Genomic DNA, 144179 nt, shown 5'->3' on the forward strand with positions numbered 1-144179 from the left:
TTCTATATATGCATAAGGAAATAATTATTAAGTTGGGAACAAACTATCTTTATTTGGGTTCCTTATATGTATATGTTTCCTTGATCTGTATAGTGTAACTGGGCTCTGGAAAAGACGAGTATGGAAAGATTGTTTTTGAGATAGTATGGCCATGATGTTTCATTTAGAGATTAAATAGCATATTTATTCAGTTAATGTTTATTTAATTATATTCATGTGAACTTGGTTTAAAAACTCGCTATGACGTATTTATGTATGTTCGATGCAAATGAACCTCAGTGAGTTAGAAAACCAAGAACAACTTCTACCTAGATGAGGTAGATAACTGTCATATGGATTGATTTGGAGTACCTATTTTTGTCCTCGGTTTTGAGTTTGATTGTTGTTTAGTGGTAGTGTTGTAATTGGTCATATCCTTTATACAGGTGTCGTTTGATGTTTGGTGATTGACCATAGCTGGTCAGGTTTTTAGTTAGAGTATTGTCTCTCAGTACACCTCATATGAAGTCATGTTGACCAAATGGTTGTTCCCTCCATTTTGAACTCTGTTTGCTTTACCTGGTGTATTCCTTGGTTGTTTGAGTATGGTCTGGTGTCATATTGGAAAGTGGCTTTCGCTTGGGGGCCACACCCAAAGTGTCTACTGGGTAACCCATCGAAAGTGTGTCTAATAAGTGATAACCTAATAACATATTAGAGTGTTAGTTAATGAATCACTAAGTAAGATAATTGTGCCTCGCACATGGGATGAGTGCTAGTATAGACTCTACATGCAGTGAGAAGGCCTAAGATGGCAAACCATCATCCTTGTCTTCACGAAAGGATGTGTGGGTCCACATGAGGCTTGGATGGGCCAGAGGCTCGGATTAGGTTGCTAGGGTAACCCAGTGTATGGGGCCGGAACCTATGAAGACCTACCATGGTAATCATACTAGGTTGTGTGATGACACTTGTCCCATACGTTCGCTAGTGTGTTGTTGTATTGTCTTGATAAGAGCACTTTTGTGGAGTCATCATGTTGCTTATGCCCTTGTGAGTACCTGGTTTCATGCTATACTTTGGGTTGCAATGACTTAGTTTTACGGATGCTCCAGTGGACCTTTGTATTTACTTCTATTATGTTCAGTTGGATCCTTTCCTATTTAGGGATCATTTATGTATTTATTGACCGATGTGGTCGTTTGTATATTGGTTATGTTTGCCTTTATGGAAAGATTGTAAACAATGAGAACCTTATGTATTATGAACTTATTTAATGATTAGAGGGGTCTTGCAGTTGAGTAGATCCGAAGATGTAGCCCTTTAGGGGTGAACTCCGATATCAATTTGGTGTTATGTGATGCTTATGTTCTTATGTTTCCTTTTTCAGTTATAGTATGTATGGATGGCATTATGTTAGGATGTATAAAGTGGATAAGATGAAATTAATTGTAGATGCATGTATGCAGTCATCTTTAAAATACAGTAAATTGGATAGTGAAAGAATGTAGAATAGAATGATGGAATATATTTTGTTATTGCTAAGGAAATTAAGTATGCATGGAAAGATCTCATTAGTATATGATGAAATTCATGTGTGTTATTAAATTACATGCATGACTTAAATTTTAATGAAAAGTATGAATGAAAGGTATGAATAAATCTTAATGGATGAACCTTATCTTGTGATCTATTTTTTGTCTTATTGAAAGAAATTATCCTTGTTTAAGAATTATCTCGTTATTAAGACAATCGACTTACTAGATTAATTAGCGTGAGTTAAGTTAAATGTGTAATTAAGTAATCACATTGGGAAACTCTTTAGGTGTTAGTTGATGTCTTCCACTATGTAATCTGAACTTTGATGTCTCGTTGTATCTTAAATGTTGTGGTCAACTTCAAAAAAAAAAATATTGTACTCTATTCTTGTGTTTTAGCTTAATCCCTTCAGGGTTTCCTGGCGGGGCATTACAGTAAACCAAGTTGATTCAAATGGATGCTCTTCCTAAGAGACATGTTTTTATGACTTAATCTTCTAAAGGAAAGGGTAAGAATAAGGAGAAGCCCAAGATAGATTTGTCTTTTGGTAGTGAACCTTAGAGCCTCACTCAAAGCCCAAAGCAAAGAATTTTCAAAAGGCTAATCATCCTACTCCTCCTCCTTCTAAGTCAAGAGACTCATCTTCTAAATATAAGAAGAAGAAGGGATAATATTTCTTTTCTAAAAAATATAGGCATAATAATTCACATTATTTTGTGAGGTTGGGACCATTGGAGGAAGCCACAAAGAAGTATAATTCTACCATGCCTAAGTCTTCTTCCTTGGGAAAGGAGAAAGCTCTCTAAAATATGGTTTCATCCTCTATTAGTTCTAATTGTATTCCTAATTCTAGTGCTTCTTATCACATGACATAAACTATAAATCTTCTTGATTCTCTTTTTTCATCTGACTTCACACATCACTATCTAAAACTCTTCTCAAATTCTAGTTTTAGGAACAAACTTAGTTTGAATGTAGGATGATATCATTAATGATGCTCTTATTGTTCCTGATATTTCATAGAACTTTATTTCCATCTATTAGATTTGCAATGATGGCGATGACAAGTTTATTGAGTTCTCTCTTGCTGATGTGGCTATTTGAAAGATGCAAGGGCTTGAGGTCATTACTATAGGCATAGTTGATCATGCAACCTGTTTGTATAGGTTTGATAGATTTGAGTCTTCATCATGATCATCCCATTGCTCATGCATATTCTGTAAGAATTTTTTTGGATGAATGGTTTGGGAACATAAATTATAGACATCTTCAAAAGACAGGCACTAAAAATTGGTGATTTGTCTACCTCAAATCTCTTTAATTTTGATGGACTTTGTTATGGTTTGGCCACATGAACTTTGACTCCCCTTGAGTTGGTTCATAGTAACCTCATTGTCACTCCCTATTCCTTCATTTTATATGGCCAAGTATTTGCTCACCTTTATTGATGACTTCTTTAGGCACGAATGACTGTAATTTTTGAAGTCTAAGGATGAGGCTCTTCAACATTTTATGAACTTCCTTGCATTTTTGGAGAGCCAATTAGGACATTCTTTTCAGAATATTCACATAGATAGGGTGAGTGTATCAATCAACATTCCATGAATTCTATTGTGCTTGAGGTATTCTTCATTAGCAGATAGTGTCATACACTTCTCAACAAAATGGTGCGGCCAAGTAGAATAATAGAACCTTATGGGAGATGTCCAATTGTATGATTATGTTGGGAAAATGGTGTCTCAAGCTTGCATTTACACGAGGTTACTATTTATAGTAATTTTTCATTTGAGCATGAAATAGTATGAAATTATCTCCAAAATTTTGGATTGGCTAGATAAGCATGCTGGTAATTTTTTGTAGCAAGATGATAACTAGTTTTGAAGATATTAAAGTTTCTATTTTTGAAGAGTGCAATGAAAGGTTTAAAATTAACTTTGAGGATTTTAGGCCCTCTGAAATGCCCTAAAATGTGGATTTAACCATCATAGTGGATTTCGAGGTGATAGAGAACTTCACGAGCTTTTCGGTGCATGAAATGGTTCATCAATTAGACACTCAATTCATAAGTTTTGGCCTCTAGAAGTTTGGACTGTTGTAATAGGAAATATAAAACTACATTGGACATGTAAATGAGTTGTAAAAGGGAGGAACATGTGGAGAGGTCTATTTTGACACATCATAGGGAATCTAAAATGGAGATCAGGTTGGTTCTTCTTTATTGGGTGGTTTTAGCCCATGGTTTTTTAATACCGTTTGATGGTTTCTTGTATTGTATCTCCTATATATGAGGTGTGAGATAGAGGTTGTGTGTAAGACTCTTAAGGCTATTGAGTTACCTCTGAATCTATGATTAGTGGTACTCCTATGAAGATTTTTCTTTGTAAGTATATTTTAATTTGTTATTGATTGCTAAATAATATATTGAGATGCTTTTGGAGTGTGGGTTTTTTTCTCTCGTAAGGGTTTTCCCCATGTAAATCACTGTGTTGTGGTATGCATGATATTATGTTTATTTCTGTTAAGTTTCTGTAACTATTGCAACAATCTTTTAAATTTTTTGCATTACCCTCCTCTTAAATTTAATGCAGGAATTTGTTCAACTACTTAACTTCCTTACAATTTAGTCTAGGTCCATGGCTCAAGCATTTTGGATAGAGGCAATAAATTGTGCTAACTATATTCAAAAATGTATGTCTCACAAGGTAGTGCAAAATATGACTCTTGAGGGGGTTCGTTTTGATATCAATCTCAAGGTCTCATTTTCAAATTATTTGATAGTGATGCATGGACTTTCATTCCATATGGTAGGTGTAAGGAAATAGAGAAGATGAGTTAGTGTTTCATATCTGTTGGCTATTATGAGAATATGAAGGGTTATTGGTTGTTTGATGCTATCACTTGAGAAGTACATTTTCAGCATGATGTTCAATTTGATGATTCTTTCATTTTGAATGGTTCTCCATCATAGAAATATTCCTCTATTCTTCCTAGTTCTTCTTCAGAGGATGATGATGATGATGATCCTCTTGATAATGATGTTCTTGATGATGATATTTATCTTGTTGTTGACATTACTCCATCATATCCTTATCCTTCTCCACTTGCACCTAGTTGGCCTCTATGATCTTGTATACTTATCAAAGATGTTGTTCCTCTTGTAGGTGACCCCACTGCTGCACGTTGCATGCATTCCCACACTTCAAGTATCAGTCCTTTGAGTCATGTGGTTCCTAATAATCCTCAAAAAATTATAGATACTTTGGGTGTTCTAGAATGGGATAGTTCTATGATAGAGTAGTATTCTTCTTCGATGAAGAATAATATTTTGGATCTAATTCATCTTTCTAAGGGAAGAATGTTATTTTAGTGCAAGTAGGTGTATTGTACCAAGTTTGCAATTTACAACGTTACACCATCTAATTTGTATATTTTAGAGGGTTATAGTTCATTTCTTGAGAAAGCCTCGAAGACTATTTATTTCATGTTAGACATGATTATATTCCTAAAGAACAAGTTGTTGGACATTGCTACTGCTAGAATATTTTGTTGTCATTGATGTCAACATATTCCTATGATTTTCTCTAGTGATTGCAGATTGGGGAGATTTTATGATCCAGTTTTGCAATTTTGTTTTTCTAATCAATGCTTTGAAGAGTTATGTATTTCCTCCGGTATATTCGTATGTGATCAGCTCAAGATCTAATTTTTTTAAATATTGTTTGGGATGGTTTTTTGTATCTTCAATTCATATGGATCATGTTTTGGTGCTCCACAAGTAATCTTTCTTTGCGACAGTTGTTGATTGGCTGTGTTCTTGAATTTCAGATGTTGATTGATGAAGATTTGATAAGCGGTGTTGGTGTAGATGTCACTGATGATTCTGACGTGCTTCCTGGTGTTTCCTAATTGTGTCCTATTTGTTTTGATGATATGCATTTATCGTTGTGCAAGTTATTGGTGGTTTTCATGAACCGACAATGATGTTCATGTTATGCGGTATTTCTGGTGATATAGCGTGTTGCGGTTGATCCAGGTGTAATTTTTGGTGGAGTTGAGCATTTGATAATTTGAATTAGGTCCATGTTATTTCATGTAAATCATTATATTGGTCCAGTGGTCTACCTTTGTATCGTGTGATATAATTTTATAATTGTGAGTTGAGGGTTTAGCCGATCTTGTTGTCAAGGTTGATGAATTGTATATATAGGTGATATATTTATGTAATTTAGTGATAGAGATTGTGTCTGCATTATTAGAGAGAGGTTTATATGTGAAAAAGGATTCATCGTTTGGTATTGTGATTGAGCAGAGATTGGCGTTGCAAGCCATACATTTGTGCTTAACCGAAACTGTCATCTAGTATTTGGAGATGCTATTATTGCAGTTCATTCCTTCTGGATTGTAGTTAGAATCTTGTTGTAAGTCAATGAGACTTCCCTGGGGGTTGTAGCCTTCCAGGTCATTATCTTTTGAGTAGTGATCTCTAGGCAGTGTGCCTGAATGCATGTGTGTTCCCCATTGTAATATTTTTACATACTACTTTAGAGTATCATCTTACTGTGGATAGGTTCCCTCTGTGGTTTTTCCCTTAACCGACTTTTCCACATCAAAAATATTGGTGTTGTGTGTTATGGTTTGGTCATGTTCCTACTTTGAGACATTTCAGAGTATTTGGTAGCAAATGTTATGAGTTATGGTTTGGTCATGTTCCTACTTTGAGACATTTAAGAGTATTTGGTAGCAAATGTTATATCAAGAGAGATGGGGATATAGGAAAGTTTGATGCTAGAAGTCATGAAGGAATTATCTTGGGATATTCAACAAAGAGAAAATCCTACCAGTGCTACAATAAGAGACTGAGAAAGATAGTAGAAAGTGAAAATGTGAATGTGGATGAGAACTTCAGGAAAGAGATCAGAGCATGTCGATATGATGATGGTAAACATATTGTTCTAAACCCTATTCAGACTGAAGAGCCAAAACAAAATGATCTGGTAGAGACTGTTAATTTGGATGTTGTTGTTGTAGGTGAACATGTGCAGGAACCTAAATATCAGAACAATCAGAAGATCCCAAGGTATGTAAGATTGAATCATTCAGAAAATTAGGTTATTATTGATAAAAATAAAAGTGTGATAACTAGAAGAATGTTAGCTACTGAAAAAGTATGTTTGATTTCTCAAGTTGAACCTAAAGATATTGTTGAAGCTTGCAATGAAAATTGGATGAGAGATATGGAAGAAGAATTAGACCAGATTGAAAAGAACACCACTAGGGAGCTTGTGTCTAGACCTAAGGATAAGAATGTTATTGGTACTAAATGGGTATTTAGGAACAAATTGAATGAAGTTGGTGAAGTTGTCAGAAATAAAGCTAGATTTATTTGCAAGGGATATTCATAGAATGAAGGAATTGACTATGAGGAGACTTTTGCTCTGGTGACTAGACTTGAAGCTATTAGACTTTCGCTTGCATATTTTGCCTATAAACATTTCAAGGTATAACACATGGATGTCAAATCTTCCTTTTTGAATGGTGATCTTAAGGAACAAGTCCACATTGAGCAACTTTCTAGATTTTCATTATCATATTATGGAGACATGGTATGTAAACTGAAGAAAGTTCTTTATGGGTTAAAGCAAGCCCCTAGAGCCTGGTATGATAGATTAGATAAATATTTACTAAAATTAGGATTCAATAAAGTTGTTGCTGATAGTAATTTGTACTTTAAGATTGAGAATGATAACATCTTGATTGTTGAAGTCTTTGTTGATGATATTATCTTTTGGAGGAGATGATAACTTGAGCATGAAGTATGTCGATGATATGCAAAAATAATTTGAGATGCCTATGATTGGAGAGATGAAATTTTTCTTAGGCTTTTAGATTTCATAGATTGGAAAAGGTATTTTTATATCTCAAACTAAATATGTGAAGGAATTTCTAAAGAAGTTTGGGTTGGATGACTCCAAACCGGTTGGAACTCTTATGGTGACTGGTTGTAAATTATTTAGGAATGATGAATCTCCAAAAGTTGATTAGAGTTTATACAGATTTATGGTTGGTGGACTGCTATATCTTACTCAAACTAGACACTAATACATTTGCCCTAAAATTCTGATGGTGGTTTCCAATGGAGAAGGTATATTGTGAACATATTTGATTTTTTTTTGAAAAATTGCTTGCATTCATCAGAATTATGATGATAATTCAATATATGCTTGCGGCAGAGAAGGAATTGGCAACGACATTTGTATTTTTTTATAAAAAGTGCCTGCGTTCGTCGAAATTCCGATGACAGTGGGCAATACTGGAAAAAAAAAAGACCAAGACATTTCAAATCATTTTCGCAGCCTCTTCCCATTCTCTCGTTGCTGCCCCAGCAACGTATTCCCACCCATAGTTCCACCTCTGTTTGCTAGAATCCCCCAGCCTTGCCTCCGCCACTACTCATTTCTTGTTCCTGGTAATAGCTATTTAGGTAGGAACCACTGGTCAAGCGGTTAAGTGGTTTTTGTTCTTATGGTGGAATTTTCCCGAAACTAGAACAAAGCATGGGATCTTTGAAACTGAATCTTTCACTCAGTCGCGGAAGGAACTCAAACAAGGATTGAAGGCCCCCTACTTTGTGGTCATGGTGTTGTTGACTATCTATACATACAGTGACAAACCCCAGCAACTGTATCGATAAAGGTTGTGTCTGTGTACGTAATGCCATGGCTGGTTTTTTCTAGGCAATCATCCAGGCCTCGAAGCGGACCCGTAGGGGAGAGGTTTTATTTTATCTTAACACTTTTTGTTTTCATGACATTTGAGTGAAGTAGATCACACCTGCAATTATTATGGCACCTGGGAAGCTGTTTGAAATTTCATATTGATCAACCTTGTGAGTAAACCATAGCTCCATTGGGTTTGTCATAACAATTTCAGCACCATCCATGATTAGTCCACCATCTTTCATGATTAACAGTAGCAAATTTATCCAATGTCACATAACACTATGCAATGAAACTTAAGAGATAACTCATTATTCTTCTGTATCAGATTTTTTAACCAAGATTATCATATTTTAGCTTGTGTGATAAGTTTTGACATGGGAATCAACTAATAGACAACATAGATATTTATCATCAACCTCCTTTTTTTCACCAAAGGGATAAAAATTTATTAAACACAACGAGAATTACAGAGCAAGAAAGTAGATACATAACCTAATCTAATCTCCATTTGCATAACCTAAGAAGGTAGATACAACTAAATAATCTTGAAAGAATTGCATATGAAGGGCACTATTAGAAAAGAACTTATGTACCATGCTAGTCTATGTAGCTACTACTAATTATTGCATAGCAATAGATACATGTGTTAGAATGTGTTGAAATAGTAGCTAGCTCGAATACCTATCTATTGTATTTTAATGTTGTCAATGACAATTAAAATACACATATATTATCACTACTTAGTAAATCGAACTTCGGGCTGGGCCCAAATACATGTAACTTGTAATTATGTCTTGCTTGGGGAAGACCTATATATAATGTAACTTGTGGATTGAAGAAAAAACCATAAATAAAATTATGACATTTCTTTTTTCAAGCATCATCAACTATTTCACTAATGAATGTCATGATTTGGAGATTAAAATTCAACAACTTATTGTAGTTCTTGTAACATTTAAATAATAGGTGACAATGAGTTATACACTCATCATATCCCTTCTAAATGACATTTATAACCTATTATGTTTTTATCTTGCTATATGACATTGGTAGCTTAATTACCTATTAGGGGCTCATTGTCATTCATCGTACTACGATTTCATGTGCAATCATAGTCGGGAGGCAACATAATAGCTTAGTTCTTCTTGTCTCTACATTGTGGAGTAAGAATAATAGTTGTCAATTGTTCCTCTTTTTTTAAGGATCCACTATACCTTTGTTTATTTTTATCTTTTATAACTTGATATCCTTTCTTGCATAGAATTGTCCTAAATCCAAATTCTCTCCTTTCTTGGACGTGTGTGTTCCTTGATTAGGACCTCTTTCACTGTTTTGTAGGCAAATAAACAAAGACATCGACCTCTCCTCTCTACTTATACACAAAATGGCTAATTGAAACCACTTCATATACACAAAATGTCTCCTTGCCCTGATCGAGCCTCAACATGATGCCTATCATTCATGAGCTCAAGGTGGTTGCTTTCATGCTCAATAAAAATATGATCAAACATACATCTTCATGCTACGCTAGCAATTCATCGGGCTCTTCAATTTATTCACTGTTTATATGTTAGTGTCTACCTTTAACTTATGAACCTTCAAATAAATCATCATAATGACCCCTTCACTATCTTGTGTTGAATGAAAATCCTTCAATTGGACTGCATTGTATAAGAATTTGGTGTGGATCTTTCATTCTTTCCTTGATTTGCCATTTTTTATTGTTCCATCCTACAATTTTGTATTTGAGGTATGTAAAATAGTTGCTCTATAGATTTTTTTTATCTCTCTGCATTCTTTTGGTTGCCTTCATTTAAATTATGTAATGTTTCCATAATATCTCTTTTACAACTATCTCTTCCTTTCTTTTGCAATTAAGATATCACTTGAATTGTAGGTAGACCCCTTCAAACGACAGGGCAGGCTTCCTTTTATACCTAATATATGTCTTGAAAGCATTTTATACTGATGACATTAAATTAAAGTACCTTCTCTTCTATCTAGTATTGGTGGAGCAGAGGTTGTATTGCATTGACCTAGGATACATATTTCCATAGATACAACATAAGTTAAATGTATCCCAGGTAAATGCATAGCAACCTCTTCTCTAGAGATCACTATAAAATAGAGAAATAATTTTAATTTAATGCCATCAAGATAAAAGGATTTCAAGACAGATAAATGGTATGCAACTGTATCTATTTGGAATGCATTACCCAAATAGCGTAATCAATCAGTCGCCTTTGAAAAGAAAGTGGTATGATGAAATATTTGGGCATAAAATAGATGAAATGCACTCCATACTACTGCTACATAATATTTCAGTTGATCATATTTTTAAAATAGTAAAGGAAGGTGTATGGAACAACCAAATTCTTATCATTATAAACAATGAATATTTTAAGATCCTTTTATGATGTGTAAGTTGAGAATAGTTTATGAAAGGTCCCTAAATGAATACACTTTAAAACCATTTTAGCAATGACTATCGGATGTAGACAAAATGAATGATTTTTGGATTAGGATGGTACAAAGAATCTACTATCAAAAGGTTGTCAAAAATTCTTGGGACTAGGAGGTGTGAAATGGCCCACTCTTATGCTTTTCATGCCATCAAAATTTGAGTTTGATTGTCATCATTTACTTTGCCAAATTATTCACATGTAACTCTTGAATCAATTTCCAACACACAAAATGACAAAAAATAGGTTTTTTGATGGGGGATTTCCTAGGTCAAACCTCGGGTTGTGAATTAACCTTGAAGTATAATGTTTTCCTTTTGAAGGAAAGGATAGATCTAATCTAAAAATGCTTAAAATTGAACATGATACCTTGATGAATCTTTCTTGAATCCTCACACAAGGTTTTTTGGATGTCATGCAGAATGTTGATCATGAATGTTGTGCTTTAACTTGTGATGCAAAGGAAGGGTGTGATAAATGAACCTTTAATATTTATAAGGGAAATACAAGGTCCAAACCCCTAGGCCTACTAGCACCCAAATGACTCAAATGGGACAAATGCAAACCAACACTTTTTCAAATGATTCCAAAGGTATGGAATGTTTTTACTACATCCAAATAAGTTGTTTTAATTGGTTTTGTGGTTCCAAGAGATTTTTTAAGTGCAAAGCCCTTTTTTTAGCCTTCTAGGCATAGTTGCCCAATTAGCCCTCCAGCGAGGAAAATGAATTGTTTTCTCTCAACTTTCCCAAAAAAATAAATAATTTTTTTGGATATTCAAACACCCATTTGTCTTCTCTTCAACATACCAAAATATTTCATAAGGTTTCTTTCGAAAGTATATGCTTTCCTGTAACTATGCACTATTTTTGGACTCCAAAAATGACAATTTTACAAAGGAAGTATATAATGTTTTAACTCCCTGACTCCCAGACTCTCAACAGTCATCTTGTATGATTCAAAACTAAGGAAAATGTAATTATTTACAAGTTTTAACCTTCTTAGATACAAAATACCTTATTTAGCCTCTCACAAACCCTTAAAAGTAGGGTTTCTCATATACCCCTCTTCCAAACACTATACCATACAAATGATGATGGATTCACCTTTTATTTGAAATATATAAACACTATCAATCATAAAATTTTCCCCTCCTTAAGGCGGATTTGTTACTGCTGCTCCTTAGCAAGCAATTTCTCCACTCTTACATTTGTTGTTTTGGTGATCACCCCGGTTCTCCACCCAATTTGCACGTCAACCTATTAGTGATTTATTGTACATGTTAGAGGAGTTCCATCCTATGAATATTAGGCCTTTTAAATTCATGGAATGACCATTCTCATTGTAAATCAACCAAATCAAATGCCAAATTTTACAAATCTGTTAGAACAGTCAATGCAACTAGTCTAAAGTCTGAAACAAATGGATTATCAGTGCATATTCCCTGCAAATAATATGTTCAAGGTCTCTTCAATGCATTAGGAATTTGAATACACACTCAATACAAAGTTACCATAAGCCAAAACACCAAGAAATTTCAAGAAAACAAAAATTTGCTGTGATTGCTTGTCCCAGTCCGTACACCAACATTCTCTGTCGTACAAAGCATTACATCAACCATTTGATTAAAAAAATCTTAATTGTGGACACATAAGGTCATGAAATGATTTATTGAACTTTCCTAAACTCTTCTAGACTCCCTAAGCCATAAATTCCTATTACATCTTTTTGTTGGTCCTAAGGTCCTTACTAGGTCCTTTAGGACAAATTACAAACTTATTACAATTTTCATCATTAAAGGTCATAATGGACCTTAAGACATCATAATTGTTTGGCTCTTCACTCCGAAGACCTTCAAAAGTATTTAATGGCTTCATTGAGTCCTTTGGTCTTCCAAATGCACCTGCACCAACTTGAATTTTCCTTCAATGCTTGATGAATGCTTGATTGCTTGTTCACTTGGAATTGAATTAATTTTATAATTAATAGATCAATTGAATTGTAGGTAGACCCCTTCAAATGATAGGGTAGGCTTCCTTTTATACCTAATATATGTCTTGAAAGCATTTTATCCTGATGGCATTAAATTAAAGTACTTTCTCTTCTTTCTGGTATTGGTGGAGCAGAGGTTGCATTTCATCGACCTATGATACATATTTCCATAGATATAACACAAGTTAAATATATCCCAGGTCAATGCAAAGCAACCTCTTCTCTAGAGATCACCAGAAAATAGAGAAAGAACTTTAATTTAATGCCATTAGGATAAAAGGATTTCAAGACAGATAAAATTTGAGTTTGATTGTCATCATTTACTTTACCAAATTCTTCACACGTAACTCCTGAATCAATTTCCTACACACAAAATGATGAAAATAGGTTTGTTGATGGGGGATTTCCTAGGTCAAATAGGTTTGAATACACCTTGAAGTGTGTAATATGGAAGGTTTGTATTCTTAATCTCTTGCCCATTTCTTAATTTAAAAGATGATATCTTTAGTAAATATCTCCTCTATTTTTGGAGGTAGACATATTTAGGAAAAGATCTCTTCCTCCCTCTTTAAAATGATCCCTTTAGATCTAATCTAAAAATTCTTAAAATTGAACATGATACCTTGATGAATATTTCTTGAATCCTCACACAAGGCTGTAGGATGTCATGCAGACTGTTGATCATGAATGTTGTGCTTTAACTTGAATTCTCCTTCAATGCTTGATGAATGCTTGATTTCTTGTTCACTTGGAATTTAATTGATTTTATAATTAAGAGATCACTTGAATTGTAGGTAGACCCCTTCAAATGATAGGGTAGGCTTCCTTTTATACCTAATCATACATAAAGTGTTTGAATTTTTTCTCACACATGAAGCAAGAAATGAGGGGTCATATTTTGGGTCCCAATCACGATACTTGTCAATTTAGGACATGACATGATAAAGTGTGCATCAATGTCTCAAGATCAGATGGATCTTAAGTGGTTGTCTCCCTTGCATATGATTTGTTTGGGTGATAAACTTCACCATTCTACTCACAAGAATTTTATTAAGTCTCAAATATAGGGAAAGGAAAGGCTTCAAATAGAAAACTTGTACATGCAACTAAATGCATTGACTAATCAAAGGAACAAAATTAAGAAATGGTTTGATCATCTGAGAGATGTTGTAGACTTGCAACTCACCAGCTACTTAGTTTTTGTAGGTAAGATTTTTTTTTGTTTTGGTTATGGTTGTGGTGTTTGTAGGGAGACATTTACAAATTTATATCTATTTTCACTATTTAATAGTTTATGGATTTGTAATGGTAATTTAATGTTCTTTCATATTTTTGTATATATTCTTTATAATAGCCTATTATATTGATTTGTTCTATTATGGATAATGGTGTGGGTCAGACGGCTTTGTCGTTGGTGCATGAAAGCATTGCATGACTTGTAATTTTAAAAATTACATGAAACATTTTTAATTTATTTAATTAAGTGTTATTTGAATAAAAGTTTATCAATGTTGTTTCCTTTCTCCAAGAATTGGATCTAGGATCTTTCTGTCAGATAATATGTAACATCCAATGACTAAATATTTTCTTTACAAATGCTTATTTTATTTAATTATAATCTAAGCGTGAATTAAAATTTATATCTATACGGAAGAAGAACATACAAGCTGAAGACTCATGAGCAAGTAAATTTTGTAAACGAAAGCAAGCATGCATTATCTTGAGTGACATGGAAACAAACTCATCAGCTACCTAGAAGACAGCAATTGGAGAAAAGTAGAGGAAAGTGTTAAAGGGTGATAAATACATAGAGAGTATGCAATACAAACAAACAATGTCTGGAGTGTGTGATGTGACGTCTCTAATTTATGTCCAGAGGAACTAATAGGTTTTGGAGTTCCTACGAAACCTATTGGGCCATGCTTGGAAGAAATCAATGTGTTCATGCAAGGAGCACCTTTTTTCTATTATGAGAATGATGCTTTTGCACCGAAGGATATTTAGAAGGAAATGTCTGAGAATGATGCTTTTGCACCAAAGTTGGTGGACTCGAAGTAATTTTCAGCTTTCAGAAGACCAAGAGGTTATGTACACAATCTCCCAATAGAAGGGCGATTTCAAGCATTACCTCTCCCCCCCATGACTATTCAGGAAGCACTTCCTTAGACAAAGGACACCTAACTTCAACCCCATCCCTTTGGTGTTTTATTCAAGCCTGATATGGGTATGTCTATGTAATCTGCCAATTGAATATTGGAGCAAAGCCAACTTCAAGAAAATTGGCAGGACGCTAGGGACAGTGCTGGAAATCAATTTCGACGATGAGAACGATCTGTGCAAATCAGTCAGAATTAGAATAGCGGAAGTCAAGAGAATCCCATAAAATATGACTCTTCAATCTGCTAATGGTTGTTGGAGACAAAAGTTAGAGATTGAAAGAAAGTTTCGTAATTGCTCTAGGTGCGGTAGCAAGTCGCATGGTGTAAGGGATTGTAGATTGTTTGTTAGAAAAGCTACGAATCCTATCCAAAAACCCGCGCAACTGTGGAGGAGGAAACTAGAGAAAACGGTTATCAAGTCAGTTGATAACCAAGAAGATCAATTTGTTTAGGAAAAACAAAAAGGACTATCTTCGGCGACATGCGGGGGAGCAGACCCGCAATCAAAAGATAGGCTAGCAAACGCTCCTCCAGAACCAGTAGCGAGAGGGGAGTCCTCCAAACAGTCAAGGAAGGAGAAGGGAATCTATGATCCCCTAGAATAACTAAGTTTAGAAAAGGTTTATCCGATACAGAGTTTGAACTGGACAAGGATATTGAGGAGTATTTCTTTCAGGAGGATGCCTTGGATAATGTGGATCTGAGGTGTATCAGTCAATCGGCGAACATCCTGTTGGGCAAGGCTAAGGACTCAGAGGAAGGAGAAGCAACCGTCCAAAGAGGGAAGAATGTGCCAATGAGAAGGGAATTGTTAGCATTTTCAATTTTATGAGGAAAGCTAAGGGAGAAGGGCTCTCCCTTGGAGAAAGATGAAGATCACCATGTGGAATGTCAGGGGTCTATCGGCTCCTGACAAAAGACACTTGGTCAAACCAGTGTTGGTTAGAAGCAGCAGTGATATAATTGCCTTCCAGGAAACAAAAATTGATACTGAGAAGGCGGATAGATTCATCGAGTCTTGTAAGGTATGGGAAGGTATCTTCCAAGAAGCAATCAAGACTGCTGGAGGGCTGGGTGTTATTTGGAACCCTTCTCAGGTAAAAGTATCGCTCTTGGAGAAAGTTGAACATTGGATGTTATGCATAGTTTACTTCTTTAAGGAGAATTTAAATTTCCCCTTAATAAATGTCTACGGTCCAATGAAAAACCCTGGAAAAGGCTCAGGTTTGGTAGTTCCTTACGAATAAAATTTTAGTCATGGGAAATGACAAGATAGTAGTGGTTGGTGACTTTAATGCCCTACTAGATTTGGATGAGAAACAGGGTGGCCTGAGAATGTCAAATAAGGCTATGGAAGATTTTAGAGAATTCATCAAGCAGAATCAATTGATGGATGTGGTCCCTAAGAACGGGACCTTCATGTGGACCAACCGAAGAGAAAATTTTGCTCACATCTCAGAAAGGTTGGATAGACATTTCATAGGAGAAGCATGGATGGAGTTGTCCTATAAGGCAAAAGCTTTTATCCTTCCAATCTCTCTATTAGATCATTTCCCTGTAGAACTCAAATTGAGTGAGGCCCCAAGTAAAGGGAGTAGCAGCTTCAAAATCCTGAGCATGTAGTGGAGAGACCCAGAATTTACTTCACATCTTCAACATTGGTGGATAGAAAGCAATATATATATAGGGGAACTCTGAGATACGCTTTTGTGAAAAGGCTAAAATTTCTAAAAGAAAAGATTAAAAAATGGAATATAGATTCATTCAAAAATATCTTTGCAGAAAGGAATTGATTAGAGGAAGAATTAAAGCAAATAAACTTGACCACTATAAATGCAGGAATGTCTAATGAATCATTTCATAAAGAAGCTGCCCTCAAACAAGAATTGGTAGGAATTCTTTTGAAAGAAGAAATCTTTTGGCGAGACAAATCCAGGGAGCTTTGGATCAAATAGGGAGACGTGAACACGAAATTATTCCATGCCTCGGTAAAAACAACTAGGGCAAAGAACAGAGTTGTTGAGATCATAGATTAGGATGGCAATAGGTACTCTACTCCCGAAGCCATCGAGGAGGTTGCAGTAAATTTCTTCAAAAACCTACTAGGGGAAGCGGTGGAGCACAATCTTCAACACTTCTCGACTGCGGACTATATCCCAAATGAGATATCGGAGGAAGATAGCAGAAAGCTATACTGTCCATTCATGATCAAAGAAGTTAAGAAGGTTGTCTTTGATCAACATCCAAATAAAGCCCCAGGCCCAGATGACTTTACTATGGAACTCTATCAAAGATGTTGGGAGTTTATGGGAACTGACATTTTTCGAGTTGTGCAAGATTTCAGAAAACATGGGAAGTTTGTTAAGGAGATCAATCACACCAATATAGCATTAATTCCAAAAAAGAAGGACTGTTCTTCTATCATGGACTTTAGGCCTATATCTTTATGCAACTCTCTATACAAGATCTTATCCAAAGCAGTGGTCAACAAGCTCAAACTGATTTTGCAGAGAATAATCTCGCCAGAGCAGCATGGATTTACTCCAGGCTAGGAAATTATGGACAACATTATTTTGGTTGCAGAAACCATCCATTCAATGCATTCATCCAAATTCCAAGGTATGATCATTAAACTAGATGTTTCCAAGGCTTATGATCGAGTGAAATGGAGTTTTTTAATGGAGGTTCTTAGAAAGTTCAGATTTGATAAAAAAATGGCTAAGATGTATTGTCCACTATATATCATCTATAAGTTTTTCAATATTGGTCAATGGTTCTGCATGTGGCTTTTTTCAAGCTTCTAATGGGCTTCATCAAGGAGACCCTTTGTCTCCCTTCCTCTTTGTTTTTATGGCAGAAGTTTTTGATAGGCAGATTAAAAACAAGGTCGGGCTAGGTATTTGGAAAGGCTTTCATATTCATGACAGATTGAACCTGATCTCTCATTGGCAATTTGCGGACAACACTATTCTCTTCGGTTCAGCATTGGAAAGAGAAGCTCACATCATCCGGAGTGTGCTAGAAGGTTATGAAATAGAATCAGGGTAGAGTATGAACAAGCAAAAGTCAAGGATATATTTCCTTAACACAAACAAGAGTATTCAAGAAAAGATAGTAAGGGTGTTGCGATTCGGCCAAGGTATCTTTCCAATTCAGCACCTTGGGGTCCTGCTATTTGTAGGCAGATTGGATAATAGACTATGGGAGGATGTAGTCAACAAATGTAAAATTAAAACGGCCTTATCGAAGAATAAGTGGCTTTCGCAGGCGAGTCGCATCCAGATGATTAAATCGGTTTCAGCCGTTGTTCCCATCTATTACATGTCTTGTTATAGGGCTCCATATAAGGCTTTGTCGGTGTTGGATGGTTTGCTAAAAAGATTCATTTGGGAAGGCTCGCAGGAGGAAAAAAAGATCCCATTAATAAAATGGGATGTAGTTTTCTTTATTAAGGTGGATGGAGGGGTAGGCCCGAGGAAGATGAACCTGCAAAACTTGCCATTGTTAGCAAAACTCGCATGGAAGATGTACAATAACCCACAAAAAGGTTGGTGTAAGTTGATGTTGTTCAAATATTTGGATTCGAATGAGCCTGAAAGAATCTTCACCATGGCTAAATCGATTGGAGGATCTCCAATTTGGAAGTTCATATGGGAGAGCTGCAGGATCATAATAGATCATCTGACTTGGAATTTAGGTGATGGCCATAAGGCTAAATGTTGGAGGGACTCATGGAATGGAGACAAAGCTTTGGAGGATGAGATCGATGATATAGATTGGATTAACAAAATGGAAGCATCTATGAGCGTATTGGTGGTAGCTTATGTCCAAGAGGAGTGCAGCCCAAATCGTCCAATAAGGTGGAAAAGGATTGGTGATCTGCAGAATGCAAATAGTGTGAAGGTAGGCGAAATCCTCAAAAGTAGGATTGCACACATGCTAGGAAGAAAAGATGCCTTGATATAGAATGTGGCTAAATCAGGTTCCTATAAGGTTAGTTTAGGATATGAGTTACAAAGAAAGAGGTAGGAAGACAGAAATTGGCCTACTGCCATATGTTGGGATAAATGGGTGTTACCCAAAGTGGGGGCATTTCTTTGGATCGCCTTGCATGGAAGAATCCTGACAAGTGACAGTTTGAAATTAGTAGGTATAGAAGGGCCCAAGAGATGTTGTTTCTGCAAAAATGAGGAAGAAACAACGGATCACATTTTGTTCAATTGTTATTTTTCAAGGAAGTGTTGGGATTGGCTAAAGATGTAGCTTCAGAACTATATGGTATATAACTGTACATTTAAAGATTTCATTTTTTCTTGGGCGATGGGGGGTAAGAATTCAAAGTGGGGGTACTTGTGGATCACTTGCCCATCATTGGTAGTTTGGCACATGTGGAAGGAAAGAAACAAGAGGATTTTAAGGGAGGAAGAGATGGACGTCAATATCCTGCTTAATAAAATTCAAGTGGCTATAGAAGAAATAATTAATGGCAAGATTTTGGGTAGCAAATTCAAATACTACTCCAAATGGGATATGGAGATGGAGCAAGCTTGGAAACTTAAACAAAGTAGTAGCCATTCTCAAAGAGGTAAATCAATTGAGCGAAGCAAGGTCAAGTGGAAGCCCCCCCTAACGAATGGAAAAAAATGAACTTCGATTGAGCCAGTAAGGGAAACCTAGGAGCTTATGGTTTTGGTGTGGTAGTAAGAGATGAGGAGGGCAACTTAGTGGGGGTAGTATGTGGCCAAGTGGGGTTTGTTTCAAATAACATAGCGGAAATCACAGCTTGAGAGGAAGGACTAAAATGGACAGCAGCAAATGATATCAAGAAGGTGGTGATAGAAGGGGACTCAAAAGTCATCCTTAGTGGGATTATAAATCATCGGTTTACAAATTGGCATTTAAACGCCTGGATTCCTAGAATATATGGGCACCTTCAAAAGTTCATGGACTATCAAATCCAACATACATACCATGAAGGAAATAAAGTGGTGGACCTCCTTGCTAATCACGACATAGCTGGATCATTGCCAACAGTCATATCGCCTACAAATGTAGAGAACAAAGATATCCAGCAAAGATTGCTTGAGGATACAACCCATATTCCTAGGACGGGAATAGGTTGAAATCTATGGCTTACTTTTGTTATTGGGATAAGAGGGGTATGCTCTTATCTACTTCTCTCATGCGGACTGACAGTAATCTACGCCATCCCCATTCTAGTTTTGAAAACCAGGAAGTGGTAAAGGATCGAAGGATTCTATAAGATCAAGGCCTTTATATAGCAAAGAGAAGGTAGCACAGAGTGTGGTTTCCCATTTAAGCAATATGGTGCACAGATTTGTTCTTAGTTGCCTATGCCGCAAGGAGACATTGGAAGCCTAGTGCAAAAGTCTATTTGATATAGACATCAAAGGAAAAAGAGCTATACTAGGCGTACTTGACGATGCATTCAGTGAAGAGAGGCACTGGTGTGACAGATGTCTATGAGATTATATTGTGCTTTCTGGTAGATGTGCTATCGTCAAAGGAAGCTCGCATGGAGAAACTAGAAGGTTTTCTGAGGGAAGAACATGTGGACGTCGTGGGGGGAGTGGTGCTAGAGGTGGATGAGGAGTGGGCCATCATACTTGGCGCTTATTTCAACCCAGCAACCATTCTCTTTGATGTGGAGTGTTCGGACCTAGAAGATGAAATCTGTCTTGCAGCTGAAGCTCTCAAAATGAGAAAATCTGAATTTATGGTGGAAGCATGGGAGGCCTTCTGGGTTGGAATTAGGAACACAGATTTGGGTCCGTTTAGAAGAATGATGATTAAAGAAGATGGGTAGTTGTCGGAAGGTAGTATTAATAAGGTGGTGACCATAGGCATGTGGGTGACCACCATTCTTAGGCTAATATAATCTATTGTAGTATTTTGTTTGGATCGTTTGACTATCGATCATATGTAAGCTTTCTTTCTGATGAATATAGGGTGCTATCCCCACCTTGATAGCACTTGTTGATAAATAAATCAACTCAAGAATAAATTAATGATAAAATAAATCAAAGCATCAATAAAATGAATTGTAAATAAATCATTCAACAATAAATCAAAATAAATAAATTATTAAACAATATATCAAAATAAATCAATCTCAATAATAACTAATTAAATAATTAAATTAATAAAATAAATCAAAATAATAAATAAATACATATACAATAAATAACGAATACATAATAATTAAATCAATCTCAATAAATTAAATACAATTCTCACAATAAATAACCTCCAATAAATTAAATAATCTATTGGAGTTGAGGAAAAATCAACTCTACAGCTCCCCAAAGATCACCTACATGCAAACCTGTCACAAAAGGAGAGAAGCAAATCAGCTATGGAGGCTAGAATTCAGAGATCCAAAAAAGAGGAGTCATATTGATTGTGCAACAAGAATGCAATTCAATAATTATAATTGTTATGAAATTGCAAAGAGAGAATCCTTATAAAAGGATACTTGAAACCCTAATGGAGAAAACCCTAAAGAATTATAAGATTCCCAAGTTTAGCTTAAGCATAGAGTATAATAGACTAATAATTAAATAAATAATTATTAGCTAATAAAAGATTACACTAACGCCCCCCCTTAAGAAGAACTTAGGGAGTAGCTAAAAAACAACTACTGACTAAAAAAACATGTAAAAAATACATGAAAGCAACAATGGGTCCCGACAACTATGGTGAAGGACTAAGAAGCCTCCAAACAAGAGTGTTCTAGATGATAGGAACAAAAAAAAGAGAATGAAGAGCACCACTGAAGCATGAAATAGCTACAAATATTGTCGAAGATTAATTGTTGACCTAAAAAATCTCCACTGAAAAACATGACCAGGTAGAGAAGACTATAATTTGCATGAGTGCCCTCAAATGACACTACTTGAATCAGATGGCAAAAAAAGGAAAACAACTGAACTTGAAGATATAGATGGGATGAAACACCAAATCCTGAAGAGATGATGAATCAAAACAAGGAAGCATTAGAACAATAGGACACACCTCCCCATAATGCTGAAAAGGGAGAGGGACAGGTACACCGAAAAGAACAGCCAACAAGGACTGCATGACGAAGAACCAGGAACATCGAAGGTGTAGAGAAAGTACATAGTGTCATGGAAGGAACACTCACTTGACACACATCATGAGGCTAATGTCATGGAAGGAACACTCACGTGACAAAGGTAGATGGAAAACAAAGACAAACATCAACCCCCCATGGGACTTTATAAGTAGTGCATGTACAATAAGGCACCGGATGTGAAAGATCCCAAGTATACAATGCATGATGGCACATTATCTCATTGTGTTTACATAAATAAAAGGCTACAATGATTAGAAGAGATATAGGAATGGAAACTAAAAGAACAACAAAAGACGAGGTCCATCCTACTCAAAGCAAGCAATCCCAGGACATGAAACATCCAAGATATTCACCAGAGTGCTGAAAAGAAAACAACTAAATAAAATATACCTAGAGAATAATCTGGAAAGAAAACTCATATGAATGGAAAAAGCACAGAACAAGCTTTCCAATGATATATAGTTTTCAAAAAATGGAGTTTGGATGCTCAAGTTATGTCTCCTGAAGTGCAAAAAGGAACCTCTAGCTTTGACAGAAAAAAATGTCATCAAAAAGGAAAAATTAAAAGTTCAAACCTTCGGATCTGGATAGAGCTCAGAAAGAGCTTTTCAACGATATAAGGTTTTTGAAAATGCGTCTCCATATGACCAAGTTATGGCCAAAAGAAAAAAAAAACCCTATTGTAGGACATAAAGAGGGTAAAATATTTATTTATTTATTTATTTTTGGATGAAATTTTTTTGACGCATTTGCAGCGACAGTCATACGGACTTTTATGCCTTGTAAAGCATGCAAATGAAAAATCATGCCCCTATCACTGAAAATAGGCAAATTATATATCAAAATTCATGGAATCAGCCTTGTGAATCCAGCTATGAGGTCCTTTTGGAACCAAAATCTTAGCTACCGCAAGAAAAAAAAAAGCAACTGCACAAACCCCTGAATACACAGATCTAAAGAACAAGGCCCAAAATCTCTCATGAAGAGAACAGGGGCATGCAAATCTGGAGCTTTGATACAATATTGGAGTTGAGGAAAAATAAACTCTATAGCTCCCAAAGATCACCTGCATGCAAACCTGTCATAGAAGGAGAGAAGCAAAAACGTTATGGAGGCCAAAATTTAGAGATCTAGAAAAGAGGAGTCATATTGATTGTGCGACAAGAATGCAATTCAATAATTATAGTTGTTATGAAATTACAAAGAGAGAATCCTTATAAAAGGATACTCGAAACTCTAAAGGAGAAAACCCTAAAGAATTATAAGATTTCTTAGTTTAGCTTAAGCATAGAGTATAATAGACTAATAATTAAATAAATATTTATTAGCTAAAAAAAGATTATTCTAACATAATCAAATATATCACCAATACTCATATTATAGGATAGATTAATTTAACCTTAATAAATTACATTATTCATAATTTAAATTAAATAGAAGTCATAGACTCGCATACTCAGCAACTCGACAAAGGGAAATACCAACACAAGACTCTACCATCGACTTGCGTCTTGGTACAACCTAACAAGGTGAAGAACAGAGCCTAGACTGAGTGAAAGAAACCCATGCCATCTCCAACAACTTGTCATTGGTATAGGACACACTTAGACCTTTGAGACCAGGTAGAGTTGATGTCTAGTACCTGGACTCCTGCAATCACCACTAAACATATATACAACATATATATCTATCATAATAAACAGGCAAGTGAAAAGAGAAGCACAACACCATATCATGCTCGCAATGAGTGATAAGGCATTGTTCCTTTCATGAAGACAATCACACAATATAACAGCAAAGCATCACATAAACCATAATCATGAAATAGTAACATCATGAGTCATATCAAATAACATAAATAGTAACATCTTAAATCATATATTCCACATATGAATATAGATATCATATAAATCACCAAACATCATGAGTCATATCAAATAACATAAGTCCACATAGAGTAACTAGCACCATCTGTACCATCTAATATGGCAATAGGGTCATAAGTAACCATCCAAGCATCAACCATAAGCCTAAATAAGTCTATCAATGCATAAATCAAAATGCAAGTCTAGGAGGGCCACTACATATTGCAACCTAAAAAAATTGCTTTAAAAAATTATCTTTAGATAGTGGATCTATAAAATCTGACCATAAGATTAAAATTTTTGAGCGAATTAGATTCAAGAAAAATGATTTTTTTTATAATTTTTGAACTTAAAAATCATGCATCTAAACTTAAAAAAACTACAATTCTTATTGGTGGAGAAGCAATTGAATAATAATAAGTTAAGAAAAACCAATTGCAATAGTACTAGCCTGATGACAAGTACTAGAAAAATTTGGAATGTGAAGGAATTAAAAGAAAATTGCAAGATGAATATTGACAAAAAAGATCTAATAAAATGAAGGAAAAAATCAATTGGTAGAGTGAAAAGTAATGAATTTGTAAAATAGAATCATTTTATGATTGCAACTAGCATTACAAAAGGTAAAAATAATTCCAAAAATTTGGTTTCCATTGAGACAAAAGTTTCTTCCCTAAAATGCAAGCATAAGTAACAAAAATATATATTGATTAGGGAAGCTCACAAACATGATGAAAGAACACCATTATAAATATTTTGAGATTTGAAGATTTTTTTTTTTTGTAAATACCTTAAATTTTATATGGAATAAATGTTTAGAATCTAGGGAGAATGAAACAAATGTTTATATTTTAAATCTAGTGCAACTACCTGCCATCCCCTAATAGAAAATGAGAAGTGTTTTTTGGCTCCTTATAGGGGAACTTCTAAGAGAGGAAAATGCAAATGGTTTTTTTAGGGAGCATCACAAATACAAGGTTGGTTTCCATTCGAAGATATAAGTGTCCTTTAGTAGTTATGTGATAAAAAAAAGTTTTAGGAAAGAATTTCTTAATGGAAAACAATAGATATTGAGTTAACACAAACATCTCATCAATGTTTATGGCTTTAGTGTTGAACAAGGGACTAAACAAGGAAATGGCTAGGAATCCATTTTTAAATCTCAATTTTGGGGTGACATGGAAGATATACTGAGGATTTGTGAGAATTTTTGGATTCCTCTACCCAAGGATTTTGACAAAAAGGGAGAGGATATCCAAAAATTGCCAATCATTCTTCTCGATGATGAAATAGAATATCAGGACTATAGGGAGAAAGTAGTGAGGAAACTAAATTTCCTTCTAAAATTGGAAAATGTGGTGGTGAATCGAGAGCTAAACTAGATAGAAAAGTTAATGGAGATGGAAGGTCTCGAGCTACAGAGTCATAGAAGCAATGTAAAATTATAAGGACTTGTGGAAAATGATGAAATGGAAGACAATATTGAAGGTCAGAAAAGTTAGCAATGCCCCCATATTTTGAGTTTTTGGCATAATCTCCTATATGTTTTAGTAGGTAAACAAGCTAGATAGAAAAGGAAGTTTTATATAGATTTACATGGTAAGCATTATTAGATGGTGAAAGATGTCTTTAAATTTATATTCTTATGAACTGTATGTGCAAGTAGGCATTTTGTGTAATAGATTAAGTTTTTTTGAGAGAGTTTAAAATTAAAGTAATCCTATGTGAAATTTGGATAATATCAACAGGAAAAATTTATCTCAGAGGGGACTTATCAATCATGTAATTTTTATTATATATCAATGAAGGGGACTGGCCCTAACCAATAGTTTAATGATTAAAATAAAATAAAATTTGAAGTATTATTATAATGTCAAATGAAAGAGGATAAAGAACATAACTTTTGGAACAACAATGAGGAGATATAATATCAATGCCATCATATGAGAAATAAAACTATTATTAGTGTACTTTCTATATCAAATATGTACCTATTAGACCATTCTTTGATAGTCAAAATTGAGGTTTGTGATGTCAACCTCACTCTTTATAAAAATGTTGTAATATAGAGAACTACCCTATGTTGTAAATTCAGCTAATTGATTGATAGATAAGAACTTATAGTATTGACTAATACCTTACTAAGATTGTTCAATAATCTATGTAGTTGATTCAATACTAACTAATGTGTAGGAACTTGCAGTATATATATATATATATATACATATATATATATATATATATGTATATATATATATATATATATATATATATATGTATGTATATATATATGTGTATATATATATACATATATATACATGTGTATATATATATACATATATACATGTATATATATATATATATGTATACATATATATGTATGTATATATATGTATATATATATATAATATATATATACATATATATACATACATATATATATATATACCTATATAAATATATATATATATATATAGGTATATATATATATATATATATATATATATATATATATATATATATATATATATATATATATATATATATATACCTATATATATATATATATATATATATACCATGAAAGAGGGGAGGGGGCACAAGGGAAACCTATTGTAGATAATATAAGTCAAAACATGAAACACCATTAGAAAGACTTCTAACATACATCTAAACATTTGCATGATACTATAATAATGCTAGTAAAGACAATAAATATATGAGTAGAAATGATTAAAAGTGTTGTGAACCTTTTGGAAAAGACCCAACATAAGACAAGAGCACTAATTACCATCCATGTTTTAATTACCATTCTATTCTTGTTTACCCAAACCCCCATTACTAACTGTAAAGAAACTAAGAAAATGATAACTAGACGTCTATTAAAAAATTTCACATACATACTAATAGCCTCCTATGTAGGGGGAAAAGTCAATCTAAGCAAACAAATCCTAATCCCACTCTCACGTACACACCGTGGAATATGAAAGAGCCTAGGGAGGTAACATGCTTTGGCTACTTCTTGTGAGGAAGAGAGAGCCAAGGATTACCTCTTAGGGTTTCTACTCATTTGTTGTAAATGATGAGTAGAAGTGATGCAAAGTGCAGATTTGAATGATCAGCCTAGAATAAAAGTATACACAAGCAACCCTAATCTGAAAATCTAGAACTGAAACTAACTGATGTGCAGCTAAAAAGTACATATTAGGTTGTGAGTTTAGAGGTGCATCTATGGCAGAAATCTGAGTCAAATTAAGTGGGACAGGGGTGCCACGCCCTTGTCTTGATTTTGCAAACAGGAAGCTGTAACTGACAGACTTGAATCTGAAGGTTCTGAACTACTGCTTTGATAAAATCCACCTAAAATTAGGAGGACCAGGGTGCCACACCCCTGTCCCAGTGATTTTTGCTCAAATTTGATCCTCGGGACTGTGCCTGTATGCTCTGTCGACCTTGTAATTTGCAGTGACGATCAGATCCTGTACCCACACCTATAACTGAAAATAGGGTTTTGGGTGGCTATATGAGGTTTTTCCTTAGTCAAACCCCTATTTTGGTGATTTCTACCTCAACAAATTGCTGATTTGTAGAGGAAAATAGTGTGTGCAAGACCCTAAAATGATGAATGCAAATAATCTAGAGTAACCCTATGCTTTAAAGAGTACACCATAGATGCTTGTAATTGACAAAGTAAATGCTCTAAATCAATGATGCTAAGTGATCTAAATCATAAATGTAAATCTGCAAATTGATTTAATGAAGCTCATACAAAGATATGGAAACAACATGAAATCATATCGAACCCCAAGGGAGGGATACAAGCCAATCTTCAGTCAGTGATCTCCTATTGCTTTCCTACATCTTTGAAATCCTCCAATTGATGAAATAATGCTTGATGAATGCTTGATAGATGTTGTTGAATGTTGTTGAACACTCCAAAAGACCTTCTCTTTTATTGCATAGAAGGCTCCTTGTAATCGCTAGTTGTTAGCTAAAAACTTTCAGGCCTTCAAATGAAGAAAGGGAGCTCTTATGTATGAAACACTAGATCTTAATTTCATCTTTAGGCTGACCTAGGATTTGAATTTTATGCCTATTTCTTGGGGTTAAGCATTATAATATCATAGAATTATGCTCCCGAAATTTCGGGGAAAATGTCAGGGATCGTGCATAACTTATAGATGGTCCAACCAACTTTTCACCAAATTTTCAGGATCATTAGATATGATAGTATTAGTAGAATCCCAAAGTTACAACTGATTTTGAGATGTTTTAACATGCAAATTGGGGTCTTAAAGGTCAAAGTAAGACATAATTAGGGTTTACGATTTAATGATTTATTGGATGATTAAAATAAAAGAGACACACTTAAAGTAAAAGGGCCCAACTTTATAATGTATGAAGTGATGAAATATGAATTTAGATTTAATTAAATTAATTAATTAAATGCTTAAAGGGAATTAGAAATGCAAGATGCAAAACACACTAAGGCGGGTGCTAAACAATTTACGACATTACACCTCCCACTTTGCCTCTGTAGTTAGAATTTTTATATTTTAATTGGAGCAGTGGTGCAACTTTATTCATATCCATAGTGCACTAGGGCATCTGTGAAATCACGTACATGAGACAAGATATATGTTTAACAAAATTAGATATAATGACTACTGGTATACTTCCTTTATAAAAGAATGAAGACAAAAATGAAAATTATATTTGAATGCTAAAATTGCAAAAGAAATTGATGAACCTGCATTTGTGCTTTATCCCAAAATCATCTTAACAAAATTGAAATCGGAGAAATATTTGTAACCAGTGCAGCTACCTACCACCCCTAGACGTGGGACAATTTTCCATCTCAATTACTACTCTCTCGCCCAACTAGCAAATGACTCCATCCCACTCTCTTTATCATCTCGCCCAACTAACGGATGACTTAATCCCACTCTCTATCATATTGGCAAACTGAGGATGAAGTGCCATAACAAATAATCTCACATACGATATCATTCATAAATAATTATTTTGAAACTTTATCCATATACTACACAAATTTATGCAAAAAAATTGACCAAATTTGTTCCTAATTGACTTTTCACACCTCTTCGACATACCCATTGCACACTAAGGAGCAATTGCTAGCATTATAAAAGAATTGATAAAACTCAATTAATGGTAACCAATGTACCGTATACCCTAGATGATGTCAACTAAATCGAAATCTAGAGCTGAAGTAAACCCCAATTTTCCAACTAAATTACTCCTCTCTAGCCAGACTGGCGGGTGACTGAATTCCACTCTCTTTGCGATGACGGATGACTCAATCCCACACTCAGTCCCTTCTCATAAATGCCCCGGCGGAACAGATGGTCGAGTTTCCAAGTGCCGTAACACAAACGATCTCATTCATAAATAATTATTTTGATACATGTTACACTCTATTCAGTGTTTTTAACAGGTGGATCAATTGCTGAGCATAACGCACGCACTATCAGTTTGAACGTTTCCCACTCAAAATTTAAGAGGGAAATCTAGTCAATGAATTATTTAACAATAACGTACGTCATATACGGACTGATTTACATGCACTATGAGTTTGAACGCCTCTCGCTCAAAATTTAACCATCATTTGAACTATTCATAATGTGGTCTCTATAAATATAGCTGGATTTCTATTCTCCTTCTGTGTCTTCGTCTTCGTCTTCATCTTCATCTTCATCTTCATCTGCTAAGTTGTTTGGTGTTTTTCCATTTACCTTCATCTCAGCAGTGAGTATGGGGAAATCTATGGTCATCACGCTCATACTTGTTGTCTCGCTCAGTTTATTTAATTTCCATGTCTCCTCCGCTAAGCGTACCATTCTGATTGGAGACCGTCGAATGTTACCTAGTTGTACAGATTGCCACAGATATACTTCTGATCCTACTTGCTGCCATTTGCCACATCATCCTAATTTGTCCCCACTCATGGAGAAAGTGGAGCATTCCTCACCACATCAAAAATCAGTGGAGAAGCATTTCTCACCAGATGAGAAATCAGTAGAGCGTTTATCAGGACATGAAAAAACGGCTTAAAAGAAAAAGCCTAAAATAAGGCAGCCAATCTATTTTGACGGTATAATGGAATAAGTATAGATAAATAAATAAAGCTTCTAATTATTTCTATGGAGTTTTGGAGTTTTAAATATAGAGTCGACTTTTTTAACATTAATTTTTTTATTTATGTTTTTTTAATTTTTAGATTTTTTCTTAATATAAATTATAATTCTAGTTTTTATTTTTATAATGAATATTGTATTATAGATATTTGGAATAATAAAGTTGAATGGCATTCATAAATAATGATTATAAATTATTATTCATACTTTGTTTTCAAATAATTATTCTTAACATAAATTTCAATCCTATCTTTTATTTATACAACCAATATTAAATTAGAGGTATTTCAAATAATAAAGTTGAATGACATTAATAGTTAATACATATAAATTATTATTCATATTTTTGTTTTTAATTAATTATTCTTCACAAATTTATAAACTCTTATATAAAAACCTGTTTAAAACTAAATAAAATTATGACCATGACAACCTTACAAAGAGGGTTTTGAATGTAAAAGATACCAATTTTCATTCTATATGTGGTATTGATGTACTATATACTATACTAATCTAAAATCAATTGTCATTTATTTTAGGAAATGGTTTTAAATTATAACATTGAGGAAGTGATTTATGTAAATTGTTGACATTAAATCAATTCAAAAATTCAACCATAAAGGATAAGTAGTTAGCTAATTTTTTTCTCTTAACTTGGCATCTTCATATTTGTTATGCAAAACTTAACTTGTTAATATTTCAAGTGTATCTATTTTGACAATATAATGAAAATAATTATAAATAAATAAACCTTCAAATCATTTTCATGGAATTTTGAAGTTTTAAAATAGAATCGACATTTTTCAGCGTTAATTTTTTTATGTTTTTTTCTAATTTTAATATTTTTTTTTAATATAAATTATAATAAGCTAAATGTAACTTTGTTGATAAAAAAGGGTTTTCCATTGTCAAAGGGCTTAAGATATTTTCGTATTTGATATTGGAAAACAAATTTATGATATATTTGGTGTATTTGAGTGTTCGAGAATATATAATTGAAGGGGAGATTATAGAGAAAATAGATAACCAGATCACAAAGGTTGTATAATATGAAATGCAGTTGCAACTTGTTGGTTCTCAAATGGGTTTACATTGTTACAAGGCAGAAACCAAGTTGATTCTTCAAATACTCATGGACAAGCCAACTCCATCTATTAAAATCTTCAAAAAACTTCGACCAACTTAACAAGGATTTTTGCTAATCCTTCTACACTTTCGACTCTACTAGACCTAGGAGGGTGACCCCTTAGCAAATTAGTGACCTCTGCACCACATTTCATGAATTATGCTACAATTAAAGCAGATGAAATTTTGAAGAAACCCGTCTTGTAAATAACTTAGGAATATTTTTTTAGAATCTAGATATAATGACTAGGGAGAATCCATACTATAATATTTAGAAATCAATGTGAAGAAAATAAAATTAGATCCAAAACCTAAATAGAAAATGCAAAAAAATTATAAAAATTTAATTAAAAAAGGATCCCCCAAGGTGGTTCCAAAAGCGGTTATCTTGAAAAAGATATGTGCAATCAACTAGGCAAAAATGTTATAAGAAAAAACTTCTTTTATTAAATTTAGGATAAATTAATATATGTGTATTAGTAGAATATAATTAAAGTGTCCTTGCTATATCTAATTTTTACATATTAGAGCATCTTTTACTAGTCAAAATTGATCTCCATGATGTCAACACCACTCTTTGCTAAAGTGTTTTAGTAGATAACTCTTGTATGTTGTAAAATTGATCTAGATGATTTGTTCATAAGAACTAACAGTATTGAATAATATCTTAATGAGAATATTCAATAGAAAGGGTAATGTTCTCTAAGGTAAATGTAGTTGATTATAGCTTTCTAAAATGTTGTATTATGAAGAAGTATATTATGATATGTAGAATTGAATTGGTTGATTAATCAATAACAACATCTACCATTTGAATAATACTTTAGGTAGATTATTGGGTTATGAGGGTCATTTTATTATAGGTTTACCTTTTGATTATATTTTGCTAACATATTTGTATATGTAGAACTATTTTATATTCTATGCGACTGATTTGACTAATTGACATGTAGAGACTTGTTGTATTGAATTCCCTAACTGATTTGTAGAAAAAAATGATTAAAAATTAAAAAAATCAAAGACAAAAATAGATACTAAAGGAGGGTATGTTGGGGAAGGATATATAATTGATAATTTAAATGGATTTGAATGCCTTACAATAACAAACAAATTTTGCAATCCCATTCTCTTTTTGAGCTCAACTAATAGTCCCAAGGTAGATTGATGATAGTGAGGACTCAGAATCGGAAGGTTGGGAGACCAATAGTAATGATGGCGATTTCATTCCTCACACTGACAAAAAGGCTAAAACAGGTCTTAAGGTGGTTGCTTCAAGTGTCAGTAAGAGGTCCCATGATGTTGGTGGTGAGGGTTTGAGCAAACAACCCAAGGATAAACCTCTAAAGGCCACTTTGAAGGTTCCAGACAACTTTGATGCACATGATTTCCTAACCAATAGTTTAATGATTAAAGTAAAATAAAATTTGAAGTATTATTATACTGTCAAATGAAAGAGGATAAAGAACATAACTTTTGGAACAACAATGAGGAGATATAATATCAATGCCATCATATGAGAAATAAAAATATTATTAGTGTACTTTCTATATAAAATATGTACCTATTAGACCATTCTTTGATAGTCAAAATTGAGCTTTGTAATGTCAACCTCACTCTTTATATAAATGTTTTAATATAGAGAACTACCCTATGTTGTAAATTCAGCTAATTGATTGATAGATAAGAACTTATAGTATTGACTAATACCTTACTAAGATTGTTCAATAATCTATGTAGTTGATTCAATACTAACTAATGTGTAGGAACTTGCAGTATATATATATATATATATATATATATATATATATATATATATATAGCATGAAAGAGGGGAGGGGGCACAAGGGAAACCTATTGTAGATAATATAAGTCAAAACATGAAACACCATTAGAAAGACTTCTAACATACATCTAAACATTTGCATGATACTATAATAATGCTAGTAAAGATAATAAATATATGAGTAGAAATGATTAAAAGTGTTGTGAACCTTTTGGAAAAGACCCAACATAAGACAAGAGCACTAATTACCATCCATGTTTTAATTACCATTCTATTCTTGTTTACCCAAACCCCCATTACTAACTATAAAGAAACCAAGAAAATGATAACTAGATGTCTATTAAAAAATTTCACATACATACTAATAGCCTCCTATGTAGGGGGAAAAGTCAGACTAAGCAAACAAATCCTAATCCCACTCTCACGTACACACCGTGGAATACGAAAGAGCCTAGGGAGGTAACATGCTTTGGCTACTTCTTGTGAGGAAGAGAGAGCCAAGGATTACCTCTTAGGGTTTCTACTCATTTGTTGTAAATGATGAGTAGAAGTGATGCAAAGTGCAGATTTGAATGATCAGCCTAGAATAAAAGTATACACAAGCAACCCTAATCTGAAAATCCAGAACTGAACCTAACTGACGTGCAGCTAAAAAGTACATATTAGGTTGTGAGTTTAGAGGTGCATCTATGCCAGAAATCTGAGTCAAATTATGTGGGACAGGGGTGCCACGCCCTCGTCCTGATTTTGTAAAAAGGAAGCTGTAACTGACAGACTTGAATCTGAACGTTCTGAACTACTGCTCTGATAAAGTCCACCTAAAATTAGTTGGACCAGGGTGCCACACCCCTGTCCCAGTGATTTTTGCTCAAATTTGATCCTCGGGACTATACTTGTATGCTCTGTCGACCTTGTAATTTGCAGTGACGATCAGATCCTGTACCCGCACCTATAACTGAAAATAGGGTTTTGGGTGGCTATATGAGGTTTTTCCTTAGTCAAACCCCTATTGTGGTGATTTCTACCTCAACAAATTGACGATTTGTAGAGTAAAATAGTGTGTGCAAGACCCTAAAATGATGAATGCAAATAATCTAGAGTAACCCTATGCTTTAAACAGTACACCATAGATGCTTGTAATTGACAAAGTAAATGCTCTAAATCAATGATGCTAAGTGATCTAAATCATAAATGTAAATCTGCAAATTGATTTAATGAAGCTCATACAAAGAGATGGAAACAACATGAAATCATACCGAACCCCAAGGGAGGGATACAAGCCAATCTTCAATCAGTGATCTCCTATTGCTTTCCTACATCTTTGAAATCCTCCAATTGATGAAATAATACTTGATGAATGCTTGATAGATGTTGTTGAATGTTGTTGAACACTCCAAAAGACCTTCTCTTTTATTGCATAGAAGGCTCCTTGTAATCGCTAGTTGTTAGATAAAAACTTTCAGGCCTTCAAATCAAGAAAGGGAGCTCTTATGTATGAAACACTAGATCTTAATTTCATCTTTACGCTGACCTAGGATTTGAATTTTATGCCAATTTCTTGGGGTTAAGCATTATAATATCATAGAATTATGCTCCCAAAATTTCAGGGAAAACGTCAGGGATCGTGCATAACTTACACATGGTCCAACCAACTTTTCACCAAATTTTCAGGATCGTTAGATATGATAGTATTAGTAGAATCCCGAAGTTACAACTGATTTTGAGATGTTTTAACATGCAAATTGGGGTCTTAAAGGTCAAAGTAAGACATAATTAGGGTTTACGATTTAATGATTTATTGGATGATTAAAATAAAAGAGACACACTTAAAGTAAAAGGGCCCAACTTTATAATGTATGAAGTGATGAAATATGAATTTAGATTTAATTAAATTAATTAATTAACTGTTTAAAGAGAATTAGAAATGCAAGATGCAAAACACACTAAGGCGGGTGCTAAACAATTTACGACATTACACCTCCCACTTTGCCTCTGTAGTTAGAATTTTTATATTTTAATTGGAGCAGTGGTGCAACTTTATTCATATCCATAGTGCACTAGGGCATCTGTGAAATCACGTACATGAGACAAGATATATGTTTAACAAAATTAGATATAATGACTACTGGTATACTTCCTTTATAAAAGAATGAAGACAAAAATGAAAATTATATTTGAATGCTAAAATTGCAAAAGAAGTTGATGAACCTCCATTTGTGCTTTATCCCAAAATCATCTCAACAAAATTGAAATCGGAGAAATATTTGTAACCAGTGCAGCTACCTACCACCCCCTAGACGTGCGACAATTTTCCATCTCAATTACTACTCTCTCGCCCAACTAGCAAATGACTCTATCCCACTCTCTTTATCATCTTGCCCAACTAACGGATGACTTAATCCCACTCTCTATCATATTGGCAAGCCGAGGATGAAGTGCCATAACAAATAATCTGACATACGATATCATTCATAAATAATTATTTTGAAACTTTATTCATATACTACACAAATTTATGCAAAAAAATTGATCAAATTTATTCCTAATTGACTTTTCACACCTCTTTGACATACCCATTGCACACTAAGGTGCAATTGCTAGCATTATAAAAGAAATTGATAAAACTCAATTAATGATAATCAATGTACCGTATATCCTAGATGATGTCAACTAAATCGAAATCTAGAGCTGAAGTAAACCCCAGTTTTCCAACTAAATTACTCCTCTCTAGCCAGACTGGCGGGTGACTGAATTCCACTCTCTTTGCGATGACGGATGACTCAATCCCACACTCAGTCCCTTCTCATAAATGCCCCGGCGGAACAGATGGTCGAGTTTCCAAGTGCCGTAACACAAACGATCTCATTCATAAATAATTATTTTGATACATGTTACACTCTATTCAGTGTTTTTAACATGTGGATCAATTCCTGAGCATAACGCACGAACTATAAGTTTGAACGTTTCCCACTCAAAATTTAAGAGGGAAATCTAGTCAATGAATATTTTAACAATAACGTACGTCATATACGGACTGATTTACACGCACTATGAGTTTGAACGCCTCTCGCTCAAAATTTAACCATCATTTGAACTATTCATAATGTGGTCTCTATAAATATAGCTGGATTTCTATTCTCCTTCTGTGTCTTCGTCTTCGTCTTCGTCTTCATCTTCATCTTCATCTGCTAAGTTGTTTGGTGTTTTTCCATTTACCTTCATCTCAGCAGTGGGTATGGGGAAATCTATGGTCATCACGCTCATACTTGTTGTCTCGCTCAGTTTATTATAATAAAATAAAATAAAATAAAATTTGAAGTATTATTATAATGTCAAATGAAAGAGGATAAAGAACATAACTTTTGGAACAACAATGAGGAGATATAATATCAATGCCATCATATGAGAAATAAAAATATTATTAGTGTACTTTCTATATCAAATATGTACCTATTAGACCATTCTTTGATAGTCAAAATTGAGCTTTGTGATGTCAACCTCACTCTTTATAAAAATGTTTTAATATAGAGAACTACCTTATGTTGTAAATTCAGTTAATTGATTGATAGATAAGAACTTATAGTATTGAATAATACCTTACTAAGATTGTTCAATAATCTATGTAGTTGATTCAATACTAACTAATGTGTAGGAACTTGCTATATATATATATATATATATACATATATATACATATATATATATATATATATATATATATATATATATATATATATACATATATATACATATATATATATATATATATATATATACATATATATACATATATATATATATATATATATATATATATGTACATGTATATATATACATGTATATATATATACATGTATATATATACATGTATATATATATACATGTATATACATATATATATACATATATATATATACATGTATATATATACATGTATATATATATGTATATATATACATGTATATATATACATGTATATATATATATATATATGTGTGTGTGTGTGTGTGTGTATATATATATATATACCATGAAAGAGGGGAGGGGGCACAAGGGAAACCTATTGTAGATAATATAAGTCAAAACATGAAACACCATTAGAAAGACTTCTAACATACATCTAAACATTTGCATGATACTATAAAAATGCTAGTAAAGATAATAAATATATGAGTAGAAATGATTAAAAGTGTTGTGAAACTTTTCGAAAAGACCCAACATAAGACAATAGCACTAATTACCATCCATGTTTTAATTACCATTTTATTCTTGTTTACCCAAACCCCCATTACTAACTTTAAAGAAACCAAGAAAATGATAACTAGACGTCTATTAAAAAATTTCACATACATACTAATAGCCTCCTATGTAGGGGGAAAAGTCAGACTAAGCAAACAAATCCTAATCCCACTCTCACGTACACACCGTGGAATACAAAAGAGCCTAGGGAGGTAACATGCTTTGGCTACTTCTTGTGAGGAAGAGAGAGCCAAGGATTACCTCTTAGGGTTTCTACTCATTTGTTGTAAATGATGAGTAGAAGTGATGCAAAGTGCAGATTTGAATGATCAGCCTAGAATAAAAGTATACAAAAGCAACCCTAATCTGAAAATCCAGAACTGAAACTAACTGATGTGTAGCTAAAAAGTACATATTAGGTTGTGAGTTTAGAGGTGCATCTATGCCAGAAATCTGAGTCAAATTATGTGGGACAGGGGTGCCACGCCCTTGTCTTGATTTTGCAAACAGGAAGCTGTAACTGACAGACTTGAATCTGAAGGTTGTGAACTACTGCTCTAATAAAATCCACCTAAAATTAGGAGGACCAGGGTGCCACACCCCTGTCCCAATGATTTTTGCTCAAATTTGATCCTCGGGACTATGCCTGTATGCTCTGTCGACCTTGTAATTTGCAGTGACGATCAGATCCAGTACCCACACCTATAACTGAAAATAGGGTTTTGGGTGGCTATATGAGGTTTTTCCTTAGTCAAACCCCTATTTTGGTGATTTCTACCTCAACAAATTGCTGATTTGTAGAGTAAAATAGTGTGTGCAAGACCCTAAAATGATGAATGCAAATAATCTAGAGTAACCCTATCCTTTAAAGAGTACACCATAGATGCTTGTAATTGACAAAGTAAATGCTGTAAAATCAATGATGCTAAGTGATCTAAATCATAAATTGAAATCTGCAAATTGATTTAATGAAGCTCATACAAAGATATGGAAACAACATGAAATCATACCAAACCCCAAGGGAGGGATGCAAGCCAATCTTCAGTCAGTGATCTCCTATTGCTTTCCTACATCTTTGAAATCCTCCAATTGATGAAATAATGCTTGATGAATACTTGATAGGTGTTGTTGAATGTTGTTGAACACTCCAAAAGACCTTCTCTTTTATTGCATAGAAGGCTCCTTGTAATCGCTAGTTGTTAGCTAAAATCTTTCAGGCCTTCAAATGAAGAAAGGGAGCTCTTATGTATGAAACACTAGATCTTAATTTCATCTTTAGGCTGACCTAGGATTTGAATTTTATGCTAATTTCTTGGGGTTAAGCATTATAATATCATAGAATTATGGTCCCGAAATTTCAGGGAAAACGTCAGGGATCGTGCATAACTTACACATGGTCCAACCAACTTTTCACCAAATTTTCAGGATCATTAGATATGATAGTATTAGTAGAATCCCAAAGTTACAACTGATTTTGAGATGTTTTAACATGCAAATTGGGGTATTAAAGGTCAAAGTAAGACATAATTAGGGTTTACGATTTAATGATTTATTGGATGATTAAAATAAAAGAGACACACTTAAAGTAAAAGGGCCCAACTTTATAATGTATGAAGTGATGAAATATGAATTTAGATTTAATTAAATTAATTAATTAAATGATTAAAGGGAATTAGAAATGCAAGATGCAAAACACAGTAAGGCGGGTGCTAAACAATTTACGACATTACACCTCCCACTTTGCCTTTGTAGTTAGAATTTTTATATTTTAATTGGAGCAGTGGTGCAACTTTATTCATATCCATAGTGCACTAGGGCATCTGTGAAATCACGTACATGAGACAAGATATATGTTTAACAAAATTAGATATAATGACTACTGGTATACTTCCTTTATAAAAGAATGAAGACAAAAATGAAAATTATATTTGAATGCTAAAATTGCAGAAGAAGTTGATGAACCTCCATTTGTGCTTTATCCCAAAATCATCTCAACAAAATTGAAATCGGAGAAATATTTGTAACCAGTGCAGCTACCTACCACCCCCTAGACGTGGGAGAATTTTCCATCTCAATTACTACTCTCTCACCCAACTAGCAAATGACTCCCTCCCACTCTCTTTATCATCTCGCCCAACTAACGGATGACTTAATCCCACTCTCTATCATATTTGCAAACCGAGGATGAAGTGCCATAACAAATAATCTCACATACGATATCATTCATAAATAATTATTTTGAAACTTTATTCATATACTACACAAATTTATGCAAAAAAATTGACCAAATTTATTCCTAATTGACTTTTCACACCTCTTCGACATACCCATTGCACACTAAGGTGCAATTGCTAGCATTATAAAAGAAATTGATAAAACACAATTAATGGTAACCAATGTACCGTATACCCTAGATGATGTCAACTAAATCGAAATCTAGAGCTGAAGTAAACCCCAATTTTCCAACTAAATTACTCCTCTCTAGCCAGACTGGTGGGTGATTGAATTCCACTCTCTTTGCGATGACGGATGACTCAATCCCACACTCAGTCCCTTCTCATAAATGCCCCGGCGGAACAGATGGTCGAGTTTCCAAGTGCCGTAACACAAACGATCTCATTCATAAATAATTATTTTGATACATGTTACACTCTATTCAGTGTTTTTAACATGTGGATCAATTGCTGAGCATAACACACACACTATCAGTTTGAACGTTTCGCGCTCAAAATTTAAGAGGGAAATCTAGTCAATGAATATTTTAACAATAACGTACGTCATATACGGACTGATTTACACGCACTATGATTTTGAACGCCTCTCGCTAAAAATTTAACCATCATTTGAACTATTCATAATGTGGTCTCTATCAATATAGCTGGGTTTCTATTCTCCTTCTGTGTCTTCGTCTTCGTCTTCGTCTTCATCTTCATCTTCATCTTCATTTGCTAAGTTGTTTGGTGTTTTTCCATTTACCTTCATCTCAGCAGTGAGTATGGGGAAATCTATGGTCATCACGCTCGTACTTGTTGTCTCGCTTAGTTTATTTAATTTCAATGTCTCCTCCGCTAAGCGTACCATTCTGATTGGAGACCGTTGAATGTTACCTAGTTGTACAGATTGCTACAGATATACTTTTGATCCTACTTGCTGCCATTTGCCACATCATCCTAATTTGTCCCCACTCATGGAGAAAGTGGAGCATTCCTCACCACATCAAAAATCATCGGAGAAGCATTTCTCACTAGATGAGAAATCAGTAGAGCGTTTATCAGGACATGAAAAAATGGCTTAAAAGAAAAAACCTAAAATAAGGCAGCTTTTGTTTTGACGGTATAATGGAATAAGTATAGATAAATAAATAAAGCTTATAATTATTTCTATGGAGTTTTGGAGTTTTAAATATAGAGTCGACTTTTTTAACATTAATTTTTTTATTTATGTTTTTTTAATTTTTAGATTTTTTCTTAATATAAATTATAATTCTAGTTTTTATTTTTATAATGAATATTTTATTATAGATATTTGGAATAATAAAGTTGAATGGCATTCATAAATAATGATTATTGTAGACACCCAAAATTGTCCAGTCTAATTAAATAAATATTTTATTTATTTAATTATCTAAGCCTAATTCTTCTATTAATTAAATAAATCCTTATTTATTTAATTAATTCATTTATCCTCTTCTAGCCTTATTTCTCATTTAAATAAATACATTTATTTATTTAAATTATCCTTTTCCTAAATTAAATAAATATCTTATTTATTTAATTGATCCCACTTCTTCTATTAATTAAATAAATCTTTATTTATTTAATTAATTCATTAACCTTTTCTACCCATGACACATGTCATTCATCTCTTAATTCATACACTACCTCCCCCTCTCATTATTTTATTATTTCTTTTACCTACCCTCTAATCATAGCTGACCTCCTTTACACCTCTCAATCTTATCCCTCCATTTCATATAGTGTCTTCTATATAAGGAGATGCTTCTTTCATTATCAAACCCTAATCAATCATTATATGCATTCTAATCAATCATCCTACTCATTCTATGCATTCTAATCAATCATTCTAATCATTCTATGTATTCTAATCATCTTTTATGCACTTGACTACACTACGATTCTACTAGCAACCACATTCCGTTCTTTGTTGACCTCTTGTGCACATAAAATCTGAGAGCAAATATATCAAACAAGATCAATGGAGATAGGAAGAATGGAGATCAAAACCCTATTGGACATGTGATGGTATAATCTTTGTGATTTCATTTGATTTGCATTGTCTTAGGTAATCTTCATATGTTATGGTGGATCTTTGTTGTTGTTAGGCTAGGGTTTTGTGGTTGAATTCATTTAGCCTTTCAATATTGTTATTATTGTTATCCATTTTCACCATATACATTATGGCACACCCGGTGGGACTGTTGTCCCTTTGCATTTAACCTCCTTGTTGCAGATCTTGTGTTTTTGAAGTTGCAGATCGGACATTTTCGGTAGCACTTTTGGTATTTTCGCGTCTGCGCACTTTCGGATCGCATTTTTGTTTTTTAGGCGCGTCTGAGACAACTGGATCCGCGTCTATGTTTTGGCAATATTTCATTTTGCAGGTTCCAGGGAGGCGCATCTGTGTTACAAAAGCGTGTCTGTGTCATTTTTACCCGCATCTATGTTTGGAAAGAGCGTCTATGATTTTTACTCGCGTCTGTGTCTCACAGAACCCCGTTTGTGTTGCAGAGTCACGTCTGCATCGAGGGTAATCACGTCTGTGTATGGCCTGTTTCAAAATTTTGAAATTTTATTGATTTAGTTTTCGGATTTTGCATTTAGGGTTTCAGATCTGGTTTATTTTGAGCTAACATTTTCAAATCTAGCTAACAAAATTGGTGCAGCTTGTCTTAAAAGCAAAATCGTTTGGTTGAAGGTCCCTATTTTCACAAAGTCTTTTGGGTTTTAAAATTTACCTAACTTGTGTGTTTGTAGGAAGGGGTGATTATTTCAAACAACCCAAACTACTAACAACTCTTTGTTGCAGGTCCTTGGCAAGGTTTTTTTTATTTTTATTTTGTGCCTTGTTTTCATAGACTAGAAAACACTTCCCTTGGTGCACTAAAATTGAATCATTGTCTTTTGTGTCTTGAGCAATAGGCTCTTTTTGTTTAATTCTTTAGAGGGCCTATCTTCCCGTGTGGTCATTAGGACTACTAGTGAGAAGAGAACGACCCAAGTGGTAGCAAAAGAAAAGCCATCTTCTTCTGAACCACTATAAATAAATGTATTCATGGTGAGAACTATGAATAACACGTGCTGATTAGTTCATACCTACACTATGTCTCCCCATAAACCCGTTTGATCAAATTTATTTGATCAGTTGTAGGGCGTAACCCCTGCCCACTGGGAGCCTTCTGTATTTACAGAGTTGAAAGTGCCACATGTATGGCCACACGAGCAGATGCCCTTACTAGCACCTTTTTGTTTTAGAAGCCCAAATCCTTCTAGTTGTTGGGGCAGGAGGTCGGACCTCTGGTAGCGGCCCACACACATACGGTTCTTAGTAGAGATACAAAGTTCGCCATGGGGAGTTTTCATGGGGACTGATGCTTGTCTGACCTGAGAAGTGAGTGCTGAGGGTGGAGCCAGTGAGGTCAAGCATCTAAGTATCCGCTCTGAATAGCGTAGCCTCGGGGGTAAAACCCTATGTGGGATCAACAACTATTGTCTTGGCCAGCCATAAGAATTGTGCTTGACTTATTTTAAACATTCAAACATTCAAGACCAAACAGCAAAACATTGTGTCTTTTGTGTCTTCAAGTGTATGCAAAATTTTTTTACATCAAACAACACACTTTTCTTCGAGTCATTTTGAGTCTAGACACTTGCAAACATTGGGTCTTCATCAACACTGTGTCCTCTTATCACGAAAATCAGTCAAACAGTCAGATTGAGTCACAACAAAATGACTTCACAGATTGGAAAAATTGCACAAATTTTACAGAAACGCGTCAGTGTCTGTTTTAACCGCGTGTGTGTTGTCTAGGCACGTCTGTGAAGGGCAGAATAGCGTCTATGTTTATAACAGCATCTGTGTTGAATATAAACACGTCTATGTCGGGTAACCGCGTCTGTGCAGTATACAGGCGCATCTGTGTCCAAAATTGACAAAAACTGTTACAGTCCAGCAAACATAAACAAGAAAATCTTAGAAGCGCGTCTGTGCCAGGAAATCACGTCTGTGAAGTATATAGTCGCGTCTGTGTCCAAAATTGAAAAACTGTTACAGTCCAGCAAGCAAACACGGTCAGTTTCGGAAATCTTGAGCTTCCTAGGTCATCTCTCTAAGGTTTCATTTAGCATTCAACCTGTCCTTGGGTCTCACAAAGTCCATCATTGCTTTACACCTTACATTACATTCACATTTGTCTAAACTTGAGTCAAAAGGTCACTTGCTTGTCCTCATCATACTTTGTCAACACACTACATACAACAACACTTTGCTAAGTGGTCCCTCATCAAGGTTTCTTACCTTTGGGTCTCATTTGGTCTTACTTAGAGTCAAGGTCAACTTACCTCATCAAGAGAAACTATCCTCTCTTTGGAAGTCACACCTACTCTACTACATACATACTTGGTCTTACACTTTGGACATTGCAAGTACACTTCAGACTCATTTACATTCCATTCAACTCTTGGTCTTCCATACTCTTTCCATTTTTCATCTAGTCTCACACATCTTGGTCAATACCTAGTTCATGGTTGAAACCCGTCTTCAAAAATCTAGGAGAGAAACTAAAGAGGCTCAAGAGTCTGCAAACATGAGTTCTTATGAGTATGACAATGATATCTTTTTCAATTCTGATCATACTACATTACCTGACATGGATACCTATAGAAACAATCCAAATGTTGAGAACATGGACACTATAAACAACAATGCTACACAAAATGACAATGTGGACAACTTTTCAGTACATTCAGCAGATGTGGAACAATCCATTATGAATCCCCATTTCAATCGATTGGTTGAGGAAATAATGAGGAGAGATAGACAATACTTCTTACACATGATGGCACAAAGTGGAGCCAAGATACCTCATGATTTTGACATGTCTCAAATAATGGAACATAGACCTTTGCAACAACCTCACTCCAACATGGATCAAAGGAGACCTAATAGTGGAGGAAATAGAGGACCACACATGGTACCTGAATCACCATAAGCTTTGCTTCAAAAACCAAAGGTCCCACATACACATGGTCAAACATATGATACTCACCTTCGCAGACCATTATGGAAGTCTTATGGAGAAAAATATGCTCAATCACATATCAATGCTAAGGATCAACCACCAAAACAATTGGATGTTCAAAGGCATGCTCAAAATTTGGACACAAGGAAACCTCATGTCAAATTTGGGGGTAACACATTAGAACATGACATGCCTGTAGAGTATGGTATACATGGACAAAACAAATATTTCGTTCCTCAACATGAATCTATACCAAGTGCTCCATATATGCAGCATCACTATAGACCTCCTCCATATGAACATGTGTATGATCAATATCATCCATATATGCAACATGCTCCTCCTCTAATTAGCGCCTCAAGCATGGGGTATGGTCCAAGAAGTCGATCTCCACCTAAGAGCAATTTGGAGCAACAAATCAAGGACTTACAAAAGAAAATGGAGGACATAAATACACTGAAGCCAACATACACAATGAGAGACATATGTCCTTATCCATTTGACAAGAGCATCCAATGCCTCCATTTCCTACACACTTTGTGACGCCTAAGTTTGATAGGTATAGAGGTAAAGGGGATCCTAAGGCACACATAAGACAATTTTTCACAGCTTGCATTGAGGTAGCAGCAGAAGAGACATATTTGATGAGATTATTCCCACAAAGCTTAGGTGATCAAGCTATGGAATGGTTCTCCCAACTTCCACCTGGAATTAAGTCATGGGGTGACTTAGCAGAGGCATTTATTCAACATTTCTCCTACAACATAGAGACAGATATATCAGTCACTACTTTGTGCAGCACCAAGCAAAAAGAGGGAGAATCTTTTGCATCATTCTTACAAAGATGGAGAATTCTAGCCAGCAGATGCTCTTGTGAAATTCCACAAAAACAAATGGTAGAGATGTTCACACAAAATGTTAACAAAGACATTGGCTATGATCTAAGGAAAGCTTGTTTGTCCACCTTCAAGGATGTCATTGAAAAAGGCTTAGCAACAGAAAAGGTCTTAATTGAACAAGGAGTCATTAAGATATTCAAGGAAAACAAAGATGACTTTAAAGGAAAAGACAAGCCAAGATTTTGGAATAAAAACAAGAACACAGTCAATGATGGTGTTGTTGATGCCAACACAGTGCAACCCAAATTCATTTTTTCTAGATCAAGTTCTACAAACAATCAAGTGAATACTCAAACAACTTCCAGGTCATGAAGGAAGTACACCCCATTGGGAGAACCACTTGAGTCAGTCTTCAAGAAGCTAGTGGCAAACAAGGTAATCACAATTCCAGATCTACCTCCATATGAGCCAAAGGTTAAACCAAATTGGTGGAATGATGATGAGTATTGTGATTTTCATAAGAGCAAGGGTCATGAAACAGGAAATTGTCATTGACTGAAGAACATCATACAAGATCTTATTGATAGAGGTGACATTGAGATTGAGGGACACTCATCCAATCAAGAACATGAGATGTTTAAGGAACCATTCCCAAAACATGACAAGGGAAAAGCTAAAGCCACAGATGACCAAACCAGCTATACAAGAGCATCTTATAACTATGATTCAACTATCAATCACATCTCGATGGACAATTACGTCTCTACCATTATCATCAAGGACAAAGCGTCTGAGAATTCTACCCAGAGACCCAAGATTGTCCTAAAAGGTGTTGGATCTTCTTCTGAACCTACCTCTGAATGTCATGTTACAACCCGCCGAGGTAAAATCACTTTGCAAGGTGCTCCAACTAAGAACACCGCCTCCTCATCAACCAAACTTGAGTATGACCTTGTAGAACAGTTAGGGAAGACACCCGTGCTAATTTCAATCCTTGAGCTCTTACGCATATCTCCCGCACATAAAGCCATTCTTGACAAAATCTTGAGAGACACCGCCATTCCTACTGATCTGAACGTGGACCAATTTCAAGCCATGGTGGGATACCTTTCCATTCCACACTCCCTTACATTCACAGAAGTCGATGATGCCTCCATAAGTCAGCCACATAATGCACCACTACACGTTGAAGCCTTCATACACAAGCATCGAATAAAACGTGTCCTGATAGATGGAGGAGTAGGTCTAAACATTTGTACATTGAGCATAATTAAACAATTGGGATATTCTGATAAAGCTGTGAATTCTACAAACAAAATCACCATCAAGGCATATGACGATGAAGAGCATTCATCCAAGGGCACAGTCACCTTACCTCTCAGAGTTGGGCCAGTTACAAAGGATGTGGTTTGTCAAGTCCTAGACCTGGATCTCACATACAATATATTACTAGGACATCCTTGGATTCATGAAATGAGGGTAGTCCCATCTACATATCATCGTTGCATCAAGTTTCCACACAATGGAGTTGAAGTGACCGTCAAAGCAGATCCAAATCCATTCATATATTGCAATAATCTGCAACCTCGATCAAAAATAACAATCCCAGTCAATCGAGAGGCTATTCCTTCATCAGCATACGTGGATCCAGAATCCTTGAAAGCTTCTACATCAAAACAAGTAGAGCTAAAAGAAAAGTTCAAGATTAAAGACCTAGGATGTGGTGAGTATATCTTTCATGTTGATCAACTCCCACTCCCTAACACATTTTGTCGACAGGGACAATCTACAAGCAATATGCAAGACCAAGGAATTGGGTGTGAACCACCTAGTGTTGTGGCTACTAAGTCTGAATGCAAATCTCCTCTAGTGTTGCAAGCAACTCTTGATATCAATAGTCCTAAGAGTGGTTCCAACAAAGAATCTATTGAGTGTATCGCCAACCCTCTTGATAACTCACATAGCCTTAACATTTCATCCACTCATTCCATTTTCACTCCACTTCCAGACTTGGATCAACAAGAATTACAAAAGCCCTTACTTATTGGGGATCAAAAATCAAGCTTTGAAAAGAAAAATCTAAAAGTCAATAATAAAGAAAAGTCCTTTAGTCCAAATCAAAATCAAAAGCTATTGGACTCTGCAAAAATCAAAGTCAAGGATAAAAATCCTACAAAAGAAAATGAACAAGAGTTGATCTCCCCTAATATCAAAATAACTAGGGGCAAAAGTTCTACAATTTCAAGCCAAAAAGAATACTTGTTGATCCTAAGTCTCCATCATGTCATCTTACTTTCACTTCTTTTCACAATCATAAGCCTTCATCACTCATCCACTTGTTCCACACATCATTTCCCTTCTGGCGATACATCATGGACCTTTAATGGAGCTTCCTTGAAGGACTTTGTTATCAGGGATGCCCAAACTTCTTTAGGTGACATGCATATGGGCCTACGTAGTCCACACACTAGTAATTCTATCTCAGTTCCTTTGTCAAAGAAGACAGTCACTCAAGCTACACATCATTTAATCAAGGAACAATGCAGTTACAATCATAAAGTCAAGCCTCGCACATTTGAGTTAGGTGACCTGGTTCTCAAGGAAAACCCTAAAAATCAACAAGACAGAGAGAAGAAGGGCAAGTTCAAACCAAATTGGCTTGGTCCTTACATCATTATAGCAACATATGGATTTGGGGCATATCAGCTCTCAACTACAGAAGGTGAACCTTTGGAGGATCCTATCAATAGCATGCACCTTCGCAGGTTCTACACATAGCTCTTTGGAATATCCTAATTTCAAAAATACAAAAAAAATCAAAAACAATTTAAAAAATACAAAAAAAAAAAAAAAAAAAAAAATTCAAAAATACAACAAAAAAATCAAAAAAATCAAAAAAATCAAAAATACAAAAAAAAATTTATAAAACAAAAAAATCGTTACTTGGTGAAAACTTGGCAAGCAGGCGCCTTGTGACACAAAAAACATTGAAAAATAAAAAAAAGTAAAGAGAAATAATTTCGTCCAACGGTGAAAACCACTTCGGTGGTGCCCTGGGCAAGTACCATGGTGAAAACTGGGTCACCAGCGCCATGCGTAGAGACATTGCTCCTCCCTCCTTCAGGATTCTCTTTCATCACTTTACTTTGCACACACTCACGACCAATTCATCCATAATAAACTTACCCATTCCCATCATGGCTTGTTATTGATCTCCCTAAGATTGGTTAGCCATTCATAATAAACATTCCTTTTCATCCCTTTCCATCCATAATAAATCAGATCCTATCTGTGGCTAAGGCAAAATCCTACGTCTAGTGATGGGTGTGGAACTGAGAGCATCACATGTTTCGAGGAGTACAGTTTCTTCCAGCTTCCTTCAGTCTATCCGCGCCCAATCCACAATAAAGCAACATTCGCATCACAAATCCGCAATAAAGTTTCATCTTCTCCGCAATAAAGTATCAGTTTCATGGATTCAGTCAGTTTCAGATGAGACACAGCAGCAACAATGGGCTTCAACAAATCAAATCTTTCAACAGATTCAGACAACATTATGGTTCAGTGCTATCTATCCTTTCTGTGAAAGTAAACATTGTGACCACAATCAAATAAGACTTATACAAGTGACAAGAGACACTAAACTTGAGGACTACAGTGGATGTTGGTGTCGAGTCTTGGTTTTCTTTTGATTTTATCTTTTGGTGACATATCTTTTAGCTTTTCTAGGATGTCTCTGACTAGAGATTTTATCTCTAGGATGTCTTTGACTAGAAAGGCAAGGATGGGGTATCGTCACCTATTTGTATTTTTTGTCTGTGGATTGTCTCTTAGTAATGCTATGACTTGTCCAAGGATATGAGGACACTATGAGTCTAGTATGAATTGGGGCATTCCTTGTTTGTGACTGTCTTATCTCCATGCAAACAGGTACAATGACTTTCTGGGTCGAACATATGCCTCGATTGTCATAACCTATTTTTCCATAATAAAGCTCAATGATGATAATGCACAAGAAGCTCTTTCACTTTCATATCTTCTGTCTTCCACCCCCCTTTCTTGATTGACTTCCATCATCCTTCTCGAGTCCGCGTAGCCTGCTATCACATGACTGAGTATAATGACACACCAAAAACATTTGCATTTCATGTAGCTACACCTACATTACCACATATAAGCATTTCATACATACATATAGATATCACAACTGCATCACATCCTGCACACAACACCCATTAGCACAATTTACATTTGCATTATCATATTCATCTGCATTATTTACATTCACATTTGCATCATGCATACACATATAAAACATAAACGAACAAAAAAAAAAATATATTGCATTGCATCATATACATATTTGCATCCATATCATAAGCATCACATAAGAATATCTCATCACATAGGTACACATGCATATAGCTGCTGCAAAGATGAATCATCTCATATATATATATATATATATATATAAAGTGTCATGATACAATGATGTCAAAATCATATGGCTACAATCACCCATAGGTGTCTACATCATTATACAAAATGGTACAAAACTGATACAGAGGAACTCATTGATCACTCCTGCCAACACTATTGGTAGTGCTAATCCTATCCATGTCATGGTATCCCATGCCACGTGTCCCACCCTCATCTCCAGTCTTGGATCCTAGAACACTCGTCTAAGGGCATCCTTGTCTCCATCTCGATCGTACAGAATCAACTCCCCATCAATCGGTATCCGCATAATCCTATATACATCCTCCAGGGTGATTGTCATCTCACCCATCAGCAGATGAAACGTGCACATCTCAGAGTGCCATCTCTCAACCAGCGCAGTTAGCAAACCCATGTTTGCCCAAAACTCAGGCACATACAACACCTGTCTCAAACCCATCTCCTTGATGGTAGCTCTGTCCTCGAGCGACAACTCAGGTCGCAACCTCTGCGTCAACGAGAATCTCTCCCGTGACTCTAGCATAGACAAATACTCCTGCAGTCAAGCAAATCAATCATCTCAGTCCTAGTGACACTCACTATTCATCACAAAGTGTTGCTTCTATCCTAGTGGTACTCCCTATTCATCACAAAGTACTACGTGTTTGGCACTCCCTGTTCATCACAAAGTGCTGCTCACATTTGCACTCACTGTTCATCACAAAGTGCTACTCATATTTTAGTACTCCCTGTTCATCACAAAGTACTCTATCTTGGTACTCACTGTTCATCACAAAGTGCCTTGATCTATCCTAGATTTCCCCAGAGGACCTGCTTGAGTGTATCCTCTCAGCAGCTTATCCAATCGACAGTGTATGTTCATCACAGAACTGTCGATTTGACCTAGAAGATGCAACTTTACACTTTTCAAATGCAAACGCATTTTCTTGACATAAACATGCATTTATTACATTACCTAGTATGTATTAATGACAACAATAAATGCATCAAAGTACGAGGAGGTTTTGTGGTACTTACCGGCTCTCCTGCCTCTGCTGGCCTCTGAAATCGGTGAACGCGGTCGAATCTGTGAGTGAAAGCCATCGCTGCTGACTGCTCCTGCTCTATTTTTGCTCTGCAATATGCTCTTGTGAATGTGTAGATGACAATGAGGATGTATTTTCCCCCATGGTCTATCTTATAGCCTACCTTAGCCCTCGCCTTCATTTTCCGAGTCAGTCTTCATTATCTCGTGACTTTGTCACTTTATCCTGTCAATCCATTCTAGCCTTTCTTTCTTATTCGAGAGATTGTCTGCAATCTTTTCAAACATTTTCATCCAATCTCTCGAGGGGGCATATCATTCCCATTCTGGGGCAACTCTGTATCAGTTCATCTTATCTTCTTTGAAACAACGCGACAAGTCGCATTGTCTCAAAGAGGGGCAAAATGTAGACACCCAAAATTGTCCAGTCTAATTAAATAGATATTTTATTTATTTAATTATCTAAGCCTAATTCTTCTATTAATTAAATAAATCCTTATTTATTTAATTAATTCATTTATCCTCTTCTAGCCTTGTTTCTCATTTAAATAAATACATTTATTTATTTAAATTATCCTTTTCCTAAATTAAATAAATATCTTATTTATTTAATTGATCCCACTTCTTCTATTAATTAAATAAATCTTTATTTATTTAATTAATTCATTAACCTTTTCTACCCATGACATATGTTATTCATCTCTTAATACATACACTACCTCACCCTCTCATTATTTTATTATTTCTTTTACCTACCCTCTAATCATAGCCGACCTCCTTTTACACCTCTCAATCTTATCCCTCCATTTCATATAGTGTCTTCTATATAAGGAGATGCTTCCTTCATTATCAAACCCTAATCAATCATTCTATGCATTCTAATCAATCATCCTAATCATTCTATGCATTCTAATCAATCATTCTAATTATTCTATGTATTCTAATCATCTTTTATGCACTTGACTACACTACGATTCTACTAGCAACCACATTCTGTTCTTTGTTGAGCTCTTGTGCACACAAAATCTGAGAGCAAATATATCAAACAAATCAATGGAGATAGGAAAAATGGAGATCAAAACCCTATTGGACATGTGATGGTATAATCTTTGTGATTTCATTTGATTTGCATTGTCTTAGGTAATCTTCATATGTTATGGTGGATCTTTGTTGTTGTTAGGCTAGGGTTTTGTGGTTGAATTCATTTAGCCTTTCAATATTGTTATTATTGTTATCCATTTTCACCATATACAATTATAAATTATTATTCATACTTTGTTTTCAAATAATTATTCTTAACATAAATTTCAATCCTATCTTTTATTTATACAACCAATATTAAATTAGAGGTATTTCAAATAATAAAGTTGAATGACATTAATAGTTAATACATATAAATTATTATTCATATTTTTGTTTTTAATTAATTATTCTTCACAAATTTATAAAATCTTATATAAAAACCCGTTTAAAACTAAATAAAATTATGAACATGACAACCTTACAAAGAGGGTTTTGAATGTAAAAGATACCAAATTTCATTCTATGTGTGGTATTGATGTACTATATACTATACTAATCTAAAATCAATTGTCATTTATTTTAGGAAATGGTTTTAAATTATAACATTGAGGAAGTGATTTATGTCAATTGTTGACATTAAATCAATTCAAAAATTCAACCATAAAGGATAAGTAGTTAGCTAATTTTTTTCTCTTAACTTGGCATCTTCATATTTGTTATGCAAAACTTAACTTGTTAATATTTCAAGTGTATCTATTTTGACAATATAATGAAAATAATTATAAATAAATAAACCTTCAAATCATTTTCATGGAATTTTGAAGTTTTAAAATAGAGTCGACATTTTTCAGCGTTAATTTTTTTTATGTTTTTTTCTAATTTTAATATTTTTTTTTAATATAAATTATAATAAGCTAAATGTAACTTTGTTGATAAAAAAGGGTTTTCCATTGTCAAAGGTTTAAATATATTTTCGTATTTGATATTGGAAAACAAATTCATGATATATTTAGTGTATTTGAGTGTTCGAGAATATATAATTGAAGGGGAGATTATAGAGAAAAGTGATAACCAGATCACAAAGGTTGTATAATATGAAATGCAGTTGCAACTTGTTGGTTCTCAAATGGGTTTACATTGTTACAAGGCAGAAACCAAGTTGATTCTTCAAATACTCATGGAGAAGCCAACTCCATCTATTAAAATCCTCAAAAAACTTGGACCAACTTAACAAGGATTTTTTCTAATCCTTCTACACTTTGGGCTCTGCCAGACCGAGGAGGGTGATCCCTTAGCAAATTAGTGACCTCTGCACCACATTTCATGAATTATGCTACAATTAAAGCAGATGAAATTTTGAAGAAACGCGTCTTGTAAATAACTTAGGAATATTTTTTTAGAATCTAGAGATAATGACTAGTGAGAATCCATACTATAATATTTAGATATCAATGTGAAGAAAATAAAATTAGATCCAAAACCTAAATAGAAAATGCAAAAAAATTATAAAAATTTAATTAAAAAAGGATCCCCCAAGGTGGTTCCAAAAGCGGTTATCTTGAAAAAAGATATGTGCAATCAACTAGGGAAAAATGTTATAAGAAAAAACTTATTTTATTAAATTTAGTATAAATTAATATATGTGTATGAGTAGAATATAATTAAAGTGTCCTTGCTATATCTAATGTTTACATATTAGAGCATCTTTTACTAGTCAAAATCGATCTCCATGATGTCAACACCACTCTTTGCTAAAGTGTTTTAGTAGATAACTCTTGTATGTTGTAAAATTGATCTAATTGATTTGTTCATAAGAACTAACAGTATTGAATAATATCTTAATGAGAATATTCAATAGAAAGGGTAATGTTCTCTAAGGTAAATATAGTGGATTATAGCTTGCTAAAATGTTGTATTATGAAGAAGTATATTATGATATGTAGAATTGAATTGGTTGATTAACGTGTAACAACATCTACCATTTGAATAATACTTTAGGGAGATTATTGGATTATGAGGGTCATTTTATTATAGGTTTACCTTTTGATTATATTTTGCTAACATATTTGTATATGTAGAACTATTTTATATTCTATTCGACTGATTTGACTAATTGACGTGTAGAGACTTGTTGTATTGAATTCCCTAACTGATTTGTAGAAAAAAATGATGAAAAATTAAAAAAATCAAAGACAAAAATAGATACTAAAGGAGGGTATGTTTATGGAAGGATATATAATTGACAATTTAAATGGATTTGAATGCCTTGCAACAACAAACAAATTTTGCAATCCCATTCTCTATTTGAGCTCAACTAATAGTCCCAGGATAGATTGATGATAGTGAGGACTCAGAATCGGAAGGTTGGGAGACCAATAATAATGATGGGGATTTCATTCCTCACACTGACAAAAAGGCTAAAATAGGGCTTAAGGTGGTTGCTTCAAGTGTCAGTAAGAGGTCCCTTGATGTTGGTGGTGTGGGTTTGATCAAACAACCCAAGGCTAAACCTTTAAAGGCCACTTTGAAGGTTCTAGACAACTTTGATGAACATGATTTCCTAGACCAAACTCACAATGTTGAAGCATCCTCTTCCTCCCATGGCTCTAAACATAATTTCCAGGAATTGGTAGATTTTACTCCACAAGATTTTCATCCCAAACAGGAGACCCCGTTTGATGTGCTCAACATTACCAAGAACAACTCTTTGGAGGTTTTCCGTCTTTTTAGGTGAGTGTTTTATGAGATTCAGAACATTAAGCTCAAGTAGGGGTCCTTATCTTCCAAAACGAAGTTATGTAGGCTAATGTAAGTGCTCGAGACATGTCACATGCTAGTATTGATGCTCATCATGCTAGTACTAGTAAATTTGGGTTGATTTTTCAGTTTTTGTTGTTGGGTTTGTGTTGGTATTTTGCTGGTATTTTTGTCGTCTTTCTAGGATGGGTGGTCTTTTTTGTTTGTTTCTGTTGTCTCACAACCCTATGGGGTTTTGTCTATTGGTTTTGTTTTGAAAAGGATTTAATTGATCTATCTTATGTAATCTGATGTAAAGGGTTTCCAGGAACCTTCAAAACTTGCTTTTACCGTAATAAAAAATTCACAATCCCAAGATAAATTTGAGGTAATTATGTCAAACGCATACCCTATATGAATTTTTCAACTTACTTATTGAAATCAATGGTTCACAATTGACTAGAAGGATGCAAGACGATTGAATTGATCTTAATCGTATGTTTACATTAATATTAATTTTTTTTAAATGATTAAAAACCAAAAAAATAAAAAATTATTAGGTCGAAGGCATACCCTATATGAAGTTTTCAACATGGTTACTAAAATCAATGGTTCAAACATGACTAGGAGAATGCAAGACGATTGAAATTCTCTCAACTGTAATTTTACATTAGTATTAATTTTTTTAAAATGACAAAAAACCAAAAAGACATATTTTAATATGATTATCTAGAAAAAGAATGTCTACAAATCAATGGTTCAAAATTGACTAGAAGGATGCAATCTAGTTGAATTGATCTCAATTGTATGTTTACATTAAAATTAAATTTTTTTTAAACGATAAAAAACAAAAAAACATACCTTTAATATGATTATTTAGAAAAAGAATGTGCACAAAAGAAAAATCTATTTTGTTTTTTCCTTTTAATAATAATATATTTTAATGATATCTTCTATTATTTAAATATTCCATATTTTTTTGAAGTTCCAAAAGTGGAAAAGACAAAATCATTAAAAAAGAAAGAATTAGCTATTTTTCCTACTTTTTTTTAACTGGTTACTTTTCCATTAACGAAATATATTGTTTTAATTATTTTTTCTTTTTAATGAAATTACAAATAATAATTCAAAATTATTAGAATTCATTTAATTTATAGTTATTTATCTTAATAGAATTTTAATTATTGTAGCATAATTATATTTTGAATTAGAAATCTACTTTTTATTTCTTTCGTCTTTTGATAAGAAGATAGTTTAATTTAATCTCTTTTATTAGGATATTCTATCTTATATTTTATCAAATTATTCTAATCATCAATTTTTCTTTTAAAGTTTAATTTACATTAGGTTAAATTTAATTTGAATTATTTTTGTCTTATGCAGTTACAAATAATAGATAATAGAATTAATTAATTTTATACATTTATCTTACTAAATTTTAATTTATTGTAGAATAATTATTCTTAAATATTTATTTATATATATTTCTCTACTTATTCTCTCTCCAACTCATAAACACACACTCGTTTCTCTATCCATTTCTCTATCTCTATCTCTTTCTTTATCCCTCTTCATTTCTTTATATTTTTCTCTATATACATCTCTTCCTCTCTCTCTATTTCTCCCTATCTCTCCCTTCCTCATTCTGTTTGTATCCCACTATCTATCTCTTTATAATTACCTCTCTCTCCCTTTATCTTGTTTTATATCTATCTCTTTCTCTATCTCCCCTTATTTCTCCCCCTCTCCATTCATATCTATTTGTCTTCTCTAGTTCTCTTTATATATCTATATATCAATCTTTGTATCTCTCTCCACCTCTCCCTCTATCTATGTCTCCTAATATCTCTATATCTCTATCAATTAATCTCACTATCTATATATCTTTTTGTCTCTCCATATTCCTCCATAGACCTCTTTATCTCCCTATCTTTATATCTTTATCTCTCACACTACATCTCTTTATCTCTCTATATATTTTATCCTCTTCCTCTGAAAGATCCTTCACTAGAATTCTTATACAAACTGTTGATTGTTTACAAATTCAAATTCTTTGACCAATGAAAAGTGTTTTTGGAAGTTTATTGTATTTTCCATTATTTTGTAGCTTTTTTTATTTTTGACAATATATACAAATTAATAAATGCAATACAATAAATATAGAACTAATATTAGTTTCCAGACTTCTGATTATTAATTGCAGCAAGTACAAATAATTAATAAAGAGCATTCTTGATAGAAATAATTCGTTCAAGGCCTACCAAGAGTCCAACGTTGGGGTTTAAAGGTAAAATTTGAGCCTGAACTGAAGCAATGGATTCTCTAAGTACCTCCAGCTGCTATTGAGGGTTGAAAATGACTTTATTTAACTCTAGCATAATTACCAGAAACTAACACTGAAGAATTATTTAGACCCAGTTGGAATTCCAAATTCTTGCCAGATAAGATTCCAAATTATGTCCCTTTTTCTCAGTGAATTTTTTATGTAAACGACATTTGCTAGATTTCCTCTGAATAAACCATGGATTTGTTCTTCCTTATTTCTGACAATAAAATTAATTCTAATTCCAACTCCTAAATACCCCTAGTTTATTTATTTGGCAAAGACACCTTCAAGCTAGGGTACGATTGGCTGTAAAATGGTACGACTGGCATTAATTACTAATGATATGCAAAGAACTCTCTCCAAAACAGCCTAGATCTGATCAATTCCACTTTCCCTTAATTTGATGTCTGAAACAAAGGAATTTGGGTCCTCAATGGCCTTATAAGTGCATAAATATGAGTGTTGGAGTGATGTAGAAGGCAGGGGTAACGTCCAACCAGTCCAAGATTGAAGGGTTTCATCCTCAAACAAGCTTCCACAAATTGTACTTGCTATGGAACACTACTGCAAAGACCAAATAAATAATTTACAAAACAAAAATGATGCCTCTTTCCAAATCCAAGCCTCCTTTTTACCCCTCAAACCCTCATCATACTATTTGGCATCATTTAAAGATTTTAAAGGAATCTTTTCTCCTTAAAGAAGTTCGATCAGCAATGAAGGGATAATTAGTCATTAAGAAGGGGCCATAATAAAGTTACTTTACCACCTAGGGATGTGTGCAAGGTAACTTAATAAAGTCTTTATTAAACATCTTTTAAATTAACTTTTTCTTTTTTTAGATAAAGTAACTTATGTAACTCTATAAAAAACTCCATGTTGTCTCTCAAAAATTCTCGCCCAGTGGCCTATGTTTTGGGGATGATGCCTAGAGGAAGCCCTTCAACTTGCATTGTCTCTAGTCCTGGAGCTTGCCCTTCGACCTGCGCTATCTTTGGTCTTGGAGGTAGCCCTTCGGCCTGTGCTGTCCCTAGTCTTGGTGATAGTCCTTTAGCCTGCATTGTCCCTAGTCCTACACCAGGTGATATGTCATCTTGCCCTACAACTGATGGTGGTGGTGTTGCTGCCGATTTTGGGACAGTGGATGCAAACCATGTTATTAGTGGAGCTGCTCAAAGTTCATGAAATAGATCAAGTGTCCGATGATCTATCTTCTCATGTGGTTATCTGTTGATTTAAAGGATTTTGGCCTAACCTTCTAGGGCTTCATGATTAGGTGTCTAAGAAATGGGAGCCCCTTATTTCAGACTCGATCCAGATTTTCCCTTTTGCCAAGGGTTTCTTTGTTGCTATGTTTGAAAATGCAACTGACAAAATGATTATTCTTTGCTATCATTTTTTATTTGGGAGTTTCGTTACCCTTTGATGATTAAACCATGGCATGATGACTTCATTCATTTTTCTAAATCCTTCTGTAAGATGCCAATCTGAGTTAGATTCCCTAACCTTCCTCTTCACTTTTGGGTGGATCCACTTCTTGAGGTTGTCGGGGATGCTTTGGGAGATTTTCTGATGGTAGATGCTGAGTCTTCTTATATCCTTCATTCTACCTACGCTCGTATCTTGGTAGACATTGATACTTATAAGGGGTTGCTTGAGGAGATTAAACTACCAACTCTAAAGGGTTTCAGGATCCAACCTCTGGGTTATGAAGGCATTCCCTTGAGAAGTAGAAGGTGCTTCAAGATAGGTCATGTAGCTGCTAAATGTGATTTACACAAAGTTAAAGCTAAGAAGCCTCCATCTTGGTGGATTGGGGAGTCCTCCCACCAATACACAATGTTAAAAGGCTCTTCTCAGATGGGTTTGGGGCTTGATATTTCTCCTAAAAATGTTGTTAAAGATGCTCATCCTACCACTAATGTGAATAGTGAGATGGTTCGTTTGGAGCCAATCGACAATTCGAAGTTATAAAATACTGCTGGATTTGCCCCTGTCACTGGTTTTGATAGGTCTAAGGGTGTTGTTCTTGTGTCTAGGGAGGTTCATGGAATGGTCCCTATGCATGTTGTTGGTGTTTCTGACCCAATTCCTACTATGCATGTTGGAGCTTCAGAGTGGCAAGATGAGGCTGCTAAAGTTGAAGATGGTTGGATAATGGTTAAAGGTAAAGGGTCTAAGAGGTCCACACCTTCTTTTGACATGACCCTTTGATCCCACATGAAGGGTCTCTCTCTCTCTCTCTCTCTCTCTCTCTCTCTCTCTCTCTCTCTCTCCCCCTTTTGAGCTTCCACATCTATCCAATCCTATCTCTTCTCTCTTTTTCCCTCCATATCTCTCTCCTTTTCTCCATCTTTCTCTCCTATTTCTCCATCTTCGTATTCATCTCATCTCCATCTCTATCTATGTCTCTATATTTATCTCTTTACCTCTCTCTTTTTCTCTCTTGCTTTCCCCTGCTCTACCTCTCTCTCCCTCTCACTTGATTGCAAACATAACATGAGCTTGTTGATTATGGAACTTGATTATCTTCCTAATTGAAAAGTTTTGTTTCAGTTATAATTGAAACCTTGTAAGAGGATACAAAGTGGATTTGAAACTATCACTTCTCCATTGAGAGCTTTGTTGCACAAGCACCATTATTTTCAAATTTTGGTATACCAATTGATCTCATGTACTACACAAATTTATGCAAAAAAATTAACCAAATATATCCCTAATTGACTTTCAACACCTCTTCGGCATACCCATTGCACAAAGGTGCAATTGCTAGAATTATAAAAGAAATTCAAAAAACTCAATTAATGGTAAGAAATGTACCTTATACCCTAGATGATGTGGACTAAATTGAAATCTAGAGCTGAAGTAAACCGCAATTTTCCATTTAAATTACTCCTCTCTAACCAGACTGGCGGGTGACTGAATTCCACTCTCTTTGTGTTGACGGGTGACTTAATCCCACACTCAGTCCCTTCTCATAAATGCCCCGATGGAACAGATGGTGGAGTTTCCAAGTGCCGTAACACAAACGATATCATTCATAAATAATTGCGCCGAAGGCGTCTCCTATCTAAAATGGACAACCTCAAATTTCGGCATCCATGGCTGATATCATTCGGTAGACAATGAAAGATGATTGCAATCATCATAGCCCTCCATTGTCATCACACTACATAATAATGAATTTTCGTGGGATACACTTTATTCTTTGAGTTGTTGTCTTTTCACACTTATAAGTGAGGCAGAGCCACAGGTGATTTTTACATGCTCCACTACTGGAAGAAGCATGTCAAACTACCCCTACACCGATGAGACTGGGAGACTATGTAAATGCTCAACAAAACTCAGTTCAAACTCTAATCTGGCCTCCATCTCACAACTTGCTTCCATCAGACTTAGCCTATTTTGTGCTCTTTCTTTTGCATGCTCCCACGAGACCAAATTTCTTTGAGGAATTTTGTCAAAGAGTTTGCGGTCCTTGTCTTCAGAGCATTTGATGAAACTAGATTTCTTCAAGATGTTACGTGAAATAGAAGAGGCATTCTATAGATTCTTCGACATTTTGCAAATTGTGAGTCACCTGCACTCTGAATATATCTAAACAAATAGAGATTCCAAGTAATCGTGCCTTCATTTAACAAATAACAATATAATTATTTTAAGATCAAATAAAACACAATAGAAAATAAAAAAAATTAATTAAAATAAATAGACTCCTTAAGGCATTTCCTCCCTATGACAACCAAACATTCTCTCTAGTGCCTAAACAAACTGAAATTCCTGCAACACGTTAAAGAAGAGCATGAAAAACAAAATTAAATCAAACGAGAGTGTTGTCATTATGTTTTTAATACACCAGAAATAAGTGGCAGGAAGAACACTGATAATTATGGCAGAATCTCTCGGTGACCTGCATATTAGCAAATGTTAAACAAGAAAATGGCGATTTCCTATGGCAAAACAATCAAATAATGTTGAAGAACATAGTTTTAACCAGCGCAACTATCTGAGATGCCCGGTGATTGCGCCTTCATTTAACATATGGCAATGGAATTACTTTAGGATAAAATAAAACACAATAAAAAATGAGACAAACCAAGACTACTCTTACAGGTGTTGCGTTATCTATACCATGTGTAACTAGAATTGCTTGGTCCTGCCATCCATGGACACCAATGCAGAAACAATTGTATTTATAGTCAATGGTTGAAATGGACGGTTCAGTTATATTTACTACTTAATGGGGTTTTTCTTATATACCATGTTCCATGATTACTAGACCTCCTTTCCTAAAGAAAAATCACTAATCAATTGTGAAAAATATATATTAGTATTAATCTGTTTCATGAAACAAACATCCTTAATTCATTATCTTATTTTAGTTAATATCACATCTCTAAATAAGAAAAGTAGCAGCTCAAATTGAATGTATGTTTCGTACAATATTATTTATAGGAAATTTTCTCTACTTCAGGATAACTAAAAACCCGCCACTAATTTTGACTCTATAGTTAGTACTTGAATTATCTTCTATTTCTATCAGATGGTCTTCTTTGTGATCAATTTTTTTTTAAGAATATTAATTCACATCCTCCATTTGAGTCATGTTCTGGTATTTAACGTTGCTCATCTTGTTTTGATAATATATAATTTGTCAGTTAAAGGTTTTAATTTAAGATTGTAGGATGTTTTTTTTCATATGTTGATTATTTATTATCAATATTTTTTGTTTGTGGATAAATGTTTGTGTGTCTTATATTTTCAAAGTTATTTTATTATTTAATCTTTTTTATGTATTATTTGTCGTAGGTTAATTAGGATTAAGATATATGGTACCTTAAATGTATATTTGGATGTTATATTTGCAATCTTAATTATTTAAATTTTTGGTGGGCTTTTTTTTACAATGTGAGTGTAGTTCATTTTTTCATTTGTCTATTGAATCTATTGAGTCCATCTTACTCTAATCTTACTCTAATACTACAATTCTTAGCTTGAACTTCCCAATTTGTAAGAATATTTATATAAAACAACATTAACCAAAATGAAATTATCATGTATGTAAAAAATTCCTTTATTAATATTGTTAGTCTAGGATTCCCAAATGACCTCAATAGATTATATTTATCCTCGTTTTTCTCACATTCTAGTGCCAATGTTTTAGAAGTAAAGTGAGCAAGCAAAAGAAATTGGCACAATTTTTGTTGTCACACTATTTTTTTAACAACAAAAAATAGACTTTTTGAATGTTATTGGAAGGCATCATGTGTACGCTATTATTTAGTTGTGCATGTACTAATTCCTATATAAAGTTTATTTTTATTTCTTTTGGATTATGGTTCCACGACTAATTCATATGATTTGGTAGGTATTAAGCTCTCTAGTGCTAATCAGTTAGTATCATACGAAATACTTTTCTTTACAAAAATAAAAAAGATAACATTTTAAAAATCAATGGATTCTACAAAATTAGATACATAATTTACATAGAGCTTATTTAAATTTATTTAGTTTTATATTTTACTCATTTAACTATTTCAATAGAATTTATATTTATATTGAAGACATAATCTATAAATATTTCATTTCATTCAAGAAAATTAAAGAGTTATATTTAGATCACAACTTAAATATAACTAATTTATTTAATAATATTTATATAAATTCATTAAAATAATAATGCTTGTTTTGAAAAAATTAGGAATGTTTTTAGAGTCATAATTCAAATATATTAAAGTTCAATGAATTTTTTTTATTTGAAAATTTTATATTGTAAAAATTATTGGTAAGATTTTCAATTTGTGAAAGGAAGAGATTTTCAAATTTCAATTTTATTAGAAAATTTAGTATGAAAGAATTTTAATATAAGGGAGACAGTTTGGAGGATTAGCTGAATGTGTTGTATTTCATAAATATATAAAAAGATATAATATGTTTTATATGTTGTATTTTTGTTCAATTTTTTATATTTATAAAAGTGACAAATAATAATTATGATTTTTTTTTGGAATTTTAACCATATCTATATTTATTACAATGACTATGTTATTATATATTCTTACATATAATGAAACAAGCTTAAATACTTATTCATAGATTAAATTCTTGTTATGTTCAATATGCAATTTACTTGATAACTTAATTTTTATCTAATTTTATTTATTTCTATTTATTTTTATGTTTTTGTTATTTATTTCTTATTACTGTTATTTTTTTCTTTGAAATTGATATGATTCAATTTTATGATATGCAAAAATTATAATTTGAATTGATTATTATGATCTAATTAATTATACATTTTGTAGAACATAATGTTAACACATAAAGTTGCCTTCAAACTCTTTTAAGTATATGGTAATATTACATTATTCATATCTTATATATAATAAAACAAGCTTAGATACTTGTTCATAAATTAAATACTTGTTATGTTCTATGCAATTTACTTGATAACTTATTTTGTAACTAATTTTATTTATTTTTTATGTTTTCTTTTTATAATTGTTATTTTTTTCTTTGAAATTGATATGAATCAATTTTGTGGTATGCAGAAATTATAATTTTTTAAAATTCAAATTTTAATTGATTATTATGATTTAATTAATTATACATTTTGTATAACATTTTGTTGACACATTAAGTTGCCTCCAAACTCTTTTAAGTAATATGGTAATACAAAAAAAATTGAAGGAAAAAAGATTACTATAGAAAGTGTGACACCTTGTGTAACTTCAATTTCAAAATTTTATTAGCAACTAAATTATAGTGTTTACTTTATCAGAAAGTATATTTAAATAATTTTTTAATTTTTTTAAAAATTACAAATATAAAATACACCAAAAAATTATACATTTTGTTTTCGATAAAAGTGGCAGAGCCACAAAATTTATCAATTAAGAAAGAAGATTTTTATTAATAAAATTATACATTTTATTAGTTTACATCATTTCAAAATTTAAAAATTATATTTTACTTTCTATTGATTCAATTTAAAGTGTGCCATAACTTTGTTCTTTTACCATGAAGAACAAGAGAATATTATTTAAACATCCACAATTATCACCAATGGAATTGACTTTTTTGTGGGTTTGATGACTCTACCTAACATAGTCATAGTGGCATCTAGCTCATTGTTTTGAAGGAAGGTATTTACATAGGTATTATATTTTTGCACCCACACCCTTCTCATCCACAATTCCACTTTCTTTTCTATATCACACTTGTCTATTGGTTTCCACCCTTTCATTTTTCTAACATTTCAATCTTCCTATCCTTTATTCTAATCACCTTTTGTTGAAAAATGGATTATCTATATATGAAAAATTACTACACTTATTTAACTTCTTAAAAAAATGAAGTATAATATGTCAATTTATCAAATTGAATTTTCCACTATTCTTCTATTTCGCTTCTTTGTTGTTTTTCTCCAATTCTTCCAATGGTTTTCGGCGTACCCATTGCACACCAAGGTGCAATTGCTAGTTATTTTGATACATGTTACACTCTATTCAATGTTTTTAACAGGTGGATCAATTGTTGAGCATAACACATGCACTATCAGTTTGAACGTTTCCCACTCAAAATTTAAGAGGTAAATCTAGTCAATGAATATTTTAACAATAACGTAGGTCATATACGGATTGTTTTACAATTACTATGAGTTTGAACGCCTATCTCTCGAAATTTAACCATCATTTGAACTATTCATAATTTGGTCTCTATAAATATAGCTAGATTTCCATTCTCCTTCCATGTCTTCATCTTCGTCTTCATCTTCATAAATAATGATTATAAATTATTATTCATACTTTTATTTTCAATTAATTATTCTTAACATAAATTTCAATCCTATCTTTTATTTATACAACCAATATTAAATTATTATTCATGCTTTTGTTTTTAATTAATTATTCTTCACAAATTTATAAAATCTTATATAAAAACCTATTTAAAACTAAATAAAATTATGACCATGACAACCTTACAAAGAGGGTTTTGAATGTAAAAGATACCAAATTTCATTCTATGTGTGGTATTGATATACTTTATACTACACTAATCTAAAATCAATTTTCATTTATTTTATGAAATGGTTTTAAATTATAACATTGAGGAAGTGATTTATGTAAATTGTAGACATTAAATCTATTCAAAAATTAAACCATAAAGGATAGATAATTTTTTTCTCTTAACTTGGCATCTTCATATTTGTTATGCAAAACCTAACTTTTTAATATTTCAAGTGTATCTATTTTGATAATACAATGAAAATAATTATAAATAAATAAACCTTCTAATCATTTTCATGGTGTGTTGAAGTTTTAAAGATAGAGTCGACATTTTTCAACATTAATTTTTTATGTTTTTTCTAATTTTTATATTTTTTCTTAATATAAACTATAATTCTACTTCTTTTTTTATATTTAATATTGCATTATAGATATTTGGAATAATGAATTTAAATGACATTCATAAATAATGATTATAAATTATTATTATTACTTTTGAAAATATGTTCTTATATACATCTATGAGAGAAAGCATAGCATAGTCACATTCTTGATGTGGAAAGAGGATAAAAAAAATCGAGAACATGCAATTCTCTTCCACTTAAGGACCCTGAATGGATATGAAGCTAAATGTAACTTTGTTGATAAAAAAGAGTTTTCTATTGTCAAAGGGCTTAAGAAATTTGTGTATTTGATATTGGAAAACAAACTAATGATATATTTAGTGTATTTGAGTGTCTAAGAATATATAATTGAAGGGGAGATTATAGAGAAAAGAGATAACCAGATTACAAAGATTGTATAATATGAAATGTAGTTGCAACTTGTTGGTTCCCAAATGGGTTTACACTGTTACAAGGCAGAAACCAAGTTGATTCTTCAAATACTGATGGAGAAGCCAACTCCAAATATTAAAATCCTCAAAAAATTTGGACCAAATTAACAAGGATTTTTGCTAATCCTTCTACACTTTGGGCTCTGTAAGACCTGGGAGGGTGATCTCTAAGCAAATTAGTGACCTCTGCACCACATTTCATGAATTATGCTACAATTAAAGCAATGAAATTTTGAAGAAACAAGTCTTGTAAATAACTTAAGAATATTTTTTTAGAATCTAGGGATAATGACTAATGAGAATCCATACTATAATATTTAGAAATCAATGTGAAGAAAATAAAATTAGATCCAAAACCTAAATAGAAAATGCAAAAAAATAATAAAAATTTAATTAAAAAAGGATCCCTCGAGGTGGTTCCAAAATCGGTTATCTTGAAAAATATATGTGCAATCAACTATGAAAAAATGATATAAGAAAAAAATTCTTTTATTAAATTTAGGATAAATTAATATATGTGTATTAGAAGAAAATAACTAAAATGTCCTTGCTATATCTAATTTTTACATGTTAGAGCATCTTTTACTAGTAAAAATTGATCTCCATGATGTCAACACCACTCTTGGCTAAAGTGTTTTAGTAGAGAACTCTTGTATGTTGTAAAATTGATCTAGTTAATTTGTGCATAAGAACTTACAGTATTGAATAATATCTTAATGAGAATTTTCAATAGAAAGGTTAATATTCTCTAAGGTAAATATAGTGAATTATAGCTTGCTAAAATGTCATATTATGAAGAAGTATCTTATAATATGTAGAATTGAATTGGTTGATTAATGTATAATGACATCTACCATTTTAATAATACTTTAGGGAGATTTCTGGATTATGAGGGTCATTTTATTATAGGTTTACCTTTTGATTATATTTTGCTAACATATTTGTATATGTAGAACTATTTTATATTCTATGCGACTGATTTGACTAATTGATGTGTAGAGACTTGTTGTATTCAATTCTCTAACTGATTTGTAGAAAAAAATGATTAAAAATTAAAAAAATCGAATAAAAAAATAGATACTAAAGGAGGGTATGTTGGGGAAGGATATATAATTGATAATTTATATGGATTTGAAAGCCTTGCAACAACAAATGAATTTCTCAATCCCATTCTCTTTATGAGCTCAATTGGCAGTCCAAAGATAGATTGATGATAGTGAGGACTGAGAATCAGAAGGTTTTGAGACTGATAGTAATGATGGGGATTTCATCCCTTAGACTAATAAAAAGGCTAAAACAGGGCTTAAGGTGGTTGCTTCGGGTGTTAGTAAGGGGTCCCCTGATGTTGGTGGTGAGGGTTTGAGCAAACAACCGAAGGCTAAATGTCAAAAGACCACTTTGAAGGTTCCAGGAAGCTTTGATGAATAGGATTCCCTAGACCAAACTCACAATGTTGAAGCATCCTCTTCCTACCATGGCTCTGAACATAATTCCTAGGAATCGGTGGATTTTACTCCACAAGATTTTCATCCCAAATAGGAGATCCCATTTGATGTGCTCAACATTACCAAGAACAACTCTCTAGAGGTTTTCCATCTTTTCAGGTGGGTCTTTTATGAGATTCGGAGCATTAATCTCAAGTAGTGGTCCTTATCTTCCAAGAAGGAAGTTATGCAGGCTAATGTGAGTGAGATATGGTGCATGCTGCTATTAATGCTCATCATGCTAGTACTAGTAAAGAGGTGGTACTAGTAAATTTGGGTTGATTTTCAGTTTCTGTTGCTGGGTCTATGTTGGTAGTTTGCGGGTATTTTTGCCATTTTTCTCGGATAGGTGATCTTTTTTGTTTGTTTCTGTTGTCTCATAGCCCTATGGGGTTTTGCCTATTGGTTTTGTTTTGAAAAGGATTTAATTGATCTATCTTATGTAATCTGATGTAAAGGGTTTCTGTGTACCATCAAAAATTGCTTTTACGATAACAAAAAATTTACAGTCCCAAGATAAATTTGAGGTAATTATGTCGAACGCATACCCTATATGAAGTTTTCAACTTACTTATTGAAATCGATGGTTCAATATTGACTGGTAGGATGGAAGATGATTGAATTTCTCTCAATTGTATGTTTACATTAATATTAATTTTTTTTAAATGACAAAAAACTAAAAATACACATTTTAATATGATTATCTAGAAAAAGAATGTCTACAAATCAATGGTTCAAAATTGACTCTAAGGATGCAAGCTGATTGAATTGATCTCAATCGTATGTTTACATTAATTTTTTTTTTTAAATGATAAAAAACTAAAAAAGATACATTTAATATGAATATTTAGAAAAATAATGTGTACAAAAGAAAAATCTACTTTGCTTTTTGCTTTTAATAATAATATCTTTTAGTTGTATCTTCTATTATTTAAATATTCCATATTTTTTTAAGTTTCAAAAGTGGAAAAGACAGAATTATTAAAAAAGAAAGAATTAGCTATTTTTCCTTTTTTTTTTTAACTGGTTACTTTTTCATTAACCAAAAATATTATTTTAATTATTTTTTATTTTTAATGAAATTACAAATAATAATTAAAAATTATTAGAGTTCATTTAATTTATAGCTATTTATCTTAATACAATTTTAATTATTGTAGAATACTTATTTTTTGAATTAGAAATCTACTTTTTATTTCTTTCGTCTTTTCATAAGAAGATATTTTAATTTAATCTCTTTTATTAGGATATTCAATCTTATATTTTATCAAATTATTCTAATTTAAATTATTTTTGTCTTATGAAGTTACAAATAATAGATAATAGAATTAATTTATTTTATACATTTATCTTACTAAATTTTAATTTATTGAAGAATAATTATCTTTAAATATTTATTTTTATATCTTCTCTACTTATTCTCTCTCTCTAACTCATAAACACAGACTCGTTTTTCTATCCATTTCTCTATCTCTATCTCTTTCTTTATCCCTCTTCAATTCTTTATATTTCTCTCTATATACATCTCTCCCTCTCTCTCTATTTCTCCCTATCTCTCCCTCCCTCATTCGCTTCGTATCCCACTATCTATCTCTTTATCATTACCTCTCTCTCCCTTTATCTTCTTGTATATATCTAGCTCTTTCTCTATCTCCCCTTATGTCTCTCCCTCTCCTTTCATATCTATTTCTCTTCTCTAGTTCTCTTTATATATCTATATATCAATATTTGTATCTCTCTCCATCTCTTCCTCTCTCTATGTCTCCTTATATCACTATATCTCTATCACTTTATCTCACTATCTATATATCTCTTTGTCTCTCCATATTCCTCCATAGATCTCTTTAACTCCCTATCTTTATATCTTTATCTCTCACTCTATATCTCTTTATCTCTCTATCTATTTTATCCTCTTCCTCTAAAAGATCCCTGACTAGAATTCTTATACAAACTATTGATTGTTTACAAATTCAAATTCTTTGACCAATGAAAAGTGTTTTTGGAAGTTTATTGTACTTTCCATTTTTTTGTAGTTTTTTGTATTTTTGACAATATATAAAAACTAATAAATACAATACAATGAGAAATACAATGAGAAAGATCCCTGAATAGAATTGTTATACAAATTGTTGATTGTTTACAAATTCAAATTCTTTCACCAATGAAAAGTGTTTTTGGAATTTTATTGTATTTTCAATTTTTTTGCAATTTTATTTTTATTTTTGACATATATAAAAAATAATAAATACAATACAATTTAGTGGAGAAGCATTTCTCACCAGATGAGAAATCAGTGGAGGAGCATTTATCACTAGATGAAAAATCATGGACGCTTTTCTGAAAGCTTGTATAGAGTGTGTAACACATAATCGCAATCCTCATTGCTGTTATAGGCCATCACATTCTTATCGATGGAGGATTTGTCACTAGATGACAAATTAGTAGAGCGTTTATTAGCATATGAAAAAACAGCTTAAAAGAAAAAGCCTATGATAAGTAGGGATATATTTTCGTAATAAAATAGAAATAAGTATAGATAAATATAACTTTGGTTTTTATTTTATTGAAAAATGAAGACGGGTCCATTTTTTCCATCATTAATTTTCTTTCAGGGAATATAACTCTGGTTTATTTTTTTTATTTTTTACATATTTTCTTCATATTAAATTTAATTCTAATTTTTTTTTTCATATTTAATATTGAATTATAGATATTTGATATAATAAAGTTGGAGGACACTGATTAAATAATGTTTATAAATTTTTATTCATATTTTTATTTTTAATTAATTACGTTTCACAAATTCATAAAATCTAATACTATAGCTTGTATTTTGCACTCTAAATAAAATCATGACCATAGCAACATTTTAAAGAGGGTTCTCGTTGAATATTAATCTAAAATATGTTGTCATTTATTTTTGAAAATAATTTAATATTATAACTTAATTTACTAGAAAATTCAACCATAAAAACGCACAATTTTTTCTCTCTTATATTAATCTCGCATCTTCACATTTGTTATGCAAAAGTTAGCTCAAGTTGATCTTACAAGTGTATCTATGGACATACTATGATAAGTAAAAGTTAAATTTTCTTAACTTAATCTAGGTTAATTAAATAGTCTGTAAGTTTAAATTTATTAAAATATAATATTGCAAGTGATGAATAGTTAAATTTTGATTAAAATGCAAGAATGAGGTAAGGAAAGTGACTTTAACAAACACAAAACTTTGGAAATTGTGAGAAATAATTACATGGAAATTTTATTTGTTTTAGTACTTTTATTTTATTTCTATGTATGGTATTGATGATCTACTACTATATATTGATGCATAAAGATTTCTTGTAGTTAATGGTATCCTACTTAAACCTATTGCATCACAAGGGTTATGCTCTTTTAGGCAACCACATGAATTACAAATTTATAAATGTTGGAGTAATTAAAATATATGTAATTATTTAATTAATTAGATCCTTGAATTACAGTACTCATTTGAGCTAATTTTACATAATTTTTTATTTCTTCATTAGGATTGTGACAGTTGGCACTTGATAATGTTGCTTTACGATTTTCACATAGGGTTTCTTTCACATTCTCATAAGAATTCTTTCACTTATTGTAATCATAATCTTTTTCTCAATACAAAAATTTGATGTTGTGTGGAGGAATTTTTTTTTTAATTTCTCAATGTGATATGTTGTGTGCATAAACATGATTCTTCTCTTGTTATGTCCTCATTTATAAAAAAGTAGGTTAGACCCATACCATTACATATCCACAAGGAAGTGCCACCTAGACAAAGAAAAAACACCAAAACAAAGTAGTGTACCACCAAGCAATAGACGAAGACTAGGGATAGAACCACCAAAAAAAATCAAATATAAACTAGCCAATCACTGAAGACATAAAGAGATGGTTCACTGGGAAAAGGCATTACCCTCTTGCCAACCTTTGTAGAGACCTAAAACTTTATCAAAGAAAGAGAATTTTTGCTAGAAGCCTTCATACAGTTATGAGTATCTTTAACCATAGAGGTAGAGGCCTCCATCAAAGCAGAGGGAGCCAAAGCATGTCTCTTATATTCAGCTTTCTTATAATATATTTCCTCTTGAATAAATTTTAGGGAAGCTGAATTTTTTTGCACCATCTCTTAGCTTTGCTTCAGCTCCATTACAACCTTGTCCTCATTTCTTTGAGACACCTTCTCACTGAGGTCTTTTAGTATCTCCTCAAATTTATTGGCCTTATTTATTGTGGCTTCTTAAACATATTCGTCCTTCTCCTCCATAGCCAATTTGTTTGCCCTATTATATGCCTTAGTCATGGCCTCAAGTTTGTTAATCTTCTTGATAACCACATCAAATTGTGATTAAAGAAATTTAATAACCAAGTCCTTCTCAACACTTTTTTTTTAGGTTTAAGACCTTTTAGTCAAAGTTAGGAGAGAAATTTTAATATTGGGAATCTCCTAACTAGTAGAAAGGGGGCAACTTCCTCAAAAGCTATAGGGGACCAATTTGATTCTAAATCATTGGAGGAGTCAAAATACTCCTACACTTCCTCTTCCATTTACTCTAGCACCTCCAAGTCCTTAGGAGGTAGATTAGGGGAGTTCTTTCATTTCCCTTCTCTGATGGGATTAAAGTGGGTAGGGATAAGCCTAGGTTTAGAATTGGAGCCAACAATGGGGTTGGGTTTCAACATGAGGGAACGAAAGAGCTCAACCATAAAATTTAGGTTTGGTGAAAGGCTAGGGGGACTTAACAAGACCCACTAGAAGGTTTTAAAGAAAGGTGAAAGTTATTGTCTAAGAAGTAAGAAAAAATTGAGAAAAGCTGGGTATCAAATCTTTTAAAATGCCCATCCAGAGTGATGAATTTCATCAGCAAAAGGGTAACATCTTTCCATATACCAGGCATGTCTTCTCTATTATACTCACTTTGTAACTTGGAAAAACCTTCTTTTTACTTGAAAAATCATTTGAATTCTTCCTCACAAGACCCTTTCATCTTCTTGAGGAAAGTTATACTATTGTGTAAAAGCCCAGTGATGGATAGGTCAAAAACTTGCATGCCTTCAACATAACTATCTAGATTCTCTCTAACTACTTTCTATAATGAAAAAGGTGATCTTTGGATTGTTATTCACTATTAATCTTTATTTCCTTAAATATTCCCACGAGAACCAAATCTAGAATATCATAGATATTCATCCAAATTAATAAATTCTTAGAAAACTGTCATAACGAAGCTAGATTGTTTGCATTGCCTTCTCGTATGGTAAATGTGTACATGAAAAATCTCATAAATGAGGGCCTTATACTCAGCCACAAGGTCTTCACACTTCAGATTCAAAATGGCTTTGTTCTTGAGGAGGAGAATGGCGTTTTCAAATAACTTCTTTGATTATTCAATTTTGCCTTATTTCATTAATAATAGAAATACCATAGTAAAAATATAACACTTTCACAACTAAAATTTTTCATGCCCAAATAGGCCAGTAGGCTAAGATAAATTTAACCCTATGGTCATAGATGACACCACCCCCACCTACCAAACTTGGGTTTCCTATAGAAGGGTCCTCAAAGTCCAATTTGAACAAACCCAAGTTGGGAGAGGGTGGCGCATTTGATTGAGTTTATGAAACCAATAGGTGGGGATGTAAATCTAACCAAAGAATTAGCTAAATGCCAAATTTTAGCCACTAGCTAGTCCAAAGCCGAAAGAGGGTCCTAGAGTGCTTAAATTTTTCATAACAAATCATATTTTTCTTGATAATAATCATAATGGTGGCTATCAGAGCCTCTCAGCTATTATTCCTATCCCTAAAAACTTGATTATTTCTTTCTTTGTATAGGCATCATGATGAATGGAAAAAGACTTTCCACTAGAGTTCTTTTTAATACATGTTGGATTATTGAGCACCCCTCATCATAATTTTTCTTTGATCTTCTCAATGATAATTAGTGGCCCATTAAGTGCATCAATTGTGTCACTAGGATCAAAGGTAATATATGTGTTCGTATGAGGTGTAGGTTTGTCGGCAAGATTCACAATATTATTGAACTCAACACCAAGGTCATCAGGAGAATATGTGAGAGGCTCAAACTCGACCACATTAGTAGGATCGTAAGGAAAAGGATGAGTAAATATATGGAGGTTTTGATTAGGAGGAGACACAAAAAAAAATTCATTTTCATTCACACCATCTATAGATATCATATTGTTATCACTAAAGTCTTGAATCCTACTCCATCAGGTATAACTCTTATCGGTATCATGACTAGGTTGATGATGATATTGGTAAAAGGATTTAGAGTCATGATAAGGTGGAAAAGGTTTGGAGGTATCAATTGGGTTGATGGGAGGAAGTTTCAACATATTTTTATTTATCAATTGTATCTTTATTCTATGAAAAGACTCAGAAAGAGGAGTAAATTATTTTCTAAAGTATTTGGATAAAGGGGCCACACTTCATGTCATGGCTGCCACTTGGGTATTTATGTTCTCATTGATCTTGATGTATCTGTTGTTTGGTATAAACTCCATAAAAATATTTCTGAGCACTCTCATTCTTATCAATTGGAGCCATTGAAGGAGATGATTCAAATTGACTCACTTGAAGCTAATAATTATAAAGCACTATGCATAACTACGTAAAGGAAGTAAACTCATAAAATAGAAGCTTAATCCTATTGTGTTTTTGTAAATCAGTAATTAAAATTCATTGAACATATTGATCAAGCATAGGATAAGCAATTTGAGAATACAAATTTTTATCTACCAATAAAAGTAGTCACTTTTTCTGTAACACCTTTCTTACAATGAATCAAATCAGTTAAATTAATATGAGGACCAATATTATTGTAAAATTATTGAATTAGCCATTTTTTGAAATGATATGATAGAATAAGGCCAATTGTTGAAATGATGTGATCGAAAAAGGAGGAAAAGAATATACCATTACAATGCTTTATCCCTAAAGGTTCAAGTAAACAACTTAGCCATAAGTCTTCGGTCATGAGAAAAGTCACTACATAAAGTTTGAAATAATTCAACATGAGTTAAGGGATCACTTTTTCCATTTTAGGGACCCAATTTAGTGACATCCATATATTTAGGAGGGACATCATGAACAATGTCACCAAATAATGGGCTCGCTACATCAATTATTGGCACATTAAACTTGGATTGGGTAATGGAAACCAACTATTATTGTAGGGATAAGAAAATTTGGGCTAAGTTATTGATGATTTATTTAATTGACTGATTGAAATTGGACATATTAGATTGAGATTGAGGAGTGACATTATTGTATGTAGGTTGAGGTTGAGAATAAGGAGGTGGAACACTATGATATGTAGGTGTGGGAGATAATTGGGACACAATAAAAGACTCACATAAGGATGCATAAAAGAGTTTTGATTAACAAAGTTTCCCCCTTGATTTACATGTGTATGATTAACATTTTGTATCAAATTAGTCATGATAAAAATGTAAATGTAGACACAATAGGCAAGGATGTAGACATAAGAATAAAATAATTGACTTGACTAGTGGTTTGAGTGTAACAAAGGAATTAGAAACAACTTTTAATAGGCATGATATTAGTGTTAAAAATATGTGTAAGACCACAAAAAAAATTAAATAACAAATTTATCAATTTGAAGTGTCATTCTTTCAATCAATCAAATTTCCTCACTTTTCAGGTATTGTTCACTCATCCATTGTTAAAGATTTTCAAATTCATTGTCAATATTCTCGAATTGGTCAATGGAAACCCTACTTAGTGATTCATTCACATCATGAGAATTTTAAAAATAATTGGAATAAATGACATCATTTGTTGGGTTAAAAAGGAACCAGCAACATTCTCATGAAACAAGTTATCCAAATTCTAGGCTCTATTTCCTTAGTTATTAAACCTTATGAAGCCTCAATTCTACCACTTCTTCTCATGGAAATATTTTTGGTTGGATTAATGGTAACAAAACCTATTCACAAAGGAGGGATTTGAATTCAAAATTGAAAAGTGTGATCAAATAATGCAAATTTGTGTAAAAGTGATTGATTAGCTGATTAATTAAGCAAATTGATTTGTGAATTTCAAAGCTAAATACCTCCAAATCATAGCATAAAATATAATAAATATCAAATCTAAAAATAGATTTAAAAACTTATGCAAACCACAAGTAAATTTTAGAATTATAAATTAGGGTTTTTATAAAAGCAACCTCTAAATTTATGTAGTCCAATTGAAAATGAGATTTGGGAGTAGAAATTTGAATTTTAAATTGCATAAATAATCAGATCTTAAATAATAAATCCAAATTAGGTGACCCACAAGTTCAATTTTAGAATTCAAAATTAAGGTTTGTGTGAATTTAACCTCTAAATGTATGTAATTCAAATGGAAATTAAACTTGCAAATGTAAATTTGAATTTGAAATGCATAAGAAATTATATTTGAGAGCATAAATAAAAAATTAAGGTGCACATAGTCAAGTTCACCAAAATGTGATGGTGAAAAATTAGGGTTTCAACATTAAATGTAGTAAAACTGTTATTATTTTCTTAGGGACCATTACGTTAGGGAAAGCTAGAATTTAATAGCTCTAGCCTTTATATATCTAGATTCTGATAACATTCTTGGTTTCATAAACTAAACTCTTCTTTCCCTTTAGATTGAATTGGATTATTTAAAGATGTTGAAATTAGGGTAAATGTGTGGGTATTGAAGGAATTATACATAAACAATGAGCTACAATTGTCAAAATGGAGTCACAAACCTGGATATCAATAGTAGATGAAATTTTAGATATGCTCCTAGAAACTCGGCCAATATTGTCGTGTTCATGGTGGTGGTCACCATCATCCTTTGAACTTTTCACCATTCAAAAGGGAACCCATTCGTCTTTGGGAATCCTTCGATACTCTAAAATACAGCTATATACATGTTCCTGCACATAGTAGAAAGGTGAAAATGATTAGGAATAGGGGTTTGCCTTAGGTTAAACCCTAATTTTAGAATTAACCATGAAATAGAATTAAAATATAAATGAAGTATTATAATGGAAATGGTTTCCTTTTGAGGGAAAGGCTGTAAATATCTTAAACACTAATAATATACCTTTTAATGAAGTTTTGTTTGTCTTGAAAAGGAATTAGTGTTTCATGTAGATAGTCTTCATAAAACATAGAACATGAATACCATCTCCAATTCTTGAATCTCGACTTCACTTTTATTCTAAGGCTTACAAGAAAATTGGTTGTTTGCTCACTTGACTTTGATAAAGTGTAATTGAGATCTTGAATTCATTTGCTAGGTTTAAAATGAGAGGGGTAGGCCTCATTTAATACATGCTAGTCAAAAAATGAATTAGTTTTTTGACACTGGCCGACATGAGATCTAGGTTCCCACTCAAATTGAGTTATCATTATGAGGACCCAAAAGGGTCCCTTTTTGCAAGGACCATGGTGCTAGGTACCCTAGTCCTTGAGGACCATGGCACCCATCGCTCTAGTCCTAGATGTCAAGGTCCCAAGATCTTGGGGAGGAAAATGCAAGTGATGAAAATATTAAGTTTGATGCATGGTGTGAGAAAAATCAAGGATTCAATTAGGCCTTTGGGGATGAACAACAAAGTGAGGAAAAAATTGTAAAGGAGTACAATTTAGGATTCTAAAATATGTAAGATGTGTTTACCAAGTTTCTAATGATGCTCATGTGGTTCATAAATAAAGATTCTATCATAAAGAATGAAACCATGCTAACCACAAAGGAAATATTAAGCCATGTGTGAGTCAAGTAAATGAGACTCCCATCAGGTTGAAGATACAAAATGGCCTCAACAAGTGGAGTGGAAAACTTAGCCTCACCTAGAGGAAAGGGAGTAGGTGCAAGCTTACAATTAGTCATGCGGAACCAAACTAGAAGATCAAGAGCATACTTTGGTTTATCAAGAGTGATCCTATAAGGTGAATATGCGATTTCAATCATGAGAAAGTGGTGCAAAAGGTTGAAATCAATCATAGAAAATCTATCATGCAAGATACATTTGACACTACCAATGATGGATGAGGTACTTTGTGTAATTTTCAAGTCATCAACATGGAGCACAAGTAAAAATTGAGAGCCATCCTATCACAAAATATAGACATTTGGATATGAATGACATATATTGAATCCTGCTAAGAGAAGAAAGGAATCCACCTTGTCATATGAAGCCCTAAGGGAATGCTTGAGGCCATAGATAGACTTCCTCAATCTACAAACTAACTAAGAATCCTCAATGAATTCCTATGACTAATCCTCATAAATATCCTTTAGAAGATCTCCATGAATAAATGTAGTCTTCACATCCATCTAACGTACATCCCAGCCATGAGCTACAACAAAAGTAAGTGTCAAGTGAATGACCTTCATCTTAGCGATATGATAAAAGGTCTTAGTATAATAAACACTAGGAACTTGTGAGAAATTGTTTACCACAAGTAAAAATTTGAAATTATCCACACTTGTATCTATTGTATTATTAGTCCGATATATCCAATTACATTGAACCATCTTTCTCCATATAGGAATAGGAACTAATTCCCATGTATTGTCTCTCAACAAGGAACTATACTCTTCCTTCATTATTGACAATAAGGAATTCCTAATGCTTCCTAGAAGGTTTTTGGATTAGAATCACTAGCAATGTAAACATGTGGAAGATGTTGATGTTGTGACCAAGTCATTCAAGTGTTATTAAGATCCCTAGTAGGACTACCTATTGGCTCAAGAGTTTATTGATCCCAACAAGGTCTAGTACGAAATGAAGGATGAGTATCATAAACTTCAAGTGGACCTTATGGAGATGTGAATCTATGAGTTAGAGTTATGGTATAGCCATAATTTGAGTCACTATCATTACTTTCCACTATGGATGAAGAGTGAGGAGGATTAGAGACCAATATAGGACAACGTTCCCCAAAGTGAATACTCTCAATGAATATGTCATGTGTCTTTTCATCAAAAAGTTTGTATTCTTTGATACCTTTAGGATGTTCTATAAATATTGAAGGCAAAACCTAAGGTTCCAATGCCTTGTGCTTCTTTGGAGGTATGCGTACCCAAGCTAGTGAGACAAAAAATCTAGAGTGTCTCGCAATTGGTTTTCTACCACATTAAGCCTCAAGAGGAGTTATACCTTTCAATGCCTTGTGGAGAACCCAATTTTTGATGTGTGTGGTAGAATTAATAGCTTTTTCCCAAAATGCAAGACCAAGAGAATGAGCATGAATCATGCAGCTACCCATTTTATTAAAGGTTTTATTCTTCCTTTTTGCAACAATATTTTGTTATAGTAGGCAACTAAATGTTAAAGATCAATCCCTAAGCAAGAGTACAAAATTGCATAAGTGGATTTTTCAAATATTCCTTTCCATTGTCTATGTAGAGAATCTTGACTTGCTTCCCTAATTGCTTCTCAATGTGAGCCTTGAAGGTTAGAAACTTGTCAAATACTTCATTCTAGTGACAAAGGGAGTACACATAAGTGAAGAAAGAGTAATCATCAATGAATTCAAGGACATAATGAGCCTTTCTAAATGATAACATTGGAAATGGGCCTGCTACATCACCATGAACCAATTAAAGAACTTGAAAAGATTTCCAAGAATTCCATTTATCAAAATTATCTTCTAGATCCTTACCCATGGAAATACCTATGATGAATACTAAGAGGGGGGGTGAATTAGTATACCAAAAAATACTAAACTCAAACACTTTAGGAGTCTACCAATAAACTGGTAAAACAGTTTTACAAACAAACTGGTTAACACACATGCAAACCAGATAGCAAATAAGGCATTCACCCATAGAAGCACAATCACCATAACACAGGAGATTTTAACGTGGAGACCCAAATGGGAAAAACCACGGTGAGACGAAACTCACAAGTAACTATCTGAAGAATAGTAACCAGACCAGTTAAGGTAAGACCGGTTAAGGTCATACCGGTTAAGGTCATACAATGTTCTTTACCAGAACAGATCCTGTTAGGAATCTCAATCTCTGTTAGGAGATAAGTCCGATCAAAGACTACCTTGTGAGAGGATTTCAGATCCACAGTTGTGAACCACCTTGTTAGAGGATTTACAAAGGCTTTGCCAAGCCTACCTGGTTAAAGGTTTTAGACTTGTCGAAGATGTGAGTAATCAACAAGTGAGTGATCTAAATATTAGCATGATATGCTTTGTTAGATCCCTGATAGCTCATTATTAATGCATTTCAGCATTACTTCAGTCTTCAATATCTCCACACTCAGTTTCTTCACACAGACCTATTCTTCTTCTGTAATCGCACATGCAAAAACCTCAACAATCACTTTGAACCCTAAAAACTACTAAAACCCTAGACATGATGTCCTTAAAAAGAATCTAATTTCATGTCGGTCAAATAGGATTACATTGCAAGTTCCTAGGTTTGGTGTATCTAGACACATTTGGTAACACAACACAAAATCACCATCAAATTTTTGGTGGATGGTAACTCATAACAAAAATATACCAGTTGGTAACTCATCACAGAGTATTACCGGTTTATACAACTTTACCGATTACCGGTTGGTAACTCAGAGTAATACAGGTTTAATTATTAAATAGATTACCGGTTGACAAAAATGAAGACTGGGAAAATGATAACAGCCACTTTTAGTTCCTTTGCTTCGTTCCGCTTGAGATCCTCAAAACGCTTGAGGTCTTCATGCCACTTGAGATCGGTAAACACTTTATGCAAAACACCGATAGTCTAAAAACTACAACATAATACCGGTTTGGAACAAATACCGGTTGAGCATAATTCATACATTCAAAAAGTGATCTCATAGCAAGTGTGTGTCCATCAATGACAATCACAACATAAACATAAAAAATGCCAACAATCTCCCCCTTTGGCATTGATGGCAACACTTAGGAAAAATTTTGACATCTAAGTGTTTTACAAAAAAAAATTCCATAATCAAAATTACTCCCACTAAGCATATACACTTACAGAGATAAACATGAGAGTGTACATAGCATGCATCAAAATTTTAAATACCAGAATACTTCTCCCCCTTTGCCAACAATGACAAAATACAGCTGAATAACCCCTGTTTCTATTAGCTGAATAAGTGTTTATGACAATAAAGAGTGAAAATTGTCAAAAACATATTTAAAGTCTTGCATAAATGTCTTCATGGATATAGACCATGACTCAAGAAATGGGGTAGCAACCTCACTCTCCATTTGCATCTGGGATACTTGTTCCTCCATGGTGTCCAAGGTACTAATCTCTTGAGTAACCATCAAGGCATCCAGATTGAGATAGAATTTCTGAAGTATTTGCAGTCTTGGTAGTAGAACCAGTTGTAGTTCCTACAAATCCCTCATCCGGTTGCTGATCTCCAAATCAATTCTTGCAGCCTAAAGTTGAAACCAGTGAATGGTTTGCCCATAAGTGGTAAAGGAATCATATGGCATCTTGAGGTGCTTATGAATGTCTACAAATCAGTTTAGAGTTTGTCTTTTTGAGCAAGCACATCATCATAGAATAGATGGGGTTGACATATCTTGTTGAGTAGTAGATTCCCCTCATCCAGAACATCTTTAATGTCCGTTTGTGCCTTCTGCAGATTGGACCGGAGCTCATGTAACTTTTTCACCAAGGCAATGTTCAAAGCCTTTTAATGCTTCTTTTTGGCATTAGCTTCAGCAACCTCTTCCAGGCTTTGTACTTGGTCCTCCACAATAGTGCATAAGAGTTTTAGTTGGGCCAGAGAGGAATCGGTACTAGGCAAGTTGGTACTGGATATCAAACTAGTAAGATTGTCCACCGCAGCTTGGATCACGTCTTGCTCCTTCTTCCTCCTTATCACCTCCAAGCATTCTTGAGAAACCTTAATGCTTTGCAGCAACTCTGATTCATTTGTAGATTAATGGTCAATGGGACTGGTAATGTCAGCCAGTTTGGCTTGACTACAGGTTGCCTTTGGGGTTTCCACTTGAGTGCTCTGTGTCGCTCCCTCCTTCTCTTTAGCCCTTAGCTTGTTGTCTTCTTCCTTCTTTTTCTCCTCTTCCTCTGTCTTCCTTTTCTCTTCTTCCTTCTTCTCCTCTTCTTTCTGCTTCTCTTCATCTTCATCCTTCTTCTTCTTCTCCTCTTCCTGCTTCCTTTCTCTTCTCCTCTTCCTTTTTCTTCTCCTCTTCCTATTTCTTTTCTTCTTCCTTCTGTTTCTCTTCTTCTTTCTTTTCCGCTTCCTTCTTCTTCTTCTCTTCCTCTTGTCTATTATTCTCCTCTTCTTTTCTCTTTTCCTCTTCTTGTTTGCTCTTTTATTCTTCTTTTCACTTTTCCTCTTCCTGTTTCCTCTTTTCTTCTTCTTCTTCTTCTTCTGCTTGTTTCTTCTTTTCTTCTTCCTGTTGCTTCTTCTCTTCCTCTACCTATTTTTCCTGTCTTGTCGCTTCTGTTGATGTACCCAGAGTAACATCTTCACCATTCAAGGCATCAACATCAATGGGTTCCATTTGATCAGTGACCGGTACTCCTTCATTGTCATACATCTCATTCGGTTTATTGATTTCCGGTTCTTGCTCAGCTTTCCTGTTGAATTTTGCCACTTGGTGTAACCTTAGAGTGGATTGAGCAAGGGAGTGGGTATCTTTTACCACTTCCAAGACTTTTCCTTCTAGCAACAGGAGTCTCCTTCTTCTCATGAAGAAGAGGCCCTTATATCTTTCCACCACTTCATAAAGTTTTGATTTAGGCACATCAGGAAAGTATTGTGCAAATACTTCCTCTCTTATTTCTTGTTCCTTCTCTATGGAAATGCGCCATTTGTTATCTAAAGAATTATATAAAGAATCAGGTGTCTAAGATTTAATTTCTGATGACCACCGGTCATTAATACATAAATATTTAATGACTTCCTATTCAACTTCTTCCTTTTCATCATCATTAAAATCATCAAAGCACTCTTTCAAATCACCAAGCACTTTTCTTCTAATATTCTTAATAGTTCTTTGACAATGTGTCAAAGGTTTGTAGGAGGAAATATCAATATTTACCGGTGTAGATGTTGCCGGTTCATTGCTGGTTGTCTTTGTCTTTTTCCTCGTTTTCCTAGTCTTCTTAGGTTGTTCTTCAGACACAGTTTCCTCTGAGTCTGGTGTGTTGCATTTTGTCTTCCGCTTTCTCTCAAATACTTTGGCGGGTGCAGCTTCCAGTTTCTTCTTTGCTTGTGACCGCTTGGTCACTTTGGGACTTGCTACAATAACCGATGCCGATACTGAAGGCACTGCCTTTCCCTTCTTTACTGAAGGTTCTTCAACCGGTGTAACCCTTTCCAAATAGGTGCCAATTCTCTTTGCCTTTGGGTCAAGGGGTGAGGCGAGTAGGGTAGAGGCATACCCATCCAGCATGTCGTACATTACCTCATAACCCATAGGCTCCACTTCTTCCTTTCTAGGCTCAATAGCCTCCATTATGCACTCATCAACTTTGATGGTGAAACAGATGTCATCTTCATATTTCTTGACAATATCACCTTATATTCTCACTCATTGGCTCATTTTGTATCTGAACTCATCAAAGTATTTTTTCATAACTTATGGATAACCGGTTCCAACCGCTTGAAGGCTTTCCTTAATTTGCTTTGTAACCGGTTGGTCACCAAACCTCTAAATATCTCCTACTCCTGGGAAGTAACCTTGGAAGTAGAAGAACAACCCAATCAATAGTTGTCCAAACTTAAATCTCAAGGCATTGTCCTATTTAATCGACTTCAGGTTCACTAGAAGTTGCCTTTGCATACAGGTGCATAAGTCAAATGATGTATCTTCCATGATCATCCTATAGGCAGCATTTACCACTGTAGCAGAGACAGAGTTGATCCTGCTAGCATAAAATGTCCGGTAACCTATTACCATGCAGGCATATTTGACCAAATCATCCCTGATGGGATTGATGGTCATTCCCCGTTGGTTGCTCACAGAACCAGTGAGCTTGGTCATTTCGGTCTTGCTGATCTTCCTTAGGGCTGGCACTTCACTGACATTATAGAAACTGGTGATGACATGAATAGCTTCCGGTGTGATGTCATGTGTCTGCTCTAAGTACATTTTGTCACTGTGCACTTTGCTCAAAATGATGTGGATGTGATCATCTAAAAACTCTTCAAGGAAATCAACCACATTGTGAAGCTTCTTCTTTTCCAAGATGCTGAATTCCAGTTTAATCTTCTTGTCCTTCCTGTAGAATAAGCTTAACTGAGAATGGATCATTAGAGATCCTCGGTCTTAAATTTTACAATCAATATAATCTGAAATACCTTCATCAACTATAACACCAATGGGTATTTGAGATAGGGCATTATATTTTGCCTTCCATTGGATGAAATCTACTGAATCAATGGGTGCACTAGAATTAGAGTGTGATGTGGAAGCCATGATAAACAGAGAAATTCAAAAAATACCTTCGTAAATCAAAATTTAGGGCTTGCAAATTCCACTTCGCCACACACTCCTTCGGTTGCTGAAATACCGCTTTGTGTTTTACACTTGACCAACTGATATTAGCTTTTGATTTTCCTTCAAGGTTTTGAAAATTCTTCGAATCACAATCCAAATAGCTTTTCGTCGCTTAGCACTTGAAAACTTCTTCGCTCAAGAACTGATAAGTGAAAAATGACTTGAAAAATCCTTTTAAACAAGTTCTTCACCTACCATAATAAATACTCCACTATTAGGGTGTAAACCCTAATTGGCCTTTTACCATTTCTGGTCTTCTGCCAGTTGACAGGTATCACATACCGGTTAAGGTCTTTTACCAGTGTAAACCGGGGGTTCGAAACATTTCATCGATTTGTTCCCCCTAAGCTTTTCTATTGCTTAGTTTGCCGGTTCAGTGACTTCCACATTAGGTGCAGAAACTGGTTCTTCTTGACACACTTCTTCTGGCTTCTTCTTCCAGGTTTTCTTCATATCCGCTTGAACAATTTCAACATCAATCTTTCCTTCTGGAGTGACCGATATATCATCCGATATATTCTTTCTCATCCTGTAGAATCTTCTGTATGACCCAGTTTCTTGCAATGATAGCAAACCATTCTAGGTGCTTTCCAAGGTCCATTGTTCATGTTTCCATTCTTCCTTCTGCATGTTGTGGTAGTGTCACCACAGTCATGACAAATAAAACAGGTTTCTCTCCATCAAGTTGCTGCTTGATAGCCACTGTTACCTGACTAATGATTATAGGTATTAAACTGGTTTGGGTTCCGGTTCCCAGAGGGTTTAGGAAAAACTCCTTGACTCCTTTGAGGATACCTTCCGGTGTTGTGCATGATAGACCTGCATTCAAATCCTCTATGCCCAAACTTGTTGCATGCATAACAATTACCATTGAATCTATTGGGTCTAGGCTTATCATTTAGAAAATAAGGAAAATTATTGTAAGCCTTACTTCTACATACATTAGCAGTGTGTCCTTCCTTGAGACAATTAAAGCAAACAGGTTTGAACTTTTTCTTACCTTTATCCTTTGGTACAAGTTGCTTCTTTGATGCTCCATTTTTTGTTCTAGAGGTCTCACCTTCCTCATATTTAGAGAAACCAAGTCCATTAGTATTCTTTACTGATTTAGCTAATTCAAGCTTTTGCTCTAGCTTAACAGAGCTCTTATTGAATTTGGCAAGTATTTCCTTTGACTCAGTGTGTTCTTTGGAAATAGTAGCATTGGATTCCTTTAAGGTTGAATTCGTAGAAACAACCATGTGTAGTTCACCTTGTATTTCTTCCTTTTCCACTTTACTTTCATGAAGATGAGCAGTAAGTGCACTGATCTCTTGCTTCAGCTTGAAGATCTCATGATCTTTGTCTTTTACCAGATCTTCAGCTTTCCTCTGGTTCTCAAGCTCTTGACACATTTTGATAGTTAGTCCTTCAAGTTCCCTTCTTAGGTTGACATTGGACTCATTCAGTTTTTCAACTTCTTGAACTAGGGCTTTCATGTCCACTTCATCAGAAGAACTATTTTTAGTTAGCTCCATCAGTTTTTCTGCATGCTCTCTTCTTTTTTCCTGAGAGGCCTTATATTTGACTTTAAGTTCATCATAGGCTTTCTCAATCTGAGTGAGCAGATAAGTAAATTCCCTCATAGTGTATTCCCCCATATCTCTTTCCAAGTGGTTAGACTTATAGAAAGGTTTTCTCTGATACCAAGTGATGAATACTAAGAGGGGGGGGTGAATTAGTATACCAAAAAATACTAAACTCAAACACTTTAGCAGTCTAGTAGTAAACTGGTAAATAGTTTTACAAACAAACTGGTTAACACACATGCAAACTAGAAAACAAATAAGGCATTCACCCACAGAAGCACAATCACCATAAAACAAGAGATTTTGATGTGGAAACCCAAATGGGAAAAACCACGGTGAGATGAAACTCACAAGTAACTCTCTACAGAATAGTAACCAGACCGGTTAAGGTTAGACTGGTTAAGGTCATACAATGCTCTTTACCTGAACAAATCCTGTTAGGAATCTCAATCTCTATTAGGAGATAAGTCCGATAAAAGACTACCTTGTGAGAGGATTTCAGATCCACAGTTGTGAACCACCTTGTTAGAGGATTTACAAAGGCTTTGCCAAGGCTACCCGGTTAAAGGTTTCGGACTTCTCAAAGATTTAAGTAATCAACAAGTGAGTGATCTAAATATTAGCATGGTATGCTTGGTTAGATCCCTGATAGCTCATTATTAATGCATTTCAGCATTACTTTAGTCTTCAATATCTCCACACTCTGTTTCTTCACACATACCTATTCTTCTTCTATAATCGCACATGCAAAAACCTCAACAATCACTTTGAACCCTAACAACTTCTAAAACCCTAGACATGATGTCCTTAAAAGGAATCTAATTTCATGTCGGTCCAATAGGATTACATTGTAAGTTCCTAGGTTCAGTGTATCTAGACACATTTGGTAACATGGCATAAAATCACCATCAAAGTGTCGGTGGATGGTAACTCATCACAAAAATATACCGTTTGGTAACTCATCACAGAGTATTACTGGTTTATACAACTTTACCAATTACCAGTTGGTAACTCAGAGTAATACCGGTTTAATTATTAAATAGATTACCGGTTGACAAAACTGAAGACTAGGGAAATGATAACTGCCGCTTTTAGTTCCTTTTCTCCATTCCGCTTGAGATCCTCGAACTGCTTGAGGTCTTCATGCTGCTTGAGATCGGTAAACACTTTCCGTAAAACACTGATAGTCTAAAGACTACAACATAATACTGGTTTGAAATAAATACCGGTTTGGAACAAATACCGGTTGAGGATAATTCATACATTCAAAAAGTGATCTCATAGCAAGTGTGTGTCCATCAATGACAATCACAACATAATCATCAAAAATGCCAACAACCTAGACATACATCATATGAGAATCTAACTTGAGGGAGACTTGTGACCATATCCTTGGAGTAAGCTAATAAATGTAGTGGTAGTTGAGATGTCCAAACCACTCATACCATAGCTTACTTTTGGAATTTGAATGAGTGAGCAACGACCTAGAGGGGGATCAAGGAAAAAAGTGTGAGAATGAGTAAACCCAAGTATTGTGATTGGCTTGTCCCACATCAACAAAGGCATCATCCTCAAGTTCCTTGATCATAGATAAATCAGGTAGAAACTCAACTTTCTTTATGTTTCCAAAATGAGTGATTTGGTAGATTAAAATAAGGTTGGTGCTCAAGCTAGGATCAGAGATAACATTTTCAAATGTTCCATCATCCATGGCAACCCAACCTTTTCCTTCAACTTCCATTTGTGTATCGTCACCTATGTCAATGTGAGGTACCTTGGATGGCTCTAATGAAGAAAACTAGTCCCTTATAGAAACTATGTGATGAGATGCACCCAATTAAAGTGTCAATTTCTATGAAGAACTTATCACAAAACCTTTCCCTTTTCTGTTTGATTGTAAGGAAGTGGAAGGGGATGAATCCTTCTTCTTGTAAGTAGATGAAAAATTGATGTTGTTATTCTTGATGATGTTTGTCAACTCATCAATTTTCTTAGTGTGGAAACGATGCTTATCATGATTAGCTTTCTTAAAATATGAACAAGTTGGCTTCTCCTTCTTTTTTGAATTTCTTGTCTTGAAAGAAGGTGAATAAATGACTTATTGTGGAGAGGATGATTATGCTCTGTATATTATTTTAGAATTGGCTTATATTTCTTTGTGTTCTTTCATTTTCTATTATATAATTGATTCCCTTGAATATCCACCAAATATTTTAACTTGAAAGTCTTGAGAATCCCCATGTTGATCAACTTTTATTGCTCAAGCACCAACATTTTTATGAATGCAACAAATGATGGTGTAGTGAATAAATTACCCACTATCAATCGATGTTCTTAGAAGCTAGGAACAAAGGCTAGATACTATGATGGAAGCCTATCCAACAATTTGCATGCCACATATGCATCCTTCTTGTCAATTCCACAATCCTTGAGTTTTCCTCTTAGCTCATTTTCTTCAGTTACATAGTCTTCAATTGTATAAAAATTGATAGGATCCAAATTTGTAAGATCATTATCAATCTTGTTGCCCCTTATCTCATCAACTTGGCGATACAATTAACCAAGGTTTTTCCAATCACCTTTAACTATCTTCCACTTATCAATGTGAAAGATAAGATCATCTGATACATACTTCCTCAAAGTTCCAAGAGCCATAGTAGTTTTAGTGAGCTATTTCATTCGAGCATTTGGATTAGCCTTAGAATCTGATGGTGCTATAATTACTCCTTCAATGTAATGAGTTAGTCCATTTTCCATAAATTTACTCCAAGCATGTATTTTCCAAGATGCATAATTATGTGGAGTTAGAAGTGGAAAATTAGGAGATCCCATTACTGAAAAATGAAAGAGAACAAGGAGAGAAAGAGAGGCACAATCACAGAAGACATTGTTCAATTTCACTCAATCAAATAACTCTCCCCTTTAATAAAAAAGATGATTTGGCACTTTATACATAGGGTGTGTACTAGAGGCCACTTGTGAACTAAGACAAAAGTCTTATTTCATTATTTATAACTCCCCAAAGTAGGATATAGTATATTCAAATTGCTAATGCAAAAGACCTGATTGAGATTTAAGCATTGCATATGCTAAAATAGGCCAAAAAAGACCAAGTTTTGAAAGTGATATTTCTACTCACAATGATGAAAAATTGATAGAACATAAGAAAATTAGACAAAAAAGATGCATTTTCAAGAAAAAAAGACACCTAAAGAGGAAGTTGGATGAGCTAGAATAGAACCTTAAAAGTTGTAGAAATTATAATTAGATAGGTACAATTGTAAAAACTGATTTTTAAAAAAAATTTGTCCACCAAAATAAAGAACCAACCAAAATATTATGGATTATACAAAAAAATAAACCGACTTAAAAAAAAAATCAATAAAAAGGGCCTCAAAATGACCAAGATATGAACCGTCAAAGTTGGATTGCAAAACTAAAAATCTCAATAAAGAAGGGTCTAAAAAAATTCCAAAAAAATGTTGATTGTTGTACTGATGTCAACAATTCACTAGGTTAAATTTGATGGTTGCATGATCATCATGGTAAAATACACCCCTGCCCTTGATGACATCAGTGAATGAGTGTACTTGCTAACTAGGGTTGTCGTATTGTATGAATAATGATGTTGGCCTATTGATTGTTCAAGTCCATATGTTGATGTCTCAAGGTGACTAGGTGATGAATCAATAATCACATGGCAGGTCGTGTATTCTATGTGGCAATTTTTGCTATGCTTATGTGGTTATTATGTGTTAAATATTGTGTGGGACTTGGGACTAGCACAATTGCTGGAAAATCTAACGTACCCGAATCAGTTGTTGCGACATGGTGCTTGAAGCGGGTCCATCAATATTGAGTTGCCAAATGTGTGTCCTCGTAAGTTAGAAAATTCTATGTGAAAAACCATGGGTTTCCTGGAGAATCTGACAGTAGCAATGAGCACAAAGAATGGTAGTCGAAAGAGAAATCATCGGTGACATTGAGAACTACTAAGATCGAAGATGAGACAACTAGATATGGTAGATGGTGTGAGCGGTGCACTTAGTTGAGAAAAATACATGCAAAGAGGCTGCTAGATCATTTCTTACAACTATAAAATCGCAAGAACTGTAGGGGTTTAGGGTTAACATAGTCGAGAAATAGGGCGGTTGGAATCATAGAAGCCATTGGAAGGCTTAGGCTGTTCAAGGGTATCACCAATGGTCAGGATGAAAGACACCCCTAAATTAAAGAGAAGCTGCTAAAAATATGGGAGAAAGCATGGTGGTTGGAGGGGTCAGTAAAGAAACATCACTGGAAACCAGAAAGAAGTGTCGCTTTCAGGAGCTTCACGTCGTGGTTGAGCCAATAGGTAAGTTGTCACCAAAGAAACGAGAGGTATGAGTTGTTGGTTGGGGTACAACATATTAGGTTTGCAATCCACAATCTAGCATATGGGTCCCTCATAAAAACAAACCTGCTTCCCCTTTTTAGCTTTAAAACAAAATAGTTTTAAAAAAAATTCTGCAAAAATCTTTATATATATATTTTAAATTTTTCAAAAAAATTTTTTTTGCAAAGAAACATAAAATTTGTACCACTATAACAATGGCAAATTAGGCTATATGACTCGAGCTGCTAAATGTTTTTTTCAAAAATCAAATTTCATCAAATATAGATAAATTTAAACTCAAAATCATAAAAACAGCCCCTTGAATGCAATGGTGGACTCAAATTTGGCCTAGGATGCTCCATAAATGTGTTGCCCAACAAATATCCTAAGATGCCAACCTTCAAATGTACCAAGATCTCTCCAAAAAGGGACTATCAAATGCACACTATGGGCTCTAATACCATGCAAGAATTGGCTATGGAGATAGCCACCCAAGTTCTAGAGGCCTATTGAATAGCACAATAACAAGAGAGAACAATAGAGACAAGAAAAAACTATATTCTCATCAATGATGCAATATGCTAGACAAAAATACATGGGAGATCCCCTTGTTTATATAGCCAAGGTAAGTGAATGAGACAATGACAAGTGTCATTGTCTCATGACATGATAAGTAGAGTGAAAAACTATCATAGCACCTAAAGTGGAAAAGAGATCACATGATAACACCACTGAAGCTGGACCACACACCATGTTGCAAACATGGTTGTCGTTGCACCAAAACATCAACCTGTTAATGCTCGATACAACCACGAGACACATAGAATCCACAAGAGGCAATTAAGCCATGTCCCAAACCCATTGCTTGCATTGCACAACACAAGGAGACCAAGGGCGCACACCTTGGAACACACCAAAGTTGGAAAAGTATGACTACAAAAGATGGATATGATAAAGTAATAACATGACAAGTCCACCTAAAGTGGAGATGCTCCAATTACTCCTATGCAATTCCATAAATAAGCTTAAGTAAAGTGTAATTAGGACCTAGGAAAGAACAAAATAAAGGTAAAATTACTTAATTACACCAACAAATAGAAATGGTTGAATGGATCCTTAGATTGGGACCTTGTCAACTATTGATAGATTATGAAATTGCGGTATGATATTGTTAATCTACACAAATTTTGAAAATATTCATAAGGAACTAAAATTATTGGCTGAAAAGGAACACAGATTATTTTTCTAAACAAAACATTAAAATAGGTAAAAGAAATATCAAAAAATTCAAAAGAGTAACTTAAGCAAACTTACTTGATTGCATGCATGAATTCCTTGATTTTATGTCAAATTCTAGGGAAAAAATTATTCTAAATAAACCACACTTTCAAAATTATGTAATAATTAATTTTAACTTAACACAATGCTTATACAAATGAGTAAGAGAATTCTTACCTTTGAAGTAAATCTTTTCACAATGAAGACATAGGACAATCTATTTTTTCCATATATTCTAATGGTGATAGATAGTTTCGCATTCTTGAAAATATATTTTTAAGAAATAATTAATTTTCCATAGTCCATACAATTAGAATGCAAGTTTAATAATTATTTTTCCATAGTCCATACTATTAGAATGCAAGAGAGAAAAAAGGAAATAAATAGAATAAACAAAATAAAAAAGAAATGAAACTATCAATAGATAGCTAAAAAGAACTATACAACCAATAATAACTTAGCCGCCTAAACTGCAAAATAGATCGGCAAAATTACATTATAACAGTTTAATATTTACATAATAGCTATTTTAACTTGTTCAAAAGTACTTTAGAAGGTGGCCTTCCATTTTCTTTAAGAAAGAGACATATGGTAGCATGACATCTTTGTGAGTTGTTGACTTACAATTAGTCAGCAAATACCGTTGGATAGTCAAATGAGCATCTTACATGTGGGAAAAATCAACACATGCAAATAAAGGGAGAAATACTCTGCCTCAATGGACCCCACATTTTTGTCATCGACTATCACACATCCATTGTCATATGAGTAAGGAGAAACGTAACCTTGGGCCTTAAGATTTCTTTGTTTTTTTTCTTCTTTGTCCACCTCTTTGTAATGCACCGAAAGCCTGTTTTTAATAAACTTCCTATATTTATCAAGAATATGTATATTCAATTTGATCAAATCTCAAACACGATTCATGAATGGCACATTAATTGTTTTCTATGGGGTCACAAAATTTACGTGTCAATGTATATGTCGATATATGATTATACATTAATGAGATTTTAAGTGCATCCTCTAGCTTGGATCATATCCAAAGTTTCCTAAATTATATGTGTTGTAATTGTAATGCATATTTGTTACTTAATAGTTTCATTGTTTAAGAAAACAAGTTACTTCTACTTTATTTTTTATTTTTTTAAGAAAAATAGAAGAAATATAATGATGAAGAGGGATATTTCAAATCAAAAGTTGTAATAATCTGTATCTGTGATATTCTTTCTCTAAAATTAAATCAAGATAAATATTAAATATACATAAATATTATTTAAGAAAGATTTCAAATAAAGTTAAAATATAAAATAAGAAAATAAAAATATCAAATTATGAAATAATATAATTATAAAATATAGAAATTTATTTTAAATGAGAAATATTTTCTAAGCGGTGTTGGGGAAAGTCAAAGAGTTATCTCATTTGAGATGGAATTTATTTAAGAAAGGTCAAGAAATGAGAAGGAAACATATCTATATTGAAAATACATTTTACTATATGATTTCTACTTTTTATTGGAACATGGAACTTAGATTCAAATAATGTAAGAATGAAACCCTTATAGACCTAAACCTATACAGTAAAAACTCACACTTGCATGGAGTGATTTCACACAAGAGTGACCATTGTATACATTTAACTTTCTAATTAATATTGATAAGGACTTCAATTTAATAGTTTGTATTGTTTATCAAAAAAATTGATCGTTATTTTGGAAGGAGGTTGTTGGTGTAAACAAATATTCATTATGGATATTATTACACTTTACTTAAGTTAACTTAGGATAATGCATCTATTCGTAGTTTGGATATGAGACACTTAGGGAAGTGAGCACATGGGGATATAGCTTGTAGGAGAAATTCCATCTTTTGTGGTTTTATTTTGCTGTTACACTCCACATTCGGTGGGTCATCCACCTCATGTGGAATATTATATTATTTCTCCTACCTACCCCTAATATTTCTTACCTACCCTTGTTTCTCATTGAGCCACATGTCATGATTGTGTGCTCGTATATCCATATGACCTTGCCTATATAAGTAGGCTCATATTAATTGTATTGGTTAATCCACTTGATCATTTCTATATTGATGAGAATACAGTTTGTTCTTGTCATTCTATTGTCTCTCTTTATGCTTTTCATTGTGCCCTTGATCTTGGCAAAATATCAAATGGTATCAGAGCTATTGGGGCTTTATTGATTGGTTTTGGGAGACATCTTGGAAGGCTTCTATTTTCAGATCTGAGGTACTACGCATTTGGGAGGCATCGTATAGTGTTTCTGACCTCACCATTGAGTCTGGGAGGCGTTTCCATAAAAATCGAGTATAAACTAGACCTATTTTGGCGAAAGTTGAATTTTGGGTGCTGGAGAATTTTTTTGCCCAATTTGAGTGGCACCGTATAGAATTTTTGGATTTTTTCAAAAAAAAAAAAATTTGAAAAATAATTTTCCTGTTGAAAATCTATGCCTAATCAGTAGCGCACAGTCAACCTAGTCCAGAGGTGTGATGGCCATTTTGACTGTTAGACGACCGTCAAATTTAGCACAGTGTTTTGCTAATGTCAAGATTTTTTGAAAATTTTAGACCCCTCTTCGTTGAGCAGTTTGGATTTTTGGGTAAACTTCGGAGGCACATAACTTGCTCAATTTTGCTCCCTTTTGGGTGCAATGTTTTTTTATTTGGGCTAATTTTTCGTGCTCTTTGCAGTGGTGTGTTTATTTTCTAATTTTGGTTCACAAATTTTGTGAAATTTTTGGATTCTCTCAATTGTACATGTCCAATCCTCAATTTTGCAACTTCAAAGGCTTCGTTTGGGCTCATATGACCTCCTTTTCAAGTGTTGTTTTTTTTAAAGTGCATTATTTTTTGTCTACTTTCAAAATATATGCTCATTTTTTAGATATTGGTCCTTTTTAGCCTAATTGGTACTTGTAATTTTCTTGGAACTTAGTTTAGATCTCTTGCATTATTAGTTTGAATCTCCTTTGGCCTCATTGAGGTAGTTGTAAAGTTGAAATCAGAAGTCCACTTTGCCATTTTTTTGCAAGTGGCCCATTGTACATGCACTAAGTATAAAGTGTCAAATCATCATTTTGGGGGGGGTTCTTTGATTGAGTGAATTTGGGGGGGTGTCTTGTGTGATTGTGCCTCTCTTTCCTTATGCTCTTTCATTTTTGTTGCCATGAGTCCTCATAAATTTCCACCTTTAACTCCACATAATTATGCATCTTGGAAAATTAAAGCATGGAGCAAACTAATGGAAAAAGGTCTCACACATTACATAGATGGAACTATACCAGCACCACCAGATCCTAAGACTGATCCTAATGCTTAGTTAGAATGGCTCACTAAAAATTAAATGGCTCTTGGAACTTTGCATAAGTATGTATCAGATGACCTCATCTTTCATATTCAAAAGTGTACTACAATCAAAGATGCTTGGTATATATTTCATAAATCTGATGGTCAAGTTGATGAAATCAGAGGTTACAATATTGACAACGAGCTCACCAACTTGGATCCCAATAATTTTGATACAATCCAAGATTATGTCACCAAAGCAAATGAGCTAAGAGAAAAGCTTAATGATTGTGGAATTGACAAAAAGGATGCTCAGTTGATATCCAACTTGTTGGACAATCTTGCACTAGAATATGCAGCATTTGTTTCTAGCTTCCAAACTCATCATTTGACAGTGGTGAGTTCCTACACTATGCCTTCATTTGATGCTTTCACAGAAATGTTGATGTTGGAACAATCTAAATTGTTGAACGCGGGGCTTGTCAAGTATTCAAAGTCCAAGGTTTTGGTGGCTAATCAAGGGAATCAAGGAGGTCAAGGAAACGATTCCAACAAGAAGAAGCAATCTAAGTCAAAGCCACAATAGGAAAAAGGGCAATCATCCTCTCCATCACAAGGTGATTTTCATCCTCTTCCGAAAAGGGGACTCCACCTAAGAATGATAAACCAACTTGTACATATTGCAAGAATTATGGTCATGATGAGCACCGATGCCACACCAAGCAAGTTGATGAGTTGACAAATCTTCTTAAGCAAAACAACATCAACTTTCCATCTGCCTACACAAAGAAGGATTCATCTCCTTCCTCTTCATCAAAGTCTAAGGGAAAAGGGCAAGTATTTGTGGCTAGAATAAGTTCTTCACAGCAGTGGATACTTGACTCGGGTGCCTCTTATCACATGGGTTCTACAAAGGAGTAGTTTTCTTCATTGGAGCCATCTAAGGTACCTCACATTTACATAGGTGATGATACACAAGTTGAGGTTGAAGGGAAAGGTTCAATTGACATGGATGATGGAACATTTGAGAATGTTCTCTATGTTCCTAACTTGTCTACCAACCTTCTCTCTATCTACCAAATTACTCACTATGGGAATGGGAAAAAGGTTGAGTTTACACCAAATTCAGTTGTGGTAAAGGAACTTGACAATGATGCCTTGGTAGCAGTGGGACAAGTCAAGGCTTTATTCATTCTCCCACTTTGTGCCAAGTACTCCTTCTAGGGCCTTGCGTACTCATTCAAATTATGAAAGTAAGCTATGGCATGAGCAGTTTGGTCACCTTAACTACTGCTATCTTCAACAAATTAGCACTAAAGACATGGTCACAGGTCTACCTCGAATCAATTTTTCAAAGGGTGTATGTTCAGGTTGTTCCATGGGCAAGCATCCTGAGGAGAAGTTTGATAAGGGGAATGCTTGAAGAGCTTTGGAAGTTCTTCAACTTGTTCACAATGATGTAGCAAGTCCATTTCCAGAATCCTCATTTAGTAAGGCCCACTATGTCCTCACCTTCATTGATAACTACTCCCGCTTCAGTTGGGTCTACTTTCTTAGTCATAAAAGTAAAGTATTTGACAAATTTTAGGACTTCAAGGCTCGTGTGGAGAAGCAATCCGGGAAAGTGGTCAAGATTCTTCATACAGATAATGGAAGGGAATATGTGAACAAAAGACTTGAGGATTTTTATACATTTGAGAAGATTGATCTTTAGCATTCTATTGCATACACTCCACAGCAAAATGGAGTTGCATAGTGCAAGAAGAGAACTCTCAAAGAAATGGCTAGTTGTACGATACATGTGCGTTCTCTTGATCCGGTCTTTTGGGAAGATGCTATCAATTGTGCCACCCACATCCAGAATTGGGTTCCTCACAAAGCTTTGCAGGGTATTACTCCTTTTGAGGCTTGGGTTGGTAGGAAATCGATTGTGAGACATTTCAGAGTCTTTGGGTGTCTAGCATGGGCTTGCATACCTCCGCAGAAATGCAAGGCATTGGAACCTTAGAGTAGGCCTTGTATTATTGTTGGATATTCTGAGGGTGTTAAGGCATATAGATTGATGGATCCTGAGACACATGAGGTGTTTATTGACAAGAGTGTTCATTTTAAGGAAAGCTCTCCTAGCTTAGCCTCTCTACCTCCTCCACCTTCCTCCATTGTGGATAGTGATGCCAGTGATTTAAATGATGAGACTCCTTCAACTCTGACTCACAAGGTTACACCTTTGTTGAGTCCACTTGTAGTTGAGGAGCCTCGTTCTCCACCTCCACCTAGACCTCATTGGGCTCGACAGACACTTGATTCAGCAGGTTCACTTGTTGGGGATCCTTCAAATACAAGGAGGACTCGATCACAGCATCAAGAGCTTCCACATGCATTCATTGCTAGTACTTTCAATCCGTAGACATTTTAGGAAGCATCAAGGGTTCCTGAGTGGGACCAAGATATGGAGGAAGAGTATATTTATTTGATAAGGAACAACACATGGGAGTTAGTCCCTCTCCCTAAGGGGAGAAAGATGGTTCGATGTAAGTTGACCTATCAGACCAAGTTTGCAGTGGATGATAGTGTGGATAAGTATAAGGCTCGGCTTGTTGTGAAAGGTTTCTCTCAGGTTCTAGGTGTTGACTATACTGAGACCTTTCCACCACTAGCCAAGATGAACTCCATTCACTTGACACTTGCTATTGTTGCAGCTCATGGTTGGGTTGTAAATCTGATGAATGTGAAGAGTATTTTTCTTCATGGGGATCTTGATGAGGAGATTTATATGGACCACAGGGTTTCATCTAGGCTACTTCCTTGGTTTGTAGACTAAGTCTCTCTATGGCCTTAAGCAGGCCCCCAGGGCTTGGTACGCCAAGATGGATTCCTTTTTTCTCTCAGCAGGGTTCATCAAGTGTCATTTTGATCTGAATGTCTACATTTTGCTACAGGATGACTCACACTTGATACTTGTTCTCTATGTAGATGATTTGATCATTATAGGGAGCACCACATCCATCATTAATAGTGTCAAATTTGCTTTGCATGACAGATTAGCTATGACTGACTTGGGTCTTTTGCACTACTTTGTCAGGATAGATATTTCACGGTCATCTTTGTGGATCACTCTTTTGCAACCCAAGTATGCTCTTGATCTTCTTGCACACTTTCATATGGCTGATTGTAAGCTTGCCCCGACTCCCTTTCTTTCAGGAGTTAAGCTTGAGGCTCGATGTTCTTTTCCACCAGTTGATGCCACATTGTATCGTCAACTTGTGGGTAGTCTCATTTACTTGACTCACACACGCCCTGATATTTCATTTGTGGTTGGCATGGTTTCTCGCTTCATGTAGGAACCACATGATCTTCATTGGAAAGCCGCCAAACACATCCTTCGTTACATCCAGGGTATCCATCACTATGGGATTCACTATGCAGCAGGCACAGGACTTCGCTTGGTTGGTTACACAGACTCTGATTAGGCTGGCGATCTTGATGATCATAAGTCTACTTTAGGTTACATCTTTCACCATGGTTAAGGCCCCATTTGTTGGCAGAGTAAGAAGCAGCATGCTAATTCTCTCTCTTCGATTGAGGCTAAGTATCAAGGAGTTGTTAATGCAGTGACTGAGACCATTTGGCTTCAGCATATTCTCACAGAGTTTGGGTTTAACACTCCACGACCAATAGTTCTACATTGTGACAATCAAAGTGCTATTGCAATCCCAAAGAACCTGGTCCAACATCAGTGAACCAAACACATAGAGATTCATATGCACTATATCCAAGAGCTGATTCAAGAGCAGGTCATTGATTTGCAGTATTATCCTACAGTAGAGCAGATTGCTAACATCTTTACCAAACCTTTCACCGAGAGTAAGTTCCATCAGTTGTGAGGTCTCTTGGGTATGTGGGATGTCTCATTAGAGGGGGATCATTTGACTTCTCCTTCCTCTCTTATGGGCGGGACTTTTTCCTCTTGGAGGTTTTGTCCTTCTTCTTCAAGAGTTTTTTTGCACTTTCATCTCTCTTTTTGGGGGGAGTTTTTTCCCACTGGGTTTTCTCCCTTTCTCTATTTGTGAGTGATTGCATTGCATAGTTTTGCTTGCATTTTCATATTGTAGCCAAGACCCATCTTGCATTGTTGACTTGAGTCTTAATTCCCCTAAGTTGCACTTAAGGGGGGTGTTGGTGTAAATAAATATTCATCATGGATATTATTACACTTTACTTAAGCTAACTTGGGATAATGCATCTCTTCGTAGTTTGGATATGAGACACTTAGGGAAGTGCGGACATAGGGATATAGCTTGTAGGAGAAATTCCACCTTTTGTGGTCTTATTTTGCTGTTACACTCAACTTTCGGTGGGTGATCCACCTCTTGTGAAATATTATTTTATTTCTCCTACCTACCCCTAGTATTTCTTACTTACCCTTCTTTCTCATTGAGCCACATGTCATGATTGTGTGCTCGTATATCCATATGGCCTTGCCTATATAAGCAGACTCATATTCATTGTATTGGTTAATCCAGTTGATCATTTCTATATTGATGAGAATACAATTTGTTCTTGTCATTCTATTGTCTCTCTTTATGCTTTTCATTGTGCCCTTGACCTTGGTAAAATCTCACAGAGGTTTATGTTAAGCATGCACATCAAATTTGAAGGATTAATTGAATAGAACCTATTAATCCAATTTAAATTTTATTATTACATATTTCAAGTGACTCATATAGTACCAATATATTCTCATTGACTAAAAATTCTAAATAAATTATTCATCATTCAATTATTGTGAATCAATTGGTACACCAATGATCTAGGAAGAATTATCCTAGAAATAATTAAACATTGGAATTCTATGGTTTCATTCTGTTATGCACACAAATGTATTGACCTTGGGGTGAATCAATATACACCTATTTTTAACTTCAATTACTATTGCAACATCATTATTCCTTCCCAAGATGCCATGTTTAGATAATTATGGAAAACCTATCCACAAATCAACACACAGGATCACCAGGTTTATATAGAAACCCATAGTGATAATATATGCATGTATCTATTCTCCAAATCTAGCCCCAAAAAATAATAAATAACTTAGAATGATTTTGTAGGCATCAACCCAAAGAAAACACCAATCCCCTAACCCAATAAAATGAGTAGCATCTCGTGTTATGAGGTGCCAACTCAAATACAAAGAATGTATAAGAAACTTTAAAAAATGTCATGAAAACCTTATAGACTCAATTTGCATTACTTCAGTAATCTGATCCGCTTCATAATACTCTCACATGAGTTTTCATCACAATTTGCACACTTCACAACATATATTCATTCACCACCTTCTTCTTCCCATCATATATATATTAATCATATTATATCCACACATTTAAATGAGATCACAAACACTCACATACACACACATGCATTCCAATTTACTAGTGTCATCTACATTTTAGCCTACAATCAATTTACATTGTTTTCTAGTTGAAGTACTTAATTCAAAAATCATGAAATGTGTAGTTGGCTCAATCCTAAGGATAACATGCCACATCAATAATAAGAATGCAGTATGTGTTTTCCAACATGAATTTAAGTGGTCTCAATTTACCTTCGCTCTCGTCCTACAATTGGCGCACACTTCCTCTCTCTAGTGTATCAAATATAAACTTCACCACAATCACCCGACTAGCATTGTCTAAAGCTAACACGCTATTTTTTATTTATTTTTGTTGTAGTAACATTCTTTACATTCAATCAATGCATATAGCAAGGCCTAATCACACATTATCTTCATTCCTACGTAGGAAAATCCATAGTGGATTTAATTGGTGTAACAATAAGGGAAGTCGGCTCTCTCGATGATTCCATGCAGTGTTAGTTTATCATTTGCAGCTATTGGGATCGATTGGTATATTCTTGTTTATGCCTGCAATCCTATCCACTTTTTCAGATACAGCGAGCGAAAATATAACGTTGAGCACAAGCAGCACTAGCCTAATTTTCAGAAGCATCGAGCTTGCCATACTAATTGCCAGAACGAACCTTATGTAACGAAAAGTGTTCAGGCTACGTATAAAGAAAGAAAAGCTGGGTGAATATCTTCCGTAATATAGAGCGAAGATCCAAAATGGAGATGGACGAAGTTACTAAAACCTATTAATAGAGGGAGACGACGGGGTATAACTGAATGAATTGGTCAATATTGAAATTCACTCAAGAAGGGTGATATTCGAAGTAAAACACTTCTGATTGAAAATAAAAAGGGTGTTTTTATATTTAAAAATATGTATATTTATAAGGATAGGAGATGTTGAAATATTGATTTTTTCAATCATTTTATTTTTTTGGTGTTTGGTTTTAAAATGGTATAAAATATGTATTTAGTAAACACTTTCAATTGGATATGGTGTGTCTCATATCTAAATTAGTTCAAATGAATCTAATTAGGTCATATGTTTGACGAAAAATAACTTTTATTTAGAAATACATAAATTCACTTGTACTAATAAGTTGACTTAAAGTGTGATATGACTTTGTAGCTTTACCCAAAGATAAGATCTCCAACTTTAATAGACTCATCCTTATTGACATAATTCCAATTAGTATATCAACAATCAACAATAGTCTTTCTACTGTATACACTAGATCTTTGAGATAATTGAAATCTCTTTTATATTTTTTATCACTGACCTTTCTCATGAAGTTATCTCCTCTGAAGAAATCCATTTTTTCTCTTTTCCTATCTTTCTTAAATTTTGTAAGCAAATTTATTATCAAATTATTTGTTCATAAGTTTATGCTTATGACTAGACCTCCAACATTTTTCCTCTTTTTTTTTATAGCCAAGTATTGAAATGAAATTTGAATTGAGAAGAATGGAAATCAACTTTCTTATGAAACTTACCTACTTCATATATCCATCATAAGATTTATAAAACTAGTATTTTGTTAGATAAAAAAGAGGCAACTTGTGAGGAACCATAAACTTTCATCATCATAAATATAGTCACTTCAAATGTAGTTGAACTACAGGGAAAAAAGTGGTCTATAGAACCTCATTATCTAATTAGATATTCTTTATAAAGTCTTTGTTTATTTAAGATAGGTGTAACTAAGAAATTCATTAAAATACTATAGTTAACAAAAGATAAATTATATATGCCCAATGACATAGTCCACACTAAATAGGTGTAACTAAGAAATTCATTAAAATACTATAGTTAACAAAAGATAAATTATATATGTCCAATGACATAGTCCACACTAGATAGGCACAACATGTCCTATAGGGATCATCTACACTTAAATTCTTAGCCATTTTTTTTTTAGAAGACGTGAAATAAAATGTGATAAAGGGTGGAATAGTATTTGATGGTGGGAGGAGGTTCATTTCTTTAGAAATCTATAATATATTCTTTAATCTATTTATAAATATTATATATACTAAGTAATCTATTTAGACATTTGATTTTAATATCTAGAGTAATCATCCTCAGGCCTATGTGGATCTTTTGCTTATAGTGCATTCCCATAAAGTAACATAATGTTTAATAGTTCCATATTAAATATACCATGATTTTTCAATTTCAAATGGATGTAATTCATTTCTTGTAGAATGATCCAACATCCTTTACTTCCTCTTAGCCCTAGACTCTATAATTATATATATCCTGATGATACTCAATGAGAAAGCTTAAAAAGGTTACTTTTTAGGTGACATCATTTTTTAAGCCAAAGAAAATACTAGTTAATTCATCATTAATAGCAAGTAAAACTTTCACCCTCAAATATTTAATCTCCTAAGTGTTAGGGTCATATTTCTTATACATGAAACCTAATAAGCCTTAAAAGAGAAGTAGGTATAATTAATTTGGAAAAGTGAAAACTCTAGACACTATTTATTAGGCAAGGATGGAATTACTTCATATAAATACTCAAATACGTCCTATCTTATTGTAATAAATTCAATATTCTTTATAAAATTAGTATTGTCCTTGAAATGATTAGTTAAGACACTATTCCTAGATAGGTTTTTTTGAATTTTTACAATTATATAGAAATGGTCTAATGGGTCCTTATATTATGATTATGTTAAAGATTGATAGAATACATTACTGATGTACACAAATTTCAAAACATTCTTAAAGAATTAAAATTAGTGGTTGAAAAGAATCACATATACTATTCTACTAAACAATACTCTTAGATAGGTAAAAGGAATTATTAAAAACTTGAAAACAATAATTTAAAAAAAATCAATTGATTGTATTCATGGATTCCTTGATTTTATGTCAAGTTATAAAAAAGATATTATGCTAAATAAACAACACTTCAAAACTTATGTGATCATTTATTTTAAATGAAAACAATGCTTATTCAAATGAGTAAGGGAATTCTATCTTTTGATGTAAATCTTTTTATAATGAAGATATAGGGTATTCTATTTGTTCCTTATGTTCCAATGGCGATAGATAGCTTCACATACTTGAAATATATTTTTTAGAATGAATTAATTTTTCACACTCCACAAAATTAAAATACAAGTTTTTAGGTTACATTGTGTTTATTTTTTTTATTGATGTTTTGAATCACACCTAGTGATTCGTCACCAAGAACATAAAAAATGAGAAAAAAATGAATTGCAGATGTAGTCTTATAACAGATACAAAAGATTTTCCTAGTTAAGAAAAGAGACAAATTAAGCTAAAACACTAAGGAAAAGGAAATAAAATAAAGAAAATAACAACGAAAAAGAATATCAATAATAAGCTTTGTTATGTTGATTTTAATTAAAAAAACATTAATAATAAGCTTATAATTCATATTAGAAAATAAACAATAAGCTAATAAAATAAAGAGTTAAGAGGAATTAAAAAATTGTTATGTAAAATTAAATACTGAAAACTATGTTATAAACAATGAAAAAAACAAATAAATAGGATAATAAAAAAATTATCAATAGATAGCTAAAAGGATGAATTATACAACCAATAATAACTTAACCATTCTAACCGCAAAATAGAAGCATAAAATTACATTATGACAGTTTTGCATTTAGTAATAGCTATTTATACTTGATCTGTGTATGCTTCTGGATTCATTCGATTGTGTGAGTCTTTTTCATCAATGTTTCGGATCACTCTCTGATCCATCATTAGGATGATAGTAGAGAACACAAGGTGGATGATTTTTTCTCCTTGTGCTTTCTACTATCATTCTATGATGGATCACAGAGTGTGATCTGAAACATTGATGTAAAAAAACTCACATAATCGAATCTAGAAGCATACACATATTTTCTCACATATGGATGTTCTTTTCTCCTTGTGATCTCTACTATCATCCTGATGATAGATCACAAATTGTGATCCAAAATGTTGATGCAAAAAAATTCACAGAATCGAATCCAGAAACATACACAGATTTAGACTAATGAATTGTGAAAATCTAGTGACATTGTTTTAACTTGTTCAAAAGTATTTTAGAAACTGTGATTCCATTATCTTTTAAGAGAAAGACATACGGCAGCATGACATCTTGGTGAGTTGTTGACTTACAATTAGTAAGCAAATACCGTTGAATCGTCAAATGAGCATCTTACATGTGGGAATATCTTAGCATATGTAAATAAAGAGAAAAATACTGCCTCTACGGACCCCACATTTGTGTCATCGACTATCACACATCCAGATGTGGACGCTAAGATAACGAACAGTCCTTTTGCCGTGCTTGCCTCTTCAACGCGTCATTGTTTAACTTTGAATATTGAACACTTCAAACACTTGGACACTTCCATTAGCAAGATATTCACCCAGCTTTCCCTTGTTCAATTGTAAAAGAAAAGCGCTTGTCTAGTTAAGATTCGTTCAGGCAGTTAGTATGGCGAGATCGATGGTTCTTAAAATTATTGCAGTGTTGCTTGTGCTCAACGTTATGTTTTCCCTCGCTGTTTCTGCTCGTCCAATACTCAAGGAAAAACTGAATACAATTGCAGGCGTCGATAATTTTCTTGAAATTATGGAGATGTTAAAGTCGTGCCCTAACTGTGCAAAACATAACACAAGGCTGCATACAATTATTTTCGATCCAAGCACCAAATTAAGATTTTCCGCCATGGAAACTCAGGACGCTTTTACATAACTTTCATCTTTTCTAATCCCCGCCCACTAATCACTGAGATATTTCATAAGGCGGATCACTTTCATCTATCTTGATTGCCTGATATTTAATTTGCATATTCGGAAATCAAGAATTTGTATATTCAATTTGATCAAATCTTAAATATGATTCATGAATGGCACATTAATTGTTTGCTATTATATATGAGGATATATTATTATACATTAATGAGATTTTAAGAGCATGCTCTGGCTTGGATCATATCCAAGGTTTCATCAATTATATACGTGTTGTAATTGTAATGCATACTTGTTACTTAAATATTGTTTTAATTTTTAAGAAGATCTGTTATTTCTACTCTAAAATTGAAGAACTTCAAAAACTAGAAGAAATATAATGATATATTTTTGAAATTAAATCAAGACATGTAAAATATTCATAAATTTTATTTATAAAAGGTTTCAGGTAAAGTTAAAATATAAAATAAGAAAAATTAAAATATCAAAATATGAAATAATATTATTATAAAATATAGAAGTTTATTTTCAATGAGAAATGTTTTTAAAGAATAATTGAGAAAATTCAAAGAGTTATCTCATTTGAGATGGAATATACTTAAGAAAGGTCAAGCCATGAGAAGGAAGCATTTGTTCATTGAAAATACATTTTATTATGTGATTTTTACAGTTTTTTGAAAAATGGAACTTTGGTTCAAATAATCTAAGGATGAAACCCTTTTAGACCTAAACTTAGAGAGTTAAAATTCACACATTCATGGAGTGATTTCAATTATGAGTAACCATTGTATAGATTTAACTTTGTAATGAATACTGATAAGGATTTCAATAATTTTTATTGTTTATCAGAAAAAATCTTATTATTATCTTGGAAGGAGATTTATGTTAAGACCGGCCATGAAATTTGAAGGATTGCTTGAATTCTATTGTAAATTTTTTTAATTTTATTATTATATATTTATAGTGACTCATATAGTGCCAATATATTCTCATTTGACTAAAAAATCCAAATAAATCATTCATCATTGAATTATTGCAATTCAAATGGTAGACCAATAATCAAGTTGTAGGTGTATCAATTTAGAGTAGGGAAGAATTATCCTAAAAATAATTAAAAATTAGAATTCTATGGTTTCTTTTTGTTATGCACACAAATATACTAAGAGAGGGTTGAACCAATGTATTCCTATTTTTAACTTCAATTACTATTGCAACATTATTATTGCTTCTTAAGATGACATTTAGAGAATTATACAAAACATGTCCACACATCAACACATAGGAACTCCAAGTTTATATGGAAACCCAAAATGGAAAAACCAGAGTGAGAATATTTTCTTGTATCTACTCTTCAAATCTAGACCCAAAAAATAATAAATTACTTACAATGATTTTGTAGGCATCAACCCAAAGTAAATACCAATCCCCTGATCCAAGAAATTGAGTAATAACTCAAGTAATGAGGTGCAACCTCAAATACAAAAAAATGTCATATAGAACTTACAAACTCAATTTGCATCACGTCAATAATCTACTCTACTTCATAATACCCTCACTAGATTTTTTATCACAATTTGCACAATTCACAACATATATTCATTCACCAAGTTCTTCTTGGTATAATAGATATATCAATCATACTATGTCCACAAATTTGAATGAAATTACACACACACATATACATTCTAGTTTACTAGTTTCATCTACATCTTAGCTTGAAATCAAGTTACATTGTCTACAAGATGAAGTACTTAACTCAAAAATCATGAAACATGTAGTTGGCTCAGTCCTAAAGATAACACATTACATTATGATTAAGAATGTGTTATGTGTTTCCCATCATGAACTCAACTATTTTCAATTTATCCTCGCATGCTTCCTACAGTTGGCATGCACTTCTTTTCTCTTGTGTAACCAATAGAAACTTTAACACAATCACCAAACTTGCATAATGTAGACTTTGTCTCTTTTATCTTTTTATCTTCTAAAGGACAACCTCGAAAACTTGAATAGATTTTTAATCATGTCTCTTATTACTTATTGTCCAAATTGCAAGCCATAATATTTTATTGTGATACCAAAAACCACGACAAGATAACTTGAGACACATACATTTTTTTAGAAACAAACCACTATAACTAAACACAAATACTTCTAGGGTTTATCAAATAACCTATACAATTAGGCAAGATAGATCACGACATATAATGATAACATTGACATTCTACAAGATATCTATCCATGATATTAGCGTTAACAAGCTCTATCATAATTTTTCCTCAAATGCTTTGACATAAATGATATTAATTCATTAGTCTCCTTGACATACATCAATAATCTCCCTAAAATAAATGAAAACACTATATTAAACAATCTACCTCATTTTAATAGATGGAAACAACAAAATGCTTCCCCTATGGATAACACTACATTCTCTATCTATTTAAGTTGTGATACTATTTGAGACATATTCTCCTCCTTTTCTTTGTGTTGATTCTTTATGGACTCTATCCCACATACATTTTGAAATACTAATCCCTACCCCTTTATCATCAATGACAAAGGTATACTTGGATTTTTCAATAATACCAAGATCTAAATACATCAATTACCAAATCAAAATAGATTCTAGGTGAACAACATTTGATGTAAAATAATCCTTAAGATGAGCTCAAATTTATATATGTGCGTTGAATCCACACAAGCATATCTCTTGAAAACTTTGTCAAACATTACCATTTGAAAGATATCTCATAAAATTATCTATAAAAAAAGATAGACAATAAGGATGGGAAAGGTGATTTAATGAAATTTATAAAGAATGGCTGCAATCAATAGATGAATTAGATCTCAATAGAAATTTATAAAGAATGGCTGCAATCAATGGGACGTATTTTTCTTGGACCAATAAATAAAAATGTTATTTCTTTCAAAGATTGTTTTTCTGGTTTTGACCTTTTCACGACAGTAAGAGCATTTCTTATCTTAGTGCCCACCTGTCGATGTACAGTTGCACTAGTTCATAGTACTGATGTGGTGTTTATTGATGATAGTATTTTGCTCTTTATCTCCATGTGTCGACCTTTTACCGCATGTAACATATTCATTTGATTATGCTACCACATGCTTTGCTTTGGCCTTAATAGTTGGATTTCCACATTACGTCCTTCATTTTAGTTGTCTCTATAGCTTTGGGGCGCGTTGCCTTAGAGTTTTCAACACTGAGGGGGCCATTTATTGCATTACTATGTTTTCTTGGTTTTCTTTGTATTAGTAAGTGTAGAGATTAAAACGAGTAGAGAATAGAAAACAATAAAGCAGAAAAGAAAACACATAATGTAAAGTTTAATGTGGGTCACCATTAAGTGTTTACGTCCATCAGAAATGCAGGGAATTATCTTATTGGCAAATATCCAAATACACAGTACATTCAGTATGGGCTGCACGCAACCATTTATATAAACATATCAGATATGAAATGAAGAGTTTGGAGAAGTCGAACAATCATGTGATTGTTGGGCTTCATATACCCAACAATCTCCCCTATGAAGGCCAACTGGCATAGCCATGCATTGGCATCCCTGCTTCCATTGTCGAATTCATATTACAACCAACCTACTAGATTTTAGCTTCGCGATCTTCTACTCGCATACACCTCGCATTAATCTTCTCCAAAGCACGTCAGCCTGAATGGCATTACAATTAACTCCTGCAGCTAATATATCCAAAACATTGAAAAAATCTTTAACTGGTTCTAAAATGAACCCTTCATCCTGAAATGAATCCTTAAGATCATCGATGCTCCCCTCTGATAGAAAAATGGAAGACATGTCATCTTTCTCAAACACCATGAGCGATGAGGCCGACTCAATAATACCAACAAAAAGTTCTAGTTTTGGAACAATCATAGTATTCCTACCAAAATCGATTATATCTTCCCCTATCGTTAGGTGTGCCAAGGCCCAGGAGTATGATTTGCTGTCAAAATTCTCATGCCTACCATAGGAATTATTACAAGCATATTGTAGAAATTCTATTGCAGTCACTGATTATTAATCTCCTATCTCATAAAAATTATTTAACTGCTGAAATTAAATTTACAGCTGAATATCGAAAAATAACACAACTGTAACTTCACTAAAAATACGGAAAGAAATAAGCAACACAAGGACACAATATTTTTGGACAATCATCCCTGGAAAAACCCCTAAGGGAAAACCAGTTCTACAGATAGAAAATATATTAATCTTCAGCAATATAAGAATTACAAAAGAATTCCTTACCTCTTACTGGCAGAACTCCGACAAACTCCTAATATCTCCTGCTGATATCCTCCATTGCTATATCAATGCTATCACTGTGCCTCTTGCTAACACTGCAAGACTATTTGCTATCACTGCAAATTCTTCTCAAGACTTCTTTTTTTCCAAATGACCCATGACCCCTTTTTATACTACTTTGTTGGAAAACCAATGGCCAAGATTAATTCAAACCAATGGCTGAGATTAAGACAACTCAATAACCAATAACTAATTTTGGCTATGAGGTGTCACCTAAAAAGAGCCACTATTAAATAACAATTTTTTTTATCCTAACAATACTTGTTTGACAAAAACAACCATTTTCTAATTCTAGGTCAGGATGAACAGCTGTCCAAAACTACCCATAACTAATGCTGTTATTTCTGGGTAAGGACGAAAAGTTGTCCAAGCTACCCATAATTAACACTCCCTCTTAGCGAGGAAGCTATTCTGCACTACACCCATCTTATCTCTAAAGAAGATGAATTTTGCCTTCCCCAATGCCTTTGTCAGAATGTCTGCTACCTGCTCCTCTATAGGTATGTACTGTAGCTGAACAATCCCCCTCTGTACACAATCCCTGATGAAGTGATACTTGATGTCTATATGTTTCAATCTATCATGAAACACTGGATTCTCAGTCAACTTGATGCAACTCTGATTGTCGCAGTGTATCACCGTAGTCTCAACCTTCTGACCAAACAAGGCTACTAGCAACTTCTGAAGCCATATAGCTTCACATGTTGCCATGCTAGCTGCTATGTATTCTGCTTCTGATGAACTCAAGGCCATAGATTTTTGCTTCCTGCTGAACCAAGAAACAACTCCTGATCCCAAGCTAAAACAACATCCTGAAGTACTCCTTTTGTCCGTTGTACTGCCTGCCCAATCTGCATCAGTATAGCCTATCAACTTGATACCTTCACCTCGAACATATCTGATCCCGTACTCAACTGTACCATGAAGATAACACAACACATGCTTAGCTGCCGTCCAATGCACTCTCTTTGGCTCTACCATGAACTAACTAAGAGAGTTTACTACAAAGCCTATATCTGGCCTGGTGTTGACCAAATACATGAGCGAACCAATCAGCTGCCTGTATAGGGTGGGATCAACATCCTTTTCCTTGGATGCATCTACCTTCCTCCAATTAGTGATCATGGGTGTAGACATGGCTTTGCAATCTTCCATCTCGAATCTCTTCAAGATTTCAATGCAATATTTCCCTTGACCAAGGAAAATCTCTCCATCAGTCTGCCACACCTCCATGCCTAGAAAGTAGTGCATAAGTCCCAAATTCTTCATCTCAAACTCTTCTGCAAGGTCCCTCTTGCAATCCTCTATGAGCCCTAGCGCACCAGTAAGAAACAAGTCATCCACATATAGAACAAGAATTAGAACCTCACCCCCAACCACCAAGTAGTAGAGGTTCGCATCAGCCTCACTCTTCACAAAGCCCATTTCTTGCAAATATGTATCAATGCCCTCATACCACGCTCTGGGAGCCTGCTTGAGTCCGTATAAGGCTTTCTTTAATCTGCACATGTGGGTCTCTTTGCTGTGTGCTACAAAGCCTTCTGGTTGTTCTATGTATACCTCCTCCTTCAATTCTCCATTAAGGAATGTTGTTTTGACATCCATTTGATGGATCTGCCATCCCATCTGTGCTGCAAATGAGATTACAGCTCGTATAGAAGTATACCTGGCCACAGGAGAAAATGTCTCCTCATAGTCTATTCCCTCCTTCTGAGAGAACCCCTTGGCCACAAACCTCGCCTTATATTTCTCGATGCTACCATCTGCACCATGCTTTATCTTGAAGATCCAGCACAATCCAACTACTGCTCTATCAATTGGTCTAGGCACTACCTCCCATACATCATTCTGCATTATTGAGTTATATTAATTAACCATAGCATCTCGCCATACCTGATGCTTTGCACCTTCCTGATAGCTGGAAGGTTCACTATCTACCAACTGCCTGACTAATGCCACATAGTCATTGAACTTGGCTGGTTGTCTCCTCTGTCTTGTACTCTTCCTAGGAGCTCCCACAAACTCCTGAATATCCCTTTGTATGTCTTGAACCTCATGGTTCCTACTGCCAACTGTAGAGGATAAAATATCAACCTCTATATCATCTAGATGCATATCCTGCTGCACCAGTTGCTCCATACTCTGTGAATCTTCACTACCTGAATCTATGCTTGTACTAGTAACTGTACTTGAGCTTTGTTGTCCTTGACTTGGACTTGGAGCTTTTGTTGGCTGCTCACTCTGATCATCTACTGGCAAATCTCTAGACCTTCTAAATGCCTTGTCCTACATGAACTTGACATCACGTCTGACAATAATTCTTCTGGTCCTTGAAATGAACATCCTATATGCCTTTGAAGTTTCACTATACCCAACAAAGTACCCCTTCTCTGCAATCTGATCTAACTTGGTACGTGTGTCTCCAAGAATAAGGCAATATGCCAAACTCCCAAATATCCTGAAGTGACCAACATCTGGCTTCTTCCCCGTGAAAGCCTCCTCTGGTGTCATTTTCCCTAGTACCTTGTGTGGAACCCTATTCTGAATGTAGATTGATGTACTACACGCTTCTGCCCATAAGTAGCGGGGCATGTCCTGGTCATGTAGCATAGCCCTTGCTGCCTCCGAAATAGAACGGTTCTTCCTCTCAGCAACTCCATTCTGCTATGGATTGTAAGGAACAGTCCACTCTCTCTTGATTCCTTCTCTGGTACAGAAATCCTGGAAGTCATTTCCTTTGTACTCACCTCCATTGTCTGACCGAAGAACCTTTATCTTCCTTCCTATTGAGTTCTCCACAAGAGCCTTGAACTCTTGGAAGTGACTGAAAACCTCATCCTTGGTCTTCAAGAAGTATATCCAGGTCTTCCTGGAGAAATCATCAATAAAGGTAACATAATACTCATATCCTCTGAGAGACTTTGTCGACATTGGTCCACATACATCTGAATGTACTAGATCAAGAACATCCGTAGATCTGGTGTCACTCCTTGGAAAAGATGCTTTCGCAAACTTTCCCAACACACATCCCTTACATACATCATCATGCTCTGTGCTCACCTCTGGAACATCTGTCACCGTCTCACGAAGCAATTTAAGTGCTCCATGATGAATATGGCCCATCCTCCTATGCCATAGTTCTCCAAGATCTCTAGGGTTATTGCTGCTCATGAGTGCCTTAGGAGTATCAAACTGTAACCTATAAAGGCGACCACTCCTAACTCCAATAGATACAGGTGATTTCCAATCTTTATGCTTAATCAAAACATGCATCCCTCTAAAGAAAACATTATACCCTTTATCTTGAAGGACAGATACAAAAACCAAATTCATACCTAAGCCTAGCACATGCAACACATCATGAAGAGGAATTACCTTTCCATTCTCCCTCTGAAGTTGAACAGTCCCTTTTCCAATTGAGTTGAGGTTGGACAAGTTCCCCATAGAGATTTGGATTCTGGTGTTCTCCTCCTTGTACCTGGAGAAGTACTCTCGAACTCCTATCATATGAAATGATGCCCCACTGTCTATATACTAGACACTCTGTGAGGTTGAGCTAATCATACAGGCTATGAGTGCAAACTCATCCTCCAATCTACTAGAGAGCTCCTCTGCACTTGCTGAAGCTGCCACTTGGTTCTTGCCCTTCTTATCTTTCTTCCTTTGTGGGCAATCGCTGACATAGTGGCCAAACTCATGACAACCAAAGCACTTGACCTTAGATAGGTCCTTCTTCTTCTTTTCAATTTGTGAATTTGCTCCTTTGCTAGATCCCTTCTTTGTTTTCCCCTTTCCTGCTAGGGCAACATTTTCTTGTTCTACCTCACTTTTCTGACTCTTGTTGTTGGCTCCATTGACAAGACTTAGTTTAAGCTCCTCTTGAGTGAAATCACTCCATAGTCGATCCCAGCTAGGTAAGGTGTCTCGTCCATTAATAACTTGAACAAAGACATCCCATTGCTTACTAAACCTATTTAGGGCTATTCTTACTAGCTCATCTTCATTTGGCTTATCTCCAACAACTGCTAACTCATCCTTGACAAGTCTAAGCTTGGTGAGGTAACTTGTAACATCTTCTCCCTTGTTCATCCAGGTATTTCTCAATTTTTCTCTGAGAATCAGCTTCTGGTTAGTGGTAGCATTCTGGTACAGATTCAGAATGGGGTCCCACATCTTCTTCGCTATATCTAACTCTGTGATATGTGGAACAACATGGTCCTTGACACCATCAAGGATTATCCTCCTTGCCTTGGCATCATCCTTCTTGTATGCTGCAAGTTGTACTAGATCTGTAGGTACAGCTACAGTACTGGTAACATATTCCTTGATACCATTCTCTTCCAGCAATAAAGAAATTCTGGCTTTCCAGACACCAAAATTTGAGGCACCATCCAATCTGTCCTGATCTCTCAAACCTACTGAGGCCATCTCAAAGAAATAAAGGAAAACAATAACTCGAAAGAGGTCAAACTCAAATTCCTTTCCTTTGCTTAGGGTAAACCTTTTCTACCCTCAACAAAGCTTTGATACCATGTAGAAATTCTATTGCAGTCACTGATTATTAATCTCCTATCTCATAAAAATTATTTAACTGCTGAAAATAAATTTACAGCTGTATATCGAAAAATAACACAACTGCAACTTCACTAAAAATACGGAAAGAAATAAGCAACACAAGGACACAATATTTCTGGACAATCGTCCCTGGAAAAACCCCTAAGGGAAAACCAGTTCTATAGATGGAAAATATATTAATCTTCAGCAATATAAGAATTACAAAAGAATTCCTTGCCTCTTACTGGCAGAACTCCGACAAACTCCTAATATCTCCTGCTGATATCCTCCATTGCTATATCAATGCTATCACTGCGCCTCTTGCTAACACTGCAAGACTATTTGCTATCACTGCAAATTCTTCTCAGGACTTCTTTTTTTCCAAATGACCCATAACCCCTTTTTATACTACTTTGTTGGAAAACCAATGGCCAAGATTAATTCAAACCAATGGCTGAGATTAAGACAACTCAATAACCAATAACTAATTTTGGCTATGAGGTGTCACCTAAAAAGAGCCACTATTAAATAACAATTGTTTTTATCCTAACAATACTTGTTTGACAAAAACAACCATTTTCTAATTCTAAGTCAGGACGAACAACTGTCCAAAACTACCCATAACTAATGCTGTTATTTCTGGGTAAGGACGAACAGCTGTCCAAGCTACCCATAATTAACACATATAGTAATGGCTTCAGCCATGTCACCAACGACTATGCAAGAACACCCAGGCAGAATATTACACAACTGCCAGCGGCCTCGATACATGCTGATTCATCTGCTCGGTCCAGCTCATCATCTATGAAAGGTGCTACCACAGACGAACATTCACCATCCACTCCCTGACGAAATGAGCAGAGAAACGCATTGGTCAGATCTCTAACTCCCATCGATAACAATGTGCGTTCATCCAAATTATCTGTTACAGTATCTGTTTTGTACTGCAAAGCGTTAGGGATTACACTACCTTGGGGTTTGGTTGACGCATGAGTGCTCTTCAACCACTGGGACACATTCACAGGTGCAGACTGGTGATTCATGTGTGCAGAGGCTGAATACTCCTCATTCAAGCCACGACTTTTCACACCATATGCAAACATCGTGCCATTTACAGAAATACCATTGTTTGCTTCGATATAGATACCTACCATATTGAAGCTTTTCACCATCTCGTTTATAAAATTCTGCACCGATTCATTATGCCTGTTGGGGTTTTCTCAGAAGTGGGTTTTCTGAGAAGTGTATGATTCCCCAACTGTTAATGTTTTTCCCTTGAAAAACATCGTTCCCACTAGTCATGTTCCATTGCCTCTTATCGCTGCTAGATGTCATCGGCTTGTGGTTACCTAACACTAGTACAGGTGCGTTCAGTATGCGTGCTATCAGTTTGGTCATTTCTTGGCTCACAATCATTCCAAAATCGGTAAGGTGTTTATCGTGTGTAGGTCCGTTTCGTCTTCCATGATTTGAGCGATTTTGTTCCGCTTCACGGACGGCTTGATAAACTTCTGCAATGATTTTTCCTTTCTAGAGTTCAAATTATCCTTGAGAACCCATTGTCCCTCACAAATTTCATAGAAGTCCATAGGTACATAATTTTGTCTACCAGCTTTCTTGCCCAGGTTCAAAAAAGGAAGCTCCATGTACTTAATTGTCTTACCGTAACTGGCAATAACATGTTTGAATTTTGTTTCTTTGTCTGCATAGGAATCCCATAAACCCTCAATAATGTCTACATGACATCCGGAAGCAACATAGAATAGAGCAGTGGCGTCATCAAAATTGGCACCATCTCTAAGCAGGGCCTCGATGCAGCAACCATGTCATTGTGTCGCCTCAATATGCAGGCCATTCCACCCACGGGAATCCTTAAGCGCTCCCCAATCTACGAAACCCCCTTCATTTCCCTCCATCAAAGCCTTCACAACACCGAGACTTCGAGAGCACAGAACGTGAAGAGGGGTTTGCCCTGTAAATACCTTGGTGTCTTTATCTTCTCCAACATCCAAAAATACACTCACAATTTCATTTAATATCTCGTATGGAGATGTTTCTACTGAGACCCTGTTCTGACTCATGAATTGTAAGTAAAGTTCCCAAATCCTATCATGTTGCATCACAGGCAATGAACACAAAGCCCTGTTCGCATAAGCACACATCAAAAACTTCTTTGGGGTATTATTCCACGAATTCAGCGTGCTCTCTTCCATCTGCAACAATTCATTTACCTCTTTCATGTAGCTCCCCTCAATCTTAGGCTGCTCATCATCCACATTGACACTATCATCCATATCCATCCAATCAAGTTGGTAAGACATGTCTCCCTTCTTTGCTTGTGACACCTTAAACTGCTTGGAATAATGCCCATTGTCCTCCGCTCTTGTCAATGGCCGCTTTTGCTTCAAACTAGAAAATTGTCTATGCACTTCTTCATCTAAGTCCATAGGCTCGTAGGTTTCTATGAAATTATCTGTGCAAAGGTTGTCATCATCATGGGAGTGCCTCTTTATTTTTGCCATGGCCATGCCATCTGCAGAGCTTTCCAAAGCCAAAATTTCTCCCAAGCCTCCTTGCTCTGCTACCTCACTCCAATCTACACACTCCTCATCTCGGGAGTCAATATCAGATTCAACTTGGGTCTTCAACAGCATACACTCTTCATCCTGCAATCTCTTAGGTTCATCCTCTTCAACAACAACCTCTTTTCTAGCATCTTTCTACTCGGAAATTTTAGTGTCTATACAAGGACTATCATAGTGTTCAACGTTCACTACACGAATGCCAATAACTTCCTGGCCATTAACAGTTTGACCAATAAGTGTCAAAACTATCTCAAGAGGATAGCAAATAAGAATCCCAACATCCTTTTGTTTCGCTGGATTCTCCTCTTCAACTAAGTTCCCCTCTTTCTTCCAGCCATCCCACCAATGTACATGATACTTGAAGCATAGTTTTACATGGAATGTAAAACTGCCATAGAAGTTATAAATTTTATCTTCTCCTTCTTCCTCCATCTCTGCTCAAGCCAACATGGCTTTGATACCAATTGTAGAGATTAAAACGAGCAGAAAATCGAAAACAATAAAACAGAAAAGAAAACACACAATGCAAGGTTTAACGTGGTTCACCACTAAGTGGTTACGTCCACTAGAAACGTAGGAACTTATCTTATTAACAAATATCCAAATACACAGTTCATCCAGTATGTGCTGCACACAGCCATTTATATAAACATATCAGATTTGAAATGAAGAGTCTGGAGAAGTCGAATAGTCATGTGACTGTTGGGCTTCATATACCTAACAGTAAGTCCATTCTTCATGATAGCACTGACCGTGTACTGATGTGTAATGAGATTTAATGAATTGTACATATCCCTTCAATGTGTTTTTTTCTATAGTATGGGTGGTCACTTTTCCATGCTACGATGGTGCATTCAACCAACCGAGTTCTAATTCTTCCTAACTCTCATTGACTTTAGTGACAGACAACTAGCGATTCTAATTGGTACATGGGAATCTTTCCAATAACATTGTGTAGGTTGTTCATATCGTATGCACTAAATAATTTTCACTTGCCATTCTAAGAGTCTAAAGTGTATTTATATAAAAAAAACTTATAAATTATGTTATTAATGCAAAACTCTTTACAAAAATGAGTTATTAATGCAATTCTATTGATTATGTGAAGTTATCTATCATCACTAGAAACTCTGGAACAAATAGATTGTCCTAGATTTTGATTAGATAATTTATTCCCAATATTAGAATTCTTCAATTCATTTGTTTGAATCAATGTATTAAGCTAAAATCAATGGTTACATAATTTTACAAGTACAATTTATTTAGTGCAACTCTTCTAGTCTTATAACCTTCACATAAAATCAAGTAATTCATGTAATTAATGGAATCCCATTTAATCACACTTTACAAGCTTCTTATAGTTTCTTAATCTATTTGGAAGTGTTGTATAGGCGAAAGATACAAAAGAATTTGTGCTTCTTGTAGACGTATAAAAATGACCATATTCTTAAATGAATATTTATTGTTCATTTTATTCTCATTCCTCTATTTAGTTAAATCTAATTTAATTAAATCACCCACATTCCTCTATTTTAATTAAATAAATTATTCAATTTATTTATTTAAATTCACTTAAGCCTTTTATATCATTTAATTGAAAAAATCATTTTATTTAATTAAATCCCTTCTCTCTACTTTTTAATTAAATTTACATTTAATTAAATACCTCACCCCAATTAAATAAATCTAATTTATTTAAATCTCCAACTTGCAACCAAAATGAAATAAAGCAATTTATTTTAATTAAATCCTATTATCCCTCACCCACTTGCATTTTCCTACATCTCCCACTTGCCTCCTAACCCTCTTCCTTAATTCTTCTGGAACCTATCTAATCCTAATCAATTAAGCTAAACCTATCAATTATCCCCTTTCCCTAAATTTGAGGAGGTCACTTCTCAAATTTGCAGTAAAGTCTTCCAAAGGCATTAAAGCCCTTATGCCTTCAATAAGCTAACTTGTTGAAAACCCCCAAATTTGGAAGGACTCTTACAAATTTGTCCCCAAAGTCTTTCAAACCATTAATGGTTAACTAACCCTTTGTGGTATGGTTAGAGACTTTTTGCCTAACTCAACCCTCATCTAATCCAGGGGTCTCATCAAGCATTCGTTGCTCTGACCATGGTTATCTCTTTAACCCTTGCACAAGAGTTTACCCTTTGGGTAAAAGCTTTATCGAATGGATAACCTTAACCTAACCATAACCTTTACCTTCTAAGGTAACCATGAGGTCTTCTCAAGCATTTAATGCTTCTTACCTCTCCTCTCAAGTAGTCTTATGTTGACAATTGTCACCATTTAATTGGTGAGAATTGTAAACATGGATTGATAGCTTTCAATCCTGACCATCCACTGCCCTGTTTCTTCTATAAATGGAGCTCTCATTCCTCCATTTCAAAAAGAATCCAAGTCTTTAGCATCATACTTATACTTAATTTTAACAACCATTTAGCCTCTCTTTGTAATAGAAATAAATGTAATAATCATTTTAGAGTATTTCTATCATCTTAGATTAAATCATATAGCTAGTATATCATGTTAGGATAGTATTTTTACAAGCCTTGTCATCTTATCATCTATTTTAGTTCATTTACTAGAATCATGCATAAATAGGATGCATTCATACTAAATTCGATCAAAAGCATCCCTCGTTCTTGCATTTGTCATCCCTAAGTCACTTTGCTCGGTGATCTGAGAGCAAAGGCATTGGCTTGAGGGACCTTGTGAGATAGAGAACCATGGAACACTCCTTGGGAAGTTGAGCCATTCCTCATGGCTCCATAACTTGCACCAAGAGTCCCATGGGTGTGTGGGCAAGTGTTTGAATATATTCACATTTTGGATTTCATTGAACCATTTTTCCCGCATATATTTCTGGCGCCCACCGTGGGGCCCAACCCCATTAATCAAATTGGTTTTTGAATTTGACCAAATTTGCAGGTATGCGGGAAACAAGAATCGACGCATTGGGAACTTTTCTTAGCGCATCCAGTTAAACCTTTAGTGCATACGGTATACTATTCGATGCGTTAGACTCATTTCCTAGCGTGTAGAAACACTTTCTCTATGCGTAGAATTTTTAAAATTTTTCCTGTAGCTTTCAGCATGGGAATTGAACAGTCCAGCGCATTTGGAAATCAGTTTAGCACGTAGGGTCTGTCTGATAGAGTATCCGGGGCATTCTGTAGCACATCACACACAGAAGACAGAAAATGATTTGTAATAGAGAACTCAAAATTTAGAGTTGTGGAAGTCCACAAAACCATCATTTTGCTAACTGATTAACTATTTGTTTTGCAGGTTACCATTGGTTTAATTGTAGGTTTGGAGCTTATTTTTATTTAAGCTAGATTTAAAGTAATTGAATTTTTTTTTTACTAACTTAGCTAAGTTAGTTAAAAATTTAAATTTCTTTCATTTGTTGTTTAAAGTTAAAAATTGAACTCACACCTTATTTGGGAACTTAAAAAGAACCACAACAAAAATCTTTCTTGCTTTCCCAAGAGAAAACTTTCATTTGGGCATCTAAAAAGGACAAACAATTTTTCATTTTGCAAAAAGAGCTTTGAAAAGAACCTCACCATCCTTTGGTGTAGAAAAGGATCAACTTTTAAATTTTTGCAAGGTAAAAGAACCACACTTGTCCAGTTTTATTCAAAGTTAAAGAGGGAAGTTCTTCCCCTTTGTCGATTTATTTTGTTGACCAAAATATAAATTTTGCTTTGTTGACCAAGTTTCATTTTTTAGATCAGATAATCATTGATTTGATGGAATAAAATGAACACCATGTTGTTGTGGAGAAATATGTCCATATAGGTATTACCAAATCATTGCAATAAAAGGTTAAAAAGAACACTTGTGTGCTTCGCTTCAAAAGTGGAAGGTGTATGCTCTCCCCTTAACTGGGTGATCAAAACGCCAACCACTCTTATTCTTTCAGTGTTTTGAAGCATTAAAACCTTTAGTAGGTATGCCCTCCTAAGGAGTTGAAAAACTCTTAAAGCCATCCTTTGGCCGGTGTGAGGGGAACGACCTAAGTGGGGAATGACATTGATGCCAAGTGTTCCAACCCACTATAATCAAAAGTGGAAAGTGACGAAATTCCTTTTCAACGATTGCGCATAGCAATTAACCTTCCCCCATTATCTTTACGATACGTAAAGCCTTTGTTCTAAAGGTTGGGAAGCCTCCTTAGGGAGTTTATCACTGATAGCCGAATGAGAAGCTTGATTACGAACTTCAGCATTAGAAACTTTGAGCCGAGTCAGTATCCAAACATTTGCAGTATCATAGTGCAAGGGTGGGGAAGAATCCGCCCCCAAGATTACTCACCATATATCTCCCAAGATAACTACTCGATTGTAAAGTAATTCACTTTGAGTTAATTTTTGGCAAAAAGCAAAAAAAGGGGCGCCCCCTAGGGGGTGACAAGGTTGTTTGAGCTCACAGAGTATCGAGACTAGTGAGCTATAGTATTGTTGATGACCCTTGAATAAAGAGTCTGATTGAATTGTATTTTTTGTATCCAAACCTATTAAAACACTGGGGATTTGAACACATCCTTGCAGAACATACACTCTGTAAAGCAGAAAAATCGAACCCTAGTTGTTCTCTCCTCCCCAATCTCCAAGGAGAGAGAAGGGAGAGTCACTAGGGTTGATGTTTTTCACTTAGGAGAGACTTTACATTCAAAAGACGGGTTGAAACCCACAAGATCCAATCCCACACAATGCAAGATTGGATTCTAAATGAGTTTCAAGGGTTAAGACATCAAGGATACCCTCTTTTGTAAAGAAATGTAGATAGGATGATTGGACTAAGAATGCATGTAAAGTAGGAAAGATTCTCTTATAAACAGAGATAGGGATACAGGATGAAGCTGCGGACCTGGAATTAGCAGTAAAATGTCGAGACAGTGCTGTTCTGCAAATTTGAGTGAAAGTTGATGGGACAATGGCACCTGGCGTGCACACGGTCTTCCGAAAAATCCGCGAAATGAAGGTGGATCTGTTCGTCTCTACACAAGGATTCCAGATCTTCAATTACAGCCGCGTACCTGCAACCTTGTTGTAAGAATGTTTGTATTCTTACATGCGAAGGTGTAATGTATGTAGTATGTTGTATGTTGTATGTGATCTCCTCTTCAATGGTTGAATCCTTGTCTTGAATGCAACACCTAGCCTTGAATGGAGACTTAGAATGCTCAATTGCTTGAAGGAATGCTTGAATGCTTGAATGTTTGAATATCGCTTTCGCTTCTTTGCACACATATATTTCCTCCTCTTTCTCTCCCTTTCTAGGAGAGGAAAAGTAGTTTATATACTTGTCAATTAGGGCTGATAGACTGATTTTCCCGACCTTAGGCCAACCAGGAAACATTATTTTCCAATTTGCAAACTTAAAGACCCGAAGCCCCATAAGAGACCGGGCCCAAAATAGGGCCAGGGACCAGGGCGCTGGGTTCCATGGTCCTGGGGGACCAGGGTGCTGGGCGCCCTAGTCCTAAAGGACCAGGGCGCTAGGCGCCATGGTTCCACCTCCTAGGACAGCAGGGTGCAAGGAGGATCAGGCCAGGGTGCTGAGAAATGCAGTTTTTGATGTCATGAACAAGTTTCGGGGTCTCCATTCAGGTTCCGTGTTGCATCGCCATCGTGAAGACCCAAATGCAGTCAAAATTGCAAGTGTCGCAATTTTAGGACGCTACATTTAGCCCCCACTTTAGTGGGAGTTTAAGCGTACGCTCATACATCCGGTAAAGTACAAGGAAACAACATTGAAAAACTTTCACCACGTCAAGGAGGCAAGATACACCAAGCCCCTAGTGGACTAAGGATCTTACGACTTCGATTGACAAAGTAAAAGGGAAGATCACAAGGGAGAACCATGACTGTCAGTAGTAAGGTTCCCTCACTATGAGTCATGCAAGAAAGATATCAAAATTTTCAAGGCAAAGCTAAATTTGTCAAGAAATTTTCAAGTATCTTGAAAAGATATGAACGGGATGTATGCCCCCCTATGTTAAAGCAATCGCACACACCTCACCGGGGGTGATTGCTTTAAGGTAGTGATACATATAAGAATGAGAAAGGAGCACGTTATCACACGGATTTAGCCCCCAAGTGTGAGATAAGCCCAAGGATAATAGACACAAAACACAAAGCACAAGGTGACTTCGCTTTCCTCGGGGTCAGTATGCTGTATGATAATTTATGTATATCATATGTATGTATGCATAATTGTTCTTCATTCCCCAATCAAGGAAGGTCACCCAGAAGAAGGGAACACATGTGTCTTTTGAGTCAACATGAGAGAGACCAAAAAGAGATCTCAATGCTTTGCATCGTCCTCGAGTAGACAAAACTAAGGACAACAAATAGAAGAATGAGAATAACACATAGAAGAAGTAACAAAAGAGAGGAGGAGAGAATCTGCTATGCTAATGAAACTAGTCTAGCACGTCATCTACCCCCCGATCTTGCTGATCAATATTTCGGGAAGGTAGGAAACACGCTAGAGGAGGAACATCCAACATAGCAGATGGAGCTATCACAAGATCCAAACAAGGGCTATGTTCATGTTCCGAGCCACGTTGTTCTTGTCTAGGAGCTAGGATAAGTGCTTTAGAAAATTCATTAGATAAATGGTTATCAACATCAACATATTCATATTCACTATCAGAATGAACAGAAGTAACATTTTCATCATGAATAACATTTTCATCTATATCATCATCAAGATTTATAAAAATAGGATCTTTAACTTGCACAGGATCAAGACCATCATGCATCTTATGTTTATGAGATTTTGGCTCAATTTTCGGCTGAGGAGAAAATGGAATAATACTAGCTGAAGGTGTTTTTGGGGATTGCAAAGTTTGAGAAGCAGCTGCCTGAGCTCTAAGACGACGCTTTCATCGGCATTCACGTGCAGAACGATTTCGTCTAGTCTTAGTAGGAAGTTGAGAAGATTGAGGAGGAGGAATGTTCTCATCCTTATCACTTGGGTGTTTAGGTTGTGGTCTCTTAGGTTGAATAATAGGGGAAGAGGAAGGTCTCTTCTCTCCATAAGAGGAAGGAGGAGGAACTGCTCCATATAAAGGAGGAATATTTGGTTTAGGAAGGAGACCAAGCCCATCATGACGAGGAGGTATAGGTCTACCTTTAGAAAGTTTATTAGATATAGACATAGTCACATCCATAGGGATGGGTTGGGAATCTTCTTGAGGAAAGACATTAGTTTTATCTTTCAAAGGAAGAACTTCCTTCTCAAGAACGATAGGAATATCAAGTTTGGGCATTCTAGGTTCACTTAGAGATAGGATCATATCTTTTTTCCTCTTTTGATAAGATTTGGAAAGATGATCACTTCATGGAGGAAGAGATTGGAATTGTTTAGGCCAAAAGTAATCAATAGGAACGCTAGAAGTTCTTTCAGCTGGTTTAAAGAGACTATGATTGACAGTAACAACTTCACCATTATGGGGAAATTTCAAACACTTGTGAATAGGAGAAGCAATAGCTTTCATGGAAGACAGCCAAGGATAGCCTAGCTTCACACGAAATTGTTCGGATGATGGAATAATAGCAAAGCTCATATCAAGGGATTTGTTATGGACCTCAATAGGTAATGTAATAGAACCAACTGCAGGAGAAGAAAATGCATCAAATAGTTTCACAACCACATTTGTTTCATCATAGATCACTTGATTCAATTGCAAAGTAAAAAGAAATTCTTCATTAATGACATTAACCATACAAGAAGGATCAATAAGCACTCCACGACAAGGTGTATTCTTGACTTTTGTAACTATATATAAAGGACCATCAGGTGCCCTGATAGTTTCACTGGAATCAAATGTGATGGAATGTTCTTTAGGGATTTTTTGCTGCTCCACAAAGTTAATCACATTAGGAGTCATAGACACAAGATCATCAGGTGAGACAGAGGAATCATTAGTATCAATCGCATTAGAGGTATGAGAAGGCAATGGATCAGTAAAAATTTGAAGATTTTGGTTTGGGGGAGCTACAGATTTGTTGCCTTTATCATTCACACCAGAAACAGAGATAGTATTATTATCAATCAAATCTTGAATTTTACCCTTCAAAGCAAAACATTTTTCAGTATCATGCCCAGGTTGACGATGAAATTGACAAAAAGATTTGTTATCAAAATAGGGTGAATTAATCTTTGCAAGATCTATTTGCCTTATAGGAGGAAGGGTAAGCACATTTTGTTCCAATAACTTATTCATAATACTATGCAATGATTCATTCAAAGGAGTAAACTTTCTTTCTTTCTTGAAAAACTAGAAATAGGAGGCACACCTGATGCTGCATTCACATTGTTGTGATGATGTTTTCATTGAATTTAATGGACTCTCTGTTCGGTTTAAACTTCCCAAATGGTTGTTGACTACTATCACCCTTATCACTCAGAGCCATAGGATTTACTTGTTCCATTTGACTCACAATCAGTTGATAATTGTGAAGAGTTGCGCACAACTGTTGGAAAGAAGTAAACTCAGAAAACAAAAGTTTTTCTCTAATATCTTTTTGTAAATTAGAAATAAATATTCTTTGAATATCATTGTCAGGTACTGGAAAGGAAATTTGAGCATACAAATGCTTATACCTACCAATGAAATCAGTCACTTTTTCTTTAACACCTTGTTTACAATGCATTAAATCAATCAAAGTAACTTTAGGACTTATATTGTTTTGAAATTGTTGAATGAAAGCATTTGCAAGTTGTTCGAAAGAAGTAATAGAATAGGAAGGCAATGAGCAATACCATTGTAGGGCTTTATCTCTTAATGTTCTTGTAAACAGTTTTGCAAGCAACCTTTGGTCATAAGCAAAATCGGTACATATTGTTTGAAATGTCTTAACATGTGTTAGAGGATCACCCTTACCATTATAAAGCTCCAAATGTGGAATTTCAACATGTTTAGGGGGGATAGCTCGAACAATGTCAAGAGAAAGTGGGCTCGCAACATCAAATGTGGGCACACTAAACTTAGATTGATTCATAGAGGCAATTTGTTGCTATAAAGAAGAGACAGTGTGTGCAAGATTGTTAATGGTCGCTTCAGTTGAAGAGTTCATATTAGACGTGTTAGATTGTGATGGAGGTGTTATGTTATTGAAAGAAGGTAGAGAGTAAGGTGGTGGGACACTATGATAGTTAGTCATAGGAGATGATTGGAAAGGAGGAACACTACAAGGAGGAATGGAATGGTTAAACGAATTGCCCCCTTGCGTCATGTTCATTTGTGGTGATATAATAGGAACACTTATTGAAGGAATGAATGAAGAAGTTGGATTGAATGAAGGAAGAGGGTTGATTGAAGAAGAGGGATTGCCCCCATGACTGGTGGTCATAGGAGGAATGTCTTGTATTGAAGTAGTCATTATGTTTGATGTAAAAGTAGGTATACTAGCAATGGGAGTTGTCAAAGGAATAGAATGATTAACTTGAATAGGAGGTTGTGTATAACCCAAAGTTTCGGCACAACTCTTCATAGGCATCACATTCGAATCCACAATGTGTTCGATACCACGCAAAATATCAATTCCATTCTTATCACTTTGAACCATCCATTGTCGAAAATCATCAAATTGGTTATCCAATTTTGAAAGTTGTTCTACAGAAACCTCATGGAGAGATTCTTCATCATTAAGAGGATTAGAGGAATTACCCATGTCTTCGTTAAAAAGGCCATTCAAATTAGGTTCCATCTCCTCAGTAATTAAACCTTAGAAAGACTTAATTCTAAGGCTTAGTCTAACGGGAATAGTGTAAGTAGGGCTTATTGTCGTAAAACTCATGCACTAAAGAGAGAGAGAAGATTTTGAATTTTAGAGGTAGCAAATTTCAATAAAATAAGCCAATCTCCTAGATTTAAGCTGTTAAATACAATCAGGACAATCTTCCGAAATTTCGGAAAAAATGTCTGGGACCGTGGCGAACGGAGTGCACACGGTCCTCGCAACTTTTTTTCAAAATTTTCAGGGATGAAAGTTATGATGATTTTAAAGATAATCTGAAAAAATTGAGTGATTTTACGATCTATAAATAGGCCAAATTAAAGTTGCAATCTCGAAATTGAACCCTACCAAGATTGCTGAAAAATGTAAAATTTGAATTTTGAAAAAGAGAGGGAAACTGAAATTTTGAATTTTATGATTTTAGAGGGAATACTGAAAGCAATGCAGGCTTTGAAATTTAAAAGTTGACTCGATTTCATGCAAAATTCAAATTTGAAAGTGGAAATCAAGGTTGTTGCAATTAAACACTTAATTTCAAAAGTCACAAACTGCAAAAATTTGAATAAAGCACTGAAATTTCGAATGAATGCTAACACACTTCTTAGATTTAGGACTGTAAGAAACACAATTTTGATAAAAATTTCAATTTCAACAATTTTTGAATGATTATAAGCCTTTATCCAAGCAATCACTAGACCAACTTTGACTTTAATTTTGAAAGTGTTAAATTTGATAAAATCAGCCAAAATTCTGGATTTTAGCAGAAAAATACAGTAAGATCTAGCTCCTGAAATTTCAGAAAAAATGTCGGGGACGATGGCGCTCGGGGTGCACACGGTCCTCGTAACTTTTTTCCAAATTTTCAGGGATGAGAGATATTGTGATTTTACTGCGGAATCCAAAGTTACAGCCGATTTGGAGGTGTTTTGATCAGTGAAATTATCAGTCAAAGTTTGAATCAAGAGGGTTTTAAAATTAGGGTTTTGACACTTAGCCACTTAATTTTCAAAATTAAAGCACAAATATGAATTGACAATTTGCAATAGAAGGGTAGATCTGAAACAAGCATTAACAATTAAACATTTCACAAGCTTAATTACTAAAAAGAAAATTTTAGGGTTTTTATGCAATTAGCCTCTAAAATTTGCAAAAGATCAAACATGGAAATGTAATTAAGGAAACAAAATTTTCAAATCTAACCATGGATAATCAAAATGAGGATGTTCACATCGGGATCACAAAAATGTAAAGCGGAAAAATCGAACCCTAGTTGTTCTCTCCTCCCCAATCTCCAAGGAGAGAGAAGGGAGAGTCACTAGGGTTGATGGTTTTCACTTAGGAGAGACTTTACATTCAAAAGAGGGGTTGAAACCCACAAGATCCAATCCCACACAATGCAAGATTGGATTCTAAATGAGTTTCAAGGGTTAAGACATCAAGGATACCCTCTTTTGTAAAGAAATGTAGATAGGATGATTGGACTAAGAATGCATGTAAAGTAGGAAAGATTCACTTATAAATAGAGATAGGGATACAGGATGAAGTTGCGGACCTAGAATTAGTAGTAAAATGTCGAGACGGTGCTGTTCTGCAAATTTGAGCGAAAGTTGACGGGACGATGGCGCCCGGCGTGCACAGCATCCTCCGAAAAATCCACGAAACGAAGGTGGATCTATTCGTCTCTGCACAAGGATTCCAGATCTTCAATTACAGCCGCGTACCTGCAACCTTGTTGTAAGAATGTTTGTATTCTTACATGCGAAGGTGTAATGTATGTAGTATGTTGTATGTTGTATGTGATCTCCTCTTCAATGGTTGAATCCTTGTCTTGAATGCAACACCTAGCCTTGAATGGAGACTTAGAATGCTCAATTGCTTGAAGGAATGCTTGAATGCTTGAATGTTTGAATGTTTGAATATTGCTTTCATGCCGTTGCACACATATATTTCCTCCTCTTTCTCTCCCTTTCTAGGAGAGGAAAAGTAGTTTATATACTTGTTAATTAATGCTGATAGACTGATTTTCCCGGCCTTAGGCCGCCCAGGAAACATTATTTTCCAATTTGCAAACTTAAAGACCCGAAGCCCCATAAGAGACCGGGCCCAAAATAGGGCTAGGGACCAGGGCGCTGGGCGCCATGGTCCTGGGGGACTAGGACACTAGGCGCCCTAGTCCTGAAGGACCAGGGCATTGGGCGCCATGGTCCCACCTCCCGGGACAGCAGGGTGCAAGGAGGATCAGGCCAGGGTGCTGAGAAATGCAGTTTTTGATGTCATGAACAAGTTTCGGGGTCTCCATTCAGGTTCCGTGTTGCATCGCCATCGTGAAGACCCAAATGCAGTCAAAATTGCAAGTGTCACAATTTTAGGACGCTACACACTCATTGTTTAGACTAGGAAAGATGGTTATCTCTTTTGTGTTGTGCTTTCATTTTTTACTTCAGAAAATCATCCATCATTATTGAGACAAAGTTCACAAATCACAGAAAACTATCAGGGCAGTTTAGCGCATAAGAGCAACATCTTAGCGCTTTGGAACCATATTTTAGCATATGCAAGCTTCAACATAGCGCATCAGTACTAAACTCTAGCATATAATCAATCCCAAATAAATAGTTTTAACCTTAGCACTTTCGGAAAACATTCTAGTGCGTTGAGACCAAACACTAGCACGTTAAGATCAGTTGTTAGCACATTGATAGGACACATCACCGCATAACCTTTCAAACCAAACCAAAATCAAGTAGACCAAGTTAGCGCATCAAAAAGCATCTTAGCACGTGGAGACCATTCTCTAGCGCTTTGTGAAAATTTGGTAGTGCATTGGGTTTCTGGCTTAGCGCATAGCCGAAACTGAGAAAACGGGGGCCAAAACAGAAACAATTTTTGAAAATTCTAAAAATAATTTAGGTAGCCCTTTTTCCTTGCTTGAACTCCATCAGATAGAAAATTGAAATCAGAGTATCAAAACTACTCCAAAAGAAAGTTTTCCTTAAAACAAAGTTGTCAAAATTCAAAAACTAGTCAAGAGATAAAACACATCTCTCCTATGAAAATCAGGAAACACTATCACAAGTGTCAAAAGGTCCTTCAATCAAACAGATTTTTATCCCAAAAACATACTTGTTTCAAACTCCAAGTTGTTAAATCGAGTTTCCATATTGGGAAAGCTCTTATTCCATATCATTTGATGCACTTTGTCATGAGGGGGCATCTAAACCTTCATTTGATAAAGTAAAACTTAAGTTTCTAAACAAGATATCTTGAATCCAAAACAAATCAAAGGAAACCATTGATTGCTTGTGCATGACTAATCCTCATATTCTGAGAAGAAAGAGTATTTATCATAACACTATGTTGAGGAAACAACAACCTAATTCTCTGAAACTTGCCAAAAGGAATATGTTTTTATACATCAATCGCCAACTCTTCAAATCTCATTGAACATTCCTCCGTCATATATGCTCATATCTTCAAGACAAAACAAATGAATTTGACGAGGAACCATTGAGGAGTAGAGCATTCTGTCAAAAAGCGACATTCAGCCAACACCTAAATGAAGGAGGAAAGATCAATCCATCTTTCTTCATAGAAGTGTACATCACTTACAACATACCTTGATTTGAACCACCAACCCCTGAGCAAAACATCAAAGAGGAGTTCATTCCATTTATCATAGAAAGTTTCTACTAGATGCATGTTGTTACTTGCTCTCAATGAAACAAGCAAAGTGAAACACAACCAGAGTCCAGTATGGGTCGAAGATTATCAAATCTTTTTGAATATCCAAATCTAGAAGATACAAAAATTTCTGAGGAACTCCTCCAAGAGTGTTAAGAAAGTGCTTCATTTCAAAAACTTGTGGAAAAACTCATGGAAACCGACAAAGAAAAATACCTAGTCATGCTCACAAGCAAAGGAGTTAAACTCCCTGAAGACTTTGATACTGACATATTTCGAACAAGGTCTCAACATTATGCTTATCAAGAACGACAAAGAGAGGAGGAAGACGTGACCCTAAGAAAAACATACCTGAACAAAACTTACCAGAGAAAAATATCCTGGAGCAAAACATGTCGCAACACACGCCATTCCAAACTAGAAACAATGTGAGGGAAGAACTCTTCCCTTGAAAAATGAATGCACCCTTGGTTGCTCTTACACAGAAAATGCAAATGCTACAAAAATAAATGCAAGTCATGCAACAAGGATCAACAATACGATATTCCTTGAATGAAATTTGTCCTTATCCTTTTGACAGAAGGTTAAACATGGTACCTTTTCCCCCAAATTCAGACATTCCCAAATTTGACAAATGTGATGGGAAAAGTGATCCTCGTGATCATGTCCAGGAATTATGTACCATGGGCCTGGAATTTGCCCATGATGAAACTTATTTAATGAGATTATTTCCAAGAAGCTTGGGATGGCAAACAATGGAATGGTTATCTAAAATCACACCTCTTGTCAGATCCTTTGATGAGTTAGTCAACAAATTCATAACTCAATATTCCTACAACATTCACCATGCTAGATGTCTGCAATACCAAACAGAAAAACAATGAAACATTCATGTTGTTCCTTCAATGTTGGTGATGAATGGTCTCAAGATATCCTTGAGATGTGCCTGAAAAGGAAAAGATGGAAATTTTAATTGACAATTTAAATAGCGAGATGAGTTACAAACTCAAACTCCAATGCATACCATCTTTTTCTAAATTGATTGAAAATGACATCCAAGTAGAGGAGGCATGTGTCAAGAAAGGAACAATGAAGTTTTTCAAAGAAGAGGCGAATTCATCCAACTCTAATTACAATAACCAAAACAAGAACAACTTAGTCAAATCTAGGTTCTAGACCAGAAACAAAAACACTGGAAATGAAGGAGGAAACGAAACTAATAATGAGAAATCCAAGAAATCGGTGTTAAATTTATTAGGTAATCCTCAGGCTACCAACAATCAAAAAGGTGCTAACCAAGGTAATAACACTTATGCACCAACTTCCAATCAAGATCATCTTAACAACACCAACAATACCCAAAACAATAACATGAATTGAGGACCTAATACAAACTCACAAGGTAACACCAACTTTACAAAATGCATCTACACACCATTAGGGCAATCATTGGAGTCAGAATTCAAAGAACTCCTGGCAAACAAAATTATCAATCAACAACTTTGAACCATAAATCAAACCACCCTAGTGGAGTGCCTCACAATTTTATGATTTTCATCGAAACAAAGGACATCAAACAAATGATTGCATGAGACTAAAAAACATTGTTCAAGACATGATTGATAGGCCCGATTTAACAGTCGATTGTCTCAATACAAATGGTGACCATGGTGCCTTTAATAATCCTCTTCCAAAATAAAACAAGGATGGAGCTTCAACCTCAAGCGATACATGTGGAGCTCGTATCAATCACATATACAATAACAACATCAATCATATATCAGCTGAGGACAATCAAGTAAATGTTATTACAATCAAGGAGAAATGCAAACATGAATCAATCAATGTAACCACCAAAGCTCAAAAATATGTCTTGAAGGGACATACATCAGCAGCAAGCACCATACCCAAGATTTAATATGACTTGGTTAGTCAAGTGCGCAAAAATCCTACTCAAATATCTATACTTGAGTTGCTAAACAATTTCACCAAAACACAAGGACACCTTGGAAGAAGCACTATTGGAAACAAATGTACCCCAGGATCTGGATAAAGACAAATTCCAAGCCATGGTGGCTCACATGACAGGGCCTCATAATCTCACCTTTTCCGAGCAAGATAATATTTCATTAAGCCATCCACACAATACTCCACTCCACATTGAAGTCTTAGTCTACAAACATCGAGTCAAAAGAGTATTAATAGATGGAGGAGTTGGACTCAATATCTGTACCTTAAAACTTATCCATGCAATAGGCTTCTCTGAGCAGTCTATTGATCCTTGCAAAAAGATCACTATCAAAGCATATGATGATGAAGAAAGATCATCCAAAGGAACAATGGTGTTGCCAATTCCAGTGGGACCAATACAAAAGGACACTATGTGCCAAGTCTTAGACATAGACCTCACATATAATATCTTATTGGGTCGACCTTGGATACATGAAATGCAAGCAGTACCCTCTACTTATCACCAGTGTGTTAAGTTCCCCTATAATGGATAGGAGATTTCTATATCAGTAGATCATAACCCTTTTCAACATTGTAATGCTATGGGGGCACCCCAAGATAGTTTAGTTCCACATAACATAGAAATTTTTTTTCCCTAGCACTGGATATTCAGCAAGAAAAGTCTAAATCGCTATTTAAGGATTTCAAACAGAAAATGAAAATCAAAGAACAAGGTATGGGAGAATACTCTTTGGAGCCCCTGTGTCTAACCAACTTACCAGCATCGCCTATTAAATCTCATGGGTTGCCGTCAGTATCAACACATCAAGCAACATAGCCCATCACCAAGTTTGATGGAAAATTCATTCAACTAGGCACATTAGCACATGAATCAGAGGAAAAAGACATCCTTAGTTGGCTATACAAGGATGAGAAAGAAGACAAAGCAACTACTATGGAAGTAGCTATACCAACACAGCTGTATGGAAAAGGCTACTTAATCATGCAACAAATGGGATACAATGGCAAAGGACCTATCGACAAGCGTCAAGAAGGTGTCACAGAACCATTAGATCTTCCTTCCCAGTTTTGTAAAGACAAAATGGGATTGGGATATGAACAAACTCTACCACCAAAGAAGACACCAAGAAAATACCAAAAATCTCAGTGGAAGGGAAAGAAGAAATACAAGGAGGACTCATGGAAGGAGGCACTATTTGAATCAGTAGAGACAATACGCAAGGAACGTGAATACCAGGAAGGAAAGAAACATCAAGAGAAATCAATCAATGAAAAGAAAGAAGTACCTTGTGCAGAAGTAAATCATGTTCAAGAACCGGTTTCAAACAAAGAAGAATCACTCCTTGGTAACATCATTATTCCTTGAGGAGAGATGGTATATGAGCAAATGCAAAGAGTAGAAGCAGGATCTAATACAGAATCAGAGAAAACTACCAGAATCATATCAATCATCAAAGACCTGTTTTCACCCTACAACATACCAGTTGTTCCAATGTTACTGAAGATATTGCTACAAACTACAGTCATACATCCATTTCTTAAGAAGAACAAGGCATGGAGCCTAGACTTCTTGAATTTGGTCCACAAAATATCTATGACGCCAAGGAAAATGAGCGGCGACATTACGAGAAAGTTTACATGGAAGATGATACCATCGAAGACCTTGACAAAATCATTAACTTATTTAATATCCCAGCCAACCACGATGATACCTCTATCCTGACACTTACAACAGCTGAACTTGACCCACCCAATGACCCTTTACCACTTATCTTTCCTGACCTCATAGACTGAGATGAACCTAAAAATCATGACATACCAATTATCCCAAATGATGATTCCATTATCCATTACTTGTGTACCATCAACCCAAAAACAGACTCTACCAGTGAACAAAGTAACGACATCTGCAATCAGGGGAGTGCCAAGTCTCTCAGTCACAAAAATGAATGAAATAAAGGATCTACTGCTGAAAACCAGTCAATGGCAGCACTAGATCACAAATAAGTAAAAATAAAGGATGCATTTGCAGGTGAAAACCTATGTAAGGCACCCATTGATGGGAGACTTGACACTCTTCCTGAACATTCTTAGGAACGATCACCCATATTGATTGAGCCTACTCCATCAATTAGCATTGGTACAATAGAAGTAGCAAAAAACACACACCTATCAGAATCTTTGACAGAGGAAGAAAGATCAGAGTTCATCCAATTTTTCAAAGAAAAGCAAATCAACTTTGCTTGGTCATATGCAGATATGCCTGGGATTGATCCACACTTAATCATGCATCACTTGTCTATTGCTCCAGGAGCCAAGCCAGTTAAGCAAAAATTGAGAAAGATGAATCCACATGTAGCACTCATGGTAGAAGCTAAGCTAAAGAAACTATTAGACGTCGGATTTATTCGACCTATTAACCATGTTAAATGGATTTCCAACACTGTGCTAGTTTCAAAACTAGATGGCAGCATCAGGATATGCACCGATTTTAGAGATGTCAACAAAGCCTATCCAAAGGATGACTTTTCTTTGCCTAGTATCAACATAATTGTAGACCTCACAGCAGGCGATGCAATGCTATCACTAATGGACGGTTTTTCTGGCTATAATCAAATCAAGATAGCTCCAGACGATCAAGATAAAACAACATTTACCTATCCTTGGGGAACATACTGTTGGAATATCATGTCATTTGGCTTAAAGAATGTTGGGGCAACTTATCAATGAGAAATGACAATAATCTTTCATTACATGATGCATACCTTCATGGAGGATTATGTAGATGATTTACTAGCTAAATCATTTACTTGAGCAGAACATTTGGAGATCTTAGAAAAGATTTTTGGCAGATTGGAAAAATTTCAAGTCAGGATCAACCCTAAGAAGTCTATCTTTGGGGTTACATCAGGCAAGCTATTAGGCTACATTGTCTTAGAAAAATGCATTGAAGTAGATCCAGCAAAGGTATAAGCCATCACGGAGATGCCACCACCTAAGAACATCAGTCAACTCAGATCCTTACAAGGATGGGTCCAATCAATCAGGTGTTTCATCACTCAATTAGCAGATAAAATTCTACCATTGAATCATTTGCTACATAAGAATGTACCATTCAGATGGGAGGCCGAATGTGCAGAATCATTCTACCAAATTAAGCAATATATAATGAACCCGCTAGTTGTAGTACCACCCATAGTAGGGAAGCCACTTATTATCTACATATCAACAACAAACATATCACTGGGGCCATTGTTAGCACAAGAAAATCAAGAAGGAAAGGAATGACCTATCTATTACATCAATAGAACTTTAAATGGATATGAGCTCAATTATACATTCATTGAGAAGGCTTGTTTAACAGTGGTATTTGCTTCTCAAAATTTTTGACACTACATGCTAGCTCATACAATCAAGCTCGTAGCAAAAATTGACCCTCTAAAGTACTTACTTAGCAAAGCAGCTCTCACTGGCAGATTGGCTAAATGGGTAATGATTCTCAGTGAATTTGATATCCACTACACAGAGCGACGATCTATCAAAGGACAAGTGATTGTAGATCAACTAGCCAATGAACCATTAACGGATAAACAACCAATGGATATTGAATTTCCAGAGAGGGATGTGCTTTCTATTTCCACCAAGCAATGGACCCTATACTTTGATGGTTCCTACACTTAACATGGCTCAAGCGCTAGCATTTTGTTCATCACTCCTGATGGGCACACCATACCAAGATCATATAGGCTCATGTTTCCATGCACAAATAACATTGCTGAATATGAGGCACTGGTTACAGGGATCAAAATGGTCATGGAATGGAGAATCACAAAATTGAATGTCTACGGAAATTCACAACTAGTCATCAATCAGATCAACGATGACTATCCGACAAAAGACAATAAACTGCTGCCATACAAACGAATGGTGGATGATTTCAAACAACATTTTGTACACATCATCTTCGAACAAATACCAAGGTTGGATAATAGAACAACCGATGCAATGGTTACTATTGGTTCACTACTACAAATTCCAGAGCAATAGAGTCATTGTGAGTTTCTGGTAGAGCAACTGTTCTCCCCAGCCTATGACCATTGTGCATCCCACGTTATCTATGTCTTAACCAGTTCTGACTCTCCGTTATATGAACCCATATATGACTATCTTAAAAACAGTACCCGACCTATTGACCTATCTCAAAACCAAAAACACAACTTTATCCGGCAAGCTGCCCGTTATACTCTCACTACTAATACATTGTACCGTCGAGGTCTAGATGGTACTCTTCTTCATTGCCTTGATCATAATGAATCTGACTCTGCTTTACAAGAGATTCACAAAGGTATCTGTGGCACACATTCAAGTGGTCCTACTCTTGCTAAAAAACTTCTATGAATGGGATATTACTAGCTTACAATGGAAAAGGATTATTATCATTTTGCAAATAAATGTCCTAAATGCCAAATCCATGACAATCTTATACATGCACCAACACAGGAACTGCAGCCAATCACAACATCCTGGCCTTTTTGCCAGTGGGGATTGGACTTAGTGGACAAAATACACCCTTCATCTTCAAATGGCACAAGTTCATTATCACTGCAACAAAATATTTTACCAAATGGATTGAGGCGGTCCCCATGACCACAGTAACTAGAAAACAAATTGCTTCTTTCATTCTTAATTATCTGATATGCAGATATGGCATTCCAAGTTCCATCATCACAGATAATGGATGACCTTTCAAAAACCAGGATGTGCAAGAACTATGTGAATGATTCAAGATCCAACATCATTTCTCTACAACTTATTACCCACAGGGGAATGGTCAAGCTGAGGCATCCAACAAAACCATATTGAAAATCCTCAAGAAAATAGTAAATGATGTAGGAAAAGATTGGCATGTGCAACTCAATCCAGCACTTTGGGCATACAGAACTAGCATCCGCACTCCTACAGGAGATACGCCATATTCATTGGTGTATGGATCTGAAGCAATTTTATGCCTTTAGGTAGAAATCCCATCTCTCAGAGTATCTTTGAAAGGCCTCATTCCAAATGAAGAGTATCGAGTCAACCGACTGCAAGAGCTAGAACTTCTAGATGAAAAGCGATAACATGCCTACACTCACCTCAAAGTATATCAGCAATACATGTGCTGAAGCTACAATTACAAAGTCATCCCTAGGATTTTTAAAATTGGTGATCTAGTACTCAAAGAAAATCCTAGAAATCAACAGGATCGGGAAAAGAAAGGGAAGTTTGAACCTAACTGGTTAGGTCCCTATGTCATCATATCAGCCTATGGATCAGACGCCTATCAGCTAACAACTTCAGAAGGAGATGTGCTTGAAGAAACAACTAACAACATCCATTTGAAGAAATACTACACTTGAGCAGTCTAAATGCATGGAAAAGTCAAAAAATCAAAAAATGCAAAAAAAAGAAAAAAAAACAATCAAAAAATGCAAAAGGTACAATAAAAACAATTGGTGAAAACCTAGCAATAGGCACTATTGTGAGAGGAAAACTCCTCTATCTATATATACTCTCAAAATTCTATATCCACAGTCACGCAATATCGGCCATCACCCGACATTTTATCATATTATCTAGGAGATACTTAGTGTAGTCACTATCCTGGTTTATCCAAATAGCATTTCATCATATCCCACCATGATTGGGTAATCACTATACATATCCACATCAAGAGGAAAATTTAGGTAGGGGCAACATTGATCAACATTCTGTCCTAAGTCAAACCTTGCAGTAGACTCAGAAAATCATGTCCAATAAATGAATCAACAATCATGAGAACAAACATTGATCACTTAACATGATTCACAACACATGATGGATGATTTTCTAAAGTATAAATCTTTGCATCTAGAACGACGTTTTGACTATTGTTGCACTTGAAATTTTTTTGAATGATTGGATCCTCTACATATTCTCAACGATGCATCAAGCTAGAGAAAGTCATGGGGAATCCAATATTTTTTAGTTTTCTATCCATGAGGCGATCACTTGTACTATGCAAATACTTGTCTCGAGACGTGATTCAGAGCATATCATGGAAGACATGACTCCACTTTGCACATACAAATGGTTTAATCTTATCTATTTATACACAAGCCACTCTCAGGTCATCTTGGTTCAATTATACCTCGACACTTGTGCCATCTTTCAAAATCAAAAATCATGTAAATTTTTTCTCAGGTCATTATGGTTCAAATATACCATTATGCTTGCATAAATTTTCCACATATCCCAACAAATCAATGCTCAATGATGATCAACACAAAGAAAGAAAAACATGTGACTATGCAAGAATGACAAAATGTAGAATGACAATGATCAATTAGTTGCATATCATTTTACAATTAGTTGCATATCATTTTACAATTAGTTGCACATCATTTTACAAATAGTTGCATATCATTATCATACATCTCATTTTCAAGATACATCTCACATCATTATCATTATCATATATCTCACAGCATGTCAATATCATACATCTCATTTTCAAGATACATCTCACGTCATTATCAATATCATACATCTCATTTTCAAGATATATCTCACATCATTATCATTATCATACATCTCATACATCATCCCTCATCCATCAAATATCAAATCACATACATCTATCTAAGCATTGCATCACCATCATAAAAGCATCAAGATCATATAGAAAGCATCATCCATGAAAAACATCACATAAGGATCAAAGCAAATGGTGTCGTATATATATCTCAAAAATGATCAAGTACAAAATATGTCATGTCTGTCCCAAAAATACAACAAAATGATCAAAATACAATAGAGACAACATCTCTCAAGTATGACTATCTCCTGAAGGTGATGGTCTCGCAACAGATGTCCCAGCACTGGGATCCCCAGGTGGATCCTAGTGAGTAGGCCCTGTCACGCCTCTGCTCTTTGTCCTCGACCTCGTCTACCTAGATCGCTTGGATCTTGTCGCTGTGAAGCTAGGAACTCTGCACTCCCTGGGCACTGCATCCTCATAATATTGTCAATAATACTCAGCCTCCTTGGCTGTATATGGCAACTCTCTCAAGGTGTCTCTCATTGAGCCACCCATCGCCGCTCTCTCCAAGCTATCTGCTCGAGCCTCGGCTCGAACCAACCGCTCCAAAACTATATACCGCTCAGTAGTCAGTTGTGTAACCTACCGCTAATGCACCAGTAGTTGTGTTTGTAGATGGTGCATTGACAACTATAAGGACCTAATCTAAGCATCCTCCCAATGAGTAGGAATCAGAATCTAGAGGGGTACCTGTGTAGTGGTACCCCCTATCCCTCTCCCTGTCCTCAGTGCTAGTGGGGATAAAACATCCGACCTCCTCCTCTGGGCCGGTCATCTAAAATCATTTGTCCCTCCCACAACTGCTATCACCCCTCCTACCCTCCCCTCACCACTAGCTCCAATAGCCAAACCTCCCCTCCCTCTATCCTCCACAGCCTGCCGCACAACTCTCTCCACCCGTATCCCTCTGTCACCACTAGCTCCACCTCTATCCCCTCTCCTCCCCTCTCCTCCCCCAATCAACTCTCCCCCTATCCCCACACCGACCTCGGCCACCTCCTCCACCATCTCCACCATCATCACCTCCACCATCACCACCTCCCTCATCTAGCCCCTCTCCCTCCTCTCCCCATATTTTGAGCCTCTCGGGCTGCTCATCCTCATCATCATCAAAAGTGGGAATCATCTCCGCTGGATCCAATATCCTAGCCACAACATGGGCTGGGAAGAGTGTTGCAAACTCATCAGTCATCCCCGCATCCACTATCCCGTAGGCATAGTCCCATATCTAGCCGGCTAGGTGAAAGAACTCCTCAACCACCACCACGCTATCAATAGTGGTTCCCCACTCTGGTACATCCTGCCTCCATCGAGCATACAAGCGTTCTCCCTGTGGTATCCCCTATTTTCGTCCATACTGCCACAACACTCAGCTGTGCAGAAATCTCTCAATAATAAAGGGCGTTTGCCCTATCAGAAATCGGGATGTAGACATAAGGCATATCCATCCCATCCTCTATCCACACCTCGCAATCCATATACGATCTCCAGATGACTGTATCGATATCGTCAAGCACTCACCTCCAATGCTCTAGTTTGCCCAGCTTATGCTGGATAACTATCCCTCTATATCCATATGCATAAGCATGACCAATTGGCCTATCTCTATCATCAAGTGGCCTAGCTACATGAATATGCTCCCACGGCCATACTTGTAGCAGCATAGCCCCAACTAATAGACTGTTGTATCCCAACTAAACCACCTGGTGCAGGACCCTGTATAAGTGGGCCAACATAGCAAACCCCCATGCAAATCAGTGACCTTGTGTCACCATGTCCTCCAAGACCAACCCCCATCCTACTGTCAGTCCCTTCGACCTATGATCGGGACATAAGAAGCCACCTATAAATCCTACCAGCATTGATGGTAGTGGAGCATAATCCAAATCAATAAACTCCTGCCATGGGATCTCATACCCATAAATATGCTCATCATACAAAATCCGGTGAAGAGCCTCTATCCCGCCCTCCTCAGCCTACTCATATGGTAAAACTGCACCTACCATGGGAATCCGTAGAATCTGGTAGTAATCCTCAGGTGTCACAGTAATCTCACTTGTCGCCAAATGAAAGGTCTTCGTGTCACTATGCCACCTCTCTTCGAAAGTTGTCAATAAACCCCGGTTAATGATATACCAAGGAATCTCTAATAAAGAGGATAGTCCACATCTCTCAATAATATCCCTATCTGCCTGTGTCAGTCGTGGTATCAATGACCATGATCTCAGAAATCGCTCTCACGACTGCACAACCCCAAGCCACTCCTCTCACTAACAAAACATTTCCAATATCAGTTTCCTCATCAAATCAATTCATATCAAAATCAAATTCATATCAACTTGAAACATTGAAAATCTAATCAAGTTCCAGATCATATCAAATCCATATCAGTACCAGATCATGCATTATCAAGTTATTTATCAAACATCCATATCAACTTGAAAAATAACTCAAGTTCCATAGTCACATCAACTTGTAAAACAACTCAAGTTCCACAGCCATATCAACTTGAAAAACAACTCAAGTTTTATAGCCATATCAACTTGAAAAAAAACTCAAGTCCCACATTTATATCAACTTGAAACAATGCATATCAAATCAAGTTCATATCAAATCAAAAATCCATATCAAATCCACATCGTATCAAATCCATATCAATATTAGATCGACATCAACTTGAAACATTGAAAATCAAATCAAGTTATCTATCAAAAATCCCACATCAATACTCATATCGGATAATTTATCAAAACAACGGCAGCAGACATGCAAACTAACTATCACACCCATCCTGGAAAAACTGGCCAACACCTACCTATCTTTCTTCATCTCATAAATCCTCACTGAATCCTATTTTCCCCAATTTTTTCTACCCACATGCTGAAAATTTTTATCCATGCACTACACTGCTTGACAGGCGCTATCCAAAAATCTCCACGCGCTACCAAATTAACCCTAAGCACTAACCTACACCTTTACGCTACCCTGATCTATCAATACGCCACCCAAAACACCCTAAGCGCTAAAACTTGACATGCGCTATCCTAATCTGGCCCTGCGCTGCAAAAATAACATGATGCACTAGGTTACACCTACGTGCTAGCCTAACCTACCCATGCGACCCCCTGCTAACCCTATGTACTAGGTCTTCCTGATGCGCTACCCTTTTCCCCCTACGCGCTAGCCTGAATTCATTGCACGAAATGACATCTATGCGCTACTCTAACCCCCCACTACGCTACCCAACCCTACTCAGATGCTACCCTAGTTCCTAAAACTCGATGCACTACCCTTTGTTTCATATGCACTAGGGTGCAGACCCTATGCACTAAACCGTGAAAATCTGCGTGAAAATTTGGAAAACATGACAAAAAATGACAAAACAAAAAGCAAAAAGGGGCAAAAATTGATGACTTACCGGTGGTCCATACATGGCAGGCCTCCCATACGTCTGAATGCGCTCGAATCGATGAGAAGCAAAGGGAATCAATATTTTGTCTTTTTCTCCAAATGTCACTTTCTCCAAAGTCAACAAGCACAAAAGATCCAACAGAAATCACTTTTACCTTTTTATGGGGTAAACGAAAATTAGGGTTATGTGGTGGAATATGTAAATTGCTTGTGGTGTCACTTCTAACACTAACAAAATTCATTATTGGGAGATGAATCAAATTATCGCATTCAACACAGACAAAATTTTAAAAATGCAATCAAGTTTATCAACTCAAATCAAAGTTTTAAATTTTTGATTCATCTCTCGAGAGGGCATTATCTACATCATTTATCAAATTTGGGGCACAACATGAACATCTCGATACGACATCACAATGATCATAATCAAATTTTGATGACACATCTTTTTTTCTTTGAATCAACATGTGCACACACGTCACTTCAAAGAGGGGAAAAATGTAGACGTATAAAAATGACCATATTCCTAAATGAATATTTAATGTTCATTTTATTTTTATTCCTTTATTTAGTTAAATCTAATTTAATTAAATCACCCACATTCCTCTATTTTAATTAAATAAATTATTCAATTTATTTATTTAAATTCACTTAAGCCTTTTATATCATTTAATTGAATAAATCATTTTATTTAATTAAATCCCTTCTCTCTACTTTTTAATTAAATTTACATTTAATTAAATACTTCACCCCAATTAAATAAATCTAATTTATTTAAATCCCCAACTTGCAACCAAAATGAAATAAAGAAATTTATTTTAATTAAATCCTATTATCCCTAACCCACTTGCATTTTCCTACATCTCCCACTTGCCTCCTAACCCTCTTCCTAAATTCTTCTAGAACCTATCTAATCCTAGTTAATTAAGCTAAACCTATCAATTATCCCCTTTCCCTAAATTTGAGGAGGTCACTTCTCAAATTTGGAGTAAAGTCTTCCAAAGGCATTATAGCCTTTATGCATTAAACAAGCTAACTTGTTCAAAACCCCCAAATTTGGAAGGACTCTTACAAATTTGTCCCCAAAGTCTTTCAAACCATTAATGGTTAATTAATCCTTTGTGGCATGGTTAGCAACTTTTTGCCTAACTCAACCCTCATCTAACCCAGGGGTCTCATCAAGCATTCATTGCTTTGACCATGGTTATCCCTTTAACCCTTGCACAAGAGTTTACCCTTTGGGTAAAATCTTTATCCAATGGATAACCTTAACCTAACCTTAACCTTTACCTTCTAAGGTAACCATGAGGTCTTCTCAAGCATTTAATGCTTCTTACCTCTCCTCTCAAGTAGTCTTATGTTGACAATTGTCACCATTTCACCGGTCAGAATTGTAAAGATGGATTGATAGCTTTCAATCCTGACCCTTGATCAAATCCTTCAATCCTGACCATTCATTGCCTTGTTTCTTTTATAAATAGAGCTCTCATTCCTCCATTTCAAAAAGAATCCAAGTCTTTAGCATCATACTTATACTTAATTTTAACAAGAATTTAGTCTCTCTTTGTAATAGAAATAAACCTAATAATCATTTTAGAGTATTTCTATCATCCTAGATTAAATCATATAGCTAGTATATCATGTTAGGATAGTATTTTTACTAACCTTATCATCTTATCATCTAGTTTAGTTCATTTACTAGAGTCATGCATAAATAGGATGCATTCATACTAAATTCGATCAAAATCATCCCTCGTTCTTGCATTTGTCATCCCTAAGTCACTTTTCTTAGTGATATGAAAGCAAAGGCATTGCCTTGATGGACCTTGTGAGATAGAGAACCATGGAGCACTCCTTGGGAAGCTGAGCCATTCCTCATGGCTCCAAAATTTGCACCAAGAGTCCCATGCGTGTGTGGGGAAGTCTTTGAATATTTTCACATATTGGATTTCATTGAACCGCTTTTCCCACATACACGTCGTATCAACTAGTAAATTTAGATTCTTGAGAATTTTTAAAATTATATGCCAACCAATAATAGGTTAATCCGATAATGTATCAATCTTTGAGAAGGTGATAGTCAAAGTAGACATTGGACGAGTTCCCTTGAGTATCAAAGAAATTAAAAAATCTATTAATGATGGGTATACTAACAAATCATTTCAAGGATGTTGCTAGATATAAGGACAATGAAATTCTTAAAAATAGATGCAACCTATTTGTGTAAACAATTTGACACTAGAAGAATTGGGGTGTTAAATATTTAAAAGTGAATGCTTTACAATTAGTATTGTGCTTGACCTAAACCCTAATGTGATTCAATCATGGATGGAGGGTTCAAGAAAAGGACTATCCAATCACACTGACGAGAGTTAACATGACAAAATTATCATAAATACAAGAAAAATCTCTTTCATCTTCAAAATAACAAAATAATTAACAATTGTGTATTTTCTTGTTACATGTACATTACAGATTGGCTCATGAGAGGACACATACTTATTACAAGCTTACATGCAAATATTCAAACTAAATCTAAATTGGTCACAAACTCGTAAGTGTAACTCCTTTATGTTAATCTTCTAACCATTGACCTTTTTAGTCTCTTATAACTACTTTCCAATAAAATTCAAATGCCATTAAACATTTGAACCGAGCTTTAGGAATGACCCACATCATCCATGAGATGTCCCAACATTTGATATTTAGTGAAACATATAGGTTAGTTTAACCTAAATGATGAAGCTCCTTGAATTATTAAAATACATTATAGTTATATTTGAAGGTTTGCCTACTCATATTTTTTGTCATGATGTGATGAGCTTCATGCTATAAAGTACAAATTAGCTATACACAATTTGACTTAATGAACTCTATACTATCTCCTTTGCATTGTGATATTTTGTTAAT

General features: G+C 34.8%; 1 protein-coding gene across 1 annotated transcript; it reads left to right on the forward strand.

Annotated features, from left to right (window-relative positions):
* The first annotated feature begins 29523 nt into the window (after nucleotides 1–29523).
* On the forward strand, nucleotides 29524–29995 carry LOC131070014 (uncharacterized). Its single transcript, XM_058005566.2, has one exon. The coding sequence runs from the start codon at nucleotides 29608–29610 to the stop codon at nucleotides 29905–29907; it is 300 nt and encodes a 99-aa protein (XP_057861549.2). The 5' UTR covers nucleotides 29524–29607; the 3' UTR covers nucleotides 29908–29995.
* The last annotated feature ends 114184 nt before the right edge of the window (nucleotides 29996–144179 follow it).

This window comes from Cryptomeria japonica, chromosome 3 (genome assembly GCF_030272615.1).
Source record: "Cryptomeria japonica chromosome 3, Sugi_1.0, whole genome shotgun sequence".
In the NCBI taxonomy this organism is placed as follows: Eukaryota; Viridiplantae; Streptophyta; class Pinopsida; order Cupressales; family Cupressaceae; genus Cryptomeria; species Cryptomeria japonica.

Bases quoted from the DNA above. Each gene is read 5' to 3' on its own strand.
- LOC131070014 (XM_058005566.2), top strand. From the start codon at position 29,608: ATGGGGAAATCTATGGTCATCACGCTCATACTTGTTGTCTCGCTCAGT.